This window comes from Conger conger, chromosome 15 (genome assembly GCF_963514075.1).
Source record: "Conger conger chromosome 15, fConCon1.1, whole genome shotgun sequence".
NCBI lineage: Eukaryota > Metazoa > Chordata > Actinopteri > Anguilliformes > Congridae > Conger > Conger conger.
In genome coordinates, this window is record NC_083774.1 from 11,701,996 (window position 1) to 11,811,222 (window position 109,227).

Below are 109,227 nucleotides of genomic sequence, written 5' to 3' on the forward strand. Positions count from 1 at the left end.
AGCAAGGCCCTTAACCCTGCATTGCGCCAGGGGAGGATTGTCTCCTGCTTAGTCTAATGAACTGTATGTCACTCTTGATAAGCGCGTCTGCTAAATGCCAATAATGTAATGTAATGAATTAGCCTGGATAATGGGGACATTAATACATTTATACAGAAACGGGGGATAATACTGAGTTTACATACTGCCTGCAGACTGCTGAAATTGCAGGATCTTGATCAGTGCAGCATCACCATCTCCACCTCAATGTCTGCCGGACAAAACTAATAATCACCTCAGCGCCCTATTCTCATTAATAACCGAACAGTTGAAATGGCTGACGGTTTCAAGTACCTCGGTGTGACACTGGACAATAGCCTCCGCTTTGACCAGCCCTCTAATGCCACCCAGAGAAGGACCCACCAAAGCTATCAGTCATCTTCAAAGGACTCTGTTGACCCCTCATCACCTCCTATTGTTGTACCAGTGCATTATTCAGCCCATCCTACTCTGCTGTACTACTGTTCCGCCATTGTTTAACATGGTTTCCTTTAGCAACCGGGCCAAACTCACACGTCTAACAAACGGCAGGATAATTGGTCTCCCCACACCCAACCCCCCAGAGCTAAAGAGTAAGGCTCTCACACACATTGCAACCTCGATAGAACAGGACATCACTCACCCACTCAATCTCCACCTCAGCCTCCTGCCCTCTGGGCGCAGGTACACCGAGGCACAGGAGGGCTCGCTTTGGGAAAAGCCTGCATAGACCACATAGACCAAATGGTAAATGGCTGGCATTTATATAGTGCCTTTATCTGAAGCGCAGTACAATTCATGCTTCTCATTCTCATCAATTCATTTAGTTTGTTTCTGAAGTCACTTGAGGCCAAAGTACTTAAAAAAAACCATTTCAGGGCTGATCCCGGATCAGCCTCCTTGTGTCCATTTCATTATCTTATGCATTATGGTTCTCAAACTCATCCTGGGAGCCCATGTGTATGCTAACAAATTAACAACTTGTTAATTACTTCTTATAGAATTGCAGTTTCATAGGTCTTGCACAATCATGTTTTTAAACATGATGAGGTTCACGAGGATCAATGTGAAGGAAGGACTTTGACAAAGAGGAGATAAAAAAAAAAAAACAGAAAATAAATTGTGAGGGGCAGCCATTTTGATTATTCTCAGAGCCTGTTCCAACTTGGAGCAGTTATCTGCAGCCCATTGAGGAATGTCCAGAGGTCTTCATATGGAAAATTCCTGAAGGCCGGAGTGGGCGGGGATGAAAGAAAGTCGCACACACCTCAAAGATGGTAACTACAGGTTTGTCGTTCATTACTCAGTAGTTTGTGGGCCAGAGCTCTGTTATCTCCCAGCTGATAAGCATTCCATACACGTCTCCTGTGATGGTTTATCTGTCCTGTGTTTGTAGCCTGTGCCACGTTGCAGGGTGAGGCAATGTTGGTGATGACACTTTGGTACTTAGGTTAATGGGATGTTTTAATGGTGTTTTGTGCACCTTGCACCCTGCAGACGTGTTCTGAATGAGGGTTAAGTGCACTTTTGAGCCTTCGGTGAGCCTTTGAGTAATTTTTCACAGCCGTAAACTGGACAATATGTAAATCGATCCAGTATGGAAATATACTTCCTCACAGCATGTGTGCAGGCGAATGCAACTTCTAATGTTTCACATGGACACCAATTTTAAAAGCATCTTTTGTCATATTGTTCATATGTCATATCAACATATTTAAGTGGAAATGTGCTCTTCTCACTCTGCCAGTTAGGTATCAGATATCCAGCAAAAATGCATATGTATTTAATAAAGGCAAGGATGAGGCAGAGGTGCACGAGGTACACAACTGGGACCCACAAGGTTGGTGTTGGTGGTTCAAACCACAGTGTAGCCACAATAAGATAATGCTGTCCCATTAATCCCACTGTGCTCCAGGGGATATTGGCCCCTGCTTAGTCTAATCAACTGTAAATCGGGTCAAGGACGGTCTGTTCAATCAGGATCCTCTCCATTGTTGGCAGTGAGCACATTCTCCAGCCGGTGATCTTACCACATGACCTTCATTTGCAACAGCCTTGTACCCTGAGAAGTTGGTTGGCCTTCTAACGTTCGAAGTAAGATCACCAATTGAATGATTTCCTTTTTGTCATCAATCATGTGGTTACATGAAGAAAATGCTATTTCAAAGGTACATATTTCATGTTTCTACAAATTCAAATAAAAAGAAATGTAACTGCCAATTTGTATTTTAATTTGAATTATTATCGGGTTCCATTGTCATAACTCAAAACAGGACAGGTGAGGTGCCCCCCCCCCCCACTCCACACACTCATGCACAGAAGCCCCAAAGCAGAGACCTTGAAACTTACTGTTCCATATCAATGAGGGGTCAGGGGCTCAACTCCATTTCATATAAGCACTGTTAGTGTTGAACTAACACTGGAAAAGCAAATGTGTGTTTTTCTGTGTCTCTGTGGAGCAAAGTTCGTCACAATGAGCTTGAATCATCAGTTTTGTCGTTCAGCGAGATGGACAGACTGTTACTGAGGTGGGGGGTGGGGGGTGGGGGGGTCTGATGGATCTCACTGCAGTGCTGGTGTGGCAGTTCAGTTAGATTTTAATTTGAGTAAGTGGTGGTAAATGTTGGGTCAAAGAGGGGAACACAATGCTCATAAGAGAGTGCTGTTGGCTCTCCTTAAGCTTTGGAGGGTTTCAAGAGAGGAAGTCAGACTGAGAGCAGAGAGAGAGGGGGCAAGTAAGAGAGAAGGGATGTGAGAGAGAGGAGAGAGAGGGGGGGTGAGTGCCTGTGTGAGAGAGAGAGGGGTATGTGAAAGAGAGAGAGGGAGAGTGAGAGAGAGGGGGATGCGAGACAGAGGAGAGAGAGGGGGAGTGAGAGAGAAAGGGGTGGAGTGAGAGTGAGAGGAAGTCGGAGAGAAAGAGTGAGAGCTGAGAGAGCGGGGGATGTGAGAGAGAGGGGGAGTGAGAAAGGAGGGAGTGAAAGTGAGAGAGGAAGTCAGAGAGAGAGACAGAGAGAGAAGGGTGAGTGAGAGAGGAAGTCAGAGAGAGAGAGCAGAGAGAGAAGGGGGAGTGAGAGAGAGAAAGAGGAAGGCAGTTGGAGAGGGGATATGGGGTGAGTGAGGACATGGCAGGCTCTGAGCACGTTGCCGGGGGAACCTGAGGGCTGTCAGGCATTTTGCTGGTGCTGCCTCAGTGTCCTTGGCTCCACTTCCTGCCGCCTCCCAGAGGAGGAATGCTCCAGAATCCCGAAGTAACCCTCCCAGTGCGTCCGTTATCTGGGAGCGATGTGGGGGTATCCCCCCACCACGCCCCCACTGCCCATCTCCAGCCAATCAGAGCCCTGCAGTGAAAACCACAGTAACTGCTTCAACAGACTACTTCCTCCTGGGACCCAGCTTGTTCATATAAATTGTGCAAACAGGCCAAGCGTGCAGTGTTTATACACTCACCGAGCACTTTATTCGGAACTTATTCATGCAATCAGCCAATCGTGTGGCAATAGTGCAATTCATAAAATCATGCAGTTATACAGGTCAAGAGCTTCAGTTAATGTTCACATCAACTAAAAAATGTGATCTCGGTAAATTTGAACATTATTGTTGGTGGAAGACTTGAGATTTGAGTATCTCAGAAACTGCTGATCTTCTGGGATTTTCATCCACAACAGTCTCTACAGTTTGCAGAGAATTATGCGAAAAACATCATCCAGTGAGTTCTGGGGGCAAAAACACCTTGCTAATGAGAGAAGTCAGAGAAGGGCCAGACTGGCCAAAGCTGACAGGAAGGTGACAGTAATGCAAATAATCACAAATTACAACAGTGGTATGCAGAAGAGCATCTCTGAACACACAACGCATCAAACGACATGGCTTAGCTAGCTGATCAGTTCAGACCAGCTCCTAGCTCTACATGGTTTAGCTGGTTGACCAGTTCAGACCAGTCCATTGCATGCTGGGGCATGCTCAATTGGAAGATGTTTTGCTACGGTTTCTGTGTTGCACAAGAGGTTTCCTCCCAATGGTGTGCAGTGTTTTACAACAGGCTTTGAGGTATGTTTGCTCCCCTTTGGTGGGTGTGTCGGGGGTGTAGCCCAAATCAATAATGAAGAAGGCCTATGATTTAAAGCCCGGGGAAACCTTCCGAGATGCCGTAGGAGCAAACAGTTCTTTGTCAGTCAGACTGGCCACAACAGGATATTCAACATGCCACTGTTTCTGTGTGAATAAAGGCTACGTTCTGTCGGTATTGAATGTGAAAGACAATCCCAGGGTTCCTCCTCACCAGTTGGTTTACATAACTCCACTTTAGCGCCTTCAGCACCAATCTCCTTTCAGCTTCTGCTCCCGAAATAATGAACTTCAGCTGAGACAGAAGGAGGGCCGGCTATCCTGCCAAACAGAACAGCCTCATTCAAGGCCAGACGTGCGTTCCAGACTGCTAACAGTTTGAAAACACAGTGTGCGTGGTGAACAAAAATGACTGCTGATGGGGAAAAAGCAGAGAGAACCAAAGATTCACAATTATTTGGCTGTTATAATACACCTTAATCAATGTTACCTTTAAAAATACATCACAGGTAAGCAACAAATCAACTAGCTAGGTGGCTATGTTAGACCTAAGTAACATCCATTTGTTTAAAAAAGGCGTTGGTGGAGAACTAAATGGAATGTTCATTTAAAATCATTCAACAGCAACTGTTTGCTGCAAACATACAGTAGTTCGCTGTGAACGTTTGCGAACATCAGAGTCACGTTCAGCCCTGACAAAATGTAGCAAAAGGTTTATTTAAACGGAAACGGTGGCGCATTGAACATTCTGTAGCAAACCGTGGGCATCTGAGGAGTCCATTCTGTATGTTCTCCTGTCTTTAAACAGCTTAAAGGCATAGGTGTATGTCATTTTTGTTTAGGGCTACAGCCCTGACACAACTACAAAACTGGAGAAAAAATACCACAAAGCCTGTCGCAAAACGTTGCATCCTGCTGGGAGGAAATTGTTCAACCCAGAAACTGCAGCAAACCATTTTTTGATTGAATGTGAATGATAACCAGCAGAATTGCTGTACTCGATGGCCAGATTTGAGCAGCCCTGCTCATGACTCTTATGCTGTTTTATAAATTAGTGTTACTGTTACAGTAGTCTCTCCAAGTGTGTGTGCTTGTGCATGTTTTATTACCCACAATGCCCATCTTCCCTGTACTGGTGGCACATATACGAATGAGGCTGTGCCCATCGATGGGTGTTAATGTTTGCTCACCATGTGAAATGCACTTTTGGCTGAAATTGTGTTTGCCAAAGGATTTAAAAGCAAATTGTAACTCTGCGCTCTCTTTTTAAAAGCTTTTACAGTTTGTGTGTTTTCCCTCTGGCTGACCTCAAGAAGGCTGCAGCTCGGAAACTAGCAGCAGGAAATGAAACTGCAGATGCCTTTGTGTTGAAACGGAACCCTGTACACAAAGTTGCCCAGCCGAGCTGTGCGGTCGCCCTGCGGTCTGTGCAGTCGCCCTGCAGTCTGTGCAGTCGCCCTGCAGTCTGTGCAGTCGCTCTGCAGTCGCCCTGCAGTCTGTGCAGTCGCCCTGCAGTCTGTGCAGTCGCCCTGCAGTCTGTGCAGTCGTCCTGCAGTCGCCCTGCAGTCTGTGCAGTCGCCCTGCAGTCTGTGCAGTCGTCCTGCAGTCGCCCTGCAGTCTGTGCAGTCGCTCTGCACTCTGTGCAGTCGCCCTGCAGTCTGTGCAGTCGCTCTGCACTCTGTGCAGTCGCCCTGCAGTCTGTGCAGTCGCCCTGCAGTCCCCCAGGATAGCTGGTGAAAGGCTTGAAGAGAATTACATTAGAGTGTGAAATTAGTAGAGTGTTTTTTTCCGAGGAAGATAGAACTATAAAACACTGAGCTGAAAATCATTTGTATGGAGTGCATACGGTAGTACTAGCACAATACATATGAGTGAATGTCTGTAAATGAAATGAAAGGTGGTGAATTTTAACTTTAGGTTCAGCTTCTTTAGAAAGCCTAAACTAACCACTGATGAAGGATCACACATTCACTGTGGTCCTCTATAAGGGATGAGTTAAACATGTACTCAAGTTATGTGTATTGCCCTTTTTGAGTGGATATTAACAAATTGTGCAGGAAACATTAGAGCGGATTTCAGACTATAATGTGCACACACAACATACAACAGTCTGTGTAGGGATAAAACTTTCTCGACACAACTTGTATAGTCTGAATACAAAATGTGTTAATATTGCATGTGTTACATGTCTTTGTGCTAATCTATTTGACACAATTTCTGTGTAAACATCACAAAGATTTGCACATTCTCTGATTTAGTAAATCAGGCCCTAAGAGTTGTTGCAGAACACACACATTAGTGTGTAAAAAATTCACTTGGTGTGGGTCTCTCTTTCTAAGAGAGTTATAGTAGGATGTATAGTCCATTGTAGGACAGGGTAAGACTTACAGGGTGAGTGCATGTGAGAGTCTGGCTTCACGGTGAGATTTGAACACGTGAGGCAGAAACAGCAGAGACGTGAGTCCTCAGAACAGACTTTCTTTCCCCTCTTTCTTTCGCCTCATCGGCTGCCAAATTCAGCACTGACTTGCAGTGACCCCACAGCCCTCCTCCCCCAGGATGAGAGAGGTATTTAAACAGAGAATGCCATCAGCAAAAGACAGAAAAAAGAGGCAAATCTCAAGGTGTTATTTTTCTCATGCCGGGAAACTGCATAATCTTCTCTGGCAGCTGATTGGTTGTGGAATAGGCTGTGTCCTGATATAGTCAGGTCATTGGCTTCGGGCCAGGGGTGGGTTTGGTGGGTGGGGGGGGCTAACAGGAATGGGGGAGGTGAGTGTTGGGAATGGGCAAGGCTTAAAAGAAATTCTGCGTAAGGTAGTTGGATTGGATCAGCATGCGTGTGCGGTTACAAAGCTGAGGAGGCACCTGGAACTCAGTGGCTGGAGAAACACGAGCGTATCCCCCCCCCCGACCGTTCCCATGGCGATGTGGCCCACAATCCCCCAGCCGTGCCGGGTGGACACGCGTCGTTGACTCAGGGAGCAAACGGAGAGGTCACGCACACATGGTGCTGATGTCGCAGCTAAGTTTGGTTTTTGGCGGAACAATGATTTAACCGCTGCCTTTGGTCCACAAACCCGACACTCTAAACCCGACTAACCCTTAACTCCCAGGACAAACAAGGTTCAGCTTTAAGAGAGCCCGACCCAGCCCATAGTACCGAACGGTGTGGTAATACTGCGGATAAGATATGAGCGCTTTGTCCATTCACCCTCCAGTGACACAGAGGCATGGGTCTGTGTGAACTGGGGTGAGAAACTTACTGTAACAGGGTTGCACTTAAGAGTGTGGCCATTAGCTAAGGGAGTGGCCTTTATCAAAAAGCGTGGCTCCTTTTGCTCATATTTTACATCACCTTTCAGAATTAATAAGAAAGTTTGTCATCTGTAACTTTGAAAAATGTCCCTGTGCGTTTTTGACCTCTTTTCTTTGGTGTGTTTGAGTAGTTGTGTACCAGTGGACAGTAACTGAAATAACACGTTACAACAAAAGCATGAAGAAGAGCATCTCTGAACACACAACACATCGAACCTTGAAGTGGATGGGCTACAGCAGCAGAAGACCAATAATTTACAACAAATAAGTCAAATAAATACCTAACAAAGTGCTCACTGGGTGTATGTGTATAATTCAGGTGCGTAGGTGTAAAAGGGAGAGGGAGAAATAAAAGAATCCCGTACACTGATGTAAAAAAGGGAGAAAATTCAAACAAAGTCACAGGGATGCTAAAATGTATTTAAAAGCAGGCGCGTGATTGACTGGCAGCTGGGCCAGGTTCAGCGTTGTAGAAGTTTCTGGGGATTTCCGAGAGGAAGGCCCACAGCTGTAGAAATAGCTGCCTGGTCAACTATGGCAGAAGTTCTGTTCTAAGAAAATCTAAATGCTTGTCAAGTGCCTGTTGACAGGCGTATTATTACTTTTTCTGATTCACACAAAACAGTATCATGTTTCAGAGGACATTACACACTTGATTGACAGGAGCTATCAGAATTAGTGTTGATTGTTAACTGGACCCACACTGAACCCTATGCAGTGTTTCTCTGCTGTTTTCACAGTATGTGCTGGTGTACTGGTGCAAGCTGCTGCTGCTCTGTCCCGGCACAAAAACACCTACAGGGCACATTTAAGAACCACAAAATGCTCCACTAAAATGCTAAAAAAGATCTTAGCTAGTTAAAATGCTAACATGAATGGAACGGAGCTGAACATTCAGGAGTGTTTCAGAGAGCAGTCAGAGCCAACTTCCTGTTCAATGGAGGGTGGAAATGGACAGAACGTTCCTGCCTTTGGAATACGCTGATGGTCTTCAATGAAGGACCTGAATGTTTGAAACCAGTGTCTTAGGGGCCAGATAGAAATTCTGAGATATGTTTGGACACTCTATGAGACTCCTTACCTGGACAACTTCACAGGGACTAGCCATAAATAAGAGATGGTGGAGCCACTTGGACTAGCTGGGTAAGGAGTCTCATAGTCTATTTTACCGTGGCTGTTGAGCACCTATTTCGTCCTCTTTTATTTAGCTGGTATGCAGTGCATTGGGTATTTTCGTTTTTACATATGTCTGGACACTCCCTGCTTTAGTTATAACCTGCCCCGTCCCTGTTAAAGGTGTCACATGACCATGGGCTTTCTGTGTACTTTCCAGTGGGAAAATTATATTAAATTATGTATTTCATTTGGGAGGGGCACATAAGGATAATGCAGAAACTTCAGTGAGGAGGGTTTGGTGACTGCATTGAGCGCTGAGGAAGTTGAGCTGTTGGTATTGGGGACAGCGAGCTGTCATGAACCCCATATTTGGTGGAGCCAGGATGAGCTGTCAAGTTGTTGATTTATCTGACCCAATCAAAAGGCTTTACTCCATGCAACGCAGCACAAGGACTGGCTGGAATTGATGAGTCACTGATATTATATAGTAGTGGTATTGGGTTTCATGAATCTGCATACACCCATGGCCGGCTGGCACAGGGGTACAGTGTGTTACTTGTACCTGAGAGGCTGCAGGGTGCTGCAATCGTAGCTCTGAGTAAGGCACGTATCCTAAATTTTCCAGCTGCAGAAATGGATACGCTCCCGAATCTTAAGTCATTCTGCAATAGACGGGTAAAAAAAACAACTATATATATATATATATATATATATATATATATATATATGAACCAGCCATGGCAAGGCTTCAGACACACAGGCAAGGCAACAGAACGTTTAACTTTTTTCTTTTTTTAAATAAAAAAAACCGAAATGCTTCATGTACTGTGCACTGCATGTGAATGGGTTTCAGACAGGGTCCCTAATGTTTCTTTATCGTGTTTAATCGGTTCCAATCTGGTCTGTGGTTCTCCATTACATTATGCTTCAACCAAGCCCGACAGAGTTCCCTCACTCTGACGATACGTCTTCCTGCGTCTTTGAACGTCCAAGCACGTACGGGCTCTTTGGCACAGCTGTCAGCACTTGCTTTAATTTGCTGGCAACCGTCCTCCAGAAATTTACAGCGATTGAACATAAGTAATCACTGCAGCAACCAAAAATAAAATGCCGTGGTTTAAAAAGAGGAAGCGGGCACGCGGGCAAGTTGACGCCAGCTCGAAACCTAAACCAACTACAGTCAAAATACAAAATGCTAATAGACGTTGAAAAGGTAAGCTAGCCTAACTGGCTAATAAGGTCGCTAACCTTGGACTCATGTTTTGATATGGTTTCCAGCTGTTTGTAGATAAAGGGGTTGAAGTAGGCCTTGTGGACAAACGTACACAAAACGTACACAAACGCCGAAATAAAGGATGGGTCAATTAATACTTCTGAACGCCATGTGCCTTTATAGGGATACATTAAATGTACAACTACCAGATTTTACATCATGTGCCAAACTCACGAGAATGGCAGATAGCCTGTAGGCTGAACAGTAACGCCCTCGTCTGGCACAAGTGACTACTTTAGGCCACAGTCACGCATGCGCTGAAGCTGAAGATGTGGGCATAGACTGAGATGTTGCGGTAGATGACTGACTCCATCACACCCCGGGCAAAGCGTTTTAAAATTGTATTTTTTATTGAACAATCATGTACATTCAATATCAGGACAAATATACAGCAATAAATCATTACAATTCGACTTGAGTTTACATAATACAAACATTAGTCACTAATAAAGAATACCTACATGCATGCAAACACACCCAAGGAAATATCATTTATTATTTGGAGTTTCTTCAAAAAGATTTCTAAAGTAATATAAAAACTTGGAGATTGGAGAAGAAAGTACATGTCAGTAAAAAAAATAGGAAGAGAAGGCCGGGAATTTGAAGAATTTTTGTTTGCAAATAACACATTTGTCGTATAAAATAAAGAAGTTTAACAACGAAATCTATGGCCTTATTGATTGCACTGGTGTAGAAACAGATAATTTCTTTGATGTTAAACAGGCGAATACCTTGAGAAGGTTTAAAAATTTGAGAACTTAAATCAGACCAAAATATCTGTGGTAGTTTCATCAGCACAGCACCCCGGGAAAAGCTGCCATCAATTCTGCAACGAGATGACCTCACACTATCGGCACATAACAGTCCATTTTTCCGCCTCCCACGGCCCGGTTACATCAACCCTGACGTGGGCAGAGCAGGACATCTCGGACAGATGCTGAACCTGCAAATCGAAATCTGATTTTGACTCCCGAACGCTGCTGAATAGGTGGGTTCTGTCGCTAAAGCCCAGTACGATAATGTTGGGTAGGAAAGATGAGCTTCATTTTGACTTCTGAATTTTGATGCTCTGCACCCGCCCACCATTCATTCTATTACACCGTCAACTGGTTGCCTAATCGTGTGCCCAGGCCTTCAGACGAAAGGACATTGAGGCCTATCAGATGTTAAAAACATTCGGTTGTACTCGAGTTATCGGGACAAGACTATCGGTCTCTGTCACACAATTTTCCGCCCTATGGCTGCCCTCCCATTTTTCCGTGGTTTTAAACTGGTAATGAGAATCCTGTAAATATAACACCTGCTTGAAATTAGCAATATATAATTAATATATAATTGTAATTTCACGATGCGTTTTCCTGTATTTTTTTTCCAGGCTACGTTGGAGGATGCGATCTTTTTTGCAGGATTTAATTCTTAATTTACAGACGAAATATAACGTCCCCATGTCATTACCGTGCGACCACACGTGTCCAGATCTAGAGGCACCTTCGCAGCCATCGTTGTTTTACATATTCTACCGCCACCTGGTGGTGATATGTAATTTGTCATTTATATATACTAATAAACTAATTGTTACTTTTTTCCTCTCACCATATTCGTAAAAGAAAAGTAATTAAGTAATGATTAAGCCTGCTGAAAAGTGCAGCCTACTGTTAACAGGTAAAACCAACACCACAAATAACCTACGAATGGACATGGAGGTTGATCGGATTAGAACTGAAGTAATATCACAACGATGATCATCATTCTTCATTGAACCGAGTTCAGCTGTCGATGGCTGGTAGGTCGTCGAAATATGTTTTGTCTACTTCAGTCTCCTGCCCATCGCAATTGTTTGACGGTCTTGATGGAATGCAGTCGGTCAGTGGCGTTTATGCGTTATGTTTGAACGCCCTCTACCGGCCTGTGGTATACTTGTGCCGTTGCTGTTGTTGAGGACGTGCATTAGTTCTGCATAATGTAGTAAACACACAGAATAAGCACACCCAGCTCAAAGTACGGCGCTACTGTCTGCATAACGCAGATATGAACATTACATTATTTCATATCACGCTTTACAGGAGTTCTGACATTTTTCAAAACAGCATGTGTACTGTCTTCAAAACAGCATGTGTCCCGTTTTATAATTTACTTCAATGAGGACCGGTTGACCATGTTTTGGCAGGAAAATAATTCCATACCCGTAGTTCCTACCCACGTCCTTAATTAATGTGGTTGATTTTCAGCCATTTTACTTCCTCTTGGTTAAAACGGTTGAATTCAGTTCGGAGGCATATACTGTCCTGTACGTTTGCACTGGTTTCAGTCGTTACCATATCACTGCTTTCAGGATCAGACAAACGTTTCAGACTTTCAAGCGAAGGCCTCATTGAATCGACAGGCTATTCTGTTTGGAACATTCTATTTGAACAAGATGTTTCCTATAAATCGTATGCTGTGTGTTGCAATGCTTCTTGGGAAATGTTTACTGGGCATGTCATTGGGACAGGAGTTGTTATGGTAACATATTGCAGAGTTGGTCAGTAATTGGCCACAGTATTATAAAGGGCATACACATGCCATTTCAGTCAGCTTACCTGGGTGACGTTCAGCCCGGACAAAACAGTGCCACGTTGAACATCCTTGCAGACCTTGGGTACGGTTTGCTCCGACAGCATTCTTCAGGCTTTAAAGTCTAGGCCTACACCATTATTAATTTGGGTTACACCCCTGACACACCCACCACACAGGAGCAAACATACCGCTAAGCCGGTTGCAAAATGTTGAAAACGTATAATTCAACCCGGAAACTGTAGCAAAAAAGTTTCTGCGCCCCTGCTGCAGACTGCACCCAGATGTTTTGTTGAGTCTCATTTCCGTTTAAAAATGTCAATGTAACATTTTGTGATCCTGAGGCTATCCTAAACCTGACATGCGCAACAAGGGCCCTATCCATTTTTCACACTGTCACACTGAATAGTTTCAGATCTTTAGACAAAATAATGTAGGATGAGGCAAAGGTCAATTAATTTAATTTATTTCACTTCAGTGAAAAAGTTAAAACACCCATGCAACCCCTGTGAAGAATTGCTGAAAATTAATAACTGGTTTCACCACCTTTCGTTGCAATAATTGCAACAAAACCCTTCCTAAAATTTGATATCAGTCTTTCACGTCGCTGTGGAGGAATTTTAGCCCACTATTCTTTGCCAAACTGCTTTAATTCAGACAAATTTGTTGGCTTTTGGGCACAAAATGCATATTTCACTGCATCTCTAGCTCTACCCACATAAGGCTGCATCATTGAATCAGTAACATCAACTGCTGCTTCCCTTGACTGCAAGGTGTTCAAAGCAAATTGTTAAAATATATTTAAAACATGGAAGAACTCGAACACATATTTTCAAGAAGTGTAATTGAATCTGGAACCACCCCCCAATACTTTAGAGCAGGGATGGGCATCTCCAGTCCTGGAGGGCTGGTGTGTATGCAGGATCTGCTAATTAGCCATATGCACCTTGACCGATTTACTCGTAAATTGGACCACAATAAAATGCTACAGGACGAGAACATTATACAGCGCTCAGCGTAAATGAGTACACCCCCTTCGAAAAGTAACATTTTAAACAATATCTCAATGAACACAAAAACAATTTCCAAAATGTTGACAAGACTAAGTTTTATTTAACATCTGTTTAACTTATAACATGAAAGTAAGGTTAATAATATAACTTGGAGAACAAAATTTTCAGTTTTACTCAAATTAGGGTGATGCAAAAATGAATACACCTCACTGAAGGTCTCTGGAGCAAAGCTAAATTTTAGACTACAAATGTCTAATTTAACAATAATCAACCACAGGTGAGTCTAATTATTCATTACACAGGTGTCCAGCAGACTGTTGACTATAAAAGGGTGTTACTTCCCTTCCCATTTCATGTTGTTAGCAATGGCACCACATGGAAGAGAAATGTCGAGAGACCTGAGAAAGAAAATAATTTCTTTACACCGCAAAGGTGAAGGCTACAAGAAGATCAGCAAAGCTTTACTCATCAGTCAGAATACTATAGCAAAAGTGAGACAAAAATTTTAAAAAGATGGAACTGCAACCATCTCACAGAGACATCCAGGCCGTCCATGGAAGTTACCACCTCGACAGCAGCGTCTCCTGATGAGAAGGGTCGAAGAAAATCGGCATGCAAGTTCACTGCAGTTATCTAAGGAAGTAGAAAGCCAAACTGAGGTGACTATTTCTCGTGACACAATACGGCGTACACTGCAGAGGAATGGCATGCGTCGATGCCGTCCACGAAGGAAGCCTCTCCTAAAGCCCAGGCACAAAAAAGCCCGCCTAGAGTTTGCCAGGGCCCATGCTGACAAAGATGAAGACTACTGGGACTCTATACTCTGGAGTGATGAGACGAAGATGAATGTTTTTGGAACTGATGGCTTCAAAACTGTATGGCGTCGCAAAGGTGAGGAATACAAAGAAAAATGCATGGTGCCTACAGTGAAACGTGGTGGCAGTGTCCTTATGTGGGGTTGCATGAGTGCTGCTGGTGTCGGGGAGCTGCATTTCATTCATGGCATCATGAATTGACAGATGTATTGCTCTATACTGAAAGAGAAGATGCTACCATCTCTCCGTGCCCTTGGTCGTCATGCACTTTTCCAACATGACAATGATCCTAAACACACATCTAAGGCCACTGTTAGATTTCAGTGAGAACAGGGTGAAAGTGATTCAGTGGTATGTGTCCTGATCTGAACCCAATTGAACACCTGTGGGGAATTCTGAAGAGACATGTTAAGCATCACTCTCCATCCAGCATCCAGTCTCTAAAAGAGGTCATTCTTGAAGAATGGAAAAAGATCGATGTAGCAAAATGTTGTCAACTTGTTCATTCCATGCCTAGAAGACTTGGTGCTGTCATTAAAAATCATGGGGGCCATACAAAGTACTAGATGTAGTAGTTTTTGTTGTGGGGTGTACTCATTTTTGCATCACCCTTATTTGAGTAAAACTGAAAAATGTGGAATCTAAGTTATTAGATATAGAATATTAAGATTAAACTTGGTCTTGTCAACATTTTGGAAATGGTTTTTGTGTTCATTGAGATATTGTTTAAAATGTTACTTTTCAAAGGGGTGTACTCATTTACGCTGAGCACTGTACATACAGCTGCTATTTTTATCACAGGATGTGGCTAAAAATGACCGATCATGTAAACGATTGGGCTGATTAAATAATTAAGAGCTGAAGTTGGTCTGGAAATGAGAAGCAGATACAGCCTGCCTTGCCCTTCCCTGCTTTAGAGAGAGGGGGTGGATAGGACACAGCAATGTTTCCACTGGCCCAAATGGTGCGTGCGGGCGGGCGTCGGCCAGTGGCAGATAACCAGCCGTGTGTGTTTGTGTGTTTGTGCTTATCAGTGTGCTGCTCATTGGGAAAATGTCATGTCCGTTAAACCGACCTCATAACACTGTACACAAAGAAATGCTGTGTGGTGTGGGGGCGGAGTCGCATGAAATGATTCCGCACCAAACAAACCTATTGTGTGTGTTTTGCTCAGGATATTTTCATTACAAATATTGTCATATCCTGTCCAGCCAGATCCTCTCTGTGTGGAGTTTGCATGTTCCCCCCGTGTTTGCGTGGGTGTCCTCTGGGTGCTCCGGTTTCCTCCCACACTCAAAGACATGCATGTCAGGTTAGGTGTGTTCCTGCTATTGTCCTTGACCAAAAAAGATGAAAGAAAAAGAAGTGAAGATGGGGAAATCGAGAAAACGTGAATTAGGCAAAATGGAATGTTCTTGCTCCTTCAAACGTCAGACGTACCAACATAAAAAAAAAAAAAATTTCCACAATGGATGCACCAATGTTTTCTTGCTCAAAGGAAAGATTGGGAGATCCTAACTTCTACCTCTAGCTCTGAGAAGGAACTTTTAAGGGGTTTGAATATCTACCCAATTTCCAGGTCAGCAACAAGGAAAGGAAAAAAGTGGAGAAAAATAAGCATTTGGAATGAGCCCCTGGTTTTGCCACTTGGTAGGATTCATGTAGGATCAGAAATAGGGTTAAATTAACTCTGTGTTGATTAATTTTAGTATTACAATCTTCTTCGGGTGTTACTGTTGATGTACAGTGTCATGTGACCAGTATCAGGCATGTCATGGACTATTGAGACCAATCAGCAGCCAGTTTAGACAGTCTTGCCGCAGTTTCCTAAACTTACTTCCTGAATCCGAACTGTGCTCTGATTGGATGGTGTGCCAGTGCACAGAAGGGTGGGTCTCCAGTCGACACAGGTGTGACAGAGTTGTCCAGGAAGTACAGGTTATGTATCGTGCTCCCATTGGCCGAGGCTTCAAATTAACAGCAGGTGCCACTTTGCGATTGGTTGACGGAGGGAACGCATCATCAGACTCCAGTGCTCATCCTCAGCCTTCCTCCCCTTCCTCAGGTTGACCTGGCCAATCAGGCGCTTGGGTGACCTCTTGCCCTCAGCCACTTCGTACACTGATACCACGATGGAGCACTCGGTGACTTGAGGGTCAGGAAGGGCAAAGGTCATGACCTCGTCAAAGACCGTCACCTCCCACCTGGTCTTCATGGTGGTCTTCTGGTGCCGGAGATTACGCCTGTTACACACCACAGATGTCCGAGCATACAGAGCTGCAACAGGAGAGACGCATTTAGGTCATGGTGTCACATCCTGTGATCAGACCACACTGTCTGCAGGTTTAACTCCAGTCCTGGAGGGGCCGCAGTGTCTGCGGGTTTAACTCCAGTCCTGGAGGGGCCGCAGTGTCTGCGGGTTTAACTCCAGTCCTGGAGGGGCCGCAGTGTCTGCGGGTTTAACTCCAGTCCTGGAGGGGCCGCAGTGTCTGCGGGTTTAAATCCAGTCCTGGAGGGGCCGCAGTGTCTGCGGGTTTAACTCCAGTCTTGGACTTAACTAATAGTATCGGATCAATTCACACGTGTTGAATAATAAAAAATGAATTCATCGGCAAAAATAAAACTCCGGACTCACATTTGTGTTTACTTGGGGACTGAGAGAGTGTTCTGATCTTCAGAAGGCCCACTTCCAGCCTCTGGGAGGTGGGGAGGTATTTCAGAGAGAGAAGCACCTCTCCCACTGGATCCTGCAAATAACACAGGGTCTAATTATCCAAGATTCAACGCATTAATGCTTGTGTTTGTGTGGGCTTAGTTTGGAACAGGAGTGGGACATTTCAGTTCTGTAAGGCTGGTTTTCTTGATGAGACCAATTAGCTTGTCTCGTCGAGAAATGCACGGATGTGCATTAATATAAAAATGCACAAAAGTATTCCAATAATGTACTTTTTGGAATTTTAGCTACTTGAGAAGCTCAGAAAGGACAGTGTGAGACACGTGTGAGAGAAGTATTCTGTAGACAGGATCGCAGTAAAAAATTTAAAGGTACAATAGGTAAGATTTCTGTGTTAAAACATTGTTAAAAGACCATTGCAAATCCCTTCCTATCGTAGAAAAAGGCTCACTGACATGTTGACTCACCCTCTGCCTGTCTTTATAGTCCTTAAATTTGGGTTTCAAAATATATAGTTGACGGCCCAACACATTGTATAGCTGTACAATAATTCAAGCTCATTGGTTGAAAATTGGTTCAAATTGCAACAGCCAATGGCGTTTCAACGTCAGCGCGTTTACAGGGAACGGGGCGGTATAAACAGTGTTGTGGTTTGAAGGGGTTTGTTGCTGCTTTTCCTCTCTTGACCGTTAGAAGTCTGAAATTACCTATTGTACCTTTACTATACCGTAAGAAAAGTATTCTGTAGACAGGATCACAGTAAAAAGTTTAATATACCAAAGGGTACAGGCAATGTTGAGCTGTCCTTTACAAGCTTGTCTAGTGGTTAAAATGACAAAAAGGAACATCATTGGAATAAGATTATGCTTTTTAATATTGATGCACAGCAGTAAGAGTGGCCCAGATAACAGGACCGTGAAATGTTTACTGTGGCGACGGTTTTGAATGAAACGCAATAAAAGCAACTCTTTTCCTCTCATGTCGCTGTCCTATGTGTTGAACCTGATTCATTCCCCCTGACAACAGCAGGCCTGAAGTACACGGATCTGCTTCATTGGTACGTCAGACACGTTCAGGCCAAAATTTGGGTCAGACTGAGATTCTGTAATTGCTGTAAAATTGCTGTGCGTGTACAATATTAATGCGAGACCTCTGACCCTGAGAATTAACATAACTCCCAGACTACACATAGATGGGAGTAGGACCCCAGATGTATTCTTTTTCTCTTTTTAAATTTGTCTTCTTATAAACTACAAGTTTTCCATATACTGTGCACTATATACAATACATGCTATATACACTATCATCTGGTGTGTGGTGAGCATTCTGGAGCAAAATGGCAGCCGCGCATCACCCAGGTTGGTGCTACACATGGCTGACATGAGTTTCCCCCTCATCACTGTAAAGTGCTTTGAATGTGCCATATGAATTTAATGATCTATCTATCCATATCCAAATCATAATCTGAGCCAACTACCTATATCATTGTCCAATTTCATGATACTGATCAATATCCAATCTGTTACATTTTCAATAGACTTTCCATGTATGTAGCTATCCGTATTCACTTTCTCAATACCAGATGCACAGATATACCCGATGCTGAAGGCCATTGAAGGCCACATCTCCCACCTTCCTGAGCAGCTGTAAGTCCTGCTGGATCTCCAGGGGATCCCCCAGGTTCATTCCACCCAGATCAGCTCTAACCTCTCCCAGAATTCCCTGCCTGGAATGCTTATTAACATCCCTCACCTACAGGGGAATATGAGTCACGTTTATTATTTAAAAAATGTTTTACCTGCAAACATTTATCCACCTGCTGTAGTAGCCTCCCTCCAATGTGTTGGATCTCGATTCAGGAGAAAACACGCACTAACATACATGTCCAGTCTCAATTCAGGACAGAACACACAATAACATGTATGTCAGATCTCAATTCAGGAGCGACCTCACAACAACACTTGTGTTGGATCTCAATTTAGGAGAGAATGCACAATAATGTGCATTGTCCAGTCTCAATTGAGACTTGAGTGAGGGAGACTGACTGCAGTTACCTGGTCCACCACAGCAGGGGGCGCTGTTGTACACTGAGGTGGGGACAGTCCTCAACGTACAGTCAGTCTTGTGTCTCTCCATTGGACATTTAGCTGAAGTAGTACATTTAATCGTGGGACACATCTCTCAGCCAAATCTTACAGAAAACATGCTGAAACATTGTTTTGATGCTATATTTTACTTTAGTGTAGCTAGTAGTATAGTGTATGTAGTTCCTGTGGGGGTGTGCATTTATAAGCTCTTGCTGGGTGCCTTTTGTAACAGGAACGTACAGTATTAACTGGACTCTTTCTCTCAAACGGCACCAAAAGGCAGCACCAAAAACTCAAGATATTCACGCTGTCGGGAAGCCTTTGAAAATTATGATAGTGCTGTTATTTTAAGGAGCTCCCAGCTGTGTCTCCTTATCAATTTAGTACGCAACTGAAGTGGAGGCTGTACAAACATGGAAATGTCTGTGAATACAGAATTTAGACTGAGCTTCTGTCTAAATAAAACACTGGATTAATTACAACTCTGATTTTTGTGGCAGTACAAGTATCTGTGGCTCCCGTGTTTGCTTTTTCTGTAATTGGAAATAGTCTTTGGGATGAAAGCTTTTGGACCCTTCCAAATACCCGTCCAACACCATGCGTCATGAGCGTTCAGGCACAAAATGGCTGCCGTGCTTCACCCAGGTTGGGGAGCTACACCTTGGCGGTACACTTTCTCCCGCTGAGAGTAAAGCACTCTAACATCATCAGATGAGAATCATTATAGAATTGCAATCTATTATTATTGGTGGTAGTATTAGTATTAATGTTACTCTATTATTCATATGTATTTATTATTATGATTATGATTATGATTATTATTGTTAAAAGTATTAATTCTCCCAAAGTGAGTTTGTAATACTAAGAGAATTGCAGTGCTTTGGCCTGGCCAGTAGAGAGCGCTGTACCTCCAGCCTGACGGTGGTGTGTGGGATCTCTTTCTCTGGCAGTGGGCAGGAGAACTCATCTCCGGAGGCAGGGTTAGTGCTGTCCGTCACCGTGGGCGACTGCCACTCACTCAGCACGCAGTACAGCGGGGGGGAGGTGGGCGTGTCCTTAGGCCCCGCCCACATGACCCGCACAATGACCAGGGGGTCCCTCCCCCTCGCGAGGCTGTGCCCCGCCCCTCGCTCCTGGGCTCCCCGCAGCCCTCGGGCCCCCAGGACCCTCAGTAGCAGCTGGGCCCGGGGCCGGTCGTACAGCAGGGAGAAATGCAGAGAGCCCTGGGCCTGCAGGGGCCAGCCAGGCGGGGGGCTGCCACTCAGGCTGGGGGAGGCTGCAGGGGAGGGGGGGTGGCTGAGCCTGCGGGGGGCTTCATCCAGCTCCTCTACCTGGAGAGGAGCAGCCACAGCGGGGTTAGCTGTGTGTGTGTGTGTGTGTGTGTGTGTCTGTGCGTGAGCATCTGTGTGACTGTGCGTGTGTCTGAGTGAGTGTGTGTGTGTGTGTGTATGAGTATGGCTGTGTGTGTGTGTGTCTGAATGTGTGTGTGTGTGTGTGTCTGTGCGTGAGCATCTGTGTGACTGTGTGTGTGTCTGAGTGAGTGAGTGTGTGTGTGTGTGTGTATGAGTATGACTATATGTGTGTGTGTGTGTATGAGTGTGACTATATGTGCGTGTGCGTGTGTCTGAATGTGTGTGTGTATGTGACTGTGTGTGTGTGTGTAACTGTGTGTGTGTGCGTGTGTCTGATTGTGTGTGTGTGTGTGTGTGTCTGTGTGTGAGCATCTGTGTGACTGTGTGTGTGTCTGAATGTGTGTGTGTGTGTGCCTGCGTGTGTAACTGTGTGTGTGTGTGTGTGTGTGTGTATGAGTGTGACTATATGTATGTGTGTGTGTGTGTGTGTGTCTGTGAGTGAGCGTCTGTGTGACTGTGTGTGTGTGCTGATCTACAATGTTAAATCTACAATAAAGCATGCAAAAAGTGAAAGGGTCTGAATAATTTCTGATGCCACCGTATCTGCGTTTCTGTGCGGGCATGGATACTCACAGATGCTAATCATACTCCTGCCATCTTAGCTCTGATATCTGGCTGGTTAGAAGCGCAGCTTAACCATGAGAAAAGCATATTATGTGTGTTTCCGCATGGTAAACACTACTGAAAACCACAAACCATTGCAAACGCCTTATTGCTGATCAAATATCTGTATCTGCGTGGGCTCCTGTTCGCAGTGAGTTGACACTAAGGTAAAAAACTTGTTCTGCTCGTAAACAGGGTGATGGTATTCCACCCGTACACCTTTATGAGAGAAATAACACCGGATGAAGGAGTCTTACAGCTTGCGACTTCTGCTGCATGCTGGGTGTCTGAGTATTTGAGCCGTAGCCTCCTTCCTTTGCAGGCTCATCCCCTGCGCACAGCAAGCTGTCCACTGGAGAAAAAAACAATTCTAAAAGCATATACAGTACTGTGCAGTCTTAGGCATCCTAGACTTTATTGTATTTAAAAAAATGTGTGCGTTAGTATAAAAGCACACATTTCAGATTTGCAAATATTTATTTTCCCAAAGATTTACTTTTACAGAGACATTTTTGTATTTAATTAAAAAAAAGTAAAATATTACTGTAAGCAATTGATTACTTTTTACTTAAAAACTTGATCAAGGCTGTCTGAGTTCAGGGGCAAGGAGCCGACCAAAGTCTGCAGAAGAACTGTGTCATGTTCTCCAACATGCTTGGAACAACCTCCCTGCTGATTGTCTTATAGAACTGCAGGACAGCGTTGGCTATCTCAGAGAAGTGATGCAGTTTTAATGCCGAAGGGTGGTCACAAAAAATATTGATTTGATTCAGTTTTGAACTATTCTGCCAAATTACTAAAATGTAATGTAAAATGCATAGTATGTTTATTTAAGACCTTTCATTGAATTATTTTTGAAAGAATATTATCTGTACAGAATGATATACTGGTGCCTAAGACTTTTGCACAGTACTGTACTGTATTTTCTCATACATTATACAGTTCATGCTGCTAGTGAAGTAGGGTTCAGTAATAATGGGTGCCAATTAAGTAAAGGGTCATATTGTTCAAGAACCTTTTGTTTGCTATTGCATTTTACTAAGGCCTATTACAATATGTTAGTGTTGTTTTCTTTGCATTACATGTTCGTTGATGCTGTGGAAATTGTGGATGTCAATAATGATGATGATAATGATTATTATTTTGTGAATGAATTGGAGAAATGGAGAAATTTCCTGAAACATTCAGTGCATGATATATCACGTCCTCCAGTCGATTTCCTGCATCCGAATTGTGCATCTGAAGCTGTAATTTGGCACAGGGAAAGGTTTTAAACATGATACATGGGGGCTTGTAGACTGTGTAACCCACAGCGGCTTTGTAACCGCAGTTCTGTCAGTGTGCCAAAGGGGGCGCTGGTGGTCAAGGCCCCATTGTGTGGAGTGTGATTCTTCAGGATGAGTTTGGTTGGCAGAATGAGACATAAATGGAAATTAGCAAAGGATAAATTCTGCACAGATCCTAGGAAGTATTTTTTCATGCAGCGAGTGGTCACTGTGTGGAATAGCTTGCCGGGACATGTAGTGGAGGCAGAAACACTGGGGGTTCAAGACCAGGCTTGGTGCAATGCTAGATACTATTTAGCTTCTAGGCAAACTAAGCAGTCGGTACGCTTTAGTGGTTGTAAAAGGTGAGCATTGCTGGACTGAATGCTCTGTTCTCCCCATTATGTTATGTTATGGGTGTGTGTGCTATGTTCTGAGTTCTGATTGAAAATGTTTCTCAGTTTCCTTTGCTTGATTCATTCTGAATTCGTCACAGGGAAACAAGATACGAGACTAAAGGAAAGCAGGGGGGAAGCAATATAAAAGTAATAAAAATGACATCTGTGGCCGCCTGTAGCCTAGTGGCTAAAGTACATGACTGGTACCTGGAGAATTGATGGCTCAAGCCCTGATGTAGCACAGCTGTTGGGCCTTAACCCCACATTGCTCTCGGGGGGATTGTCCCCTGGTTAGTCTAATCAACTGTAAGTTGCTTTGCATAAAAGTGGCGGCTAAATAGCAAATTATTATTCATTATTATTAGAATTATTCATTTGAGCCCTTCCTTCATTCACACACACACACACACACACACACACATCATTCAGCAGTGATACTGAGACTGCCAGCACCTACCACAATCCCTTTATGTCCAGCTGACTTGTATCATAAATTGTGTTTCTCTTGCTAATTGTTTGCTATTATCTTACTGTTACCATAAGCTGTTTATTCATGTTGTCATACGAGGAAGTGTTTTTTCCTAAAATGTGATGTATAAACGATTAACCTGTGGGTCCATCTCCTCATCTGGCAGGCATCCACCATTTCTGTAACTGACGTGGCTTCCAACTGACATTTGAAGGTGCAAGGATGTTCCATTTGTCTTTTCTTTTACATTACATTAATGGCATTTGGCAGATGCTCTTATTCAGAGCGACGTACAGTTGATTAGACTAAGCAGGAGAAAATCCTCCCCTGGAGCAATGCAGGGCTAAAGGCCTTGCTCAAGGGTCCAAAGGCAGTGCGGATCTTATCATGGCTACACCGGGGATCAACCTTGTGTGTCCCAGTCATGTACCTTCACCACTACGCTACAGGCCCCTTCTTCTTCTTCCTTCTTTCTCCTTTTCCTAGCCACACTCCCCCACTTGCCCCTAGCTCAAGGGTGGAGCTCGGGGCAAGAAAAGGAGGAAGAAAAAGAAAAAAGAGGTGAAAAATAAAGGATTGGAATGAGCCCCCTGTCTCATCTGTTCACAGCTGGGGGTATGTGGGTGAACAGAAAATGGAACATCCTTCTACTGCTCAGCCTACCGCACAATGAACAAACACGATAAATGGTAAATACCGGGTGTCTGTGGGACACCTTCAGGGGCTTGTTGTAGCTGCAGGGCTCTGAGAGAGGCAGTCTGTGCAAATGCAGTATAAACACAGAGGACTTACCCAGCCTCTGTGAGGCGGGGGTCAGTGTGTAGTACCGGTACACCTGCCACACCAGGATGATTACGGCCACAGCCAATAGCAGGACAGAGATTCCCAGGATGCTGTACTTGATGTCATCGGGGAATGGCATGCGCACCTGAATGGACAGCTGCAAGGTGGAGGGGAAGTTCATGCTTCCGCCCTGCAGTCAAAACCAAGAGCAACAAAGCAGCAGTGTGAACTCCCACAACATAACCAACACTGTCAACTCCCACAACAAACCAACATGACCAGCAACTTCTACAACAAACCAGCAGTGTCAACTCCCACAACATAACCAGCAACTTCCATAACAAACCAACATGAGCAGCAACTTCCACAACAAATCAACAATGTCAACTTCCACAACAAACACTGTCACTGGAAATCAGACATTAACCTGTTAGGCAGGCACAGTTCCTGTATATTACTGACAGCTTAAGAAAAGCTCACCTATTTTACCAATGTTCCGAGCAAACATTCTTATTCTTGTGCATTTTGGCTGATGAGCTTTCATTGAAATTTCCCAGGGGTCTGTGGGAGTGTTTACCAGCATCAAAAGAGCTGAAGTATTTCCAATATAATATTTTATTTTATTTTTTAACTCAGGCCTGGTGTCAACATCATCTTCAAACAGAACTGGGACTCACAAAATCTCAATGGCCACTAAATTACCCATCCTGTACAACTACTGAAACAAATGGGTTATGTTTCATATCTTTATCCAATGGCCTTCAAATGTATGAACACTGTATCTTTTAACAGAACACAGCAGCTGTTAAACAGTACATGGGAACATATGTAAATTATGGTGCCATAACATCATGCACATATCAACAAGGCCTGTAGATATTGAGAACAATATGACATTTAATGATGACGATTATCTCAGTGCTAGGACAACGTATTCAGCTTTGCATGTAGGTTTCTGCCCCACTACTTCACCACAACTGAACTACCCCTCTATACTCAATTGCCCCTCTCTAGTGAAGTGCCCCACAACTGAACTGGCCCTCCATACTCAATTGACCCTTTCTAGTGAACTGCCCCTCCATACTCAATTTCCCCTCTCTAGTGAACTGCCCCACAACTGAACTGCCCCTCAATACTCAGTTGCCCCTCTCTACTGAACTGCCCCTGTATACAGAAAGGCACTAGTTCATTTTTCCCTCTCGCTGATCACACAGCTGCCTGAAAGATTGTTTTGGTTGAGGGTGGATGCCGTTGATTATAGTTTGCTGGAATGGGTCGGCCTCAGAACAGCTCCTGCTGTACTTATCAATTAGAGTTTCATCTCCGCGAGTCGCAGGAGGGGCGTGCATCTCATTTCCTGTCCGCCCGGCCCTCGCTTACCTCACCCAGAGAAACGAGCTGTTGCTGGCTCTTATGATTTTTCATTTTCCGGCACATATTAATAAGGCAGGGCTGCCAGCTGCGCAAACAGAACACAATCTCCGCTCCGGTTTTCCGGGTCGCACGCGGATAACTGGATGAACTTTCCGCTCCTGCGGCACCTGTCGTCATTAGACACGGCAGCACGCTGGAGCACGGAACACTCCACGGAATGAAAACCCCCAGCAGGGGTGTGCAGAGAGGAGTCAGACGCCGGACACACACCTGCGACTTTACCGTTTATCCTGCTGTCTCTATGCGCTGTCTGTCTCTTTCATCAGCCACACGTCCATCCTGCTGTCTCCCGTGCTGCTCTGTTCTGACCGTCTGTTCCCGGATAAACGTGTGGGAGGAGCTTTCCTGCCTCCTCATCTTCATCTCTTCCTCCTCCCTCCTTGGACACACACACACACACACAGACACACATGGGGGTCACACACACACACACACACACAGACACAAATACACACACACACACACACACACACATGGGGGTCACACGCACACACACACACACACACACACACACAGACACAAACACACACACACACACACATGGGGGTCACACACACACACACACACAGACACAAACACACACACACAGACACACACAAACACACACACACACACACACAAGGGGGGCACACACACACACACAAACACACACACACAGACACACACACACACACACACACAAGGGGGGCACACACACAAACACACACAAGAGGGTCACACACACACACACACACACACACACGGAGGTCACAGACACAGACACACACATACTTGGGGAGGTCAGCGACTCAGGGAGGGGGGGGAGCACAGACTCACACTTGGGGTCACAGACTCGGTGGGGGTCTCAGATTCAGGGGGGGGGGTCTCAGATTCAGGGGTGTGTCCTGCTGTCCCTGCCTGTGGGACGGCCCGTGCATGCTGTCTGCAGTCCAGAGGAATATCCAAATGAGCTCCCGCTCTGCAGATTAGATAACTCCCGGAACAGATCAAACAGCTTTACTTATTCAAACTCTGTCTGTAATACTGTGTACAGAGCACTTTCATGTTCAAAGCCCTTTGGGGAAAGTCAAGTGTTCCCTTATTGGATTATGTTTCTTTTCTCTGTCCTCAACATAAAAAACCCCAAAAACAAACAAAAGATTGTAGACCATGTACTGTAACTGGCAGTGAGAGGTGCTCTGGTTCACAAGCTTAGTCCTGGGGCCCCACTGTGTACACTGGCTCTCGTTCCAACCGTCATCACCACCTCTGAACTGTTAATGCCGTTTGGCCTGTTTATGGTGATATCATAAATGGTGATATCATAAATGTGCACGATATGAAGAATCGATGTTCCATATTCACACCCCCGGATATTCAAACAGTCAGATCAGCGTATGCTTACATTCTCTGTAATGACCTGTGTTTGAAGCGTTTCATTTTGAAGGACTTTACATTCAACTGTAGACTGACGGGTGAAATAAGTTTGGACCTAATTCTTGAAAGATGGTTTAATGCTTTATCTGTGAGGTTTTTATCTGTATGTTACAGACTAAAACTGTGTGGTCACTTGCTACTGTAGAAAGTTGCAAACCGCTTTGCCTGGGAGATACTGTACACAGTGTGTACCAATACATGGTCATGAATGATAACAAAACTGACAGATTTTAAGAACTGTTTCAAGTGTGCTGCAAATTAAACTAAACTGAAATGTGATGTTGTGTATGTGTGAGATACAGGCTGGCATGTAAAAGAATAGCTTTTGACAGAAGTGTGCTGTGAGGGTTGTAATGCTTTGGTTGGGCCTCTAGAGGGCGACAGAAGGCCGCCACTTCATGAAGCCAATTTGAGGGGCCCAAGCTGCTCTCCTTCCCTAAGTGAAGCCTGGAAGGCAGCAGCTTGCAGAACTATGAAACTAATCACGATGGGTTTAGCAAACTAGCTAGCTAAGTAATGTAGATACAGATAGATTCTATAAAAATACAATTTGAATAAATGTTTATTATTTACATACAGGAAGAGTGAAATGTCTTGTAGAATAGAATATTTTACCAGAGAGCAAATGGGGGAAAAAATTCTGTACGCTGCAAAAAGTCTTGAGACTTGGAACAAGTGGACAAGTGGAATTTTCTAAAGCCCAAATATAAGAATAAAATTCTTGTTGAGACTGCATATTTGTAGTTTTTTTTGCTGCATAATGCTGATTTCTTGGGAGAGAAACTTATGATGAAACTTCTGAGGAAACGGTAGCGGAATTCTGCAGGGGCGTCCACACCATCCTTGAACACCGTCTGTGATGTCACGATAAGACGAGGAGAGCGAGAGTGCCTTTCTCTCTTCCGTGCTCATTCTTTTCTGTACCTGCATCCCTCTCTCCCTCCCTCTGAGAGATATCATCTAGCTCTCCCTCTCTCTGTGTGACAGGAGTGACCAGAATCAGACATCATTCATCAAAGAAGAAGAATAAAGAGAGAGAGAAAGAGGGAGAAGAGGAGGGGGGTGGGAGAGAATGAGAGAGAGAAAGAGAGAGATAAAGAAGGTGAAGTGGAGGGGGAGAGAGAAAATGAGAGAGGAAGAGAGAGGGGGAGGGAAGGGGAGAGAGAATAAGAGAGAGGAGAGAGAAAGAGAGAGAGGGGGGGAGAGAGAGACTTTTGACTTTGAACACACCTTTATTGGCACATTATTATATTAAATTGAATGATTTACAATCCACAATAAATAAAATGCAACAAAAAACCCCCCACAAAAAATAACTATAAGCATTCCCACTTCAAGTTTAATTTAGCACTATTACCTCTTAATTCCGCAAGCATGGAGAAGGTAAAACCTCCTAGCCCCCAGCTGTGAATGCATTCTTAGGGAGAGAGAGATATGTGTTGTGTTGTGTGGGTTCCATGTTTTTGTGTACAATATAATATTATTGTGTTCCTTTGGCAAAATGACTGTGGTTGTCCTGCCAATGAAGCAAATTGAAATTGAGAGAGAAGGGGGATGCAGAGGGGGAAAGGGAAAGGGAGAGGGAGAGGGTGGAGAGGGGGAGAGAGAGAGGGAGAGAGGGAGAGAGGAGTGAAAGAAAGGAGGTCAGATCAGTCAGGATAATACCTGTGCTCTTTATTTCTCCCTGAATTACTGGGTAATGAGAGAGTTCCCTCCATTTCAACGCGATCTCTGCCTCGTTCAGACCTCATCTCACTCTGTCGCTCACACTAATGTGATCCTGCTGCGAAAACTCTCCTAAACTCCCACCGCCCTTTGCCCTCGTGTGCCTGACTTCCTTACCCAAAAATAATCCATGGTCTGACGGACAAGCGAAACCCTCACGCCTGCCTGAGCTACTAATGCCGAGTTAAGGATGCACCCAGTTACCACGGGTTACCACGGGTTACCACGGGTTACCACAGGGTTACCAGGTGACATGTCCATACTGACCTGTGTTGTTCATGTGCATCTCAGAAGGTGCAAAAAAAGGTACAAGCGCTTGGGTAGTCTCATTAAATTGTAAAAAGCCAGCAATACAGAATTCATTTGCGCCTTTTTTGCTTGTAAAGGGTACTTATTAATACCCAAATAGAACATTATTGTGCTATTACATGTTATTTAGCTGACACTTTAATCCAAAGTTAAATTAGTTGAGACAGTTGATTAGACTAAGCAGGGGCCAATACCCTCTGGTCCAATGCAGGGTTAAGGGCCTTGCTAAAGGGCCCAACAGCTGCATTGATCTTATCGTGGCTACATTGCGACTTGAACCTCCAACTGTCCGGGTCCTGGCTATGCACCTTAGCCACGAGGCTGCCCCAGGCTGTAGTTTCAGGGTACATTTGGGAAATTTGTTCCCGATGGGAAAAAATGTAGCTCCACAGTATTTTTATTTCTGAGTGTTGGGGGTTTGAGTGCTTTTCTGTCCTCTTCTGAAAAGGGTATAAAAGATTAAAACAGGCCATAAAGCCAGGCTGCTCCCTCATCTATATTTAAACGGTGTTGTGCTTTGGATGGTCGTGTGGACCAGTGTGTGTGTGTGCGTGTGTGTGTGTGCTTTATGGATGTGTATGTGTGGTTTATGGCTATGGGTGTGTGTGTCGTTTCTGGGTGTGTGTGTGTGTGAACGGTTTGGCTCAGAACAGTGTGATCTGAGAGGGGTTTATGGCTGTAGGTGTGTGTGTTTTATGTGTGTGTGGTTTATATGTGTGTGTGTGTGTACGCGTGTGGTTTATAGGTGTTCGTGTGTGTGTGTGTGTGTGGTTTATAGGTGTGTGTGTGTTTGTGTGTGTGTGTTTTCTGGGTGTGTGTGTGAACGATTTGGCTCAGAACAGTGTGATCTGAGAGGGGTTTATGGCTGTAGGTGTGTGTGTTTTATGTGTGTGTGGTTTATAGGTGTGTGTGTGTACGTGTGTGGTTTATAGGTGTGTGTGTGTGTGTGTGTGTGTGTGCGTGTGCGTGTGCGTGTGCGTGTGCGTGTGCGTGTGCGTGTGCGTGTGCGTGTGTGGTTTCTGGGTGTCTGGCTCAAAGCAGGGCAGCCTGTAACGTAGTGGTTAAGGTAAATGACTGGGACAGGTCGGTGGTTCTAATCCCGGATATAGCCACAATAAGATCCGCATAGCTGTTGGGCCCTTGAGCAAGGCCCTTAACACTGCATTGCTCCTGGGGAGAATTGTCTAATCAACTGTACGTCGCTCTGGATAAGAGCGTCTGCCAAATGCCAATAATGTAATGTGTGTGTGTGTGTGTGTGTGTGTGTGTGTGCGCGCACGTGATTTATAGGTGTGTGTGTGTGTGTGTGTGTGGTTTATAGGTATGTGTGTGTGTGTGTATGTGTGTGTGGTTTATAGGTGTGTGTGTGCGTGGTTTCTAGGTGTGTGTGTGTGTGTGTGTGGTTTATAGGTGTGTGTGTGCGTGGTTTATAGGTATGTGTGTGTGTGCGTGTGTGTGTGTGGTTTCTGGGCGTCTGGCTCAGAGCAGTGTGGTCTGTGAGCCACTGACACTAATGGGGTTTATGGGTGTGTGTGTGTGTGGTTTCTAGGTGTGTGTGTGTATGTGTGTGTGGTTTATAGGTGTGTGTGTGTGTGTGGTTTCTGGGTGTCTGGCTCAGAGCAGTGTGGTCTAAGAGCTGCTGTCACTAATGGGGTTGGCGCAGTAGTGTGCTGCTCCCCATCGTTTTCTCTCTGTTCACACTGTGCCTGAAACCAGCCTGATGCTCGTTTGACGTGAACAAAGTTTCCCTGGCGATTGGCCCCTCCCATCCTCCCTCTCCATCTCTTTCCATCTCCCCCCTGCGGATCATTAGAGGAAAGATGAATTGTGTCGTGTACTTTTTCAGCTCCCCTGAAAAATTCCATGATGATGGCTTCAATCCGCCATGTCAAGCTTGATTTATTCCTGTTCTCATTATTTACTTCAGACATTTCCATTTCATCTAGGCTACTGTGACACTGAAATAGGATTGTAGCTTCAGTGACAGAAATGCATTCGGACTGTGCCTGTGTCAATCATTCCGGCCAATCATTGGTCACAATCACTTTTCTGGGGAGTGCTATTGTGACGTCACCATCTCATCCCGTCTCTCCACAATTCCAGCCGTTGTGATGTCATCGCATCCGGTCTTCCACAATGCCGCCATTGTTACATCACCATCTAATCCTTTCTCTCATAATGCCGCCTTTGTGGAATCACAATCGTATTCCGCCTCTCGTCAGGTCCAGAACGCAGCAGGCCTTTTTTAATCATGTATCAAGGGAGCCAAGTGTTGCTCAATGTATGTGTGTGTGCGCGTGTGTGTGAGAGAGATGGCTAATGACACAGCAACACCATTAGCATTAGCCGTCATCACACCACAAGAGGGGGGTGAACTCATGGGACCGGAGGAACAGTGATAGTCAATGCCATCTCATCCTCTCAATAAAAACCACAAGGCGCCCTCATACTGAAATGAATCCCTGAGGCATAGCGTTGGCAAAATAGCTGCTGCTCTGGTTTGAAGATTGCTGGACTAAATTTTCCATTCTGACTATGCAAATAGACAGCGTGTGAAATCAGTCATTATTTAAACATGACCGTCACGGTTGAGGAAGACGGTTGAAAAAGGCTAATAACAAGAGCGAGGAACAGAAATAGTCATAAAAAATGCACATTAGAGTGAAGATGGCGGTGAACTCCGGAGCACACGCAGGGGCTGCGGTTTTTCACAGTAATGGAATGTGCCCTGAGGGCTCTGATTACTGCTCCTCATCAGCATTGCTGTGGATCAAAGCCTTTTCTTAAACTGCATTTCCCAGCATCCTTCAGCCAGCCTTTCCCTGGTTCTGATGCAGACCCGCCACCAAGAGGTCCCAGTCAAGCGCTTTAGCCAATAGCCACGAGGCTATAGGCTGCCCCTGCAACTCATGAATTCACAAAGTTTCAGCCAGATTTGTGTTATAACTCTAAATAATTCAGTGGATTTGAATCACTGGACCCATCTGGAGCTGTTTGTCATTCAACTAACTGGGTTTATTATCAGGGCACTGATACAAGGATACAATGAGCTCCATAATGTTTGGGACAATAACATGTTTCCTTTATTTGGTCTGTCCTCCACAACTGTAGATTTGTAATCAAATGATTCACATGTCATTAAAGTATACAATCTCAGCTCTTATTAAAGGTTATGTTTATACACTTTGATTTCGCAATGTAGAAAATACAGCATTCTTTTATACATTCTTCCCTCCCCTCTGTCAGAGCACCATAATGTTTGGGACATGTTGGAAAATGTAATGAAAGGTGTCATGTTCAGTACTTTGTTGCATATCCTTTGCATGCAATGACTTCATGGAGTGACGTGTATAAATCACCAGGTGCTGGGTGTCTTCTGTGGTGATGCTCTGCCAGGCCTGTACTGTAGCCATCTCTAGCTCCTGCTAGTTTCCAGGGCAATTTGCCTTAAGTGCTCCCTGCAGCAAATGAATCACACATTCAATTGTATTCTGATTGGCTGAATGGCCTGGAAGACACATATCTGATTGGCTGAATGGCCTGGAAGACACATCTGGCATCAGAGCATGGATCTCATCAGGATCCCAGTATGAGCAATTGTCCATTCCTTTTCGTCTACGATAGTTTTTCCAGTTGTGATGTAAACCAAGGGTGTCCAATCTCATCTGAGATGGTTTGGATGCAAGGTTTTAGTTTTTGCCCAGCAATGAAACACGTGACTTTGCTTATCACGGTCTGGATTGAAGACCGAGATTTAGTTAATTAGTTGAATCAGGTGTTGCAGTTCCAGGCCAAAACAAAAACCTGCCCACCAGTCCTCATCAGATAGGGACTTCTGGATTTAATAATTGCGGTCTTCAATCAAGACCTCGATAAGTAGACTCAGGTGGCTTATTCCTTGGATGGAACAAAAACCTGCACCCTCGCCGAACCTTTTTTCATAAGATTGGACACCCCTGATGTAAGCTATGTAGTGGGAATTGGATTATTGCGTACTATACCAATAACAATTCATGTTGTACAGTTGTAAAGTGTCACTGTTACTCACTGTTTCTTCCTGAACTGAGGGGCCCAGCTTTGGACACCTGACATTCACTGGCACTGAGGCACAAAATGGCTGAACATTTCCTAATTAAATAGTAGTGATATGGCAAATGAGTGCACACCGAATTAAGAAATCCATGGATTGCGTAGGGCAAATTCGGTGCGGGTACTCTACTCTAGCTGACCAATAATCTGCCTCCTTGCCCGCCTGCGCTGACTCTGTATGCAGGCTTGCCTTTCCACCACCCCGATTACCACCTGCTGTTTGGATCTGCTTCTGGGTACTGGGGGGTCCCGGTACTCCCCTGTTTAGTATTGAGCTCCCAGTAGAGCTCAATATTTACTTACATATTCTTTAATATGTCAGTTGTCCTGACTATGTACCTGACTAAACTGTTTTCAAAGAAACATTTTTTAAAATGAAAAAACAACAACAGAAACATAAACTCGGTATATAGCCCGATCCCCTCGGAGTCCTCAAGGCATCGACGGATGATGGCAGCACAATCACAAAAGGAGATTTAGACGACTAAATATAGTATTCCATCATCACACTTGACATTTGCTTTGTCTCACTGTCCTCCCCTCTGTAATTGAAAGCCTTGTAAAGTGGGCCTGCTCTGATAAAATAAGACATGGGCTCTTGAAAGTAAGAAAGAAAGAGAAAACCCCCCCCGCCCCCACTTTGCCGATAATTAAGTATTTTACTTTGTATCGCGTTGGTGAGGTGAGTCAAAAAGGTCATCTTCTTTCTCCTCGGAATACGGCTGCCTTCGTTAGGGAGTCTCCTGTAGCCGACGGCAACGGCCTTGTTATCTCGCTACCTTGCAGCTCCAAGTACTAATTACCAGGCTGGCCAGCTGATTACTGGAGCTTTAGAATGAAAGACCTTAAGTGACTCCAGCCTTCTGCCAGTGAGGGGCCTAATTTAGCCTCTATGACAGCCTCTCACTACACGCCAACCTGCAATTAAAGTATACATATATACACACTTGGACAAAATAGTTGGTACCCCTCTGTTAATGAAAGAAAAACCCACAATGGTCACTGAAATAACTTGGAACTGACAAAAGTAATAATAAATAAAAATTTACTGAAAATTAACCAATGAAAATCAGACATTGCTTTTGAATTGTGGTTCAACAGAATCATTTTAAAAAACAAACTAATGAAACAGGCCTGGACAAAAATTATGGTACCCTTAACTTAATATTTTGTTGCACAACCTTTTGAGGCAATCACTGCAATCAAACGATTTCTGTAACTGTCAATGAGACTTCTGCACCTGTCAACAGGTATTTTGGCCCACTCCTTGTGAGCAAAAGTTGTCTCAGGTTTGAAGGGTGCCTTCTCCAGACGGCATATTTCAGCTCCTTCCACAGATGTTCAATAGGATTTAGATCAGGGCTCATAGAAGGCCACTTCAGAATAGTCCAATGTTTTGCTCTTAGCCATTCTTGGGTGTTTTTAGCCATGTGTATTGGGTCATTATCCTGTTGGAAGACCCATGACCTGCGACTGAGACCAAGCTTTCTGACACTAGGCAGCACATTTCTCTCCAGAATGCCTTGATAGTCTTGAGATTTCATTGTACCCTGCACAGATTCAAGACACCCTGTGCTAGATGCAGCAAAGCAGCCCCAGAACATAACCGAGCCTCCTCCATGTTTCACAGTAGGGACAGTGTTCTTTTCTTGGTATGCTTCATTTTTGCGTCTGTGAACATAGAGTTGATGTGCCTTGCCAAAAAGCTCCAGTTTTGTCTCATCTCTCCAAACAACATTCTCCCAGAAGCTTTGTGGCTTGTCAATATGCATTTTGGCAAATTCCAGTCTCGCTTTTTTATGATTTGCTTTCAACAGTGGTGTCCTCCTTGGTCGTCTCCCATGAAGTCCATTTTGGCTCAAACAACGACGGATGGTGCGATCTGACACTGATGTACCTTGACCTCGGAGTTCACCTTTAATTTCTTTGGAGGTTGTTCTGGGCTCTTTGGTTACCATTCGTATTATCCGTCTCTTCAATTTGTCATCAATTTTCCTCTTGCGGCCACGTCCAGGGAGGTTGGCTACAGTCCCGTGGACCTTAAACTTCTGAATAATATGTGCAACGGTAGTCACAGGAACATCAAGCTGCTTGGAGCTGCTTACCTTTAACATGCTTGTCTATAATTTTCTTTCTGATCTCCTCAGACAACTCTCTCCTTCGCTTTCTGTGGTCCATGTTCAGTGTGGTACACACCATGTCACCAAACAGCACAGTGACTACTTGTCACCCTTTAAATAGGCAGACTGACTGATTACAAGTTTGAAGACACCTGTGATGCTAATTAGAGGACACACCTTAGTTTAACATGTCCCTATGGTCAAATTATTTTCAATCTTTTCTAGGGGTACCATCATTTTTGTCTAGGCCTGTTTCATTAGTTTGTTTTTTAAAATGATTCCGTTGAACCACAATTCAAAAGCAATGTCTGATTTCCATTGGTTAATTTTCAGTAAATCTTTATTTATTATTACTTTTGTCAGTTTCAAGTTAGTTCAGTGATCATTGTGGGTTTTTCTTTCATTAACAGAGGGGTACCAACAATTTTGTCCACGTGTGTATATGTATGGAGAAGGGGGCTCCCTGCAGTAGAAAGTACACACAAGATTATACTACAACTTATTTATTGCTGTAGCCATTAGATTTCATACAGAGATTTCAAATTTGGTATTTGTATACACTCAGTGACCTCTCTGTTAAGGAAACCTGTACACCAGCTTGGTAATGCAAATATCTAATCCGCCAAACATGTGGCTGCGATTCAAAGCATAAAAGCATGTAGACATTGCCAAGTTGTTCAGTTGCTGTTCAGACTAAACGTCAGAATGGGGAAGAAAATGTGATCTAAGTGACTTTGACCATGCATGGAATGATGGTTGGTGCCAGACGGGGTGGTTTGAGTATTTCATAAACTGCTGATCCGCTGAGATTTTCAAGCACAACAGTTGCTGGCGTTTACACAAGCAGGAATTACACTCCTGCAGTTTCACGGTCAGTTTGGAGAAAATGTTCACGATGAGTTCCAGCTTTGAGTTGCATTATAAAAGAATCAGCACTGAAATCTGGCTCTGGCTCTGGAACAAAAGTTCCGGAGAGACTCCAACTCTGATCTCTCGAGCCGGATCAGCACAGCTCAAACTTCAGCTGTAACAGCGGCAGTGAGGTGGGCGTTTCAGAAAGGCTTTCATTGGAATATAAAGCCCGCTTGATGTTCCTGAAATTATCCAGTACCCGCAAGCTGTGCTGGAACACAAACACCCACATCTGAAAGGAGAATGGAGTCCTCTTCTAAAAATGACCAGGGTCGTGCTGGGGAACCCGAATCTTAATAAAGACCAGGAGTGAGAGCATTGTGAGCCTCAGATTACTTTAATTCTGCTTTTGATGTCTGTGTATACAGTGCACACACTGCGTGGAATAAAATGTTAGGGTACTGATGAAAAACGGAGAAGCAACAGAAAAAAACCGAAATGTGATTCAATGTAATACATCAAAGTCAGATTAAAATGTAGTTATTTCTCTAGCTTAAAGAATATTAATACAGAGCAGTTACACACAGACATTTAGTGAAGATTCAAAATCTTTCAACTTTGATGCTGTACACACTATATCACTCATGATAATATAATAATATATTCTCATGACCATTATTTTCACCAGTAAAACCCTTTTATATTGGTGTGGTAAGCAGTAGCTACTGTGGCATGCTCTGAAGAGAACACTATTTGAGAGTCAGTATTAAAATGGTTGGTGTAAATGGTTGGCGTTTATATAGGCCTTTATCCAAAGCGCTATGCAATTGATGCTTCTCATTCAGCCGTTCATACAAACACTCACACACTAACAGCGATTGGCTGCCATGCAAGGCACCAACCAGCTCGTCAGGAGCATTTAGGGGTTAGGTGTCTTATTCAGGGACACTTTAACACACCCAGGCGCGATCGACTCCCAGACGGCCGGCTGAGCTAATGTCGCCCCTTCAGGTGTAGACACAGAGAAGCTGCACCTACCTGTAAATGATATATGTAGACGTGACATCATTTTACTATTTACAAAATATAATTGGACAGATAGGGTTCAAAATCTCAATTATATTTGCCATCATTTCCAGTGATTGAAAGGAAATTAGCATCACTGAAATAGTCTGAAGTACATGCGTCCATATCTTTAGCTAATATGTACTGAAATAGCTACGGATACGGAGAAGTTATATGAAGAAGTTATATGACCTAACCTTATTTGATAAGACACAGAGCAGCTGCCATATTGTGAACGCCTTGTGTTTGGTTAGATGTGCTTCTCACCGGCGGGAGGACGGGTAATTTTTATAGCTGCTATGGTTTGCTGTGGACTTTCTATTTATCGAGCAGTTGCACACCGAATTAGATTAGAAAGCTTATTGCATCCCCCAGGTTTCCAATGCGTTTGGTCTGTGCTCCTGCTAAGTCAATTTACTTTATGAGGTTTAGTGTCTAATCATCTTAATTGACTAGGGCAACATTGAATTATATTCCATCTGAAGGAATGGAACTGATTTTAATGTTAGAACTAGCTTTTATAGTGCCGCGGTGCCGTTGCGGTGTGCCAACAACATGGGATATTGGAATAGATAGCTTTTATTGTTAAATGCATAGACATGCATATTCGCTATCTGCGATAGTGTCAAATATGGAGACCATTATTATATTTTATGGAGGGCTGATCTGATGAGGATTATCTGCCCAACAGTATCTGGGTCATGTTCTTTAAAACGCTTTTGTCCAGAGGAATAAATATTCATCAAATTATTCTTAAAGTAGTCCGTTTTACAGATCCTTATCGCTCCAGTTGCTACCTCAGTCCTCTCTCGCCCAACGGCAAGTGGACACAAACTGCTGCGTCTCCCATGGTGAAGTAGCTGCGAAAATATGACGAGCAAAAGGGAATTACTTCTTTTATTTGAATTACTCACATCACCTGTTTGTCTCTTATCGCAGAATGACAGAGTTCTTATTTAGGTAGACGCAGAACAGAATCATTTGGCAATGGTTAAGCCAGCATTTGCAGTGTTTCTGTGAAGTAAAAGATTTTGAGAGATTTTGTTTGGCTTCAGGCCCGGATAATGCTGTGTACTGTTGAGCGATAATGTGATCATCTTCCGGAAGGTTTGCAAACTGTCTCAATGAATAATGTTTATTAAAAGTGTCAGTTCTGAAAGTAATTTGAACGGGCTCAATCAAAGACCCAGCAAAACATTGATACACAGCCAAATTAGTGCGAGCTTTTTTTTCAATTATTTATATTATTTCACAAGAGAGGAGAGAGTTAGTATTCAAGTGAATATACTGGAAGCGCGATCTGAAACAGTCTTTTCATGCTTGATCGTGTAGCCTCTGTATGGAGCGGCCGTACGGGACTGCTCAGACTCCATACGGTGGTTGCATCGTTTAAATAAGTTCCAATCGTTTAAATAAGTAACACGGTGGTTGAATGTGACACTTGCCAGTTGTCTTTAGGCTACAATAAAACAAATGTGCAATAAATAAAAAAAATCTGTCATTTAAATGTATTTTAAAATACATTTTTAAAATATTTTTTCTAAGCTTAAATTTCCCCAATAAAAGTTCACCCGAAACGTCTGGGCGTGGTAATAAGAACTGTTAATTAACTATGACGTGCCCCCACTTTCCTGTAGGCCAGCAGCGCAGACTGTGGGTCACAAGTTATAGGGGAGGGATAAGAGGAGTGGTTATCCTCGTGTGACGCACTCCTAGGAGACCGATCTCAACCGGTTGAAAATAGGACGATACATTTAAGACATGTACTTCTCCATAACTAATGAACAGACATATGTAAAGCTTTCATCGTGTCTCTTCAATGACCTCTTGTGCAAATTGCATTTACAAACCTAGAAAGTGTGACCAACCACAATTTTACTCCTTTAAGTCCATTCAGGACAACAGCGCGCGCTGCAGAGAGCTCAATACGCTAAACCCGCATCAAACGGGAGCACACCGTACGGTTAACATTTTTTGGCGTCTCTGTTTTTTTTCCAGAACCACAGTACGGCCCTTCCGAACGGAGGCTGCCGGATGAAGCATGAATCAGACTTTAATCACGTTCTCTGGGTGAAGGTGAAAAAACCACAAAGGAACAAAGGCATGACCCCCCCCCCCCCTCTGCCAGCGCTTTCATATGCAGATGTCAAAGATTCCCGCATTGCGCTTCAGAGTGACCGTGTTCCTTTGCTTTGTGAGGTTCAGCTCCTCTGATGTCATTGTCTGGAATGCCAGGCTTGTTTGACGTTAATACATCACCTCAGAACCAGGGGGTCTGCGGCTGTGTTTCTCCCGGAGGGCCCTCGGCTGTTCAGGCCACAGAGAGGTGCTTGACTGGTATTGATCCGGCAGTGGAGATTAGCTTGCTAAAAGGAGACAGCTGCTTTGCACGATGAGTTGCATCTCTTGCTTGTGTTTACTCTCCTGACACTGAAGGCCATCCTGCGGAGGTTAAATGGGGGGAATATAAATCATCTTTCTTGAAATGACCGGAACGGGAAACAGGGCAGCGTACTGTACCACTGCAATATTACCGTTTTAATATTTGCCGATTACTGAATCGTTTAACCGCGACTAACATCGCAGCAACTACTCTGCAAAGCAAACATGAAATATGAAGGTATAATGCTGTGATTATAGCTCATACATTCCAGTGACCTTTGAACTCTCCATTCCAGTGAGGAAAGTACTAATGGTAGTAGTACAGTTGTGTAGTTGTTATAGATGGATGATTAATGCTTTTTTTTTTTAAGATATTTTTTTGGCCTTTTTCAGTTTTATTGGACAGTATATAGTATAGAGAGACAAGAAGAATGGGAGCGAGAGAGAGGGGAAGACATGCAACAAATGTCGGACGGTCGGATTCGAACCGCCGACGTCGCGGCTCACGACGAGCATGCGGTCAGTGCTCTACAGGCTGCGCCACCGAGACACCCCCATTAATGCTTTTTTTGAATGATGAATGGGGGACTGATTTATGACCAAGCATCACAGAATAACATTGAGAGACCTAAAATTTTACCAAACTGTACGTAACAGAGGACACAGGTAAAGGACAGGTAACAGAACAGATGAGCAGAGGGGTGCTGAAAGCTGGACTCATTTGTCTTCATCTCGTAAACTCTGAGCGCTCTGTAGGTGTGAGCGCACCATTAGAATACTCTTAGAGAACTTCATCTCAAACGGAGTTCTCTTCCTCACCTCAGCACTGTAGGACAGCTGCCATTGGCCGTCGGCGCTGTCAGGGCGACCTGTAGCGTAGTGGTTAAGGTACATGACTGGGACCCGCAAGGTCGGTGGTTCGAATCCCGGTGTAGCCAGAATAAGATCCACACAGGCGTTGGGCCCTTGAGCAAGGGCCTTAACCCTGCATTGCTCCAGGGGAGGATTGTCTCCTGCTTTGTCTAATCAACTGTACATCGCTCTAGATAAGAACGTCTGCCAAATGCCAATAATGTAATGTAATGTTACTTGGTAACGCCCTTAGCCTATCAGATCTCTTGGCTGCTGGCCGCTGCTCTGAGCTGGCCTATCAGGCTTCAGACAGTGGCACTGTGTGAGTCACTTTGCCAAACACTGCATATGTACTGAGCAAATGCCACAGCTGCCCTGTCATTGCCCTGTCTCGGTACTATAATTCCTGAAGTTGTAGATGTCTTGGTGTGTTCATTACAGACTTGGCCTATCTACCTGTGTACTGGACTTATGTTCATGGCCTTACAACCAATCGTATATAAGTTGTACCTTATCTTACGTGTTTGACTGTTTGTTCGTTTGTCGCTTTAGATAAAAGTGTCTGCTAAATGAAATATAATGTAATGATACTGTTCATCTAGCTTTTTGCATTTGTGTTTTGTGCAGGCAGTTCCCATTGCTGAGTGTTTTGGAAGGCTGGATTATTCAATTAAACGTGAGAGCCACTCAGAACAATGAAAACAAACTGGATTTCACTCGCCAGTCTATATACAGTAGGAGTTAATAAGCACTTTAGGCCTTTAATATGGTTTTTACTAGAAACTAAAAACCCAATAAACACACTTGATTTATATCTACGGCTATCTCTTATGCACTCTTTTTCACGAAATGAGATTGTTTTTATCGATCTGTCATCATTTTCTGATCTGAAAATCCCCAAGATGTATTTATTTGCTGTTAGAATCCTCTGTTCTCAGTTTGTTTATGATCTGTGTGGTCGCAGTGTCCCATGGTCAAGCACTCTGCTCAGTCTTTAACTCCTTTCCTGAAATCTCCCCCTTTTCCCCCCAAATGGTTTCTCTCTTCTTGTGTGCTTTTTAATCCGTATAATGCCCTGCTTGCTTGTAGCGGTACACAAACTCGGGGGATCAGGTGGGAGCAGGTATTGTTGATCAACGAGATCAACCCCGCCTTCTGCTCCTCCTGGTTGACTGATTTGCACCAGGCTAGATCAAGCAAGCACCTAAAAGTATTTGAATCGAATTCTTTATTTGACCCAGGTCTGCTGTGATGAGAAGCAGAGGTGAAGTTGTAATAGTACTGTTATTAACATTTTGTACATGTCTGTGTGTTTGTGTGCTGGCTTGTGTGAATGTATTTGTGCATGTGCGTTTGTGCATCATTAAAGGGCTCATTTTGTATCTGTGTGCTCCAGACTTCTTCTTTTTGAAACACACAGTATTATCCTGCCTCACTCTTTCCACCCAAACATGGTGTCAGCTGCAGTCGGAGGAGGAGTCTCCATGTGCAGCTTGTGCAGGCAGACTGCAGGCCCTGAGCTCGCCCTCTCCTTTTTAGCTTCATCTTCGCTCGCTGTTTCCCTTCTCCCTCTTTGTTCTCTTTGTTCTTTCATTTGTTCTTTTTCTCCTGCGTGACTTTGCCCTCATCAGAGGTTGGCATTACCAGGTATGGTTTCGGTCACGATACACCTTTTACATTTTCGTCACCTCTTGGGCTGCCCTTGGTGCTCGATGGCGCCTTGGTTTTGCCTCATTGATTAACAGCAGCGACCTTGATTACGGCACACCCCTGTCTCTCTCTTCCTCTCTCTCTCTCTATCTGTCCTCTGTCTATGTCAGCATTTTCTCTCTCGCTCTTTTCTCTGTCTTGTTTCATTCTCTTTATTTCCTAATGTTTTTGGATTGCTGTGCAGACAATGGTCAGTTCCAGATTGGCAGTTTTGAAGTTTCGTTAGCTATCTTAAGCCCTGGCCACATCATGAACAATAACTATAACGGTAACGATGTGAGCATCCACACCGATGAACGATAATGTTCTGTAAATAGCCTCCCGGCTATGTCATCTGGTTGGATCTTGATGGGCTCGGTCGTTATCGTTCATGCAGATGGAAAACAAATCGCTCTGAAAGTGATCCCAACGATATCGTTCAACACTGTCGTTATTATAGTTGTGGTGTGGTCTCCGCCATCCACTTGAGTGACACATTTGTATTTATAGTTATGGCTCTTGATGGGGACATGCCTTTATTCAGGAACGTGAGTGAATGCAAGGCAATGCTCATAGGCCGGTAGGCTGGGGCTTACGTACAGGGCTTGTGTTGGCAACGAATCCCTGTGGCACAGGGACCCTGATACTCAGGTGTGTGTCAGGAGTCAGGTGGTGTGACCTTGCATGGTGGCGGCTGTGGAAAATGGAGACATGCAGATAGGTTATTGTTCTGCCCTTTCTTCTTTTGTTGTCTTGATTGAAGGCCCGCGACCTCGTGACCTCACTTATCCTGTCTGCAAAGAACAAAGCCCTGCTTCGCACTGCCAGCCAGCTGAAGCTCAGCCACAGTTTTCTCGGTCACACAAAGCAAAGAGAACTACTGCCAGACCTGGGGCAAATACAGAACGGGGATATTAGAATACGTAATGAATCACAATGCATAATTCATATAGAATGCACAATTCAGCGCATAATGATATTATTCAGAACATGATAAAATAATCATACAAAATGAGGAGAACAGGCCATACAGCACATCGAGAACATAAGAACATAGTGTAAAACATATTTGACCCAAGTCTAGGAAGCATAAATAAATTAGTCCTGTTGGTTTTGCTGACTGTTCCTGTTGAGTTGTATCACTCCTGTAGTCTATACTAGCTTGTGAGTTTTGTGACTCCTGTCGTCTGTACCAGATTGTGAGTTCTGTCACTCCTGTTGTCTATACTAGCTTGTGAGTTGTGTCATTCCTGTCGTCTATACTAGCTTGTGAGTTGTGTCACTCCTGTCGTCTATACTAGCATGTGAGTTGTGTCACTCCTGTCATCTATACTAGCATGTGAGTTGTGTCATTCCTGTAGTTTATACCAGCTTGTGTTTAGCAGCTTGATCTGGAGCCCTCTCCTCTGGTGTACTGGAGTCACTTTGAGGCAGTCGTGTTATTGATTTCATTCCAAACAATGTGATGTCTTTCTGAAGAGCAGGATCCTGCAGCTCGATTGGTGTCTTTACACTGCCAATATTGCAATAGGGAAAACCTCACAATCAAACCCAAGTACACACAGCAGAATCGTTAGACAAATTCCACACAACAAAATGGCCTCCATTTCCACTGGTCTTCCAAGATGGATTAACCATTCAATTACATTTCCCTAATTGTGGAAAAATTGGTAGTGTAATGATCTTCTCCACAGTAACATAACAGAGGTATGCTTTAAAATACCACACCGCTGTTAGCTGGTAAAACACTTGATAAGAGTGTGATGGCCTGGTATAGATCCCTGTTGTTCTTTCTACAGCTCTGTGGACAAGATAATGGGGAATCAATGTTCATTGATTGGTCTGTGCAATACTTCATTTTGGCCTCCTTATTTTTGTCCTAAAAGTAAATATAATTATTACCCTCAGACACGGCGTGCTGGATGCACTAATGAGCAGAACTCTTTTTTTGCGTCCTCTTTCTGGGAAAATAGTACATTGTTGCCGGGTCCATTTTTGCTATTCAAAATGTTCCTGTTTTTTTATTTTTTTTTATGAACATTTTGGAAAGGATGAACATTTTGGAAAGTGTGATTCAAACAATATCTTGTGTTCTTCCTCACTCTTTTGCTTTTGAGCAATTTCAAGGTCTGCAAATGTAAACTCCCTTTTATTTTTTTAAAAGAGATTTCTGATCATTTAATTTAATTTGTATTTTTCAAAGGGGGAGGGAGGTAATTGGCAGACATTTTATGTGCTGTTATGTGTGGCTCATATTGAGCACTTTTGTCGGGAAGAATTGAACAACATGCCCTGGCTTGTCCTACATCACCTGTTTGTTTTGACAAAAGCTGCCAAGTTTCACACACCTGAGCGAATCCTTGGGCTCATTCCAATCGCTTATTTTTCTCATCTTTTTTCTTTTACTTGCTCCTGACCTGGAAATTGATCGAGGTCCGCCATATTTAGGGACATTCAAAACCACTACATTTTCATTCTAGGAGCTACAAGTAGAAGTTAGGAACTCCCAAACTTTCCTTTCAGCAAGAAAGCATCAGAGCATCCTTTGTGGAAATATCTTTCAGGAAAGCCTGATGTATAAATGACTGATCTGTGCATCTACCTCTCCCCAACTGCCATGTCTGTAACAGATGTGGCTTTGACATCACACCTGATCTGACCTTTCCAGTGAGCTCCATTCCATATTTCTTTTCTGGTTTCCAGTTCGAGGCGATGCCAGACCTTCGCTGAGTGAATGAGAACATTCTCTGTGTAGGTTCAGCTCATGTTTCTCTGTACCCTGTGTGAGAGTTATGAGCTTATTATGAGTTTATTGGCAAGCTGTCTGTTTGCAAAATCCTGGTTGACTGTGGAAACAGAGGAGCTGTTTGCAGGTTGCTTGGTGCTGGCGTCGATCAATCAAACTCTGTTTGTGTTCCTTGCCCTTTACACCCAGTTTGTCACACAATGTTTAGACATTTTCCTGGTGCCTACAGCTGGTCCAAGAGCCCTGCACAAGAAAGGAACAACACAGGTAGGGTACAGACATAGTGTTGCAGCTCTCAGGTGTGGAAGGAGAGACTATAAAAGCCCTTATCACAGTTAAAAAACCCCAAACTGGTTCTGCTCCCTGTATTTTCTGAAGGTCACGACATACCTCGAATTCCAAGTCCTGAGGCTAAGTAGTGTGTTGCAAGTGTACGTTCTGAAATGATCGGGTGACATTCTGAAACTCTATGTTGACTTATGATTCTGTATGGCCAAGTGGCGTCTCACCTATTATGTTCTTTGACAGCGACTGTAATTGTTTGCAGAAAGTCAGACGACAGTCATCTATTCCATTCAGACCTGTCAAGGAGAATGACATTTCATTACATAATAATATTACTTGCCTTTTTTGTGGAAAGCATAATTATACAATCTACATTCCTGCTGAGGCACACGAGTCTACGGGAGAAATTGATAACAGAGCATGCCATGTGGGAAGAATAGACTCTGTTAAGAAAATAAGAAGTGGAGTTATCTATGTTGAAATGTTCTCTGGAAGAATGAATCACCCTTTTGTGGTTGGTATGTGCCTGCACAGTACTGTCTTTTCAAGGCTGCCATGAACAGGCTCTGGGGACACCAATACAAATTATTTGACACAGTATGGTCATTGACCACAAAATGTGATACGATATACAACACCCATTCAAGCGACACGACTCAGAACCAGCCGTGAGTGCGCACACAGAGAATGGCTTTCATTTAATTTAATTTAACGAAAGCACCGCACAGATCCAGCTTTGTGATTATTGTCTGATAATTGTCTGAATAATTTGAATAATTCATGCGCTTGGATGGGATCTTTGGCTTCCTCGTAATTAATGAATTGCCGGGCCGTCATGACCCAAACGCTGGCTGATACGGTCTGTGTTTTTTTTCTTTTAAAAATTTTTTTTCCAGATTTTTCCCTTTTTCTCCCAATTTGGTAGCCAATTGTACCTCGTCTGATTCAATTGGAGGTAGCCGTATTAGATGTACCGCCTGTACCCCGTCCCTCGGCGGCCTGAAGGAGAACAACACACCTTCTTCAAGCCGTCTCGTCTCGTGCCCGTTGCCGTGATTCCGAGGCGCCCAAGGTGCTTATTGTGCGGCGATCTAATAACCCTGCCAAGTCCCTCCCTCTGGAGCAGCGAGCCAATTATTGCTGCCCCACGTGAGCCGGCCAAACTTGGCTTTTGGCAGGACCGAGAATCAAACCCCGGTCCCCGGTGTGCAACTGCAGCAAACTGCAACCGCAAGTCTGCTGCATCTTAGCCTGTTGCGCCACCGCGGCTCTACGGTCTGTGTTTTTAATAGCAAACGTACAGGGGAGCTTAAACGAGCTGTGATACAGTGGAAACAGTGCAGATGACTGACAGACTGACAGACAGACTGACTGACAGATTGGCAGCAGGGAGTTGATTCCACCACTAGGGGGCATGATAGAGATGCAGATTTGAACAGGAGGAGGGATCTTTGAGGGAGGCGGCCAGTAAGGCATGACGAGGATATTGTGATTAGTGTAACGCTCAGTCCTCCTTAGCCCTTGTCACTCTAATGCCTTGCCCGTATCATTAGGGAGAAATTCTGTATTTATAGCGCCTTCCAAAACCAGGGCTGCAAAGTGTTTCACAGAAGAAAAACAGAAATGAAATGCATAAAAACGCATCACATGCATAACATCACATGGACAGGAGCTACGAATCTACGAAGAGAATGAAAGCATAATATTAGGCGTTTAGATAGGTAGAGCATTACATTTTATTTAGCGCTTTTCTAGACACTCAAAGCTCTGACAGTGAAGAGGGTGAAACTTGCCTCAACCACCACCAATGTATAGCACCCACCTGGATGATGCACGGCTGCCATTTTGTGCCAGTATGCTCACGACACACTAGCTGAGGTGGAGAGGGAGAGAACATTTATTTTTACCAATTGAATCAGGGGGCAATTACGTGGCAGGTTGAAAACCACAGTGAGTCAGGACCTCGGTTTAGTGTCTCAACCGAAAGACGTTTAGGAGGTTCTCTGATCCATATAAGTGCAAACAGAAAGGTTCAATAAAAGGGCAATAAAGAGATGGTGCCAGGTTATTAGCCGTTAATGCAGAAGCCATAACTCACTCAGTGGCGCATACAGAAACCAGCAGCAGGTTAGATGCTCTTGTAGAAGAGTATAGGCCTGATACTCTTGTAGGGCTCAGTGTTATATGAGCTGAGATGCAGTTTAAACAGCCGTGTTTACTTCACCCCATAGGACTGTAAGGCCTAATCTGCACTGGTGGAGTCAAGAGAGCCTTGTTCACTGCACCAAAATATAGCATTTTAGCTGGATGGGGCTTCCAAAAGGCTCGCAACTCGTCCTTATGAAATGTGAAGAAATTACATTGCGCGCTTCTGCAAAATGGCAATGCTGGCAAGTGCACTCGTCCGTGGATGTGATTTTACAAACACAACCCATAATCCCACGCTGACTCAACCTGTGGCGACTCGCAAGCGGGAAGAACGTCACGGTGGCTTGCGGGATAGCTTCGGAGACGGAGATCAGCGCTCTGACATTTCGAGCCGGGTCCTTCCTCGGTTTGTGTTTGAGCGATCAGATATCAGAGGCTCGCGCTGCGGGCGTACTTCACAGAGCTGACAAAGCAGACATTTTGTCCTTCTTTTTTCCCCTGATACTAAACACCGAACAATGAGACACTGTATAGTCCTGTTGCAATCTCAGTGGCTGGGAGAGTCTGTCCTTCTGAGCAGGGGCTGACTCACAGTTAGAAACTTTAGTTTGTACTCTCATTGCGGGAAATATAACAGAAAAAGGTTTTGTCCTTGTTGTTTCAGCCTGGCTCTGCCTTCTACACAATTTTTAAAAAATGCATTCTGGGTTGGGGTTGTCCTCATTTGCATTAAGTATTATCTAACCAATTAGGAGCGGTATTCTCTAACCAATCAGATCTGTAAATGGACTCATTTGTGGGCATCAACATTTTCCCAACTGGATATCTGATTGACATCTACTGTATATGACACCATCGTACCCTGAAAAGGTTTCAGGTGGGGGTAGAGTGCAGATTAAATTCTTTCAAACTTTATACGTAGCAGAGAACACACAGATATTAAGCCAAAATGATATTATTCCATAAATGTTGTTCCATAATGGCATGGGCTAAAATGTTTCACTATAAAGTGGGCATACAAACAAATTTTCAGCTAAAAAAAAAGTTTGAGCAAGGGATTAATTACACTTTAGAAACAGAGTTCATTGTTTGGTCATGTCGTGCTTGGTTCTGTCAGAACTCCTGGCCTCGGGCTTTCTGGAAGTTTCTGCCGCGGTCTTGTCAAACCGAAACGGTTCAGTAATACCCAGCAGTGCGGCTCCCACTGCAGCCCTTTTATCTGGAGACCCAGACGGCTAAGCCTCTGTTTAATTTCCTGTTAGACACGCAGTCTCGATGCTGCTTCAACAGCCGCGGCTGCGTCGGAATGGGAGTTCAGGGCTTCTCTTATCTCCGCCTTTGGCCAGTGAGAAAATGTTCATTACTAATTAGCTGCGGCCGTACTATACAGTACTGCAATGCAATGTAATGGAGTGCAATGGGTGATTCATCGAATTGTGAGATATAAACGCATTTCAGCCCACTTAAAAGGTGGGCACCCATTGTGTTTGATATCTGGCTCTACATACCAAAGATGCCCGTCAACATCAAGCCTCCCACTTACTTGACATGTCGCTACATCGTGAATGAATCTTTCACTCGTGGTAATTTCATAATAACATTTTGCCAAGAGAAGATGTAATGTTTTTACTTCAACAAGACACGTCTTGGTGAAAAGACAACTGTAAAGTAATTTACATTTAAAACAGCACATCCAGTGATTTTATTTAAATGTGTGTTTGTTTTTACAAAAGAAGAAGACACTCGGAGGAATGCTCATGCAAATGAGCGGAGTGTTCTGGCGGACCCCCTGCCACCTGATTGGCTCCCTTCAAGAAATTGCAGTCAGCTGGTGCCAGCGGGGGAAGGCACCGTAGGGCTCCACTCTGTACAGGTAATAAAGTGAATCGCATTCATTAGCACCGATCGCAAAAACACCCTAATTACTTGCCGAAAAGCAAAGACATTCCCGTCCCTAAATGCTTGACAACCCAGTTAATTATAATTGATAGCCGTCCTAATTTCAATTTTCAATCCGGAATATTACAGTGCCCTCTCTGGGTCATGGGTAAATATGATGGACAGCCTGCTTAGCCGAGGTCCCCCAGTGAAGAGGGAAGGAATGACCCTCTGAAATATGACATTGTTATAAAATGTATCATGATTATCATTGCATCTGTCATGCCAATGAACGGGGAAGCCAAGTGCAGCCAGGAAGTAGGCAGAACAAACGTTTTATTTTGTAGTCTAGACGAGCAGAGTTCAACCACCAGCAAACAATTACAGTGGAGACAGGCAACAGTGTGGTTGTGGTCACAGGCAAAAACTTAATACACAGAGAAGCGATCCAGGGAGGTTAAGGTACCAAGTTGGTGTTCAGGAATCAGAAGTGTAAATGCACAGAAACAGGTTGAGGTTCAGCATAGACAGTCAGAAAAATTGGACACATAACAATCTTGCAAAGTAATGATGTGGACATACGGGTATATATACACAAGGCTGAAATTACAAGCCCGTGAGAGAACGGGGATGAGGTGAAACGCAGGTGAAACGAATGAGAGCTATGGACCGGGAGTCCAGACAAAACGCAGAAGTGCATGGCATGAACCAGAAAACGCTAAACAGGGAGCAACATGGGATGTATCTCTTGCTATCGAGCCTTTGTTCCCACATAAAGATTTGCGTGGGCTTGGAATGTAAGCTTTGATTTTTTGGGGGAAAGGAAAACAGTGGCCTAGCACATGCCATAGAAGAGATTTAATCACATGTGTTCCTCTGTTCCACTAAAGCACAGGCTTATGGGATAGAATAGAATAACTTTATTCTATTCTATTCTATTCTATTCTATTATTTCTTCTATTTGGGTGAAGTAGCTGGCATATAAGAAATTAAATAAACAATTTACATAAGACACACAAAAATGACTGAAATTGCATTCATAGAGTCCAACATTACATTATTGTTATTACAAATGAGAAAGAGTTCTATTAAAAAAATTCTAGTTAGAACTTCCATACAAAAATGACGTAAAACTAAAACACAGAACATGAAAACGATTTTAGGCTGTACAGAATCACAATTAAGCTATTACTATTTCGCCTAAATTGTACAAAGATAATTTCCTGACTGTCTCTAGTGACGGTTTTGGGAAGACACGATCAGTTGATACCGTTTTGCAAAGCTCCAGTTCTTCCTTGCCGTTTGTTACTTTGATCTTCACAAAATCTGATTTTCTGTTTATTACGGCTCTTCTGGCGTACACAGAAACGTATGAAATTTTAATGACGATTTGTGCTTTCTGTAGCGCTCTGTGAAATGTGATGCAACATCTGCGGGATTGAACACGGCTCAAGTCATTGGGGAAGTGTGGGGTTTTTTTGTGCGCGCTTTTTTTAACCGTGCTACCACGCTTTGTAAAAAATTGATTAGCAGTTCACGTTAATCACTTTTTAATGTAGACTGCCCTACTTAAAGAGCCACTTTGCATCTCACAGGGGAAAGGCACAAATGAAATTAAACCCCCAAACAAAGGAGCCTTTATCTCTTGCAGGAAAGCTGATAATGAATTAAATATTTGTTTTTTTTCCACTGCACAGTGGGAGAGGAATATTCTTGGCATATGAATGAAATTATCCTTTTGTCAGGCATTCTCAGTCACCTTCTCTTGCTTATCAGTAGGCTATATATTGTAAATTGGAGTTTTCAAAAAAAACTACTTAAAAGTTCATGTAAAAAAAAACAGGGTTAGGTTTAGCAGTTAGTAAGTGGGCAGTTGTATAGCATTTGTTCGATTCCCTGCTTGGAGTCTGGAAGGTACTTGAGTCTTGAATACCTGAATTGCTTCCGTATTCTGTGCAGCTGTATAAAGAGACACTGTGTTTAAAACATGCAAATTCTGTGGAACTCGCTCTGGATGATTCCATCTGCTAAATTCCCATAATGTGACGTAAACAGGAGGCTCCAGGCTTTTCACACACACCCTGTCATACGCACAGTCTCTCTCACACACACACACACACTCACTGCCATATAAACACACTCTCACACAAGCATTCACACACACACTCACACAAGCACTCACTGACACGCATACTCACACAAGCACTCACACACTCACAGTCACACACACTCATTGTCACACACACACACACACACACACACTCACACAAGCACTCACACACTCACTGTCTCACACACACACTCACACAAGCACTCACTGACACACATACTCACACAAGCACTCACTGACACACACTCTCACACAAGCACACTCACACAAACACTCACTCACTGTCACATACACTTACACAAGCACTCACACACTCATTCACACACACACACACACACACACACTGTCACACACAAGGACTCACACACACTCTTTCATGCACACACTCACTAACAGACACACACACACACTCACAGTCACACACACTCATTCACACACCACACACACCCACACACTCATTGTCACACATACTCATTCACACACACGCACACACACATACACACTCACTGTCACACACACTGACTCACACACACACTCATTGTCACACACACTCACTGAATGACACACACACACATACACTCACTGACAGACACACACACACACACTCACAGTCACACTCACACACACACACAAACTCCTGTATTCATATTCAGTGCAGGGAGGCAGGGTAAACAGTAGCCTGGACTAGACTGAGCTGGTTTTGCGATGAGGCCCGTGACCCCATTGACCCCCATGGGAAATTACTCCTAGGGAGCGGATATTAACGGCATGCTCTGATTAGCGCACCTGCACACAGTGAAATAATGTTAAATCTCTGCTGCAGGACACAGAGCTAATCATTAACCCGGTCCGTCTGTCAGACCAGTCGGAATCTTCTCTGAGGGCCGGAAAATCGGGAACGGCCTTCCGCTGCCGTGAGCTCCCATGGAACAGGCTGGAATTCTGGGTTTCTAGACCGTTCCTGGGTCCCGCTACAGCGGGGGTACCCAATCATGTGCCACGGAGGCCCGAGAGCATGCAGGACTTCATTCCGACCAATCACTGCACCTGCTGGTTTCACTAATTAACACACCTTCAACCAGGGAGGAGGGAATTCATTAGCGAAATCAGCTGTTCCTGCTTTTCCTGCCCTCGTAGAACATTCCTGATCATCTGACAGATGGACGATTGGGCACGACTTCAGTACAGAATATGATATTCTGCCAACATGTTGAAATTATAAATATACATTTCAAAAACAGCCTGAATTCTTCACAGCATGGATGCGACAAGGTGCAGGAAACATTCCTGAGGGATTTTGGTCCGTGCTGACTCAGTAGCATAGTGCAGTTCCTGCTGATTTCTTGGCTGCACATTCATGCTGCGAGCCTCCTGTTCCCTCCACATCCCAAAGCTGCTCTATTGCAGTGGTTCCCAAACTCGGTCCTGGAGTACCCCTGTGTGCGCTGGTTTTTCGTTCCAACCACAGTTGTCATCGTAAGAAATGTAACAAGCTGATAATCTGAATCAGGTACTTTTTGTCTTTTCATGTTAAACCACATTATGACAGAAATAGCTTTGTAACGGCATGAAGAATAAAATGACATTGTGGCACCCACAAACAGCCAATGAAAAGCAGGGGATTTCTGCGTGTAAAGAGCATGTGTGTGATTCACTCTCCTCACAGAAAGGGTAACTTCTGCCTCTGGAGGTGCAGTCAATGTCTCTATGGGGTAATTGAGCAGGAAGGGGGGCAACTCGGGGGGGTGGGCTGAGTGTGTGTGTTTATTAGTATTCCCCTGGGGTGGGGTTTGCATCACATCCACCTGCTTTCACCCCCTCCTCACAGACAGGCTCTCTCCTTCCATAGATTTTCTGCCTGCTGGGTGTTGGACTGTGATGGTGGTGACATTTGGAAAGCCTGCATTGTGCTTGGTGGGGGCGTTTATGTGTTTTTCTACTGTGTGATGGGGGGTGGGGGGGCAAAGGGTTGGATTTCACTCAGACTTCCTCTCTTGATTATATAATCAGCCCAAATCATTCAATTTACATTATCTGAGATTTCAGTGAAAACCATCACCATGTTCATGAATCAGAGGTTAATTACTGCTCTTGTGTCCCTGTGTGAAAGGTTTTCCAGTGAATTAGGTAATTGACCCAGGGTACTTGGTAACAAAACGTTACACACCCACACACACACACACACACACACCAGCCCTCAGGGAACAGAACTGCTCAGCCCAATGCTAGAATGAATGGGAATACTGAGGCTGGGGGTTTGTTCGTGCACTTGATATCCTGAAGCTGAGGGACAATACAATATCATCTATTTTAGAACAGATTGAGCCCACAGCCCTGCCAAGAGAAAAAAACTCTCTCTTCCTTCTCCTCCTCTCTCCCTCCTTTTCTCCTGTCCTTCTTCCTCTCTATCTTTCTCTCTCTGCACCGCTCTCTCCTCTTCTCCTCTCTCCCCTTCTCTTCTCTGTTCTTTCTCCCCTCTCCTATCACCTTGTTGGTGCCATCTCTACGTTTGCCATCTCAGTGGAACTCTGAGTGCCATCTCTTTTCCCCATACTGAATAACAGGGTTTTGAGGGCTGTGTTTGAGCTGTTCGGTCTGTACTGAATAACAGGGTTTTGAGGGCTGTGTTTGAGCTGTTCGGTCTGTACGGAATAACAGGGTTTTGAGGGCTGTGTTTGAGCTGTTCGGTCTGTACTGAATAACAGGGTTTTGAGGGCTGTGTTTGAGCTGTTCGGTCTGTACTGAATAACAGGGTTTTGAGGGCTGTGTTTGAGCTGTTCGGTCTGTACTGAATAACAGGGTTTTGAGGGCTGTGTTTGAGCTGTTCGGTCTGTACTGAATAACAGGGTTTTGAGGGCTGTGTTCGAGCTGTTCGGTCTGTACTGAATAACAGGGTTTTGAGGGCTGTGTTCGAGCTGTTCGGTCTGTACTGAATAACAGGGTTTTGAGGGCTGTGTTTGAGCTGTTCGGTCTGTACTGAATAACAGGGTTTTGAGGGCTGTGTTTGAGCTGTTCGGTCTGTACGGAATAACAGGGTTTTGAGGGCTGTGTTTGAGCTGTTCGGTCTGTACTGAATAACAGGGTTTTGAGGGCTGTGTTTGAGCTGTTCGGTCTGTACTGAATAACAGGGTTTTGAGGGCTGTGTTTGAGCTGTTCGGTCTGTACTGAATAACAGGGTTTTGAGGGCTGTGTTTGAGCTGTTCGGTCTGTACTGAATAACAGGGTTTTGAGGGCTGTGTTTGAGCTGTTCGGTCTGTACTGAATAACAGGGTTTTGAGGGCTGTGTTTGAGCTGTTCGGTCTGTACTGAATAACAGGGTTTTGAGGGCTGTGTTTGAGCTGTTCGGTCTGTACTGAATAACAGGGTTTTGAGGGCTGTGTTTGAGCTGTTCGGTCTGTACTGAATAACAGGGTTTTGAGGGCTGTGTTCGAGCTGTTCGGTCTGTACTGAATAACAGGGTTTTGAGGGCTGTGTTCGAGCTGTTCGGTCTGTACTGAATAACAGGGTTTTGAGGGTTGTGTGTTGAGCTGTTCGGTCCGTACTGAATAACAGGGTTTTGAAGGTTGTGTTGGAGTCAGCTGTAGAGTGCGTTTGTGTGCTCATGCGCTGAATTAAATATGAGCCCTGCTAATGTGCTTGCTGCTGTCCGGTCCATTTACTCCAGAGGCTAAATCAGAAAGGCTGTGTGTCTGAGGTCTGTGTGTGTGTGTGCGTGTGTGTGTGTGTGTGTGCATGTGTGTGTCTGTACCGTGTATATCTGCGTGCATTTCTGTTTGTTAGTGTGTGCAATGGTGGGTGTGTGAATACTTGTGAGAGTGTGTGTGACAGTGAGTGTGTGCGGTTGTGTGAGTGTGTATGACTGAGTGTGTGTGAGTGCTTGTGTGATTGTGTATGACTGAGTGTGTGTGAGTGAGTGTGTGAGTGCTTGTGTGAGTGTGTATGACTTAGTGTGAATGTGTGTGAGTGTGTGACAGGGAGTTTGTGTGACAGTGAGTTTTGAGAGCAGATAAGAGGATCAGTAGGCTTGTTGGGATCTTCAGGGGTGCAGTAGTTTTGGTGTTTCTCCTCCACTCCTGTCCTCTCTTATCTCTTATTCTCTGTCTCATTAAGAGCCTGTACCCCAAAGTCCTCCATTCCATTTTCCAGGAAAAAAAAGCAGAAGAAGAGCTTTCTCTTCCTCTGGCAGGGGAGAAAACCCCCTCTCATCTAAATATAGGGCCTTTCAAACTGCCTTCCCTCATTGTGGGTTATTAATAATTGTGTTCCTTTTTCATCACAATCAGGCCTCTGGCATCTGCCCGGGCAGCTGGAAGAATGAAGATAATTCAACGTTTGGAGGCTTGTGATTTCATGGGGAAAGGGAAGATGGACGCTTCTGGCTTTCACCCTCCTCCTCCTCCTCCTTCTCTCTCTCTTTCAGGCGGTCTTCAACAACAAATCAATCACCAGAGAGGAGGAACAACGCAACAGCCACAGCGATAATACATTCTGTAAAATGGACAACGTTTATATACAGTAGCGCTTTTATCCAAAGCACTTTGCAATTAATGCCTCTCATTCAGCCATTCACACTCACACATGCCAACTGCGAAAGGCTGCCTTGCAAGGTCCCAATCAGCTCGTCGGCAGCAATTGGGGGTTCGTTGTCTTGCTCAGGGACACTTCGACACAACTGGGATCGAACTGACAACTTGGCTGACGGCTAATGTCGCCTCCACTTTACTTTGTGCAGCACTTTTCAGGCCATGGGTATAAAGTGTTGGGTTCATTTAAGACGTCATGCTGTCAATTAAAAACACAAGTTCGCCATTTCAGATGTCAGTAAAATGTAATTGCAACCTGAGTTTTTCCACAAAGCTATTTTATATGCATTTTACTCAAATGTAGTCCTGCTATAGACTGTTTCAGTCAGGAGCTGTACAGGCGTCAGAGTGCTGAAGGATCATACGATTGGTCGGTGAGGTTGGGGCCAAGCTCTCTCATTGGTCTTTTGTGTTTTGTCCTGACAACCTACTGTATCCTTTAAATCCGATTGGCCGCTGGCAGCAGAGGAAGACTGATGGAGTTCCAGGTTACTGGAACCTCTTGGTGGGTCAGTGTGAAACGTGCTTTCAGCGACACAGTTGGCATATTTTTTATGACCTCCTTCCCTCAATAACACCATTCGTTTCATTCCCCGGATTCACCCAAGGGAACGTGACCGAGAACAATAGCTGTTGGCGTGCCAGAGCTGGTGCGTGTTGACTGATTTAAAGCTGTGGACCATAGCCTGTGGTTCTCAACCTTCCTGCCCCCAAGGCCTCTCCGTATCCAGGGAACTATTCCCCCCCCACCCACAGGATACATGATAACCAGGCTGCCTGTCATCATTGCAGCTCCATCTGTACACACTCTAATGCAGTTAGTCAAGCTGATTCCGTTTAACCGACCCATTAAAAGCATGAAAGTGGTTTTAAGAAATGTGCTGTTGTCGGAATCCTCAAATATTTACACAGCAGAAATCCTTCATTTCCTTTTCGCCCGTACAGAAATTTAAATGGTTATTATGTTTTATATACTATTAATACAATTATGTACCGTTAATTGCTTACTTCGTATTTGTCTCGGTACTGTAGTTCCTCTGGTTGTAGTTGTCTTGGTATGATAGTTACAGACTTGGCCTATCTACCTTGTGTACTGGACATTTTAAACATCATATATTTTTTTTATTAATAAGTACGTTTAATGCAACTGCACATTCGCAATTTCAGTGTCAGAAAATTCCTTAATTGTGTCTTAAGTTCTTAAGGTCGTACGTAGTCTATACTCTACGGTAAGCCGCTACGCGCGCGAATTGCAGGTCTATTACGTACGTTACGGTAAGCGTGGAGGTTCTGTGGGATCGGACGTGTTTTCAAAACCACAGCAAAGCGATGTAAATACATCAACCGCAAGACAACTGCCTACTGTCCAGCGACTATTGCGAAGAAATCGGAGCGTTTCCTACCGGGATAGTATGCTCTGAGCCTGTAAGTCATTCTTTTTTGTACTCAGCATTTAGCCTCTTACGTTTATTAAAGAATGTAGGCTACACGTGCTTGAAAAATCATCTACTGTGATTCTTATAGTGTTCTTTGATCATGTCCGTTCTACTTCTAACAGTTTTACCTGTTGTTCTACCTTGTTATTCCTGCGTTTAATTATTGCTTAATTTAATTAATGTGTAACAGAACGTGCATTTGGGTAGCGAAGAAGGCGTAAAGTTCAGATTTTTAGACTTGAACTTGTTATATCGTTTGCTAGAATACAAAATAGGCTTTCCACCTCGACTGTCGATATATTTTAGTAGCCTATTTTAATTTCAGAAATATTTAAAATGTCATACATTTCGGTTTGGAAGTATGATCATTTGCTTGATGTAGTATTACCTCAGAAAGAACGAATTCTCGATTTAAGAAAAAATGAAGTTAAGGAAAAAGCCCAACCTCTTGCTCCCGACTTGAAAATGTATGGCTAGAATGCGTAGTTTGAGATGATGTTTACGAAAATAAAATGACATTTAAGTTTGAATTGGCCTAGAACCATTGCCTATAAATATTTATTCTCAGCCTAAAACTGAGTATCGTGGACTTATGTGCTTTTGATCGCATTACGATGAAACAATTCTGGAGCGTGGGTGTAGCGACTTGGTCTTTTCTTAGCCACAATTGAGAGATGCCTTCGTGTGCTTGAGTCGTCGCTATCCGTCAAAGCAAACAATATTTCTGCCAGTTAGAATGTTTCCTGCTACGGAACAGCAATACGTTTGCTGATATAATTACCGTCTGTTTGACAACTGTTCTTGCTTATGCCGATGGACAACAAAATAAGCATCCCATAAACTCAAATGTGTATGGCATATTGATGCGTTCTGTATGCCGACTGTACGTATAGCCAATTCTACAGTATGTTTTAAAACAACGGAATGCTTTTGATGTTTGTTGTTTACAGTCAAACAGTTGCTATTTAAATTAGTGATTAAACGCGGGTTTTTCAAATTCTGGAAATAAGAACCCATTAATTAATAGCTACTTAAATCGACATACGCATGTGGGAAGCAGAAGCATTAGAACATTTACAAATTACTATTTTTTACGGGTGTAAAGGACACTAAAAATATAATTTTTCATTAAATTTTCAATTTGTTTCAATGAATGGAAGACTGAAATCCCGCACTACAGGTCAACTCGGAACGTTTACCGATTCCTCTTCCCCGTAGCCCTTCTGAATGACCCAAAGACATTTAGTCGTTAAATTCCAGGAGGCTATTATCAAACCGAATACGAGGACATCCCTGACAAAATCTCCCCTAATTGTGGTTTACAGTAACCTCTGTGCGAGTAGCCTACACATTTCATCAGTTAATAGGCTACATCAATCAGTTAACAAATCGGTTAATACGGCAAATACAGAATTTAATTGTTTTCTGTAATTACAGTATATCAGTGTTGCACAGCTGCCCAGCAGTCTCTCTTGCGCATTTCGAACCTCGCAGTCCTTCCGTGTTTTTATTATTTTTAAAAATGTATTCAAGCTTAAAGACTGGAAGCACATTTTTTTATGCCCCTGGATCACTGTACAAGGTTTCATAATAGCGTGTTCAAACAGAATAATTACGTTCGCAGTCGTCGGAGAGGCCAAAGATTGTTGTGCTTGCGTAACCTCCCTCTTTCTGTCTCTGGTGGGGATCCCGTTCATGCGCCTGAAAGAAAACAGCCTTAAAGCCAAGATCATTCACACTCAAGAGCTGTAAAAAAACGGCCACTCAGCCGGAGTTATCACCAGCAGAGGCAGATGCAGCTACTGCTGCGCCAGTTTGGCTCGTTAGGCGTTTTATGGGCTGATTGTATGACCAGCAGACGGACATTTAAGGTTCTAAAGGGCCGTTTCATGTGTGTTTTGGACAAGTATCGACTTGTAATTTCACAATCTTCCATTCCCTCCTGCGCAGTGACATGCATTCCACTTTTTATCTCTTCTCCATGCTTCTGGTGCAGTTTGTGTCAGTTAAGGTGAGGGCCAAAGCAGGACTGGAGTTAAACCTGCAGACACTGCAGCCCTCCAGGCCTGGAGTTAAACCTGCAGCCACTGCGCCCATCCAGGACTGGAGTTAAGCCTGCAGACACTGCGGCCCTCCAGGATTGGAATTAAACCTGCAGGCACTGCGGCCCTCCAGGACTGGAGTTAAACCTGCAGACACTGCGGCCCTCCAGGACTGGAGTTAAACCTGCAGCCTCTCGCTGTGCTGTTGGAGATATTCAGGTTACATGCTTCCCTCAAAGGCATAGCAACCATGACCTGGTCAACATGCCAGCCTATCAGGTTACAGATCCATAGTTGCATAGATTCTCTGATTGTCCTTCAGGAAGTTTATTTGCGTCTCATTTGCAAACACGCTGTCAAAAAGATAAATAAGATATCACAACCCCGTAATACAAGCTCTGTAAACCGAGCTGTTGGTACCCATGATAGGCACAATGAAACAATGCTGTTCTATTCTCGTCCCGTTAATATCATGTCCGCTCTCACGCTACGCTCCTTTAGAAATGCAGCGCGGTGTGAAGTTATTGACGTGATTTGCGGTTTATGAGTGACGCCGCAAAAGTTTGCGTTGCGAGAAGCCCACCTGATGTGTGTTGCCTCGTACTGAGCGCGGGGGAAGGGGTGCTTTGCTGCCCTCTACCCCTCCTCCCCTCCATTGTAGGAGAGAAACGATGTAGTCTAAATGCTTTACTTAGAGAGCAGGTCAACTGCAGCTCTGATTTAGGCTTCATTAGCTGTGTATCAGCCCCGGGGGTCCTGGCAGGGCACTGGGGGGGTGCAGAGGGGGTGTCCAAACTGGGTAATGGGAACACCTGTTGATGTTGACACCATTGTGGGATTCTGTTGGATTTCATGCCAGTTCATATTAAACTAACCATCATCACTTATTTCGCGAGCTTTTTACCCACCCCTCTAATGAGAACCTCCTCCTGGTTGTATTTTTCTCTTTTTTTCTTTCTCTCCCTCTCTCACGTCACGTTTTTTCCCTCTTTTCTCAACCTGGTGCTTAACAGCACCACTTGCCTTTTAGTCGTAATGAGGCTTGAAGTGTGTGTTACCACACTATGCTTCAGGCGTGTGTTAACCCTTTTGCGCTGTGTGTGTGAAGTGTGTGTTAACCCTTTAGCACTGTGTGCTCAAATGTGTGTTAACCCTTTAGTGATGTAAATGGCAGGCCTTTATCCAAAGTGCTGTACAATTGATGCTTCTCCATTCACCCATTCATACACACACTCACGCATTGAAATGGTAAATGGCAGGCATTTATGATGTGTGTGTGAAGTGTGTGTTAACCCTTTAGTACTGTGTATATGAAGTGTGTGTTAACCCTTTAGCACTGTGTATATGAAGTGTGTGTTAACCCTTTAGCACTGTGTATATGAAGTGTGTGTTAACCCTTTAGTGATGTGTGTGTGAAGTGTGTGTTAACCCTTTAGTGATGTGTGCGTGAAGTGTGTGTTAACCCTTTAGCACTGTGTATATGAAGTGTGTGTTAACCCTTTAGCTCTGTGTATATGAAGTGTGTGTTAACCCTTTAGTGATGTGTGCTTGAAGTGTGTGTTAACCCTTTAGCACTGTGTATATGAAGTATGTGTTAACCCTTTAGTGATGTGTGCTTAAAGTGTGTGTTAACCCTTTAGTGCCCTGTTCTGGGCCCTGTTTCATAAAGCAGGATTACTGAGGTACAGTAGCTGGATAACTGGCACTGAGTAAAACCTGGCAGCCTCCCAAATCTGGGACCTGGACTGTAAAGGTAAAAAGACAGTAACTCAGTAATCCTACTTTGTGAAACCGATGCACTCTGATGAAAAGTGGATTTTAAACTCCCGTGGTGCTTCTGGGTTCAGACATAGACTGTATCTCCATAAGGGAGCACACAGGGCTTATAGTCCTGTTAGTCCTGTTGCATCCCGGCAGCTGGGGCGGGCTTGGTCTGACACGCGTTTATTTATGTTTTAAACAATCTAATAATTACCATGGCTGCAGGATCAGCTGTTGTGTGTAATTTTCTTTTGCAGTTGGCGACAAAACCCTAACAGTGTCACCGGCGAGTTCAGAGCGTGAGCATAACAAGACGCATGTTAGCCTGTCCTGTAGGTGGGGGTTTTGCTAATGTGAAAAATATGAATAGATTAGATTGCGCTTCTTTCAACCTCATGGGTTGTTCAGTGTGATGTGTAGATCTAAATAATTGATAATAGTTCGTTTTAGGAGATTTTTTTTTTTTTTTACATCGCCTACAGGGAAACAGTGTCATACCATCAACTCATCACATTAACCCATCAAAGTTGTGGCTTTCTCTTAACTGAAATGTAGATTAAAAAAAAATTCTGAATGTTGGTTTTGGAAAGTAAAAGACTGAGCAACATGTTCTTTCCTTTGCTGCCTCAGACGATGGATGACATTGGGTCCAAAACACTATGGTTTGAATTGCCCCCCCCACCCAGTGTGGTTCTTTTGGGCAGGTGTGAAAACAGAACAATCGAACCCTGTTGCGGACCAAAACAACCGTGCCGAGACCCTTGCTTATGGGCCAAGCAGGTGCGCAGATCTCATTGTGGCTACAGCGGGGCTTGAACCATCGACCTTCTGGGTCCCAGTCATGTACCTTAACCACTAGGTTACGGCAGGAGCGTTCATATCGGAGGGGTGTTGGTATAAAAAGCTCCTGACGTCACTGTGTGGCCTGCCTGCTGTGAGCTGGGGCTCAGTGAAGCGTGAAGCCATTTGCGATGTTTTGCTACGGTTTCTGAGTTGAGCGATATGTTTTCCTCCCAACGGTATGCAGTGTTTTGCAACAGGCTTTGAGGTGTGTCTGCTCCCGTCTGGCGGGTGTGCCGGGGGTGTAGCCTGAAACAATAACGGCATAGGCCTCTGCTTTAAAGCCCGGAGGACGCCTTCTGAGATGCCTTAGGAGCAAACCGTACCTATGTCAGTAAGTCTGCCCACAGTTTGAAACATGGGGCCCAGTGCGCCACCGTTTCCATTTGAATCAATGCTTTGCTACATTTGTCGGGGCTGAAAGTGATTGTTTAATGGCACCATTATCACTGGGGGTGGGGGGGTCTGCTTTTTGGACCCCCCCCCCCCCACCCTCCTCCCCCAGCACAGATTTTGGAATTGCTGCCGATTGGCTCCCTTTCATGCCGAGTCTGTCCCAACGGCAGGAGCTGCGTGCTGAACCGTTGTGGGTAATTGTGTAATCAGGGCTGAAGTGACCGTAGGCTGATTTTAATGGGCGGTCGCTGCAGTAATTTGCTCTGTGACAGTTTTACACAGCAGGTGGCTTTCAGCTCGGCTTTGCGCTTCTTTTCGCGTCTCTCATTGGCTAGAGGTGAGTAGGGGCGGCCTGTAGCCTAATGGTACATGACTGGTATGTGATTCAAGCCCTAATAGTGCAGTCACGATGAGATCTGCAAGGCTATTGGGCCCTTGAGCAAGGCCCATAACCCCGCATTACTCCAGCTGGGCTTGTTCTCTGCTTAGTCTAATGAATTGTGAGTCGTTTGGTTGACAGCGTCAGCTAAATAAGTGGTATTATTATTATTTGTTTCCCATTGGCTGCGGAGGAGGCCACCTCTTCCATTGGCTGCGGAGGTGGGATTTGGAGGCGTGTAATGGCGGTGTGGTGTCTTTGTGTTGTACAGACAGAGGGCTGCGTCTAGCTGTCCCCCCCCCCCCTGTGGAAATGGCAGGCAGATTGTACATTTGCATTCGCCCTGAGGGTCCAACAGCAGTGCCCCACCTGGGAATCAAACAGCTAGCCTTTGAGTTACTATTCAAAATCATTATCCCAAAACGGGGGTGCGATCTGGACCCCGCACACCAGGGGGGTTCCCCGCTTTTTGGAGTGTACGGCCAATTTCACAAAAATGAAAATGGAAATGCAGGCAGATACATGTTTGGATTTAGAATGAGAATGATGGCAGAGCAGCTGTCTGTGCGCTGGAGCGGATGCCAGTGCGGGGTTGGATTTTGACAGCGCGCGGCTAATGGAATGAAATTCCGGTAAATTCCGGAATGAAATTCCGGTTTTGTGTGTAATGTAAATTTAATGGAATGACGTTACAGTAATGTGTGCAATGTGAAGCCGGTCATGGTTTCACATCCTGTCCTGATGCAGCTGTGGGATCCCTGCCTAAATTCCCATCAGCCCATCTCAGTGAGCTTCTGAGCTCATAGGGCAGACGGGGGGCAGTATTGCCAAAGCAGGGGCTGTGGTTACAGTGGTCGTGGATATGGGGACCATGGTTACAGTGGTCGTGGATACGGTGGTCATGGTTACGGGGTCCGTGGTTACGGTAGCCATGGTTGCAGTGGTTGTGGTCATGGTGTTCTATAGTCTAGTGGCTCAGGTGCTTGACTGGGACCCAGAAGGTCGGTGGTTCAAGCCCCCGTGTAGCCGCAATAAGGTCAGTGCAGCTGTTTAGCCTTTGAGCAAGGCCTTTAACCCCAAATTGCTCCAGTGGGAATTGTCCCCTGCATAGTCTGATCAACTGTAAGTGTAATGTAATGTGGCCATGGTTGCGGTGGCCATGGTTACAGGTTTGGGCTCCTGGCCAGTGGTGGCAGCTCTTTCCCGGAATACCCGGATCTGGGTGGGGGAAAACAGAGAAGGGGGGGAAAAAACAGATGGTGACTACATTTTCCTGTGCTTCTCCTGTTTTCCGGGATCTGGTTTTGTCATGGAAAAGCGTTCCGGCATTCCCAGCCTAAAAGCTGCCTTCCGCTTCTCAGGGCAACATTCCTGCTCGCTGACAGGAACAGCCGTGTTATTTAAAAACGTGTTTGGTCTGTCGATGATGTTTGCGCTGTGCGTGTGTGGACTTGTATAGGGGGGGTCGGTGTTGGGTGGGAAGGCTTGCTTTGTTACATTACATTACATTACGTGGCATTTAGCAGACGCTCTTATCCAGAGCGACGTACAACAATGTGCTCTTGAGGTGAGATTGACGTCGTAGGTGTGTGTTGTTCAGACTCACTCATTTGGCGACATTGGCTCAGGTGGTACGAGCAGTCTAAGCACCTAACCCCGAAATGCTCCTGACGAGCTGGTCGGTGCCTTGTATTGCAGCCAAGCACCGTTGGTGTGTGAGTGTGTATGTATGAATGGGTGAATGAGAACCATCAATAGTACAATGCTTTGGATAAAGGCGCTATATAAATGATCAACCATTCACCACTCACCCCCTCGGGCATGGAAACCGTAAGCGTGGATACAGGCAGATACCTGCAGCACAGCAGCCAATCACAGACCAGAGGCTTTCCCCTCCTCAGCCAATGAGAATCACTTGAGCCAAGTCTGTTCCTTTTTTTGACCCCGCTGCAGGCTGTTGGAACAGAATGATGAGATATGAGAGTTTTGGACGTAACACGTGTGGCATAATTCTTTAGATGGCGTTGACGTGGAGACCATCAAGATTTTATATTATCGCAGGATACCATAACACCGTGAAACTGCCCGGGCCTACAACCAAGATGACCAGAAGGCATGGTTTGCACTTTTTGAGAGTATTTCATAGCTTCCAATTCTCCAGACACGCTCTGTAAAGTGTTGAAAAGTATTTGAATCCAAAATGATTACCCATTTGACCCAGGTCTGATTGCCGGATGAAATCCACGCTATGTTAATCATCCCTGATAAAATCTGTGCTTCTGCACTCGGCCCTGTTCCAGCAGTGAGATTGTTTTTAAAATGGCTGTCTTCTTTTTTTTCTTTTTGAATAAAATATTTGGCTCCAGAGTTGGGCTGTGCATGTCCAATTCCCACCCTCATTTGAGAAGTCCAATTACCTGCTAGCACGGCTACGTTTGTGTACGAATGCCACTCAAGATTTGAAAATGGACGCTTTCAGCGTCCAGCCTGTTTCCGTCCCCATCTGTGTACATCCATGCCATGTCCACATGACGCGTGTTTATGTGTGTGGGGGTCGTGACCTCTTTCTAATGGGAAGCAGACTACTTCCTCTTCATGGCTCCAGGGGGGGTCAAGGACAGTACCCCAATTAAAAGAAAAAAAAGGGGGGGGTGGGCAGGGGAGGGAGAGGAGAGACTTTGTGATTGAAAAGCAGGTTTTATCTGACATGAGGGCACAGCCTGTAAATATGGGATATCTGCGCAGCACGACGGGAGAATCGCAGTGCGTCTTCCCTGGGGCGTTCAGAGAGAGGGTTCGTGCCTGTCCTGTTGTGTGACTGATTCACTGTGTGTTTATTGTGGATGAAGGCTGAGACCATAACAAGGCAAAAATGCCAAAGATGGCAGTGTGTCCCAGTGTTTGTTTTAATTGGGCGCCTGCGTTGTGGACTCAGGCCTCTGCGCTGTGTATAGCCCGGGGGTTGAACTGAGGAGAGACGTTTGAACTGAACGTCCCCCCCCACCCATCGTTCCTTCTGCCTCAGGACCCCGATGGCTCTGTTGTGCGCTGACCCAGGGTGCCCCAAACTCCCACCCCCCAAAACTCTCTCTCACACAAACACACACACACACACACGCACGCTCACACACACGCTCACACACACACACACACACACACGCTCACACGCACACACACACACACACACACACACACACACACACACACAAACACATGGGCACACACACACGCACACGCGCACACTCACACACACACACACACACTCACACAGTCACACTCACTCGCTCTGGAGATACGGCGATGGATGTGCGAGAGCTTCCAGGAGGTAAGCTGAGAGGCTGTGTTGACGGCGTGGCCTGGGCTGACCCCGCTGATCGCAGCGCCCGGCGTTCCCTGGTGTAAACGCTCCATTCTGGTGCCGCAGGTCAAGCTTTTTCAGAGCTCAATTATATGGAGCTGTATCGGCAGCTCATTGGTTCTCACTCTCCTTAACAGGGATCTCTCCTGCTCCCTCCCTCTTTCTCCTATTCTCTCTCTCCTGCTCCTCTCTCTCTCTCTCTCTCTCTCTCTCTCTGCACCCTCCCTTTCTCACTCTCTCTCTTTCTTTTTCTCTCTCTCCTGCTCCCTCCCTCTCTCTCTCTCTCTCCTGCTCACTCTCTCTCTCTTTCTTTCTCCCTCCCCCCCCCTCCATCCCTCAGGATTCAGTTCTCACACTGTTGCTGGTTTTGCTGTTGGATTAATGCCCTTTGAAGTCCAAATTGGAAAATTGTAATATCCATGAGAGGAATGGAAAAAAAAATCAACTTTAAAGGCAAACTGCACCCATTCAATGTTATGCTGTTTTATTATTCTGAGTTGTCTTGATGAACTTGCTTCATCTTGCATCTGAAACGCTCCTCTTTGAGTTGGATATGAAAGGCTGCTCCATTGAGAGTGGGTGTAGAGCATATTTCCTTTAGCACAGACAGTAAATATATAAGCTTGGTACATTTAAATTCTGTGTTTATTTTTACCCTCTAAACTTGGCTGCTAGGTGACGTTCTCCTGGAATGAGAAGTGGTATAATATATCTTGATCTTATTTTGACAGTTTTACCCAGCAATGAATGCCATAATATCTGTGACTATTCTGCAGTAAATACATGAAAATATGCACCTGAGAATGTAAATGAGCCTGTGTGCTGCAGGAACACCTGCCAGGTCACAGGTACAGGTGTGTACTGCTCAGGACAGGTCACAGGTACAGGTGTGTACTGCTCAGGACAGGTCACAGGTACAAGTGTGAAAGCTCAGGACAGGTCACAGGTACAGGTGTGAAAGCTCAGGACAGGTCACAGGTACAGGTGTGAAAGCTCAGGACAGGTCACAGGTACAGGTGTGTACTGCTCAGGACAGGTCACAGGTACAGGTGTGTACTGCTCAGGACAGGTCACAGGTACAGGTGTGAAAGCTCAGGACAGGTCACAGGTACAGGTGTGTACTGCTCAGGACAGGTCACAGGTACAGGTGTGAAAGCTCAGGACAGGTCACAGGTACAGGTGTGTACTGCTCAGGACAGGTCACAGGTACAAGTGTGCGCTGTTCAGGACAGGTCACAGGTACAGGTGTGTACTGCTCAGGACAGGGAACAGCTACAGGTGTGTACACCACGCAAGACAGGTAGAGGTGGATATTTGGTAGGAATCTCAGGCCTGGGTATTACATTATTATTTCATTATTATTACATTATTATTACATTATTGGCATTTGGCAGACGCTCTTATCCAGAGTGACGTACAGTTGATTAGACTAAGCAGGAGACAATCCCCCCTGGAGCAATGCGGGGTTAAGGGCCTTGCTTGTGCTGTGGAGATGTGTTGGCCCCTCAAGTCAAAGGGTCCTGATTGCGGGGGTGGGAGGTCTCGCGGTAAAGTTCAGACCTGGCCTTTCAGCTGTTCGCTATCCGTGTGTGAAGCTCTATCACCGATATGACCTGCATGCGAAATGTCAGCGTGTGTCCCTGTTTGAGCTGCTGTTGGAGAGACAGGCTTCTCTACTCTGTGTGTCTGTGTGTCTGTGAGTCAGTGAGTCTGTGTGTGTGCATGTCTGTGAGTCTGTATGTGTGTGTTTGCATGTCTGTGTGCGTTCGTTTCTCTGTGTGTCTCTGTGCGTGCATGTCTGTGTGTCTGTGAGTCAGTGAGTCAGTGTGTGCATGTCTGTGTGTTTGTGTCTGTTTGTGTGTGTTTGCATGTCTGTGTGCGTTTGTGTTTCTCTGTGTGTCTGTGTGTGAGCAAAAAAATGCAAATCCTGCAAATAAAGACAATAAGCATATGAAAGCAAAGATACATACAGCAGCCTGTTTACAGCATCTGTGGGCGGGAAGTGGTGGATGTGAGAGAGAGCGAGAGAGAGAGACGGTGAGAGCGTGGTGGCGACTGGATCGTCTGCGTGTTTTTGATCAGAGGAACGTCGGATGAATCTCTGCAAGCTCACCAAATCAAACGGGTCACGCTGCGAGATGCTGTTCTCTGCTTGTTCCCGTTTCAGTTACCGCAGTGTGGCTGTACACCGGCGCACCCAGGAGGGTGTGTGATTCACCTTTAACGCTGTTCCTCTGTCTGTCTCTGTCTGAGAGTGAGGGAGTGTGCATGGAATTCACGTCTGTGCCCGAGAGCTGGTTTGAATACGGGGCTTGCCCATATCGCCGAACAGGAGGACGGTGTCTGAAGGAAAGTTTGAGGTGTGAGATTGCCTTCCCTGCAATCCGATTGCATCTGATTGGTTCTGGCGTGTTTCTGCTGGTGTTGTGTCACAGGTTCTGGCCTGTTTTGAAAGGCAGCAGACACAGAAGGATTGTTTTTGGCAGCGTCACAGAAGCTTTCCTAAATCCGGGTTAATGTTTAAGGGCCAAAGAAAAACTGCAACGGGACCGCTGCCGGTTCTAGATTGAGGGTTGGGCCTTGAAACGGGGGGCCTTCCACCGATGATGGAGTCCTCAGGACCTGTGTGACGTCATGGCGGCTGAGTTTGGGCTGGCGAGACTATCTCATGATGGGTTTCTATATAACACAGCTGAAATTGAAATCACCCCATTGGTGGAGCAATGGCGTCAGTGCGACGGGAAGTATTCTGGACTGAGTTGACACACGCACACTCTCACACACACAAACACACACACACACACAAACGTACGCACGCATGCAAGCACCCACAAACACGCACATTTGAAACTCAGTTAACAGTTCATTTAGGAAGAGCAATTGAAATAAGATTTAAAGTCTAAATATCAGACTAAAATACTCTTTGAAACCACATGTTTTGTCTGCCTGTTCAGCCATCTCCTGCAGATAGATGGAATGTTGTCATTTATGTTTGTCATGTTTGTAATTTATTATAGCCCCGCCCCCTTGCCCAGAGAGCCCTCCTGATTGGCTCCCAGTGACTCCGATAAGCACTGTCGTTCTGTCGATGAGTTATCCTGATGGCACTGCTCTGACTGAGCACTGGTGTGCAGGGTGTTCCCTCATCTTTCTCTTCCTCCTCACCTGTCCTTAGGTGAGTCTTTCCCTGGACGCAGGACTGTGAGCACCTGGGTGCTGAACGGAGAGGAGAGCCAGAGACTCCGGTCTGGGGTCGGAAGCGCATCCCTGCGATCGGATTCGGAAGATCCCTTCTCTCGGTGAGTGCTCCCCTCTGCTGCTCACCACCCTTTCCCACCCTTTCACATCAACTAGGAGTGCCTAAGTTACATGACTGGTAGCCAGAAGGTTGGTGGTTCAAGCCCCAGTGTAGACACAATAAGATCAGTACAGCTGTTGGGCCCTTGATCAAGACCGTCTTTACTCCAGTGGGGATTAGCCCCTGCTTTACTACAATCAACTGTAAATTACTTTGGATAAAAGCGTCAGCTAAGCAGCTGTAATGTAATGGGAGCGGTGTGGAGGACTGAACTGCAAATGGGATAAATAAATGTCCCCCTGCTTTTCCCTGATGTGGTTCTTCTTCTGTGGTGTGGCTGGTGTGTGAGGGTAGGGGAGGAGGAGGAGCACTCTTAGCAGACTAAAGGCCGCTCTGTGCTGAGCTCCCACTCACAGTAGCGCGTTGTTGTGCGCTGCACATTAATAGACACCCTGTCACGCACTCTGTTTGAGGGGAGACAGATGCCCTTTTCACGTCTGTTCTCCCGGAGGTCGCTGACAGCCGGCGGAGTCAGTCAGCCAAGGTTTACTGCCAAACCGAGGCTTGTGAACGGGCTACTTGGAAAATGATGTTTGTGTGTGTGTGCGTGTGTGCGTGTGTGCGTGTGTGTGTGTGCGTGTGTGCGTGTATGTGCCCCCCAATGGGGAGGACCCTGCAGTGGGTCGGCTGCCCTGATTGGTTGCTGATGGTGGAAAAATGTCTCCGAACGGAGGGGTAACGCGTGAGTGTGAGATCTCAAAAGGTTATGCAATCTCAGGAAAAAAGAGTACAATGGAGGTTCATTTTTGTTCTTTAAGGAAAAGTGTACCCTGAAAGGTACAATACTGCTCTTTCGGGTAGAAAAAGTAAAAATAATGAATTACCTTAAAAATAGTAAAAAAGTTATTCATAAGCTAATGGTTTCTACTTGAGGGAAAGAAAAATACGATTTTCAGTCTCATTACAAGACCAAAACACTTAAGACCAACAGTTTTTGCAGTGTGGACTAATACCAGGGACGTGACTGTAAAGCCTCTTGACGGAGTGTGGGGGCTAGAGGACTCGTACATTACCGACATTACCCAAAATGTTTGTTAAAAGCTGTTGTTCTTGTTAAACCGTGCCCTTTCTCTTCCTGGGGGATCTACGGTGCTCTGGGGGCGCAGATGGACCCCCACAGCCCTCCTCTGCAGTCCAGCTTCAGGTGCCTCAAATGAGGCCTGAAATGAACGCCGGCCCTCTCCTTTTGATTCTCACGCCTTATTGGACGTAATTAAGCGGTGATTTTTCCCCCCTGAAATGAATCGGCCGCCTCAGCTGCTGTAGATCTCCCCCCGGGTTTAAAGGCGGGTTCACCCAGAGTTCCTGCCCACGGGAGACGCTTAATTAGGAGCCGGGGGCGGACCGTGAGGGGGTGGGAGGGTTCTCCTCTTCGGGATTATTCTCTGGCCTTTTTTACATGAATGGCATTTGGCAGACGGTCTTATCCAGAGCGATGTACAGTTGATTTGACTAGGCAGGAGACAATCCTCCCCTGGAGCAATGCAGGGTTAAGGGCCTTGCTCAGGGGCCCAACCGCTGTGCAGATCTTATTGTGGCTGCACCGGGATTAGAACCACTGACCTGTGTCCCAGTCATTTACCTTAACCACTATGCTACAGGCCTCCCTCTCTCTGCTCTGGGCCACAGGCACATTCAGGCTGCCTTTTTAGTTTACCTGTCCTTTATTAATATAAAACCACTCCAATATTGCATCCTATTACTAGTCACCCCCCTCTATTCTTGCATAGGATGTCAATGTCTTTAATGCAAAAAAATGAATGAATAAAGGTACTGCTAAAGTGGGGGAAATCCCAGTTTAAATGAAATGTCAGTGGTAGTACAGTACATGAAATGGCAAATGCAAAGGGCGTTATTGAATCTCAATTTCAGTTTTGACACAACATGTGCACATATGCAGGGGCAATTCTAATTCAGCATCCACACCCCTGCGTCCACACCCCTCCCCCGTACAGTACGGTGCAGTACAGTAACTGAACGGGTTCTTTGTTGTCCCGAGTGATCATCCCCTCCCTGCTGCCAGGCCTCAGTCCTGGGGGGTCTCTCCACTGCTGAGCCAGATTCAGCATCGGCCCGTTCCTGTCCGTGAAATGAGACGCGCTTTTGTCTCGGGCAGAGGCACAGCCGTGACCTCTTGCCCACGCTGAAGAAGGACCTGTGCCCCCCCCCCCCCCCCTCCAACCCCCCCACCTCACTTCCTGTGGGACAGCCTCCTGCTGTACGCACCCCCCCCCCCAAGGATTAAAAATCCAGGACTTAACAGCCAGCCATCTGGCAGTGGTGTTTTTCATACAGTGTGTCAGCGACGTAGAGGACTGATTAATTCGCTTGGTTATAAGTGTTTTCATCACAGACATATTGCCAGTAACTGTTCTTGATTGCCCCTTCATTTCAAGGACACAGTTATGCTGTCAGATGTACTTATCATCCATATTCTGTTCTTATTTAAGCATTCAAATTATTAATTGGCCTATTTTTTTAACTGGCTGTCGAACGGGCGCATAGCAAATGGAGACAAATGTCCAATGTCATTCACAAAATATTGTTCTCTCATATGCACCGTACAGACTTGGGATGTTGAAATAACAATTGACAAACATTGATGCATGTAAATAATGCAGAAGCCATGCAGAAGCACTAAATAGTCCTGCTTAAGTCCTTCTGCATTGCATCACTGGCATTAGCAGATGCTCTAATACATACAGTGTCCGTCTGTGCCGATGGATATAAAATGAAGCAATTCTGCAGATGTAGGTCACTCAACGGGGACATGTGGAATCAGAACTGCAACATTTGGGTCCAAGCCCAATGCAATCTAAATGTACTTCCACGCAAACGGATTCCTGATAACCGGATTGTGTCGGGGATACGTATTGATGTGTAATTCCCTTAGACGGGATGTGGAATGAGGAATATCCTGGAGGCGCTCCAGGCTCCATTCTCCCTCCCGGACCGGACTTCCAGGGAACGTGTTGGTCGGCGCCAGAGTTCTGCTCCGCACATTAAGATAACGGAGTTAAAGTGCGTCTGTGTGACGCAGCGCGGCCAGTTTGTGTGTGTGTATTTATAGTCTGTTATGCTGAACGCGTTCAGAGCATGTTCTGCCTGCAGGGCAACCTTCCTGCCCTCTGCAGGAAACGTGTGTGTGTGTGTGTGTGTGTGTGTGTGTGTGTGTGTCTGTGTCTGTGTCTGTGTGTGTGTGTGTGTGTGTGTGTGTGTGTGTGTGTGTGTGTGTGTAGTCTGTTATGCTGAACGTGTTTAGAGTGCATTAGGCCGTCTGCAGGAGACGTGTGTGTGTGTGTGTGTGTGGTGTGTGTGTGTGTGTGTGTGTGCATGCATGTGTTTATAGTGTGTGTGTGTGTGTGTGTGTGAATTTGTAATTTGTTGGTCACTGTATGAAGTGAAACAATTTTCAGTGTCTACGTAATAGTCATCTCCTCCCCATTTGCAGCCTTGCCCCTCCAGTTGCTCACCAGGCTGTTTAGCTAGCTATTTAACTGACATTACTCCTATTTGTATTTGGACACTAAATACACTACACGAGCCACCAGTGGGTTTCAGTCTGCTCGACCTACACAATTCTGTAACATAAGCACGCATACTCACAAACGCATCAATTCATAGTCACTTTTATTTTTATCTGACCTTATTTTTATCTGATCTAAAGTTTTCTGAAAGTCCGGGAGTCTTTGGATTTAGGCATGAGCTCCTTGCCCAAGAGAGGAAACATTCTGCCTCGTATGCCTATATGTCTTTTTCGTGGTTTTATCCATCTTAGATAGATTTTTTAAAGAGTTTTATATTAATATTTTATGAAAGTGCTGTTCATGTTCCAAAGCTTTCTCCAGTCGATGCCTGACGGTGGCAGTGGTAGAACTCTGATTTATATATATGCGTTTACATATACAGGGCATAGTCATAGACTGTGTTTCTATTCATTTGACATGTTTAAATGATATTGTTCTGCCGTTAGATAAAAACACACACTGCTGAGGGAGTACAGACCGACTGGAGCTCTTCTGCTTACCCTCGTCATTTCTGCGGAAACGTTGCTGCCGCGCGTCGTCTCTGTCTAATAAAGGTTGTGAAATTAGATAAACGAGCGGAAGGTGAGCGGAGTGGCAGGCTCCACCAGGCCCGGTGCGCTCGATGATCTGCCGTCGGCTGATTGAGTCTGGGCACTTCTTCGCTCCGCAAGGTTTGCTCTCTTTAAGTGGTCCTGCGTGCCTCTCGTGCGCTTCCTGTTTGGGAACCCTCTGATGATCTTGGAGGAGATGTACGCAGAAGTGGTCTCGATGCATGCAGATTTATGGAGATCAGGGACGGGCAATACGGGCCGTATCCATTTCTGAATTTCAGACCGACTTCTGCTCTTAATTATTTCATTAGCCCAATCGTTTACATGATCTGTAGTTTTTAGCCACGTTCCATGATATAAACAGCAGCTGATAAATGTTCTTGTAGTATTTTGTTGTGGTCTAATTTACCAGTGAATCGGTCATGGTGCATACGCCTAATTAGCTGATTGAGCCAGGGTAACTGGTGGCAGTTAATTCCTGCATACACACTGGCCCTCCAGGACTGGAGTTAATCCTGCACACACACCGGCCCTCCAGGACTGGAGTTAATCCTGCACACACACCGGCCCTCCAGGACTGGAGTTAATCCTGCACACACACCGGCCCTCCAGGACTGGAGTTAATCCTGCACACACACCGGCCCTCCAGGACTGGAGTTAATCCTGCACACACACCGGCCCTCCAGGACTGGAGTTAATCCTGCACACACACCGGCCCTCCAGGAATGGAGATGCCCATCCCTGCTATCGAGGGCTGAAAATGACCAGGCCATCAAGAGCATAAGATATCGTAATCTAAATGTGCCGCGTGGCAGTTTGAGTGCTGCCACTTGCTGTGTGATGGGAAATCTATAACGCCTTGTTTGATGTGGATGGCGGTTCTTCTACTGCCGTGAAGCTAAATTGAGCGTAGCAAATCCGCTCATTTTGGGACCCCTCTTCCAAGTGGGCTACATCTGGTCTTGTCATTATATAAGCTCTTTCCACCTGATTGAAGGTAACAGGTGATCTTTAAATGCTGCACAGACTGTACCGGGTATGTGTGTGAGTGTGTGTCGTAGGCTTGTGCGTGTGTGTGTCTGTGTGCTTGAGCATGTGTGCACTGTGTGTGTGTGTGTGTTTGTCGGTATGCTTGAGCATATGTGCTTGTGTGTGTGTGTGTGTGTGTGTGTGCTTGCACCTGTAAGTGTGTCTGTGTGCTTGAGCATGTGTGCACTGTGTGTGTGCGCATATGTGTGTGTGTGTGCCTGCATGCATGCATTCATGCCTGTGTGTCTGTGTGTGTGCATGTGTGCCTGCATGCATGTGTGTGTGCGCGTGCCTGTGTGTGTGTGTGTGTGTGGCTCAGCATAGGATATTGTATACCAATGCAGAGATGGATCCATAGAGCCTCGTTTTGTCTCCAGATCTGCTTTCCTCTGAAATCATGGATCCATGTTAATAATGCATGGCGTCAGCCCCAGGAAGAGATGGAAATCAATCAAGCTTCGGCTGCTAAAAATAGAAATGTGATGGATAAAAGGATTATCATCCGTACTTCTGTGTGTGTGCTTCCGTGGGTGTGTGTGCGTGTATGCAGTCATGTGTGTTGTGCACATGTGTTTGCATCAGTTTGTGTGCATACCAGCATGTGCTCGTGTCCGGGTACATCTGTGTGTGTGTGTGTGCATCCGTGTGTTTGTGTTCATGTATGTTTGTGTGTGTGTGTGTGTGTGTGTATGTGTTTGTTTGTGTTTGTGTGTGTGTGTGCATCTATGTGTGTGTATCCGTGTTTGTGTTTGTGTGCGTGTGCGTTTGTGTGTGTGTGCGTTTGTGTGTGTGTGTATCCGTGTGTGTGTATTTGTGTGCATGTGTGTATCAGTTTGTTTGTTTGCTTGTTTGTGTGTGTGTGTGCGTGTGTGTGTGTGTGTTTGCTTGTGTGTGTGCATGTGTGTATCAGTTTGTTTGCTTGTTTGTGTGTGTGTGTGCGTGTGTGTGTGTGTGTGTGTGTTTGCTTGTGTGCGTGCATGTGTGTGCGTGTAAATGTACGCCTAGGTATTGCAGCCTGCAGTGTGTAGATCCTGCTCATCACTACTGCATGTCTCTCTCAGTCCCACAGACTCACTGTGGTGCTGAGCGCATTTAGAGACGCCCTATCTATCCCAGCCTGCCTCTCTCCCCACGCAGGGCGCTCGTCTGAAGGGTCGATTCGGTGGCCGGGAGAGATAAGGGGAACAGTTCTACCCCCACGCTTTCCTGATGGCCAGATTACTGCGTTTCCTTTTCCTCCAGACACTGCCGACATCGGTGGGCTTACAGACTACAGGTCCCTGCCTTCTGCTGCTGCTCTGGACCAGGCATGGCGGAGTTTGCTGTTTAAGATTTTTACAGTGTTGAGCTTTGATACCTCTGTAGTCTCTTGTATCCATGCGGAAGCAGTATTTTGTGAAAGAGGTACAAACGTACTGCACTCGGGCTAGGTTCTATCGGTCAATGCTGACCGTAGATTGTTCCAGAAAAATGTGGATGGGCCAGTTCTGGGCTTTGATAGCGGCTCATGGTTCATAGTTTCTGCCCCCTTTATAGGCTGGCTCTGATTGTGTTCTTGGTCTCTAGGCGACCAGAGCATTTGGGTCGCTAGGTTGCTGTGCTAGCAGTGGTGGCTGTTTGGTAAACTGGCCAGTTCTCTGAAACTGCTTTAGAAATCTAGATAATGTTTTTTTTTTGTTGATGTTCTGGGGCGTAATGATAAAACATCCATCTGGACAGCGTGGGATGGGGCGGGGTGGAGCAGGCCATGGGGGCTTGGGTTAGGTTCGGAGGATCGTGATGAATACAAGGAAGTAAATTCCTCGAAGCACGATTCCCTGGAAAAGAGACTGCCACTCCCATTCCCTTATCCAGAGCTCGACACTTATCAAACACCGGCCATTAATTCATTTTGCCTTCAGTTTCTTTTTCTCTCAGTGCTCTGAATGAGATTCTGCAGGGACGGCTGAATGCTACAGGAACATTTTCTGTCCGTCTGTAGAGATAACATGACAATCATCCAGCTGGCTAATCCCTCTCGTCTGAAAGTAAATTAAGAGAGTGCTGGTGCTGAGGATCAAAGCGGACACTCGGCTGCTGATTTCAGCTGTTACACAGAGAAGGGCCTTTTAACACCGCCAGGAACGCTGAGGAAAAACAGCTTTCAGCTTTTTCATCTTCCCTCTGCTCCTCCCAACAGTATGATGTGGTGCATGTGTGGAGTAGAGGGAAAGTACGAAGTGCACACACACACACATACACCCACACACACACACACAACCACGCACACATGACCATACATATAATTCTGTAGTGCTTCACATAGTCCGAAGCATGCGTTGCACACGTGTACATGCATGTTAGTGGAGGTAGCATATGAGCTGGCATTAGCAGTGGATATTCAAATTATAGATCTTGTGTATAAGATGCGTGGTACGTTTCTCTGGATAAGAGCCACCACCAAATGCCTATAATGTAATCTAATGTATCTGAAACGGGCTTCTGGCTGCCCTGTGTCCACAGTACAGCAGGACTGGAGGGGTGGTGTTGGTGTAAAAGCCTCTGGGTTTCCTTGCTAATGTGTGCACGGTAGGATTGATCTGCTGTCAGGGCTGAACCATAACTGATGTACCCCCTCAGCCCCCCATAAAGGATCCTGTGACGGATGGCTGCTCGCGTAAGTGCACTGATGTATGTGGATGTCAATACAGCTTGCAGAACAATGCACAAAAGCATAAGCCATCGGTCCTCCGGGCTAGGACAGGAGTGGGCGAGAGAGCTTTCTGACCATATCCTTCTATTTTGCTTTGTCCACAGGACCTTCAACTGACAAGAAGTTTTCAAATCTTTACAAAAATTAAAAAAACTGTGACGAAAAAAAAAAACTTGTGTCACAAATTCATAAAGTCAGACCCTGTCGTTGAGCCCTTAGTGTGTGATGTACAGTGTTGTTCAAGGACTCTAGGTAAAAGGCAAACCAATCAGCTGTTAAAGGGTTCATGACCCTTTACCATCATGAGTGGGCGGGCCTACAGTGATCAATCACTCAGTAAGTCAACACCCAACAGGTTGATTGAACCAATCAAAAGAATTTGCTTCCAACAGGAAAACACAATTGTTGCCAATCATTGATCAGCCCCAGTGTTGACAGGGTTGAACCAATTAAAATAGTTTGTTCCCTAGAGAAAAACATGATTGGCTGAAATCTGTGTGTCATTGATATCATACTATATAACGATGTACAGTAATAATCAGTATTTGTCTGTAAAAGTTGAAATAGAATTTTTCAGCATTGGCCCAATGCCAGGATTTTGACTCATGGGCTAATATTGTGACTGTTTTCATATGATGGGCAAATATGATAATGCTACATCCTATTATTTATTTTAATGTGACATTTTTACCCTCTAAACTCACAAAAGAAAGCAATACAGAGATGCATTAGCTTGTTAGATTCATGCTCTGTGGTTTATAATAAAAGAAGCAGGTTGAAGTATTTTGTTATACATTTATCATTCATAAGTTGACATCTGTGCTTCATAAGATGACTTCCATGCATTCAGAAACTTGGTCACAGTTTGTATTTGTATTGCAAGGATAGAGGTATTGTACTAAGAAAGTACTTTGAATATGAAAAAAAAAGAAAGAAAATTCTGAACATTGGTGAAAATTGGTTCTTTTTAAAACCGCCAACTAAAAGGAATCTTGCAGGTGTGTAAATGGTAAACGTTGTCAGGGAATTGTTTGACCCTGGTTTTGAATGTAGTAGGCACGAATACATAGAAATCGAGGGAGAACAATTTGTCGGCTATTCTAGCAATAAGCGATGCAGTCAAGTGTAAATTGTGCAGTGATTTCCTCTGGCGTTACGCGTCCAGATTAAATCTGCAGCCATTGCAGGAAACAACGTTTAGCTCATTGTAGCCAAGCCCTTGAGGTGTTTTGTATGTATGTACAGTAATATTGTGGTAATATAATATGATATGATATCAGTCATGCATCAGTGGATATTTGTTTTGCCTGTGACAGGTTGTCCTGTATGGTGATTTAGAACCATATCTGCTTTTCATTTGGAATGACAGATAATTTAGTTTTTCTGGTGATATTTCAGGGCCGATACAAGGCTGATATTTGTACCTTTTTAGTGGATAGTACCTCCTCCCTATCTGGCTGTTTTGGTGCTACAGAGTGTGTGTCAGGGAACCTGTGCAGAAGATTTACTGTTTTCTTTTATGACTTGTCTCTCCAGATAAACCTGAGATCAGTGGTAATGTGCTGTATATATTCAGTCAGTCAGGCCAAGAAGGCTAAATGGGTTTTTAGTGTATGCCTGTGATATGCATGCCATAATCAGTTGCGGTTCTAGCTTATATGGCGCCCTGGGCAAACCCCATTGTCGCCCATACCAAAATCCACGCCTGATAATAATAATAATTCCTTTCATTTACATAGCGCTTTTCTTCCCAGCCGGAGACTCAAAGCACCTTACAGTGATGAGGGAGAAACTCGCCTCAACCACCAGCACTGTGTAGCACCCACCTGGGTGATGCAACGGCAGCCATTTTGTGCCAGAACGCACATACGTCAATGTATGTCCTGTATGTGGTACAGAATACACTATAGCAGTGGTCACCAACCCTGCTCCTGGAGATCTACCTGCCTTTAGGTTTTCCACAGCCTGGGCTAGTACACTGCTGTATTTGAGCTTTTGTGTGCTTCCCCTGCCCACGTCTATGACCTCTGACCTCTGACCTCTGACTGCCCTCTGACTGCCCTCTTACAGCAGCTAACCCTGCCCTCTCCTGCACCCCCAAAATCACACGGTCACCCCTCAGCAATCGGGCCTTCCCGAGAGCTGTCCCCGGCATAGGGAATACTCTCCACAGTAGAGTATCTCCACGGAATACTCTCCACACAACACATTGTGTTTATGAAAAGCAGGCGGGCGACTTTGCTCAGGAGATAAGAGCGGTCGACTTGCAGCCAGTTCAATCCCCCACCCTGGGTGTGTGGATGTGCCTCTGAGCAAGGCGCCTCACCCCCAACTGCTCCCAGTGAGCTGGTTGATGCCCTGCATGGCAGCCTTTCACCGTTGGTGTGTGAGTGTGTGTGAACAGGTGAATGAGAGGCATCAACATCGCTTTGGATAAAAGCGCTATATAAATGCAGTCCATTTACCATTTATCATGTAATCTCTTGAATATATTTGTATTATTTGTGGCAGAGAGTTTTCACCCTGTGGTTAGGCCAGAGCAAAGGTCTGCTGGATCCTTTGACCATCCCTCAATTGCCTACCATTGACAGACCACTGACTGTGGAGGGGGGGGGGGGAGGAGGGGGGGAGCAACAGTTGCGTTGGGGGGGTTGCGTTGCCTAGCAACAGTTCTGTAGTGTTTTTTTTTTTCTGCAGAAGAAGTTGGCGCCCGGCTTTTTTCATGTGCCCCGGACACCTTTGATTCTAATGAAGACTGAGACGCAGGTGCGGAAGGGACCATTTTGTCTCTGTAGTTTAAATGAGGCAGAAATTAATTGATGGGCTTCTGTTTGCATTGTGCCGCTTTTTAATTGCCTGTTCAGATGTTCCCCTTCTAAGGAGGTTTAATATGTTTAATATGCTCTTCTGGTTTAAATAATTGTTATTCTGTCTTGGGAGGAAAGTAGTGACGTACAGAACCTTAAAAAACCTTTCTAATTACATTATTTCTTATAATTAGTGGCATGTTTGCCATTACCCCTCCAGTCCAGCAGGGGGACATGGATCGATTGGATTTTTGATTAAGGATGTGAGTTTGTATGTTGATATGGGATCAGGAATATGAGTTTGTATGTTGATTTGTGATTAAGGGTGGGAGTTTGTATGTGGATTTGTGATTAAGGATGTGAGTTTGTATGTGCAAATTTTCACAAATTGATTTATTTTTATACTCTCGAGACTGGTGTGTGTGAAAATCCCAGGAGATCAGCAGTTTCTGAGATACTCAAACCACCCTGGCACCAACAATCATTCCACAGTCAAATTCACGTTTCTTCACATTTCTTCCCCATTCCCCCATGAAAAACAGCTGAACCTCTTCACCACGTCTGCATGCTTGTATGCATTTAGTTGCTGCCACATGACTGAGCTAGAGTTTGAGTCAAGTCTCCAGATGGTGAAGTCTGAACAACAGAAATTCATCACGATTGCTATACTAGTTGAAGATATAGAAACCAGGAGTGTGGATGACATTTTGTATGTGACATCACATGTAACAACTGAAGACATTTTTATTATCAGGGGCACACACAAAAGAACAGATTGTTTCATTCATTTATTCATATATCAATGAACTACCACGTATGAGTCAACATTTTGGCAAAACCATTCTCAAGATGGCTGGAGAAAGGCTTTGCCAAAACGCTTTTAATGGGTCTACTACAAACAACCTAAAGTACATACAGTTCATATTTGTATGACACTGGAATAGCAACAATAACATGTCCATGCAACTACTATATGACGTTACCTAACAGGATATTCAAAATTACTTGCTGTCCTGCTTGCATATCGAGCTTAAAGTTTATACTCTGTGATCTATGTTGACAATTAAAATGGAAGGGACTTTTCAGGCCAACCTGAAGAAATTTGTGTACATTACGCTTGTGCTTCTCTTGTTAGCTTGCATAGCTTTTCAAAATGCAATTTGAATACCATTTGTGTGTGTGTGTTGGGGGGGGGGGTCATGTTCTAAAGCAAATCAATAACCCAACGTGCACTCAGGAGGAGAGCAAATATCACATCTCGCATGTGGAGTTTGAGCACAAAGTGTGAACAAGGCCAATCTGCAGAGAATCACACGACGTGTGACATCATCAGCAGTATCGATCTTCTCAATGGAACATAGTGTCATTCAAGTTTGTCATCACACAGTCCTGTGTGATCTCCCCTGTGTTTTAACGCTCAGCTCCGCCCATTACACAGATGTGAATGATGACTGTGCCTTCAACCAATCACCAGCCACCATCATGTCACCTGACCTCCTGACCTCTGAACAGTGTGCAGCCTGTGGAGGAAAAGCCCTGTCACCCCATCAGAGACTTTCAGAGTCATGGAGGAACTTTCCGAGTCATGGAGGGACTTTGAGAGACATGGAGTGACTTTCAGAGACATTTAGAGACTTTCAGAAACATGGAGAGTCTGTCGTAGATATGGAGAGTCTGTCGTCGACATCGAGAGACATATAACCTATACCTGAATACCATATGCCTTGCCTGAGTCATGTTGTTCTCGAGCCGCAGCCTGAAAGCCACCAAGTCAACCGTGAAGCACTGCGTGATGGGATCGGCTGATTGATCGAACTGTCGTTGTAGAAAAACTGAAAAAATATGTTGCCGCGCAGCTTGGAGACATCGATTTAATGGGTGTGAATCGACAAGAACCGTCAGTTCCATGTTCCCTCTGCTGTTGACAAACCAGAGCTTCATAAAAACATCAATATCACATCAGAAAAACGCCCCATCAATTTCTTTCTCTCTGCCCAACTTCAATTCACAGCAACAAACAACTCATGAATCCGAAGATGGAAAATTTTAACATGCCTCCGATTCCCCTGATTTCTTTAATGTGGATTTCAGTTGTCCCCAAGCGACCCAAACTCACCCAGGCTGTCTTTTCGACAACACCTCTGTCTTTAATCACAGACGGTCAATGTGTGACCCCAGCAGGCAATGAGGGTTTCATTGATCTATTGATTCATTATTTGATTAACTGCATTGGGGGGTGTCAGAAAAATCCATCTCGTCATTGCTCCTGAGAGAAGTTGGGACTAAAAAAGATATCTGTATTTTTTCTGAGCTCTGGCCTAGGTTTGCCCTTGTTGCCGGATTAAGATGTCACAATATTTATTTATGAAACCTGTTATTGCTCTTCCTTCAAGTCTGACTGACGGCGTGTGTGTGTGCAGAGTGTAAACTCTCCAAGCTGTCACATTTTATGTGTGCTGTGTGAAGGATTCATGTCTGTAATTTTATGAAACAGTTGTTTTGTAGTGAAGTTGTTTTCCTACATCTCCCTCCTATGACATTAACTTTTCTTCTGTTAGTTTTGTATCCACAGTACTGACACGGTTTTGACTAAATGACATTTAAGCTGTGACACTTGTGTGTGTATAAGTGAGTGTTTTGTCAGCTTGTGTGTACAATGCTGTCCAAATGTATTTGGACAGTTGGGACAATTTCTGTTCTTTTGGCTCTGTTCTCCAGCACATTGGATTTGAAATTGAATGAAAATTGAATATGGTGCTAAAGTACAGACAATCCCGTTTAATATGAGGGTATTTATCGGGTGATCTATTTTAGGGGACCAAAAATAATCAGACAGTTGGCTTCTCGGCTGTTTGAGTCCAAACTCATGTTTTTGGCAGCGTGACCCTAATTCACCCCTTTGTCTTTTGGGGAAAATGGGATATCACTTGTACTTAACCTCCAGTGGAGCCCAAACCAGTTGTTGTTGGAGTGTGTCTGCCTCCTGCCCTATACAGACAGTAAAACAGTTAATTCAAATAGTGGTGGAAAGAAGCACCGTGATAAGGTTATCACATGCAGCATGGAGAGAATTCTGAACACATGAGCACAATGCATTTTCTTCTTCATCATATATATATATATATATATATTTAAAAAACAAGCACTTATGATGACCTCTTTGGTTAGAACAGCTCTTCATGCGTGTTTTGCTATTCATAGATTTGATGCTTTTAACTTGTTGAAGAACTTTAGCTCTTGTAAATCGCCTTGGATTAAGTGTGATCTGCTAAAGGACTAAAATGTAAATGTAAAATGTGATCTCTGATGGGCAGCTAATGTTGCTCTCTCTGTGGGAGGCTCCGTGTAGCCTGGTCTCTGGGGCTGTGGTGCTCAGGCGTGGTCTTACAGAGCTGCAGGTTTCTGCTGCTATTCAGCACTTGACTGATTGATCGAATGAAGCAGTTATTATTGTGTGGTTGACCCCTGGTTTCTTGGGTTTGAATTGGCTGCTGAAAACTTGCAGAGGCCTTTTGTTGAATGTGTGTGTGCGTGCGCGTGTATGTGCGTGTGCGCGTGTGAGTGTGTGTGTGTGTGTGTGTCTGTATGCATATATATATAATATATATATATATATATATATATATATATATATATATATATATTATATATATATATCTGTGTGTGTGCATATGAGTGTATGTGTCTGTATGCATATATGTGTGTGTGTATGAGTGTTTGTGTGTATGTCTGTATGTCTGTATGTGTGTGTGTGTGTTTGTGTGTGTGTGTACGTCTGTGTGTGCCATGTCCACAGGCTGGTGGGTAGAGGTATAAGATTAATAGGGCTGGCTAAATGGAGAGCAAAGCGTCTAGCAAGATATTGCTTTATTGATAGTCTTCACCTTTATAGGTAGTTGCTTTATATGGAGAAGAAGATGTTGTTGTACCCATAATGTTTCCTGCTGGAGCAATTGAGATGCAAATGTTTATTCTGCATATTGTTTAATAGATCCTACTGGGATGCGTTCTGCTACTCAAGTGAAGGATATCAGAATGCAACTGTGTATGTGTGTGTCAGTGTGTGTCAGTGTGTGTCAGTGTGTGTATGTGTGTGTATATATATATGTGTGTGTCAGTGTGTGTCAGTGTGTGTCAGTGTGTGTATATATGTGTGTGTGTGTATATTTAGATGAAGGTGTGCAGCTGTTCCTCCCTCGCAGTGTGAGGTTCGGCCATCTTTAATTGAGTGCCACTCAGGGTAAGTGGATGTGACAGGGCCTGAAATGGCGTTCGGTGCCCCCCACTCTGGAGCAGCCCTGTCTCCCACGGCAACGCTCCGTAGGGCTCCTCCGGTGGGCTTCATCTCTTGCAGGAAGTCGTCTTGCACACACAGGAAGCCAGCGATATACAGGGCCCAGGACAGAGAAAATGATTTCACCCCCAGCTCCCGAATGAGCCTGCTTTAAAGGGCCCACACCATGGACAATGACACGGCCACCTCCCTGGCTATGTGGATGCTAATTATAGGCGCTATAAAAACACTGTGAAAGTACCAAAATGCACAAATACAGTAAAGATTTTTTCCCTATTTTCTTCCAATTTTGTAGCCGATTGTACCCGATCTATTACAATCACCCAGGAGGATTAGGATGTTATAAAGCGTTACGCCTTCTACAAGCCACATCATCTCAAGTTCTCGCGACCGTGACTCCGAGGCAAGTGCAATCAGGGCTTGACTGTATACGGCGATCATTCAACCCCTGCTGAGCCCCTGCCCCCACCCTCGGAGCAGCGAGCCAATTATGCCGCTCCAGGTGTGCTGGACAACCTCAGCTTTGGCAGGACTGGGGATGAAACCCCGGTCCTCGGTGTGCAACTGCAACAAATGGATGCCTGCATCGCGGTGCACCAGAAAATGTGCATTTAAACGAGCTGTTTGGACTTCCGTGAAGTACTGACATCACAACGATACACTCATTTGCTTCAGCGCAGCCCACAGTCAGCATTCAGTTTGTTGGAGCAAGCCAGCCAATCAGAACAGAGGTTCACTGATATCAATGAGCCTTAAAGACAGTCTCTAAAACAGCCTGTTCTTGGTAAAGCTCATGAGAGGAGCTGGAGAATGGACATGTAAAACTGTATAGAGATTGTATTTGGTACTTAAAACCACACTTGTCTTGTGGTATCAGGGCTGAAAATATAACACTGGAGTTGTACAATTTGGGACCTCTAAAGCCGAAAAAATAAGCTTTTTACCAACTCTGACCTGTTTCACATATCCAGCTTTGTAGAAGACCTGGTTTGTGTCATCCGTGTCTGCCATGTGGACTATATCTGTGTGACCGTTCTTTGCATTGGGAAATGTGATGCAACTTCCTGTGTGTTGCCATAGAAACCGCCCCTACAACCTGTTGGCCTGCATGTGTATGCAGAAGATTGGGTAAGGGCTAGATACTTAAACCTTTAGATTGCATTAAAGATTGACAGGACTCACGCAGATCCCTGAGAATTCTTGATGATGACAATCACATGAAACTACTGTTAGGTTTTTAGTTTTGGCAAACATCTGCAGAACTTTCATTAATTTATTCATTCATTCATTCATTATCCTAACCCGCTTATCCTGAACAGGGTCGCAGGGGGGCTGGAGCCTACCCCAGCATACATTGGGCGAAGGGCAGGAATACACCCTGGACAGGTCGCCAGTCCATCGCAGGGCACACACACCATTCACTCTCATACTCATACTCATACTCATACCTACAGGCAATTTAGACTCTCCAATCAGCCTAACCTGCATGTCTTTGGACTGTGGGAGGAAACCGGAGTACCCAGAGGAAACCCACGCAGACACGGGGAGAACTCTGCACAGAGAGGCCCCGGCCAACGGGGATTCGAACCTGGGACCTCCTTGCTGTGAGGCGGCAGTGCTACCCACTGCACCATCCGTGCCGCCACTGCTGAAGTTTCTGTTTTATAAATGCAGATGGCTCTTTTTTGTGTACAGGGTTGATAAGGATCTGAAGCGAATCGGAGGCCCTGAGTCTCTGGGGATTGTGTGTCCACAACCCATAATCCTCTCAGATCTGCTCTGACCTTTCCCAACGAATGGACACTACCAGCGTTGCCATAGCATCGGAGGTTGTGCCTGGGTGGTTTGCTTACACCGCACCCCAGTGCCAGCCCTCCAGCCTATTCCACCTTGCTGCTCTGCCAGTCCTGTTTTGCCATGGAGGGGGGGACGGGGGGGGCTTTATGGCACAATCGCTGCATACTGTTTACTCTAGGTCAAGAAGCCAGTGGCACACGGAGCTGTTGCCAAGCAACCCTCCTTTAAAAAATGCATACGTCACGTTTCTGTTTTTCTTCCCCCGGTCTCAGATCCGAGCCAGGACAGAACGGTCGGACCCCCCCCACCCCCCCACCCCCCCCGACGTACAGGGCTGACCCTCTGACTCGTTTCGGGTCACACCGGGATGAGAGATTTTATTATTTCTTCCCATGTCTGCCCCAAAGGTTCGCAGAGGAGAAGATAAACTTGCGTACGAGAGGTGGTTGTAAATGTAGTCCGTGGCAGAGCTGTGTGACGGCGCTGCGGTTACCGGCTGCAGCCTCCGGGGCGTGTTGTTGTGCTAATGAGCTGACAGGTGCCATTTTGATGTAAATTAGCCACAAATGGAGATATGGATTATTCTAAATGCCCCATGAGTGGCACCGGTCTCAGGTGGGTGGGTGGCGCGGGGGGGGGGGGGGGGTTGGGTTGGCGCTCTTGGTGCCACGGCAACATCAGAAGGAACAAGGAATATGCACGTGTGTGAGAAGGCTAATGCTTCAGGAATCACACACACACTCACCCTCACCTTCAGGAACAGAACCACATACCCACACACACCTCACCTCTACCTTCATCTACCGAAACACAGTCATACACACACTCACCCCCACCTTCAGGACCAGAACCACAGACACACACACACACACTCACCCCCACCTTCAGGAACAGAACCACACACACACACACACACACACACACACACACCCACCTTCAGGAACAGAACCACACACACACACACACACACACTCACTCACACTCATCCCCACCTTCATGTACAGAAACAAACACACTCACCTCACCTTTACCTTCATGTACAGAAACACACACACCTCACCTCTACCTTCAGGAACTGAAACACACACACACACACACACCTCACCTGACCTCCACCTGGACACCAGCTCTCTCTCCTCAGTGAGTCAGTGTGTTTCAGCACAAATTCCCAGAAGAAGAGTAGTATGTGCTGGAGGACAGTTCTGTGGTGCGTTTCAGTTCAGGCTGTGTGTGTCTGTGTGGAATTCAGGCTCTGTGTGCCTGTGTGGAGTTCAGGCTGTGTGTGTCTGTGTGGAATTCAGGCTCTGTGTGCCTGTGTGGAGTTCAGGCTGCGTGTGTCTGTGTGGAGTTCAGGCTGTGTGTGTCTGTGTGGAGTTCAGGCTCCTGGTGAACGGAAACCTGGTGTGTGTGTGTTTGTGTATGTGTAGAGTTCAGGCTCTCTCTCTCTGTGTGGAGTTCAGACTGTGTGTGTGTGTGTGTGTGTGTGTGTGTATGTGTGTGGATTTCAGGCTGTGTGTGTATGTGTGTGTATGTGTAGAGTTCAGGCTCTCTCTCTCTCTGTGGAGTTCAGACTGTGTGTGTGTGTGTGTGTGTGTGTGTGTGTGTGTGTGCGTGTGTTGAACAGGCTGCATAAGTTCAGGCTGTGTGTGTGTGTGTGTGTGTGTGTTGAACAGGCTATGTGACTGCAGGCTGCCTGTTTGTGTGCTGCCAGAAAAGGAAACATTAACAGTTTGAATTTCAAAGGGAGACAGGGATTGTGTGGCCTTTCCTTTTTTGCTCTATATGTGTGGTCAGTGTCCCACAGGCTTTGGTGTGCCTGTGTGTGTGTGTGTGTGTGTGTGTGTGTGTGTGTGTGTGTGCGTGTGTATGTGTACACGTGTGTGTGTATCTGTGTACGCAAGTGTGTGTGTGCATGTGGATGAGTGTGTGTGCATGCGCAAGTTTGCGCGCGTTTGTGTGCGTGTATATGTGTGCGTGTGAGCCTGCGCGAGTGTGTGTGTGAGAGAGAGACTGCCTTGCCTGTCTGTCTGTCAGTGTGTCTGTTTGTCTCTATCTATCTATCTGTCTGTCTGTCTGTCTGTCTGACATACGCAGACAGTGTGTCTGTGAGTCTGGCAGTGCTGTGAAATGGTGGGAATGTGCAGCTCTGTGTGAACACAACCTGGCGGGGTCTGTCTGTCAGACTGCATCACCAGGCTTTCCCAGGACTCCATTTTGTATCTGTCATCATAAAAACATGCGCTCACATCAGGAGGAGAGCAGGCTGTCGACTCATTCTGTGAGTCAGGGCTCTGCGCCAAACAGCCAATCCGGAAGAAACAGGGCGTTTCTAAGCTCAACGCAAAAACAACTACAGGTGGTCAGATTCCAGAAGGAAAGGTAATGTGTCCGAAACGATGCACCTGATTAAACATCACCTGGACATGACCCTTCCGGTCAAACAGGAAGGACAGGAAGGTCTGGCTGCTGTTTGGATCTCCCAGGCCAAATGGAGATGAATGACCATCATTTTGGACACATTACCTTAGCTTCTGGAATCTGACACCTGCAGTTGTGTTTGCGGTGAGTTTAGAATCTTGCTGATTCTTCCGAATGGGTTGTTTGTCCAGCTGCGCCATGCACAGTTTATTTCAACTCACTTCAATTCAAGTGTATTTGTATTGCTCTTTTCTCAGCAGACTGTCCCAAAGACGCTTTACAGAGTAACAGAAGGGAAGAAAAAATTGGAATTATCAGCCCTAAGCCCCCAAATAGCATACGAGGTAAACAACTCCCTAGTAGGAGAAAAAACCTTAAACATTTGCGAGAAAAACCTCTTCAGAGGAAAAAATCTTGAGAGGAACCTGGCTATATGAGGATGGCCTTCCTCCACTGGCCTCTAGGTTGAGTTGGTTACAGTTAATTTATTAAACTAGCAGGTAATCTAGAACGTCCACATGGATGGAGAGTATGCAGTTGAGAGGGGAGGGGGATGAATCTGTAGCTCCAGGATGTGTGGAAGCGTGGGCATGAACCAGGAGACAGGAGAGAAGCAGGGCTGCAGCGGTCTGTGATATCTGGGCGGGGGTTTGTCTGTGCCTGTATTTTCCAACGCTTTGTCGCCGGTTCCCCTCAAAGTGTTTTTTTTTTCCCTCTTGCAGAACCGATCTCATTTAGCCTGCTAAAAACAGAACAAGCCTACGCCATCCAGTCTAGCAGCGAGTCTGCGTGCAGAGTTTGAGAAATTAGCCCTGAGTGCATCGATGCATGGCGGGAATCGTAAAAGAGCGGGAAAGGCAACTTGGCGGAGTTATTACCGCCAAACGGATCCTCGATAACGCACCGTAGGTGTGGGGGGGGGGGAAGGTTGCTTGGCAACTGCTTCAGATGAAGAACAGTAGACCCAGGGGTGGAGAATGGGAGGCGTGTAACAGCTGCTGTCTGAATGCTAACTGGAGGACCCAGAGCTCATTAGGCGAATGGTGGTGGCTATCCCACAGTAATTCCTCTCCGAGGAGTCAAGGCTGACCACAGTAGCCCTGCGCTGTGCGCGGGCAGCCTGTAGCCTGGTGGCTCAGGTACAGGACTGGGGCCCGGAAGGTTGGTGGTTCACGCCCCGGTCAGTGCAGCTTTTCAGCAAGGCCTTTAACTCCACATTCCTCCTGGGGCGATTGTGCCCTGTTGCAGTCTAATCAACTGTAAGTCGCTTTGGATTAAAGTTTCATTATTATTATTTGTGGTCTTGGGGCTTCAGCTCTCTGCTTCTCGTCCTTTGGCATTGGTTTGCCAGTCCCTGTGCCAGCTGGCCTTTTAAGTCATTGTGGAATCCGAATGTAAGCAAAGTGAGGTTTGTGTTTGAGATTTCAGACTTAATGTGTGTGTGTGTGTGTGTGGTTGCAGCTCAGGCTCAGTGTATGTGTGTGGAGTTCAGGCCAGCTGTGTGTGTGTGTGTCTGTGTATGTGGAGGGTTCAGGCTGTGTGTATGTGGAGTGTTCAGGCTCTGTGTGTGTGTGTGGGTGGAGTTCAGGCCAGCTGTGTGTGTGTTTGTGTGGACTGTTCAGGCTCAGTCTGTGTGTGTGTGTGTGTGTGTGTGTGTGAGAGAGATCAGGCCAGCTGTGTGTATGTATGTGTGTGTGTGTGCTGCTCGCTAGCTGGATGCTGTTGTGGGATAACTGCCCTTTTCACTCTGCATGTCACCCTAATGCCGCCCAGCTGGGCAGTTTGGCATTCCCGAGCGAAGCGATGGATATTCTCCAGTTTTGGCACCACACCGCTCCCACTGGGTCTGTCTCTGCAGTCCCTGGAAGGCTGAAGTCTCTGGATCGATTATTACGCTTCCCCCATTGTGGTTTGAAACCACAGACCACAATGCACTGCGTCCCTCTGTACTTTCCGTCTGGGCGCCGAAAAGGAGAAAGCTGATCTGGTCGTCCTCTCCGTTTGCAGCCAAACAAGTGTCATACGTTTGCAGTTCACAACATAAGCCAGGAGCTGGATTAATATTTTACTGTCTGTGTGTGGGTACAGTAATATCGAAACCTGTGTGGGCTAAGTGTCCTGACACAGCTCAATGTCTGCTTGTTTGTTCTGGTATCATTTCCTTGTTGCTCCTGCTTTCTGCAGCTCAACACTTTTCGATAGCGGTGAACTGTCCCCGTATTTTATCTTTCTTTATCTTCATCCATCCATTCTTTACTGTGTCACACGTGCCGGTGTCATCAGATCGGATCTGACAGGCGACCGAGAGGAGGAACATCGCGGCATGAATCCCACCGGTGGCACTGTAACCTTTTCCTCTGTGACGTGTAAAGGGCTTGTTTGGTTAGCGGCCCATTGCTGTCAGTGGGTGGCGGGGTGGTCTGCCTGCCAGCCCCTCCCACATCAGGTCAGGTTGCGTCTGACCCCCCTGGGCTCGGCTGTGTGAGTTGGGGGGTGGGGGTGGGTGTCTCATGCAACCAGACCACTTGCCCTCCATTTCATGCACACCTCACACTACCCACCGTGCTGTCCTGTCTGCACCAGGAGATTTATTATCAATGTCAAAGACGGGGGAAAGAAATGTTATTTAATTTGCTGAGTATCTGTGGCTCCCGTATCTGTTCACCTGCATGACTCATGGTTCCTCATTACCTCTAACTGAATGAACACCTGGACCCACCCACCTGGTCCTTACTGGTCGCTGTAGAGGGCGAGATATTTTTTGGGTTACGGGGAGGTCGGGGGAAAAGCAGGGAAGCAGGGCGGTGACAGTTTTTTTGACCATTTCAACATTTCTGTTTAGTGTTTGCTATGCGTTTCACCATCGGAATGTTTTCATTTGAACAGCGTATTAAATGGCATTTTGTTGCTTAAGTAAAGAAGCCGCATGCACTTGTATAGTCAGAAGCTTGGTGTGTTTATGAATGGAACTGAAATGCATTAAGAAGGGCCTGCCTCCACTGGAACCCGGCTCAGGTGGCTGCCGTGGAAACGGGGATCTTAAACTCCGTCCTGCTGGGGTTTTCTGTGCTTTGCTCTCTGTCAGCAGCTGATTGAAGCCTTTAGCAGAAGCTCAGTCTCTCTAGCCCACCTGTTACCACCTGTGCCCAGAAACACGCCACAGCCCCCTGATGTAGAGTTTGAGCCGCGAGCTGTAAGAGGTGCCCGGAATGTTCTGTGGCTGATATGAAATCGTTTGGACAGGCTTGCAAAGAGCTTTGAAGTCGGGCGAATTCGGTTTCTCCGCTTGGTTGCGGTCGGTGCGCCAGCGCCCAAACTGAGCCGCGTTGCTGAAGGCTTCGTCTCACATTCCTCTCATTTCAGGGTCCAGTTTCATAGTGCTTCACAATCGCTCCATCTTTTGTTTTTGTACTGGCAGAGAATTGCCTCAAGTTTTTTTTTTTTTTTTTTTTACTTGTAAGACAGATATTTATAGACTGGAACTACTCATTAAATTTCACCAAGTTTATTTTCCTACTCAGTTATTATGCATCTTTGGTCTTTCAGTTCTCTACTTTTTTGCATTCATTTACATTCAAATTTCTTTCTGTTATTATAAACCCTTTGAGCCTGTCCTGAAAAGCCCTGTCCTCTTCCTTTCTTTATTTCTTTCTTTCTCTTTCATCTTCGTCTTCATCCTCCTTCAGTTTCATCCGCATCTTCCTCATCCCCCCCCCCCCCCATCTGACCCAGTCTGTTGGCAGACTTCTGGTGCACATCGCTGGGCCACTGCTCACCGCATCGCTCGCTGACTGTGGAAGTAGACCGCAGATGGACATGAGCTGAGCTCACTATGGATAACTTTTCTTTGTGATTAAAAACTACTTTAACGACTCCGCAGTGCAGTATGACCGCAAAGCAATAACAATCACAGAAGAAGAATCATCATGGTTTTCATAGCCGTCTGAGTTATTGCCTCGGTGTTAATAGTGAAATATTCCTGCACGTGTCCTGGCTCGGCGGCACGGATGGTAGCACTGCCGCCTCACAGCAAGGAGGTCCTGGGTTCGAATCCCCGTCGGCCGGGGCCTCTCTGTGCGGAGTTTGCATGTTCTCCCCGTGTCTGCGTGGGTTTCCTCCGGGTACTCCGGTTTCCTCCCACAGTCCAAAGACATGCACGTTAGGCTGATTGGAGAGTCTAAATTGCCCGTAGGTATGAGTGTGTGAGTGAATGGTGTGTGTGCCCTGAGATAGACTGGCGACCTGTCCAGGGTGTATTCCTACCTTTCGCCCAATGTATGCTGGGATAGGCTCCAGCCCCCCTGCGACCCTGATCAGGATAAGCGGGTTCAGATAATGGATGGATGGATGGGGTGTCCTGGCTCCCAGCTGTGGAAGTCGTGCACTGCGCTCCATGCTGGAGTTTATTTCGTGTTTTAAAGCGGATTCTTCGCTCGGCCTGACGGCCTCGGCGCGGGCTGTGTGTGAAAGCCGCGTTCGGTCACGCAGCTGCGATTTCGGGCGGCGGGGCTGTTGACTGAAACATTATCTCTGAGCCTGGTTTCTTGAGCGAGATTAAAACGGTATAGCAGGTGACTCAGAGGGCCGCGTAGATAACGCGGCTGACGTCAATCTCACGGAATGGCTAATCTTCGCACCCCCACCTCTCCCTCTCTGCCGCTGTGGCTAATTAAGGAGCCGCTAAGGGCCCGGGATCTGCGCGGTGTCGCTCTGACGGTCCCGCGGGTGCGAAGATGGGTGATGCACGGGGAGGGAGGATGGGGGTCTGCCACGCATCTGTAACTGACATGGGAAGGCGCAAGGGCATTCTATTTGCCTAATTCACGTTTTCCTCGATTTCCTCGTCTTTGCTTCTTTTTCTTTCATCTAGCCTATCCTGAGGGGGCGACAAAAAAGTAGAAAAGAAAGGGAAAACGAGGAGAAAAATAAGGGGTTGGAATGAGCCCTAAATACTGATCAGCTCCTGTGTGAGCACGGCTTTTCATCTTCAGTTTCTTCAGTTTTTGTTTTGTATTAATAAAGGGGAAAGGTGTACTGTTTACTTGCAGAAATGCTTTTTCCAGTGGTTGTAAACGGCACATTTCCTGTTTTTCTGATGAGTTTGGTGCTCTCGCATGTCTCCCCTGCAGCCAGAGAGAGCATACAGTAGTGTGCAAAACATCGAGCACCCCTGCTCAAAAAGACTTTTACAATTAATGTCTAACTGACCTTGCCTTTCAACTTCAACTATTCCGTTTATATTCCATTTTCTAATGTTTCTGACAGTGGAAATAGTTAGTTTGAAACACTGAAAGAGTTTTTGTAGCCTTCTCCTTCTTGGTGGAAATTACACCTAATTATTATCTTCTTTTGAAGAACTAATTGAAAACATAAGAAGTAAATCACCTGGGTCTGGGCAAGCATCATTAAAAAAAGTTACTAGAATAATCCAAAAAGGTTCCCTAACATTAGCACAGGGCCCTTTTCCTATAAAAAAAAAGAATTTATAAATGGTAAAAAATGAAAATAAAAAGCAATCTTGCTTTGAAATTTGCAGAAAAGCCTCATGCATAATTCTGTACCATCTAGAGTTCAGATTTGCTTTCGATCTCATACAGATTAATTGTAACAGACATTTAAATTAGGGGTGCCCAAATGTTTGCACCCCACTGTTGCAGAACGTGATTGTTTGCACCCCACTGTAGCAGAACGTGTGTAAATTACAGATTAAGTGTCTGTGTTTTGCGGTACAGGCTATGTGCTGTGTGCTGAGGTTAAACATTCAGACACTGGAGCTTTCACCATGCTGCGTCTGAGTCACACACACACACACACACACACACACACACACACACACACACACACACACTGCTCCTCTCTCACTCCGGTGAGCGACCGCATGTGAATCCACCACAACCTTCTCTCTCTTTCTATCTATCTATCTCTGCCTCAATCTCTCCCTCTTTCTCTCTGATAACGTTGTGAGCACATACTTATGCATTTCTCCTTTTTGTTATGTGCAATAAGAAGACCAAAAGGTCAAAGGCCTTTCTCTCTCACCCCCCTCCCCCCTTTCAGGTGTTCATTATGCTTTGTGCTAACGCTAACATCAGCCTGCTTTCCATCAAGGTGTATCAGCACAGATCTCTGGGGAATGTAGTTATTTTTGTGCAAAAAAGTCTTCATGTTTTATGCAAATTTTTTAAGGGTATCCATAACACAGAAATGGCGCAACTTAGATCCAAAATCAGTAGTTGGTGAGCCCATTGCCATTGTAGTAGACCTGCGAAATGGCATTGACATTGGTGAGATATTGAGGTTCAAATTTTGCTATTTTCTATGGAAGAGCCAACCAACATGGGCATAATGTAATCCTAAATCTCATGTAGGATGATTGCTAACATGTTACTCTCTCCTGCAGGTTGTGAGAGTCTTGACCCGCCCCCCTAACCCTGCCCCCTCCCCCCCCCCCGCAACATGGCTTCCAAACCGCACGCCCCCCTCATGAAGAAGCACAGCCAGACCGACTTGATCAGCCGCCTGAAGACCCGCAAGATCCTGGGCGTCGGTGGGGAGGATGACGATGGCGAGGTGCACAGGTCAAAGGTCAGTGTTCAAAGGTCATCCTGGGGGCGCTCCCGCTCCTGCAGTCCCATGCAGGCTGTGGTTTGTTTTTATTTGTAATCACTTTTTCTCATTGTCCTGATTGTTATTGATTGGGTAGAGTGGGTATGTGCTGTACTCCTCTGGAACACACACAGTGCCATGGACTAAAATATGGCCATAACCTATACCAGACCATGGGGTTCATCCATGGACTAAAACACAGCTGTAACCAAAGCCCCAGACCATGGGGTCTGTCCATGGACTAAAACACAGCTGTAACCAATACCAGTCCATTGGATCTATCCATGGACTAAAACACAGCTGTAACCAATACCAGACCATGGGGTCTATCCATGGACTAAAACACAGCTGTAACCAATACCAGACCATGGGGTCTATCCATGGACTAAAACACAGCTGTAACCAATACCAGACCATGGGGTCCATCAATGGACTAAAACAGACCCTGTGCAGGATAAGCCCTCCAGCAACCCTTGTGCTCTGGGTTTCATAGGTGACTGTGCTGAACTAACACCACCTGTGTGAAGATAATCCACAGCTGTGTTTGTGTATATTTCTGCTGATGAATTGCTGTCAAGACATGCTGAAATGAAAAGTTTTTTTCAGCCTGTGCAGGAGATTGTGGTAGAATCAGTGGTACCTTGAAAAGCAATAAGTACATAAATAAGAAAGTAATGAAGTTACTCAACCTCTGTAGATTTAACATCACACACTGGTACCCCTGGTTTTCTGTACAGTATTGATGCTCTCTTTTTGTATTTATTTTTTGTATTTTTGTATTTCCAACTGGCAACAATCTAATCCCTGGCCCTCCCACTGAGCCTGTCTCTTAGCAACAGGTCTATAGGACTGCTCATGATAGATGTACAGGCACGCACCCAATTACTGTACCTTCACTTGGCTCAACATATAGCCTATTACAGACGTCTCTAAATGCCAGGGGATGAGCTACCCAGCATGCACTTCACCGTTTCAGCACACTCTGAAACGTCTCATGTAAAAAAATAATACGCTTACCGCTCACGAAATGTGACTTATGAAATGTGACAGTATACAATAGGCAATACGAAAACCCAAATGTAATGCGAGCTCCCCAGGAAATGGTAATCCTGTTGCTGTGCATTAATGCATTACTGGGACAGAGCTGGCCTGGTTGCGTGTCTTTGTGGGAACTGAAATTGCCAGATCGCGTGTTTTCTAGAAGGCGGGCAGCGCCTTTGAGTGTGGCTGGAAATAGAAGCGCTTGTGCAGGTAGGTGGAAGTGAGATGGCGTTCTAGTGGTTTCTTTTTTCCCCTCCCTTCTCTGCGAGACGTCCAGCCAATCGCAACTCACTGTAGGCGTGCAGCTCTAGTTCAGCTCAGTCTCTTGGTCTCTTCTCTATGTAACATACATCAATATACACTCACCGAGCACTTTATTAGGAACATTTTTACTTTATCACACCTACTTATTTATGCGATATCTAATCAGTCAATTGTGCAGCAGCAGTGCAATGCTTACAATCATTTAGATATGGGTCAGGAGCTTCTGTTCGTGTTCACATCAACCATCAGAATGGGGAACAAATGTGATACAAGTCTAATAAATACTCAGTAGTGCTCACTGAGTGTATACATATTATTTAATTTTATTTAGCAGATGCTTTTATCCAAAACGAAGAGAAAAAATGCACTTGCGCAGGGATCTCTTCAGCGGCAATTCAGGATACACACACAGGGTAAAAAGTCTGCCGTGGGAACTGACTGGTGTTACGTAAATGTGCGATGTCTGATTTTGATGGTGCTCAGGATGTATGGGACGTGTACCCCCCCCCCCCCCCCTCCCCCAATGGGAAGTTCTCACCCTCTGGAAAGGAGCCAGATTCCCGAACCCCACCCCCACAGGTCAGTCGCTGTCAAACTCCATTTCTGTCATCTTTCAGAGCCACCATTCTCACGCCCCACGGACGTCACCCGACGTCACGTTCGTAATGCAGACGCAGACAGCGGGAGCTCCTTCTCTGATTGAGTGGAGACTGGAGCGCTGGCCAATAGGGAGCTATGACGGGTTCTTTGATTTGCTGAGTGCGACAGAGTCGCTCGTCCTGCTGCAGGTTTATAAATCACAGTCTCCTCGGTGGGAACGGGGTGATGTTACTGTACCCAGAGCTGTGGTCACATGGTGCACATGCTCATTCCTCACTCTGGTCTTTCTGAAAGTTGCTTTCACTTTTTTTGTTCCATTTTTTACTTTTGAGGGTATATGAGCATACTCATATACTTTTTATTCCACATTATTATTATTATTATTATTATTATTATTATTAATAATAATATTATTATTATTATTATTATTATTATTATTATTATTATTATCATATTTGAATATGGAGAAATAGGGGCAGCAGTTTGGCCTGTTCCCAGAATGCCATGGGGCAGTGTTGATTTGTGTTGTGGTGAAATTAGGTGACGAATCAGCACTGCAAACAAAAGGAGGAAGTACCCCCCCCCCCCATCACTTTTCCTGCCCCAGTGGCTTCTGGGTCTGCCAGGATGGGTGCGGGATGTTCCCTCTTTCCTCTCTGGGAGGAAGAGGAGTTACTCATCCGTCTGGGAGAGAAAATACTGCGTCCCGACTCGCTCTCTCTCTCACTTTCTATCTCTACCTCCATTCAAATTCACTTTGTTGCCATGACGTACATTGATACATATCGCCAAAGCATGAAGAAATACCTCAAACGTGGAATAAACGGAACAGAATACTAATGTGTGTGTGTTTCTTACCTTAGTGCAAATTAGGTTTAATAATTAATGTAACATTGAAGAATAATTTTTCTATTTCTACCTCTGTCTCTGTACATCTGTACACACTGCTCTGTGTGTGTGTGTGTGTGTGTATGTGTGGATAGCAGACCAATTGTCTGTGTAGATCTGTGTCTCCTGGTCCTGGGAGGGGAGTGGCAGATTCAGCCTGTGAGATTATTCCCCTGGTCCATTAAGGTGCAGAATGGAGCCCTGTTCTCCATTCCTGCTCCCACTGCTCTTCCTGGACCAGGATTCAGCTCTGATGGCTGGGGAATATCAGGCAGTCTGATCGAGCTTGCAGTCCTCAGGGTCTGAAATCCCACGTCTGTTTGACCGTGCTCCTGTGAGAAGGAAGTCTTGTAAAGGAGCCATTTCCCTCAGAAAGTGTTTTTTTTTTTTTGGCCCCAGCAGAAAGTGAGTTTTCCCTGCAGGGTTTTTGCTTGTGAGGTCTGGTCCCTGTAGAAGATTATTATTTGGCAGTGATGTGTGTGCTGTTTGTCTTCCTCTTCTCTTCAATTGTTTCCTGCTGGCCCACCCGCCCATTTAGCCCTCCCAAATAGGTCTTCCTGCTCCAGTGGAAAACAGCCCCCCCTATCCTTAAGAGACAGAGAGAGAGAGACAGAGAGGGGGATGGAGAGAAAGAGAGGGATGAGAGACAGAGAGGGATGAGAGACAGAGAGGGATGGAGAGAAAGAGAGGGACGAGAGACAGAGAGGGATGGAGAGAGACAGAGAGATGGAGAGAGACAGAGAGATGGAGAGAGACAGAGAGATGGGTAGAGAGGGAGGGACAGACAGGGAGAGAGAGAGATGGAGAGAGGGATGGAGAGACGGAGAGAGAAAGTGAGAGACAGAGAGAGACTGAGAGACGAGGAGAGAGAGAGATGGAGAGAGAGAGACAGAGAGAGAGACTGATAGAGAGAGAGAGAGAGACAGAGAGAGAGAGAGACTGAGAGAGACGGAGAGAGAGAGACAGAGAGAGACAGAGAGACGGAGAGAGAGACTGAGAGAGAGACAGAGAGAGACAGAGAGAGTGAGAGATGGTGTGAGATGGTGAGCGATGGTGAGAGACGGTGAGAGACTGTCCTTGGTTACATAATTTATTAACTAGAAATAAACCCAGTAAAATTCCGGAACATTGCTGACAGTTTAAAAAAACATCTATTTTCGCCTTATTCAAAACGATTTTAATACAGAAACAAGTTTTTAAAAATTTTATGAGACCCTAAAGATTAAAAGATTTATGTGATTGATCTTGGCTTCATACAGCCTCACAGGCGTGATGCTGTCTGCCAATCAAAACCAATGAACACGCTGTGCTGGACTCAAGGTCAGAGGTCAGAGAAAAGCAGGCCGCTCTCACCAGATGCTATTAGGCTCCTCCCCCTCCCAGAGCAGTCTGTAGACTCATTCCAATCACTTATTTATACTTGCTCCTGTCCCGGAAATGAATTAAGGTCCACCATCTTTAAGGACATTCCAACCCGTTAAATGTTCCTTCTAAGAGCGAGAAGTGGAAGCTACAAACTCCCAAACTTTCCTTTCTTGTGAAAGGAAAAGTATGATGTATAAACGATCGGCCTGTGGATCCACCTCTCCCCATCTGCCACGCATCGGCCATGTCTGTAACTGACGTGGCTTCGAACTGACGTTTGAAGGAGCAAGGGCATTCCATTTCCCTTATTCATGTTTTCTCGATTTCCCCATCTTTACTTCTTTTCCTAGCCTCTCCTGATGGGTGGAGCTAGGGGCTAGAAAAAGAGAAAGAAAAAAGGAAAAAGAGGAGAAAAATAACTAATTGGAATGAGCTGAAGCAGAGCTTCCTGGAGCACCACTCCAGGGCTCGTGTCTGATGATTATAAAACGTTTCTGCGCTAATGAGCCGCCAGGGTGGCCGGCGTTGTTCTTTAGAGGAGAGTAAAGGCCAGCTCTTACCGCACGCGTGCAGGGCCCAGGGGCCAGGGGCGAGAGCCCGAAACAGCACTCCGAATCCGTAAGGCGCAATTACAGCTCGCTGGATCCTGACACCCGGCACTCCCCACACACATGCTAAATGCTAATGCTGCTACCTAATGCATCTCTTAAAGGGCTCTGCTTTTAAAATGGAGGAGCTGAGCTTTCCTCTCACTCTTTCTGCAGTCTGGCTGGAGTTGGGAATAACTCTTCTGGGCTCGGAAATGTGAACACAAATGGGCAGGCTTATGATAGTAATAATAAATACAAATTATATATCCAAATTTATTACACACTTTTTATTGAATGAACAGTCTCGAAGCACTACAAAGTACAAACTAGACCACTGATGCAATCAGAGAATTAAAGATTAAGTCTCCACACGTTGTCTTCCTGGATTTTGTTTCTAAAATGCCCACAAAACCTTTGCAAAGAGCGGTGATGTATATATTTTTTTAAATCCCTCACCTCTGTGGTCAGCTCTTTGTTAATGTTTAGCAGCATCATCCATTATTTATGCAAAAGAATATATCATGTCACGTGGGAAATTGTTTTACAAACACCTCGGAATAATAGCGGTTAACTCTCTCTCCAAACTCTGTGGGTGTTTTGAAATAAACTAGGCTGTAGTACTTTGCTGAGATTTGAAAACAAACCGACTTGCCTCACTCTAGCGCTGCAGTGTTTTTGTGCAGCTATTCCAGAAAAACTGGGTCATCTTTTTCGCAATCTGTCTTTTTACTTTCCTTCCTTTTCGGTTTCAGCATTTTATTCAACCTGCCTCCCGATATAAATAAGTGTTTTTGTTTTGATCTCGAGCCGAAATCCCATCTTGCTCAATGCTCCCTGCGAGAATCCACCTCTGCATTCTAGGTGTGCGGGAAGGTACAAACTGTTCCTGTCTTAACAGAGAAGAGAGGGGCAGCCTGCTGGTAAAAATGCCTCGACAAAGATCTGTACCTTGGCAGGGCGATTTATCATGCCAATGCTGCACAGATAGTTTGTTACTTAAATTAAAGCTAAATATAGTTTCCCATTTATACACCACTAACTACTGAAGCAGGCCTAATCTGCTTTGTGCTTGTCTCTATGGAGATTAAAATCAAGACTAATTAAAAAACGCCCCCAGTCTCTCACCCTCACTGTATTTAACAGAATTAAAGGTGTCTCTGATATTCCTGTTTACTGTTGCACGACAGCATTAAGGAGCTCTGCACTGTAAACTGTCTGTTTCCTTCAGTCTAAAGCATAACGAGGTCCCTTTCCCAGGAGACTGTGCTACACAAATCCCTTTGTAATAACACTGTAATAACTATGTAAATGCAGTTGTAATATCTGTGTAATAGCTATGTGAATGGATTTGTAATAACTGTATTAACTATGTATATGGTGTTGTAACAACTGTGTAAAAACTGTTAATTATGTTATAATTGCGATAACTGCTTTGTAATAACCGTGTAATAACGTGTAATAACCGTGTAATAAACGTGTAATAACTGTGTAATTACTGAAAGCGGTGTAATTCTCGGTCTCTTGCAGATCAGCCAGATGCTGGGGAATGAGATCAAATTTGCTGTGCGGGAGCCTATGGGCCTCAGGTAAGAGAGCCACCTGCTGGCTGTGTGGAGGAAGTACAGTGTGCCACGTGGTTGTTTGTTTGTGTCCAGCAAGCAGCGTTTGAGTCGTGCCTTTATCTGCGATCCACAGAGCTCACGTATGTATTCTTCTGTCCAAGTGTCATACTTCAACCGCAAATAATACTGCGTGCTGTCCAATCCCTGTGAATGGATAGTGACATATTGCAGCCGGGACTAGGATTGTGTCTTTAAGTAGAGCATATATAGGGCAGATGGAAATTTCTATTGCATAGATATTACTACATTTCTATAATATCTGCCCCTTGTCCATATCTGTCCATATCAGTATATCATTGTTGTGTTGCATAAACCTTGCATCTGTCATAAATTTCCTGGAACAGCAACTTTTGAATTTCACATGTCATTTCATGGTGAGAAAATGTATGACCGTTGGCTCTGTGTTAACCCCAGTGAACCGTGTTGGGTTACAGGGTTTGGATCCTCATATCAGCCATCGTCTTCACCACCATGGCTTTAATGGTGAGTTCTGTCCTCTGCCGTTCACCTGCACACAGGCCCACAATACAACCTGGGGCCACAACACAACCTGGTTTTGAGCGAGTGGCTGTCTGGGTGAACCATTTAGTCTTGATGTTAGACTTTTTTGTTTGTAGTGGTTATATTTGAAACAAATATGTATGTCTGATATTATAATACATGTGTATATATGTCATATTATAATGCAAGTGTATGTGTGATATTATAATACATATTATAATACAGGTGTGTGTGATATTATAATGAATGTGTATGTTTCATATTATATGTGCCTTTCTCTGCCTGAGACTGCTGAGTTATCTCTGCAGTTGTGATATTGCACTGCTGTTGTGATATTGCACTGCTGTTGTGATATTGCTCTGCTGGTGTGATATTGCTCTGCTGTTGTGATATTGCACTGCAGTTGTGATATTGCACTGCTGTTGTGATATTGCTCCGCTGGTGTGATATTGCGCTGCTGTTGTGATATTGGGCTGCTGTTGTGATATTGTGCTGCTGTTGTGATATTGCGGGGAGCTATGGAGGGGACTGAGCTATGTGGATTGGGAAACAGTGGGTTGGGAAGCAGCTTTTAAGGTCTCTGTCATATATAACGCATAAAGAAATGTAATTAGTCACGTTTCAGAGGGGGACTACTTGTGTTTTATCAGGATCTTTTTAGATTAGGAGGGAGGGGGATCAGAATGATGTTTAATGAAAGCTACGTTTTCTGACATTTTAGCCTGCTGTGTGTCAGAATGATTGACACTATCTAAGCCTTCCATTCCCAGTGGATCCCCAGGTTGTCCTGTCTGCTTTCGCCCCCAGAGTGACTGGCAGTCAGTCACCCCGGGGTGGATTATGGGTAAACCAGTTGGGCGGGAGTGCTGCTGAACAGTTAGGAAGCTGAGCGTTTTGTTCTGAAGCTGGTGCCCCTGTGCAGTTGTAAAGTGACTGTGACATCTCCCCATTTCTTGCAGGCATTGGTGTTTCCGAACCAGCTGTACGAGGTGGTGTTTGACAAGGAGCTGTCTGTTACGAGTGTCTCCATCCGACTGTACGGAGGAGCCCTGCTCAGTGAGTCCGGCTTTCCTGCCTCCGCATTCCCACGCGGAATTACGCATCATTCCCACAGAGAATTAACCATCATTCCCTCGTGGAATTACCTGCCATTCTCACATGGGAATATCCATCATTCCCACACCTGAGTCTCATACTCATATCCCTTTACTTTCCCTCAGCAAAAAATGTTCCTAACAAAATGTACAATCATATGCAAGAATGATTTGGTTATGAGTATCAAAATTGTATGTTCTGTTGTCTGTGATCTGTTAGCTTAGTGTATAAAGCAGGCATCAAGTCATGGTCCTCAAGGGCTGAGATCTGCTGGTTTTCCACCCTCCTTTACCTGGGAGTCAGGTGTGACGACGTCACAATCAGTAGCACAAATTGCTCAATTTATTACTCAGGAGAAAATAAAAGCAGGGGTGGATTTGGATTGGAGGGCCAGGTTTGATGATCCCTGGTATAAAGGCCCAGATCTGGTTTTATTCCACTCCGCAGCAGAGTCACGGTGGGAGGGAACTGCTTCTCCACATCTGAGGAGGTGTCTTGGCTCCTCCCCTGCCCCTGCGGCGCACCAATTAAATTCAGATTTTCACTGCAATATTTTTCGACATTTTGGCGAAACAATATTCACAAGATCTTCCCTCCCATCAGACTGTGCCAGAGCCCTGTATCTGTTCTCCTCCGTGTGTTCATGTGCTTCTGCGCGATCACAGCAACTCTGAACATCTGACTCTGATTTTATACTCCACGCAGAACCGGGCTTGTCAGTTGATAAAATATGTATACGGTGACCCTTTGTCGCTATGGAGACTGTGGGGTCAGAGCAGAATGAGGCTGCGGAACCTCCGGGGGATTATGGGTAGAGGAGTGTGTGGGTGGGGTCTCAGGGGAAACCTGCACGCGTGGATGAAGCGTGCTACTCACTCGCTGGGTTAATTATTCAGAAACACACCCTGGAGACGCCTCCAGCTCTTACTGAAATGAGAGAGAGAGAGATATGAGCCGTTAGCACGTTAGCGCGCTGACGCTCATCTGTGAGCCATGAAGCAGTGGAGCTTGAGAAACTGCCTGGTAATTGGTGGAGGTGGAGGAGTAGGCCGGTGTTTGGTGGAGGTGGAAGAGTAAGCTGGTGATTGGTGGAGGTGGAGTAGCAGCCTGTTGATTGGTGGATCATCGTCATCCACATTAATAAAGCACGCACTTTGTCACTCTGCTAAATGAATGAACAGCATTGAGTCTCTGCTGCAGTAAATTAATATAAGGCCTTCTACAAGGATGACGCAGTATTAAAACAGACCGCGATTCTCCCTCCTCATGTTTGATATAGCAGGACACTCTGCTGCCTGATTCGTAATCTGGTCTAATCCTTTAATGAAATACTTTTGATAGGTTCATGAGTGAGTATGTGATGGGACTGACCCCCCCACTCCCCCCAGGTATCTCCTTAATCATGTGGAACGGTGTTTACACGGCTGAGAAGATCGTTATCCAGTGGACTCTGCTCACAGAGGCCTGCTACTTTGCTGTGCAGTTTTTGGGTAAGTGCCCCCCCCCCCCCCCGCAACACACACACACACACACACACACACAGACACACAGACACACACACACACACACACACACACCTTTCCTCCTCCCCAAGCTGAAAGCGTACAGGGCCAGTGGGAGTAAGAGTCCCAGATCTGTTCTGTGCGCCCTTTCACACATTCACTCCGCTTCATCAGATCCACAGTTAGTCTGTGTGCAGTTTCAGTCCCTGAAAGAGAGACTGGAGTGATGTCGCCCTCTTGTGGCAGACTTGTGGCATTACACAAGAGACCAGCAGAGGGAGCAGTGGCAACAACTCCAAAAGTAAAAAAATAAAAAAAATAAAAATGATTCATACTTAATACATCTTAAAATTTTATAATTTCAGATACTGTTTTATTTACTCAGATATGGTGGAATTTTAATATAAAAATATCCTATACTGAGTGGCTACACACTTTATTCTGTTGATTCATAATATAATGACGTTCTGATTTAAACACTAGCATGTTAAATGTGTATATTATCATGTGAAATCCATTTAATAGCATATTAAATCCCTGGATTAGCATGCTGAATTGGCGTATTTGCTTATTAAATCTGTTTATTGGCATATTAAATCTGTGTACTAGCATGTTAAATCTGTGTACTAGCATGTTACATCTGTGTACTAGCCTGCTAAATACATGTACTAGCATGTTAAATCTGTGTACTAGGCTGCAAAATCCATGTACTAGCCTGCTAGATCCATGTACTAGCATGTTAAATGTGTGTACTTGCATGCTAAACGTGTGTACTACCATTCTAAACGTGTGTAACGGGCCTGTCCCCGCAGTGACGTCAGTCACCCTGGTGGAGTTGGGCTTCGTGTCGAACGCCGCCGTCCTCCTCCTCCTCAGCCGCCTGCTCTTCCTCTCCGTCAGCCTGTCGTACTACTACCACCTGGGCCGGCGGCCCAAGAAGATCTGAGGGGCCGGAGGCCCCCCGGGGCGGGGGGCGGGGACGAGTGTTGGGGTTACACTGTACAGAGAGTGTGGCAGCACCATTGTCTAAAACGTCCAAGCCCCACCCACCCCTCCCTCGCCCTATCCTATCAGGACCAAGTGTGACCACAGGCCCCCCCCCTCTTTTTTTACACTGCCTCTCTGATACAAATCCAAAAATAACCCCCCCCCCCCCACCTACCCACACACTGTCTTTTAGTAGATTAAGTTAACAGTCTTGTTGATTGATAGTATTAGGAGGTGGGCGGAGCCTTTCAGAGAATGGGGTGTCCATCATGTTGTCTCCGCCCACCCCCTGCTAGTCATGTGACTCAGTGTGTTACTGTAAGAGCAGGTAGGCTGGACTCTGGCACTGTGTATGCAGGACTCTGTGTGTGTGATAAACTCATTCAATATGGATTGTGTGTGTGTGTGTGTGTGTGTGTGTGTGTCTGTGAAGAGCACGGTTGCCCACGGTACTTTCCTTCCCACGCCTGGAAGGCAGCCGGTTCAGCTCAGCCAACCACAGATTATGTGCACATATTTCTTTGCAGGCAGGCTTTCCTCAATGCAATTTTATGAAAGCTTATCATTATCTATGTTACTGTGCTAGCTTGATTGCTAATCTGTCATTATTCGTTTTCTTGTTCTACAAGCTGCTGCCTTCCAGGCTTAACTGAGGGAAGGAAAGTACCTTGGGCTACATGGTTGCTAAGGAGGTGGCTTCCTGTCACATGACCTCAGGACTAGGAGCTCCTCTTTTATTTCGGGTCATTTTGTAGTTTGTGGTGTCTGTTTCCACTTGGGTGTATTTAGGTGAATCATCCACACACACACACACACACACGCTCAAAACACACGTCCCTCTCCCTGAAGTGAAATGAGCTGTATTGTGTAAGTCTTCGTGTGGACGCAGTATTGAGGAGGAATGGGATTTTATGATTTTATTTAAACTAAGGAAACCACACTCCTAGCCCTCATTTGATCTGGCACAGTAATTCCACGACTGTGGATAAAAACAGTCATGAGCAAAGCCTGAATTTAGGGTTTTATTCTATTATTGGTGTTGAACACTTGTCCCCCACCCAAACTTAGACAGCTCAGGGAATCTGCTCTTTGTAATCTATCACTACTGCCTGATAACAACGAGAGGAAAAACACCTGGGGGTCAAATATGTACCTGAAATACTTTAACTCAGTGCTCCCCATGACCTGGTCATGACCTTTGGGGGGGGGGGGCACAGAGAAATAACAGAGGCATCTGTGAGGGTTGATGGACAGTGTTTGTGTGTCTGTTTGTGTGTAGTGGGTGGGAGGACTTCAAACAAATTACCAAAGGAAATAAATGAAAGCATTTGGGAAGCACTGCTTAACTCTTTATAGATGCTGTTAACATTCCTAAAACTTAAAGAAAACCTGTTACTAAACAATTTGTACAATCATGGAAAAATGTTTTGTTAAGAATACTAGAAATGGATGCTTTTTGGAAAACTGAGTAATGTGGAGAAATTGAAATGAATGCCATGCAGTGGGTTTTTAAAGTATTTCAGTTAATCATATGACCCAGGTCTGAAAGGAACTAAAATGGTGTCCATACAGGAACACTACAAGAGTGAGTGATGGTATCAGAGCAAAAATTTCAGAGATACAGAGGCTTGTTTTAAATTATGTTCAAATTAATTACTCCTGCTACCCTGACGATTATGCCCAATGGTCTTTTAGGAGACTCCTACATTCTGCATGCTCCCTCTCCCCCCATCACATGCATGCACCTGTCAGTCCGGTTCTTTAGAGACTTGTGTTGAGGTTGTAAAATCGCCCTGGCTTACCCCCTGACAAGCACAGAGCATGTTTGGTGTAGCACATTGAAACTCGCACAACCTGTATATTCACAGATTAGATTAGCAAACTTTTCAAACAGAGCATATCCGTAGTATTGCCTTAACAATTTTAATGTGAAGATACAGTGTTTTATATGTGTCCAGTGCAGTGTAAATATCGCCAATCGCAGCATTAGTTTTATTTAAAGAGCAGGACAGCAGACATTCAGCAGTGTGTGCAGTAATCAGTCTTTAACAGTGGATGTAGTTTTCAGTGATTCTTCAACAGGTCATTACATTTTGTTTTGTAAAGATCTTATCGTTGTTGTTTCGGGGACAGAATTTTGAACACCAAATCCGGTGCATTAAAGTAGCATAGATGAGTTTTGAGGTTGTGAGATCGTGTGCTCGATTTCCTGTGATCAAATTTCTATAACCAGGAGTCAAAATGAAAATTAGGATGGGGGGTGTGTAGCTCTCATTTTGCTGGTTTCTTTCACCCATTGTGGGCCACAGATGTTCTCATTTGTACAACAGGTGTGCCAATCAGAAATGTCAAGTCCTGTCTCCATATAAAGCATAAATGTTTCCTTTTGTCATTCTGTCAGAACAGCTTCTAGAAAAGCAGTTGCATAAAACGCATGGTTTAAGTAGTGATTTTTGCACTGTAGGGGAGGGTGACCACTCAAAAGAGAGACATTTTAAATCCACATTTTCCACAAAACATCCCTGTAGGATGATGATGTTAGTGCTGAGGTTTAAAAAGAAGAGAAGGCTGCTTTCTTCTGTAGTTTTTGGCTGTGAGCAGACGTTTTTCCATTTCTATGCTCTCTTTGTTTAAGACACTCCTCAGCACATTGCAGAGGGTTTTGCAGTTGCTTTAATTGTTGCTACAAGCTACGGCGATGTTGTAAAGATGTAACCCAATGTTAAACTGTTTCAGGTAAAAAACGGTCACCTGCTACAAATCTGTCTCATCAGGCCTCCAACGCTTCCTGGAAAAAATATAAATTGAGTGTGTGAATGCTGTTCATTTCTTTTTTTTTTCTTTTTTTTAAGAGATCATATTCCAATTCTACTTGAAAGGAAAGTGGTTACTGTAGATTCGCATTGTTTTGCTTTGTTCTGAAAAATAAATTTACATATTGTACCTGCTTTTGGAAAGTCTCAATGGAATATTGTGTATTTATTCCGTAAAATAAATATATTCTTTTTTTTTTTTTTTTTTTTTTTTGCAAGGTTTTGTGTGTTTTTCTCGTTGGCATTAGCCAGTATTTGTGTTCTACTGTAACCTGTTTAACAAAAGGACTGGTGGCATATGGTCTATATGATGTTTGCCAGTGGGTGTGTTCACTCCCAAATTAATCGTAATGACTGTAATTTTGTCAAGGACAAGGTTAACTGGATTTCTGTGTCAATTAGGTTCATTTTATAAGCTGAAGTGTGATTTATTAAATCTATAAAGCGTTAGAATTGGATTATGAATATAGATATAGATACTCCCATCGGCGGGGTTTGCACTTTTTGATAGTACTTCATATGTTCCAATACCCCAGACAAGCTCTGTAAAGCGTAGAAAAGTAATCAACCCCCAACCAAGTCTGTGAACCCTGACGGTTTTGCTGCTACCATTTACACACTGCACTTCTCAGGTTCACCTACAGATGACAGTGTTTCGTTCGTGGCTGAATCTGCGTTCTGAATCTGAGTCCACTGCAGTCCCATTCTCTTGTAATGAGATGCATTCTCAGGGCTGTTGTATTTTATTTAGCAGGAAACATATTCCGCATGAATGATCAGAGCGATTAATCTCGTTTACATTGGAGAAACAAGGACCTGGCAGTCCTTTCATTAAATGTGGTGGGTGCTGGACTGAAGTGAGCCCCTGGCAGCAGGAACCCTGGGTAAAATGCATATTTATGTTTCACATTGATCAGCTGCAGGAAGGTCGCACCATCACCATCTGCCTGCTCAGTCTGAGACGTGTTTACAGTGGGAGTGCAGAGAACATTCTCTCACACACCGCTCTTTCTTTCATGAATGAGAGAGTGAGAGTATGTGTGTGTATGTGAGTCTCTGTGTGTGCGTGCATGTGTGGTGCTTTTGTATGTGTCTTGAGTGAATGTGTGTATAGTGTGTTTGT

General features: G+C 45.1%; 2 protein-coding genes across 2 annotated transcripts; one reads left to right on the forward strand and one right to left on the reverse strand.

Annotated features, from left to right (window-relative positions):
- Nucleotides 1-16,140: 16,140 nt before the first annotated feature.
- Nucleotides 16,141-24,043, reverse strand: syt19 (synaptotagmin XIX). The gene is made up of 5 exons (XM_061222541.1): nucleotides 23,872-24,043; nucleotides 19,841-20,208; nucleotides 18,478-18,597; nucleotides 16,807-16,918; nucleotides 16,141-16,448 (listed from the first exon to the last, which is right to left on the reverse strand). Exons 1-5 carry the CDS (start codon nucleotides 24,041-24,043, stop codon nucleotides 16,141-16,143), a joined length of 1,080 nt encoding a protein of 359 aa, XP_061078525.1.
- A 32,794-nt stretch (nucleotides 24,044-56,837) lies between these two features.
- On the forward strand, nucleotides 56,838-108,255 carry LOC133111525 (tumor protein p53-inducible protein 11-like). The gene is made up of 8 exons (XM_061221957.1): nucleotides 56,838-56,970; nucleotides 68,933-69,056; nucleotides 94,631-94,815; nucleotides 101,112-101,170; nucleotides 101,641-101,689; nucleotides 102,667-102,763; nucleotides 104,191-104,292; nucleotides 105,117-108,255. Exons 3-8 carry the CDS (start codon nucleotides 94,687-94,689, stop codon nucleotides 105,248-105,250), a joined length of 570 nt encoding a protein of 189 aa, XP_061077941.1. The 5' UTR covers nucleotides 56,838-56,970; nucleotides 68,933-69,056; nucleotides 94,631-94,686; the 3' UTR covers nucleotides 105,251-108,255.
- The last annotated feature ends 972 nt before the right edge of the window (nucleotides 108,256-109,227 follow it).

Bases quoted from the DNA above. Each gene is read 5' to 3' on its own strand.
- syt19 (XM_061222541.1), bottom strand. From the start codon at position 24,043: ATGAACTTCCCCTCCACCTTGCAGCTGTCCATTCAGGTGCGCATGCCA. The intron at 20,209-23,871 runs GTAAGTCCTCTG...CCTCCCCTGCAG, and splicing joins CCCCGCCTCACAGAGGCTGG to CCTCCCCCAGCCTGAGTGGC. The intron at 16,919-18,477 runs GTGGGAGATGTG...TGTTATTTGCAG, and splicing joins ACTTACAGCTGCTCAGGAAG to GATCCAGTGGGAGAGGTGCT.
- LOC133111525 (XM_061221957.1), top strand. From the start codon at position 94,687: ATGGCTTCCAAACCGCACGCCCCCCTCATGAAGAAGCACAGCCAGACC. The intron at 101,690-102,666 runs GTGAGTTCTGTC...CATTTCTTGCAG, and splicing joins TCACCACCATGGCTTTAATG to GCATTGGTGTTTCCGAACCA. The intron at 102,764-104,190 runs GTGAGTCCGGCT...CACTCCCCCCAG, and splicing joins GTACGGAGGAGCCCTGCTCA to GTATCTCCTTAATCATGTGG.